Source organism: Nicotiana tabacum, chromosome 5, assembly GCF_000715075.1.
Source record: "Nicotiana tabacum cultivar K326 chromosome 5, ASM71507v2, whole genome shotgun sequence".
NCBI lineage: Eukaryota > Viridiplantae > Streptophyta > Magnoliopsida > Solanales > Solanaceae > Nicotiana > Nicotiana tabacum.
The window spans coordinates 13,895,801-14,026,309 of NC_134084.1; the positions used below are offsets into that span (position 1 = coordinate 13,895,801).

General features: G+C 38.5%; 1 protein-coding gene, 1 long non-coding RNA gene, 1 other non-coding gene and 1 pseudogene across 3 annotated transcripts; 3 read left to right on the top strand and 1 right to left on the bottom strand.

Moving 5' to 3' along the window:
• Positions 1 to 2,113: 2,113 nt before the first annotated feature.
• Positions 2,114 to 16,157, top strand: LOC107824406 (cis-abienol synthase, chloroplastic-like). The gene is made up of 14 exons (XM_016651155.2): positions 2,114 to 2,261; positions 2,365 to 2,429; positions 3,433 to 3,721; positions 5,898 to 6,078; positions 9,510 to 9,730; positions 10,602 to 10,722; positions 10,802 to 10,899; positions 11,204 to 11,415; positions 12,224 to 12,333; positions 12,446 to 12,544; positions 13,019 to 13,234; positions 14,159 to 14,303; positions 14,526 to 14,771; positions 15,647 to 16,157. The coding sequence occupies exons 1-14, from the start codon at positions 2,180 to 2,182 to the stop codon at positions 15,953 to 15,955; spliced, it is 2,394 nt and encodes a 797-aa protein (XP_016506641.2). The 5' UTR covers positions 2,114 to 2,179; the 3' UTR covers positions 15,956 to 16,157.
• A 17,743-nt stretch (positions 16,158 to 33,900) lies between these two features.
• On the bottom strand, positions 33,901 to 111,364 carry LOC142180695 (uncharacterized; annotated as a pseudogene).
• LOC107824405 (uncharacterized) lies at positions 82,045 to 83,684 on the top strand. The gene is made up of 2 exons (XR_001656849.2): positions 82,045 to 82,286; positions 83,240 to 83,684. It is a non-coding gene; the product is annotated as an uncharacterized LOC107824405 (long non-coding RNA).
• LOC142181322 (small nucleolar RNA R71) lies at positions 97,346 to 97,452 on the top strand. Its single transcript, XR_012709989.1, has one exon. It is a non-coding gene; the product is annotated as a small nucleolar RNA R71 (small nucleolar RNA).
• Positions 111,365 to 130,509: the final 19,145 nt, after the last annotated feature.

Genomic DNA, 130,509 nt, shown 5'->3' on the forward strand with positions numbered 1-130,509 from the left:
AAGCTTCCATTCAATAACTGTTCCGGGGTTAAAGTGCTGCAGTGCAACCATGTAGCTAGGCAGATCTGCAAATGACTTATCCCAGTTACCATAGACTATTTCAAACGCTCTTTTGCGCCCAAGATATGCCTTTCTTTTAGTAATTGTGTGGCCATATTCCTGGTAGACTGTTGTAATGCACTCTTTGATTTTATACCTTATGGACGCTTCGATGTGCGGAATAAGTACAAGAGATATCAAGTCAATATCCAAGTTGAAGTGATTCCCGTTGAAAGTGTCCATTTCGCATGTGTGGGTGGGAATGTATTTACCCACTTTCCACATACCTGTTTTCTTCTTCGACGCACGCAACATCCAATTACATGGCCAAAACCACCTGCGGCAAATAGCCTTGTATACCGTCGGACTTGACTCTGATACTTGCATCTCACGACACTCTTTAACATTGTGCATTTTACAAGCCCTGCTTACGCGTGCTTTATCAGGAAAAAGCATCCCCTTTGCAAGCACCGTTGGTCTAGACTCATCCCACATTGATGTCCGGATTTCATCAAAATCCTTTGTGAGATCTTCCACATCCGGCACGGCCGGCAAGTTATCAATATAAGGAATCTCCCTTGAATGAAACGACACTTCAGACTCGTTCACTTTTCGTGTATGGGGGGCTCTTTTCAAATCGGGTCCTTCCTCATCGTCCTCTTCATCACCATCCTCACGAGCAAATGGTGTCTCGTCTCCCGATTCATTGGCATTGTTATCGTAATCGCTGTTCTCTTCCTCACTCTGTTCATCTGCCAGATCCTGATGTAATACGTCATTTTCGGGCAATTGAGTGAGTACGGGTAGTTCAACTTGCTCGTTTTCACTGCACATTTCAACAAAAATATAAGCTACTAAATTAATAAATGCTTTATATATGGCTGTAGCTTTTCACTTACAAGTTGTAATGTGATGACATTCCATGATGGACGTTTTCAGTTAGGTGATGACTACCGGATGAGCCACTTGTAAAATTCATATCCGACCGGTACCCCCTATTAAATATATGAGCGTTAAAATTAATTCAATACGCAAAAATATACATAATTAACACAAATGAAAATTGAAGTTTACCACTCTTCTTGTGAATTATGGAAAGCAGGGTATAAATTATTTTCTCGCTGCTCATTCGCCGACGGTGATAAATTTAAATCAAGAAAAATTCTTTCATCTGGAACATGTCCGGCAAAAACTGATCCAGAATAACCACCCGATGACTGGGGGTTATCTTTACTACGCAAAACCTCATTTTTTGGAACGTCTTCGACCTTCACGTACATCTCCAACATTGTGATTACAAGAAATTCCCGGCATTCGTCCGGAGTCCTCAAGAAATCACTCAAAGTGTCATCATCGTCGATGTTAAACTCTGAGTAAAAAGCAAACCCTTGCGGCGTAACGGAATACGGATATCTTCCGGTTACTTTGAGTATCACTGAACGTTTTCTCACACTCATTTTTTTGCATAACAACAATATTAATGTTTTGTACTCCATTGAAAGTGGCAATTTAACATTACACTTAGCAGGTAAACTGTAGCCCACAGAGTTATTCTCCATCACAACCTCACCCCCAATATAATGATACTCTTATTCTACGTTCTTCAGACATAATGAAAAAATGCTGGAGAATTTAACAACAATAGAAACCAACAAGAGTTAAAAAAAATTTGAATGAAGTTGTGGCGATTCTACGATGTTTATATAGAAAATGGCTAGCCGGGTTATTTTTTTTGTTTGTATATAGCGCCACAAAAAGTGGCTTTATACGCATTTAAATTATTGAACCCAGACATTATTGATGGGGTCAGGTAATTACTGTATAGCGCCATTAATAGTGGCGCTATGTAAGGTTTGTCAGTATAGCGCCACTACTATACAGTAACGGTACAGTTAACGTTACTGTATAGCGCCACTATTAGTGGCGTTATATATAGTTTGGTAACTTTTTTTTTTTTTACACTTATTTGAGTATTTTGAGTAAAAATAAACCACATTTTGGTTCCGCACTCCAACATTACACGTACCTACGTATGTAATCTAGCCAAAATAGTGTTGGCTAAATTGAGCAAAGACACGTGAGAAAAATATCTACAAATAATTGGATTCCTTTGTCTCCCTCCCACCACACTTTTAGAATAATGATACTTGGCTACAGAAGCAATATCATACTACCATTTTCTCATCATAGTTTGGAAAATGGCAAATTAGGTTCATCGACCAGTAAGACATATAATTTTGATCGCTGCAATAATATATTTTATAATTCAATTCTTTTGTAACCATGTCCTAATTTCTGTGCGTGTGTTTTTTTCCTTGTTCGAAGGAAATACAATTTCCCAGAGACCATGTAGAGGAGTAAGATGCAGCTACAGTATTGCTTCATCACTGGTAATATGAGTCCCTTTTCTGTTCCTTTTTTGTTTGCTGGGGGGCGTCGATATGTGGGGTGATCGAACCGACTCATCTACAATTATCTTTAAAAATAAGACACGGGGAAGGGGAATTCAAAGGAAATTATATATATGTATATATATATAATGAATTTGAATTTTGCTCACAAATGGATTCTGTTTGATTGTATTCGCCCAACAGAATCTATAAATAGGATTTGAAAGTACCAACTAGTTATGAAATCAGATTGATAGCCTTCACCCCTGTTCTAGCTCGTCGGAAAGCTAGATTTGCCTCAATTTTTGCCTCCTTCTTCAGCCTTTCACACACACACACTAATTGAAAGGAACTAAACTCTTGCACAAAATGGGTGTTTGGTCATGACTTTACTTGCAAATATGCAAGAATGTTCAATCTGAAAGAATGGTGAAATGTTATAAAAGAAAATTAGTTTGGCGAATATTTCACATTAATAATTGCTTTCACTTACAAATCTTTCTCTTTTTTCGAAGTGAAATTCATGTCCAAAAAACAAATTCAATTTTTTTTTTTAATTTTTTGACTTCATCTAGATATTGTCCAAAATCCCACTTATATATTCTTTTATGTTCCTTAATTCTTCTTTCTTATTAGAGATCTTTACACAAATAACCGGTCAATTCATAGCTTAGTTAGTATACATAGATTTTATGAATGAGAATTTTGGCGTAACTGGTAAAGTTGTTGCCATGTGATCATGAGATCACGGATTTGAACCATTGAAACAGCCTCTTACAAAAATGCAGGGTAAGATTGCGTACAATATGCCTTTATAGTCTGGTCCTTTCCCGGACCCCGCGCTTAGTGCATCGAGCTGTCTGCTACTGATTATACACATTTATACATCTATTACATATTTGCTGACTATTCTTAAGTTAAAGCAGTTGGGTCAGCGGCTTGGTTAATTTTTCTTCTTCTTCTTCTTATTATTATTAAAAACTAGTTCATCTCTGGTTTGTAGGATGGTTTCGAAGAGGCAAAGGAGAGAATAAAGAAAACATTTCAGAAAGTAGAGTTATCTCCTTCTTCTTATGATACAGCATGGGTAGCTATGATACCTTCAAGAAATTCTGTAAACCAGCCATGTTTTCCTCAGTGTTTGGATTGGATTCTTGAAAATCAAAGAGAAGATGGATCTTGGGGATTAAGTCCTAGCCATTCATTGCTTGTCAAGGACTCACTTTCTTCTACTTTAGCATGTTTGCTTGCCCTTAGCAAATGGGGAGTTGGAGATAACCAAGTCCAACGAGGTAACATTCTTCAATTAATTTTTTTTGTGAGAAAGTAATGCTGAAAAAGAAAAGAAGTTTGAGTTCTATATGTGGACGTTTTAAAAATATTTATATAAACAGGTAGGGGTGTACAAAGGAAATCGATAAACCGCACCAAACCAATAATTCAAGTCAAACCGGAAAAAAAAAATCCGACTATAATTTGGTGATTTGGTTTGGTATTAGAAAAAAATCTGACCATAATTGGTTTGGTTTGGTTTTAACTGAAAAAAGTCAAATCGAAACCAAACCAACCCGACATTACATGTATACAAGTTTTAAAAATATTTTATACATAAAATCATAAACTATTTACTAGTTCTCTCCTTTAATGTATACATTACATATTTTAAAAATTATTTTAAAATAATTATTGTAATGTAATTTATAAATATAATTTAAACTCTTTACTAGTTCTCTCTTTTAATGTATTCAAGCTTGGACTTAGAACTTTGAATGGTCAAATATGTTTTATAGCTCATAAAAGTTAGTAACTCAAATAAAGCCCAAAGCAAAATCAAATTAATACTAATGCTAACAAAAAAAATTCAATTCAATACTATAAATGACAATAGTATTGGATTTGTTTTTTTTTTAGTTTTGCATTGATTTTGATAGTGAAAATGCATAACTCAAAATTAATATTATTTAGTCATGTAATTAATACTTAGTACTTATTAGTCGTATTTATTTTAACATGACTTAGTACTTTTAGATTATATTTATTTTTATTATAGCGTATTAATTAAATTATTTATTTTATGCGATTTGTTGAGTATTTTAGTATAATCATGACTCATCTTATATTATTTTGTATTATTTTATTGGGTAACATCTTATATAGTTTTATCCTACTAGGACATAAGAAATATTAGAGCATAAATTATAAATTTATACTATGAAGATTTTGTCAGAAAAACCCGAGAAAACCGAAAAACACAAGAAAAATCGTGATTGAAAACCTCGACTTTTATTGGTTTGGTTTGGTTTATAAATTTAAAAATCTGAGACAATTGGTTTGGTTTGGTAATTGAAAAATCCGAACCAACCCGGCTTATGTGCACCCCTATAACCAGGTCATTTAATTAGACAATCATATTTAGATGAGAAATTCAAAAATAGTCAGATTTACAAGTGGTCATTCAAAAATAGTTATAGTTTTAAAAGTAATCTAAATTTAGTCACTTTTTATGTAAAGATAAATCTGAATGAAAACACTGTTCAAAATCCGAAAAAATATTCATGTATATTATACTGGAGTTATATACTGGAACTCCAGTATAATATACTGGAACTTTCCGTGTGTTGGAGTTCCAGCATAATATATTGGAAGTTCATACACAGGTTCACCGATCTCCAGTATATTATGCTGGAACTTTTCGTGTTGCAGCAAAATAGTGGCTATTTTTCAATGACTTTGTAAATGCTGGCTATTTTTAAATGATCAGTCTGAAAACTGGCTAGCCCATGTTATTTTAATTTCTTGGTAAGGGCTGTATGTTGGGCTAAAACAACCCAAAAATACTCTTAACATCCGCACCCACATGATTCAAGTATTTGTGTTGTGTATGCACCATCTCCATACTCGTTTCGCCAAACCATTAGCTCTGATACCAGTTGTTAGGCTTAAACGGTCCGAAGATACTCTTAACATAGTTTGATATAGTTCGCTTTGGGCCAAGCCCGCACGATTTTTCCCAAAAGGTCTCAAATCATTAAGAGTATTCAACTCCTTATAAGTAGAATTTTTTTCCTTTCTACTTTTCATGTGGAACTTTATTCACATACACCAACAGGCAACCCGGTGCACTAAGCTCCCATTATACGCAGAGTTCGAGAAAAGGCCGGACCACAAGGGTTTATTGTATGCACCCTTAGCTTAGCCTGCATTTCTGTAAGAGGTTGTTTCTATATTTCTTAATAAATGTTAATTAGGTTTATTAATAGTTTTATTTTTTGTTTTTTTTATATATAAAAAAAATCCGAAAATATTTTATTTTATTTATTATTTTTATTTAAAATATATATATATATATATATATATATATATATATATATATATATATAGACACGATTAGATAAATAGAACGTGTGGAGGAGTTTGCATCTTGCAATATTTGTAATTACTTGTGGAGTTGCTTCATTTTCTTTTCAGGCCTTATCTTTATTGAAAAGCATGGTTGGGCAGTTGATAACAAGGATCAGATTTCACCTGTTGGATTTAGGATTTTATTTCCCAGTATGATCAAATATGCAGAAAAAATGAACTTAAATCTGCCTTTGGGTCCTGACATTGTAAATCTAGCGATTAGCAACCGAGATTTAGCAATTGAAAGGTATGCTTCTTAATTTATTAAATTATCAATTATTCTACAAAGAAAATTATATTTGGATGCTAGATATATTTTTGAATTCTCCCCTAACGAATATTGTCTAAACCAAATATGAGTTATCTCATTACTAAACTAAGAATCAGATTTTATTAATTATTTGGCTAGTGCAAGAAAACAACTACTCGAAGCAATTAGGAAGGTTTTTTTTTACATTAAGACAAAGCAAGAGCAAATGCTAAATGCATGAAGTGCAAAACTCTACTTAAGGATGGTCTTTTTACATTAAGACAAAGCAAGAGCAAATGGTAAATACATGAAATGCAAAACTTTACTTACAGTGACATACGTATGATTTTTCATAAGCGGTACAATACTTTAAAAGTATAGTACTAACAACATCGTACAAAAAAAAATTACAATTTGAATAATATTAATAAAACACAAACTAACTCATATATTACTACAACTCTTTTGGATCATGAGTTTCGTGATTTGAGAACTATTTAAAAATAACCTCATTAGAAATAATATTAAGTATTATTTTTCTGACAAATCATTCTTAATCAATTTTATTGGCAAAAAAAAGAAAACGGAAGTAAAAAGAAAAAGAATAGAACAACAACTTATCATGGAAGCAGCAGACATACAACAACAACAAAAAAACTCTGTATATTTTTACAAGTTGGGTCTGGGGAGAGTAATGTGTACGCGGACTTTACTCCTACCTTTAAAAAGACAGAGATGTTGTTTCTAGTAGACTCTCGGCTCAGGAAAGATAAAGAGAAGAGGCAATGACAATGGCAAGCAAACCAATCAGAAAACCAAGCGAAAATACAAAACTAACACCAGGATGTAGTGCAATTAGAAAACCGAAACGAAGGCAACAACAAGTAATAACAAAAGTTTAGAAATATAAAAATACACGAAAGGCACTAAGTGACGTACTAAAGCTACCGTAAGAAACAATGACAAAGCTCGGCTACCTAACTCTCTATCTTAATTTTCAACATATACCCCTTCCTATCAACGGTCATGTCCTTAGTAAGTTGGAGCAACGCTATATCATACCTAATGATCACCTCTCCCTAATACTTCTTCGGCCTGCCTTTACCTCTTCGTTGGCTCTCCAATGCTAGCCTCTCACACCTCCTCACTGGTGCTTATGTGCCTTTCCTCTTCACATACCCGAACCATCTTAGTCTCGACTCCCGTATCTTGCAATTACTAAGAAAATCTGGTTTTAGCGTTGAATTTTGCGACAGATGGTGTTAGCGACAGCGAATAACGACAAAATTTAGCAATTAGCGACGAAAAACCTATTTAGAGACGAAATTATTTAGTTTAGTGACAAAATCGTTCCATAGTTAATTCAAGTTTTTTTGTAGTGATTAATTGTCCTCCACAGAGGTCACGTGCATCGTGTCATGGATAACTTCATTTCTGATTATGTCTAACCTAGTATCCCCGCACATCTATCTCAATATGCTCATTTCAGTTACCTTCATTTTTTGTATATGGGAGTTATTGACTGGCCAATACTCTGCCACAAACAACATAGTCGGTCTGACCACTCTATAGAACTTCTACTTAAGTCTTGGTAGCACATTATTATCACACAAGATACCGGATGCGAACCTCCATTTCATCCTTCCCACCTCAATACGATGTATAACATACTCGTCGATCTCCCTATTCACTTGAATAACTGACTCAAGATACTTTGAAACTCTTTCTCCTAAGGATGACTTATGAATCAAACCCCACGTCATCGTCCGCTACTTGAGTCGCACCACTGAACTTGTACTCCAAGTATTCTGTTTTAGTCCTGCTCAATTTGAAACCTTTAAACTCCAGAGTCTGCCTCCAAATCTCTAACCTCTCGTTAATACCACCGTGCGTCTCGTCAATCAGTAGAATGTCATCTGCAAATAACATGCACCACGATACCTCTCTCTGAATGTGGTGCGTTAGAGCGTCAATCACTAGGGAAAATAGAAATGGGTTGAGGGCTTACCCCTAGTGCAACCTCATCATAACTGGGAAGTATTCTGAGTCTCCCCCCATCGTTCTCACTCAATTTTTAGCTCCATCATACATGTCCTTAATAGCCTTAATATATGCAATAGGAATATCTCTAGCCTCCAAACATCTCCACAGAATCTTCATTGGCATTTTATCGTAAGCCTTCTCTAAGTCGATGAACACCATGTGTAAATCCCTCTTCCTCTCCCTATACTGATCCATCAACCTCCTAACAAGATGAATCGCTTCCGTGGTTGAACGTCACGGCATAAGTTCGAATTGGTTCTTAGAAATAGACAATTTTTCTCACCCTCAGCTTCACTATCCTCTCCCAAACTTTTATGGTATGGTTTAGTAACTTAATAGCCCGATAATGGTTGCAATTTTGGATATCACCATTGTTCTTATGCAACAGATCATAGTGCTCCATCTCCAATCTTTGGGCATCTTCTTCATCCTAAAGGTGACATTAAATAATTCAATGACACACTCCAAGCCTACCTTACCCACGTTCTTCCAAAATTCTACTGGGATTTCGTCTGACCCGGTCGCTTCCCTGCTCATTTTACACATCTGCAACTTTTATATGCCTACAATACCCAAAGTCCCGACGACTCTCAGAATGTTCTAAGCCACCAAGCACAATGTCCCTATCCCCCTTTTCGTTCAAGAGTTTATAAAAGTAAGTCTGTCATCTCCGTCGAATAAGTACCTCATCCAACAAAACTCTGCCTTCATCTTCCTTGGCACTTCACTTGGTTCAGGTCATGGGCCTTCCTTTCTCGGACCTTGGCTAGCTTGTACAACTTCTTATCCCCTCCTTTGCCTCCAAGTTCTTCGTACAAGCGTTACGTTCAAACATGACAATCTTAGCCGCAGTAACCGCTAACTTCGCTTCCTTCTTAGCCACCTTGTACCGCTAGGAGAGAGAGTTTACAAAAAGTGAATCATGATCGAATGGTTAGAAGTTTCGTTAGCTTCAAAGAGGTCAACCGTTTGATCCCAGCTCAACACAATGTAATCTTTTTTATAAATGAGGCACAAAAATTTTGAAATTTTAAATAAAGATTCTGAGGTTTGAACATCTACTAGAAAACTAAGGCGCCAGACTCAAAGAGCTACACAGCTATTTATGTCAAGTTATGTCACTTTGTTTTGTTTATCAATATTTTATTTTCTGCCTTTTCATTATATATACATATTTAGTTAAAAAAATTAAAAAAGAATAATTTAAAAAAAACGACCAAGCAGTGCACGTCACGTGACATCGCTTGGCCTAAGGTAAATCCGCCCATGTCTACTTATAGTGACTCAAAATGTTTGTTAATTATATTCAAAATTCATCTTGAATTGCATAATACAAAAGATATTTACTTTTATAAACTCTTCTGATAATATTTGCAAATTATTAGAGCGTTACAGAGTGATTTCAAGGGGAATGTTTCAAATCTTGAATATATGGCTGAAGGACTTGGTGAATTATGTCAATGGAAGGAACTAATGGTACATCAAAGAGAAAATGGATCACTATTTGATTCACCAGCCACTACTGCAGCTGCCTTGATTTACAATCAACACGACGAAAAATGCTTTGAATACTTGAATTCAATCTTGAAACTACACAAAAATTGGGGTATGCACTACTATCATCTCAAAACATTCAGATTATGTGTTAATACTTTTCAATCAAATTAATAGATGGAGTGTAAATAAGAAGCTTCCTATATATGTTAATGGTATAATACAATCCACTCAGGAAGTGGATTTATAGTCCAGATTATGGTACGTGAATTCATGACCTTTCTGCCAAACTAGGTATTTTATGTACGTATTTTTTAAAATTGATCTAATAATATCTGCGCTCTCTTTTTTTCAAGTCGGTAGCATTAATGTTACCATGATATCAATTTATTCTTGGATTGCTGGTACAACTTACTGTTTGATTGCATCCTTTCTCTTCAGTTTTCTTGATATATTCTTGTTGTTTCCACTTGTTGCCGCTGCTTCTTTTTATCTTGTCATTAGCCGAGAGTTTATCGGAAACAATCTCTCTGTCTTCCCAGGATAGGAGTAAGATTTGCGTACACACTATCTTCCCCAGAATCCACTTGTGAGAACTCACTGGGTTTGTTGTTGTTGTTATTGTTATTATTGTTGTTGGTATAATATTATATGTTGGACCCCATTCTCTGAAAAGGTTGAATAATACACTTGGTTGAATTGAGTTGCTTATCCAAAGGAACATCGATTGATTTCCACTTAAGAAAAATTTCTCCTTTCTTTAATGGTACACCCATATTCAACAAATGCTAGATCTCTCTCTAATCCTCCCATCTATGTTGCTTATATTAACTAAAATGCATTTGGGGTGTATCGTATCCTCATATTTTTGGAAGATCCGTCATGAATGCTACAATATATTTAGAAAGTCCGAGCAATATAGCTTTTTCCATAGTACTATTTGTTTACTTTGCTAATATATCTCCTTTTTTTTTTTTTTATAGTTCCGACTATCTACCCAACGAAGATACATTCGTTGCTTTGCTTGGTTGATACCCTTCAATGTGTAGGAGTAGATCGGCATTTTAAAACAGAAATAAAAGATGTTTTAGATGAAATTTACAGGTACATGTTATTGATCACAATGATATTTACAATTTCTTTAAGCATCTTGTATATTGTAATAGTGGTCAATTATTTATAGGCTTTGGCAAGAAAAGAACGAAGAAATTTTTTCAAACGTTGCCCATTGTGCTTTGGCGTTTCGGCTTTTACGGATGAGTAACTATGAAGTCTCCCCAGGTAATTTGTTATTCCGTCAGTCATTTTATATGTCTTACTTTGACTCTTTAAAAATATAAAGAATATATTTTTTAAACTAATGATTCTTAAGTAAAAGTGTATATAACATTCCAAAAATATTTTTTGAATTTTTTTATTTTAAACGTGTCATGTCATTCATGTAAGGCAAGCCATTATATAAATGTTAGAATTGAAAATTTATTAAATATAGAAAGGTGACATCCTTTTTGAAATAGAATAGAGGTTGCATAGTACGTAGTTGGCCATAATAAATTAATTACTAATTCAATTTTTCTTTTTGCAGAAGAACTAGTTGAATTTGTCGATGAAGTACATTTCTTTTCAACAAGTGAGAGATTTACGAGTTATTTTGAAATTCTTGAGCTCCACAAAGCTTCACAGTTGGCTATTTATGGGAAAGATCACATTTTGGATAAAATTAATAATTGGACAAGATCTTTTATGGAGCAAAAACTCCTAACCAATGACTACATCGACAGGATGTCAAAAAATGAGGTATTACTTGTAAAAGACTTTCGGAAATATAATGATGCATAACTTGTCATAATTTATGTATTTTTCGTGAAAATAGCACGAGCTAGTCAGTTTTCGGGACTGGTAATCAAAAAAATAGTCAGCGTATGCAAAGTTATTGAAAAATAATCATTGTTTTGCTGAAACACGAAAAGTTACAGCATAATATGCGGGATTATGTAGCTCGTGCGTATAAACTTCCAGCATATTATGTTGAAACTCCAGCACACAGAAAATTCCAGCATAGTATACGAGATTATGGAGCTCTGACATATAAACTTCCCGCATTATGCTGGAAGCTCATATGTAAAAAATTCGAACTCCAGCATATTAGGTTGGAATGTTTTTGGATTTTTAAGGGTGTTTTTGTACAAATTTTATCTTTACATGAAAAAGTGGCTAAATTTTGATTACTTTTGAAACTGTGGCTATTTTTTTATTACCAGTTGTAAATCTGGCTATTTTTTTTTCTTTTTTTTTTTCATCCGGGGTCTGATACCTGCTTTGAAGCTCTGGCTAATATGAATTTGCACCGCGTAAGGCCCATTAAAATGGGACGCGCTCCTTACCATAATTTTTCTTTCACATGACTCAGAACCTGAAGCCTCTAACTAAAAGCATAGAAATTTTATGCATCTCGCCACAACCCTTTGTGTGGTATGGCTTGTCATTATTGTTGCTATTGTGGATGTTATTTGAAATGATAAAAACAATTGTATTAGCTTGATTTTATTTTCTCCTTAAAAGCTTTAGTTTTATAAAATTCCATTACTAATCTGAGAAATATTAGGCAGAGTTTGCTTTGAGGAAGTTTTACGCCACATATGGTCGAGTGGAAAATCAACGATATATTGAGGCATATGAGATGATCAATTTTAAAATCTTAAAAGCCGCTTACAGGTAATTATTTAAGCACAATGATTTATAAATTTATATTTAGTCTTATTTGTTGATTGTTGTTCAATCTATAAGAGTTCATCTTCTCAAACTCTTAATTTCTCGCTGTTATTAGGTCTCCCAATATTAACAGCATAGATTTACTAAGGTTCTCAAAGCTGGATTTTAACTTGTGCCAAGCCCAACATCAACAAGAACTTCAACAACTCAAGAGGTATCTTCACTTTTATTAGCTTCATTAGATCTTGTGATTCTTAGACACGAGGGACGCAACTATAATCGGCGAAAGCTGGTCAGGTGAAGGTCCCTTGTCGGAAAATTAAACTATATGTAAGTCAAATATTGCTTTAATAGACTTTGTCATTCTTGGACACTAGCACAATCATAATCAACGAAGAGTCATCACTTGAACACCCTTTGTCAGAAATTTATATTAAGTGTGTGTATATGTATTTATATAGGTCAAATATTGCTTTAGTAGACTTTGTCATTCTTGGACACCACTTAAGATTATGTGATCTTTACACAAATAGCCGTCCATATTCATTGTTTACATTTTCTAGCCACACATAGATTATACACATATAATACATAAATTATGCATATATTATACCTCAGCTGGCTATTTTTAGTTTAAGTGGTTTGGTGGGCGATTATTTTGGTTAATTCTCCTTATATGAATGTATAGGTGGTTCGAGGATTGCAGACTAGACCAAGTGGGATTGCCACAACAGAATTTGTACACTAATTTCTTCCTGACTGCTGCTTTACTTTTCGAACCTGAATTTTCTGACGCTCGTCTTGCATGTGTAAAGAGCACCATGCTTCTTACTTTAGTTGATGATTTTTTCGATGGATTTGTTGGCAAAGATGAATTGCTCAACATCTTTGAATTAGTAGAAAGGTAAATTTTCTGCTTCCATGCTTATAATATTTCCGCAAAACCCCTTCTATATCCATGTGCTTTCGGTTTGTCAAATTTTCTTCCACTTTATTTGATGCGGGTTTTCTTCGATCTCAGGTAGTCCCTTTTTACTTTTTATGGTCGGTACTTGGACTTGGGGCGTTTGAACAATTCGCCTTTTTTAGGTCTCTCTTTAAATTATGTCCCTATTAGACAAGTGGACTATATATGAATGAATAGAAATCATCAAACTAATTTTAAAGGCAAAATTTTATGGGATTTTTATATAAATAGCCTGTTGTATTTAATATTTATTTTTCTTAGACGGTATACATAAAATATATGTGATTATACATATATTATATATATGCCGGCTATATTTAATTTAAGCGAATAAGTGAGCAGCTATTTAGGTTAATTCTTCATATATTATATTTATCTTGCTGCGGTGTTGGGGACGGGTTTCAATGAGTGGCCTCAAAACAAGGCAAGAAAATTAATTAACAGTTCCTCCTTTCATTTAACTTCTATTTCTCCATCACAATGAATATCAAACTAGTTTTCAGACTGGTAATCGATAAATAGTAAATGTTTGCAAAATCATTAAAATATAGCCACTACCCTAGCTAAAACACAGAAAGTTCCAGCATAATATACTTGATAATGAAGCCCTTGCATATGAACTTTCAGCATATTATGTTGGAACTCCAGCGCAATATAAAATTTCAGTACATTATGCTGGAATCGCATATGTAAAAAATTCGAACTCTAGCATATTATGTTGAAATTTGTCCGAATTTTTAGGGTATTTTTATTCAAATTTTATCTTTACATGCAAAAGTGGCAAAAGTTCAATTACTTTTTAACTGACGCTATTTTTCAATTATCAGTTGTAAATCAGGCTATTTCTAATTTTTTTTTCAGTTGGGATGGTAATTACTCAACAGTGCAATTTCATTCAGAGAGGGTAAAAGTTTTCTTTTCAGCACTTTACAAAACTATAGAGGAGCTTGCAGCAATAGCAAATATTAAGCAAGGTCAATGCATCAAAGATCACTTTATAAACTTGGTATGGAAAGAGTATGATTCTTAAGGTGTGTTTGGTATGACGAAAGTCATTATATTGAAAAATGACTTTTTTTGAAGGAAAATATTTTACGGCGTTTGATTGAAAAGTGGAAGTTATTTTCCGAAAAATATTTTTCTTCGTACCAAAACACACCCTTATTCTTTCATTTTCCCATAATGTTCTTTTCCATATTTTTTTAATTGTCTATATTTGTTGGTATAGTGGCTTGATTTGTTAAAGAATATGATGGTAGAATTTGAGTGGTGGAGAAATCAGACAACACCAAGCATAGAAGAGTATTTGTCTGTGGCCTGTGAAACTATTGGTGTTAGATGCATTACTCTCATAACACAATGTCTTCTTGGGCCAAAACTATCAAAGGATGTTTTACAGAGTTCTGAAATGAGTGCCTTGTGCAATTGTACCAGTATGGTGGCAAGACTCCTTAATGATGTAGGATCTTACAAGGTAATATTCCTTCTAAAACTACTTTATCTTTTCTTTGCCACCAAAACATTTGTCATGTGATCAGTAGTAGCGGAGTCAGGATATTCACGAAATGGCATTAAAATAGAAAGAAGTAAACACATGAAAAGATCAAAAAGATTCAACATATTAGTGTATATACATAAAAACTAAAATTTTGCTTAGCTATATAGTGATTTTTTTTAAGCGAAGTGGTATAAATTGACACCCCTTGGACAAACGTGGCTCTGCCAAAGTCTTTTAAAGGAGATCTTCACTCAAAGGGTGTGGCTTAGCATCAATAAAGTGGGTAAAAATCTTGAAAACTAGGGTTCAAATTGCAATAGAAACAGAATGTAATGTGATTTTTTTTCATCTGTTTAGACTTTGGTGGGCGGAGTACTTAACGATACCTTTGTTGATGGGAGGTAGGAGGTACCAATAAAATAGCTGAGGCTGACACATTAATTTGCACACGCCACCATTAGGAAATATATGCAGGGTAAAAATACTACTTCTTTAGATAACTTCTCAATATAATTTGCCTTATTTTGTGTAAAGTATGGGACAAATTCTTAGGTTTGACACTACTTCAATTAAGCATACAAAATAAGAAACTAATTTATGGAACTCACTATGGAATAAAATTTATCCGCATCTAGTGTTTACACCAAATTAATAGACTTCTTTGACTTACATATAGCTAATTAATATATATAATCACCATATTAAATCACTTAATAATGCTAAGTTATACGATTTTGTGTAAAGATCGAGTGCATGATAATTTTTACCATAACAGTATTGGTCTTTTGATACAGTAGTATTTGGTTAATTTGCTATATTAATACTTGATCCTCTCTCACGTTTTCTTCCAGAGAGAAGAAGCAGAGAGTTCACCAACAAATATAGTCTCTATATTAATAAATCAGAGTAAAGGAACAATCTCTGAAGAAGAAGCTATAAAACATGCAAAGGAAATGCTGGAAAATAAGAGAAGAGAGTTGCTGGGGATGGTTCTAACTCAAAGAAAGGGAAGCCAATTGCCACAAGTGTGCAAGGATATTTTTTGGAAGACATGTAAATCGTCTTATTTCGCATATTCAGATGGCGATGAGTTTCGCTTTCCAGAGGAAATATTGAAGAATCGTATCAATGAACTACTTTTTAAACCACTCAAGTCGTAAGCTCCATCGCCACCTTAAGATCGTGGGGTCGAGTTATCAAGGGAGCAATCCTTGAATCGCAAAAAAAAGAAACACTCAATCATCCACTAGAGAGAAATTTACATTTTAGCCCATGTTTTATCGACATACTCTAAGTTTGATTCTTGTAGTATCTGGTTGAGCATATTTAATGTTCAAATAATTAAAATGAGTGCTTTTGATCTTTCCGCTAGTGAATCTTTACTTTGATGTGATTACTGTTTCTTTTAAATAAAAATACTATTACGATTGTTACTTTGTGAGACGTTGGATATTATTAGTAGGTTGGAAGGACAAAAGAAAGTTTTTCAAAATTAAAACAACTAAAATCATACCTAATACTAACAATATCTTCAAATAACAAAATAAATTGGTTACATGTTAGTTGAAAGAAATATTAGAAGAAATTGATTATAAAAAGATCATTAATATTTTTGCATCTCAAAAAGTTATAAGAATAAATTTTTAGTAAATTACGCAAGAATTTCTTCAAATAATTCTAAGGCCTATTATTAAGATTTGGCTTTAGGCAACATATTTCGCTAGGCTGCCCTTGTTTATATATCGTGTATCAAAAACCAAAGAGAAAAATGGCTATAGAATAGAAACAAATTAAGTTGGAGATGACGCATGCTTATGTTTTGTTGGAAAAAATTGGATGATTATGGAGAATAAAAGGTTTAGCTTGAGGCGTGTCAAGGATTCGGTAACGACCCGACTGGTCGTTTTGCCTTTTGGACCGTTCCCTTAAATAAAACTTTCCGCGCTTGCTTTAGCTAATTTACGACTTGCGGGGATGGTTGGTTCGGGATTTGAAAAAGTTTGGAGTGAAATATGCCCATTTGATTCCTTAGGATTTTCTTAAAAAGGACTAAGTTTGACTTGGTCAACATTTTGAACAAACGGACCCGGATTCATGATTTGACGGTTCCGGAGGGTTCGTAGGAAAATATGGGACCTGGGCGTATGCCCCGAAATCGAATTCCGAGGTCCCTAGCCCGAAAAATGAATTTTTATTAGAAATTGTTAAACTGAAATTCTAAGGATTTAAAGAAACAAATTAATGATTGACTTCATGGATATCGGGCTCGTATGTTGGTTCCGAAGCCCGGTACAGGTCCGCAAAATTTGGTGTCAATCCGAGTAGTTATAGGACATTTTTACTCCTTAGAGGAAAATCAAGAACTTGAAGTTCATAAGTTTGATTCATTTGGTGTTAGTGGGTGATTCTTAGATTTAGCGTTGTTTCGGGGTCTGTCTCGTGATTTCAGACTTGTCGGCATGTTCGGGCGGGGCCCGGGAGCCCTGAACGTCAATCGGACGAGGCTCGAGTAAAGTTGAAATTTTTGAGAAGTGATGAAGCTGCTGCTTCTATCATAACCGCACCTGCGGTTGGTGGACCGCATGTGCGAGACCACAGATGCGGTCCATTTATCGTAGATACGGCCCAGGGAAGGCCAGGCCAAACTGCATAAGCGGCTCCGCAGACGCGACCTCAAGACTGCAGAAGCGGTCCCAGCCATTTTAGCCCATTTCGCAAATGCGGTCCCCTTACCGCAGAAGCAGAAATCACAGAAGCAGTGAGCTTCATTTAATACGGGTTCTAAGTCATTTTGACACTTTTCACTCCTCCATTATCGATTTTGGGAGCTTTTGGAATAGGGATTCTACTTGGCATCTTGAGGTAAGCTTACCCCACCTATTCTTAGTTTAACACTTGTGTTTTAGGTAGATTAAACACTAGGATTAAAGTAAAATCATGGGGTTAGAGCTAGACCTAGGGTTTTAATAAAACTTAGATTTTACCACTAATTTGGTTGTGAAATGAATTAGAAATCATATATTATTGATCCTTAGGTTATAGAGAGCAATTTTCTTCGAAAAATTTCGGAATACGGGCATGTGGACCTGGTGTCGAATTTTAGGAAACTCGTGTTAAGTGTTGGGAAATTGCTTAAATAGCTAGAATACGATCTTGTGAGCTTATATTGATTAGTTCCTACCTCATTTAACTAGTTTTGGATTGTTCAGCTCTAAATTGAGGGTTTGGACTCGTTCTTGGCATTGGAAGTATACTTTGGAGCGTGGTAAGTCTTCTTTCTAACCTTGTAAGAGGGATTGTCACCATAGGTGTAATAATTGAGTAATTTGCTACTAAATGCGGGGGCTACGTATGCACGAGGTGACGAGAGTCCATGCGTAACTACTATTATGTTAATTGTCGGGGTAGCCTAGGATCCACATCATGCTATATTTGTGAATGTCTCTATATTTTCTTGCTAATATGATCACTTAGGATATGCTAGAGGCTTGGAAAGGAATATAAGTGAGCATATATACTTGTTGAACCCTTGTATGAATTTATTTGAATATAAATGCGCCTTCGCGTGTTTCCTTGATATTATTTGATATTCATGGATCGGGCCGATCTCCTCGGTATAAATAAATGCATCTATGGTTCGCGCTATTCGACCCTCTGGCAGTGCACAGTTTATTTTCTGTTGGATCGGGCAGTCGACCTCGGCATAGTGTGCGCATGATATCTATGTAAAATCTTATCCATGACTTGACCGGCAAAATATTTGAAATGTAAATGGCTAATCGTAAAATTGGTAAGAAGATGACATATTACCTCTTGCTACAAACTGTTGATTATTTGTGATTTCCATGCTTAGTGTAACACTTTATTGTATTTTTTTGACCTTAGTAAGTATTAAGTCAACCTCTCGTCTCTACTTCTTCGAAATTAAACGAGATACTTACAGGGTACATATTGTTTATGTACTCATACTACACTTCTGTACTTAATTGTACTGGATCTGAGGCGGGTATATCTAGCTATCAGACTGCTGCGAGCCCCTGTTTCATAGACCGAGACTTTCACGGTGAGTTGCTCCCTTTCAGTTCAGTTCAGTAGCTTGATGAGGTCTTTCTTTACTTTTGCTTTCTATTCTATCCCGGACAGTAGGATAGTATTATTTTTTTGTACATTCTACTAGTTGCCCACTACTTGTGACACCAGGTCTTGGCACACACATTAGTAGACAGTTCTTTTGGGTTGTATAATTATTATTACATATTGCTTATCATTACCTGTTTTAATTGCAAACTAAGAAATGTTGAAACCGATTTGGGTAAGTAAAATAGGAATTTACTAATACTTCCACGTTGGCTTGCCTGACAACGGTGTTGGGCGCCATCACGACCCTTAGTGGATTTTGGGTCGTGACAACATGGTATCAGAGCACTAGGTTCACGTAAGTTTCACAAGTCATGGGCAAACTTAATAGAGTCTTGCGGATCGGTACGGAGACGTCTGTATTTATCTTCGAGAGGTTATAGGGTGTTAGGAAAACTACTCTTTATTCATTTCCTATCGTGTAGTGGTTGTTATGCTAAATTTCCCTCTTCTATTCTCTCACAGATGGTGAGGACACGGACGACTGATGTTCCAGATCCGGGCGGAGCTGCTCCCCTGTTTCTAGAGGCCGAGGCAGAGGCCGGGGGAGGGCACCGGCCCGAGGTAGGGGATGAGGGCGTCCCAGCGTTATCCCAATAGTACTACCAGCAAATCCCACGGGAGATCCTATCATTAAGGAGCAGGGCGAGGTGCCCACAGCTGAGCCCACCCTGGCGAACTTTATGATAGCACCGAGATTCTAGAAGGTCATAGGCTGCATACTGCGGTTCATGGATTCTATGACTCAGGCTGGTTTATTTCCAGCAGATCCAGCTACATCACAGGTAGGAGGGGGAGCACATACCCCTACTGCTCAGGCTCCTGGACATGCAGCTGTAGTGTATCAGACTTCGGGTGCACTACCTGCAAATGGGGCTCCGCTAGTTGCTGCAGTGGCACCCCAGCCCAGACCAGTTGCGGATGGTGATCCGCAAAAGTTATTGGATAGGTGAACTAGGCTTTACCCTCCAGTCTTCGGGGGCGAGTGTCATGAGGATGCCCAAGACTTCATAGATAGGTGCAGGGAAAAACTGCACAACATGAGGATATTGGAGTCGCATGGAGTTGACTTCACTATTTTTCTGCTTGAAGGTAGGGCCCGCAGATGGTGGCAGTCCTATGTTCTAGGCAGGCCAGCAGGTTCTCCTCCCATCACTTGGGGTTAGTTCGCACAGTTGTTCTTGGATAGGTACATTCCACCCTCTAAGAGGGAAGAGCTACAATATCAGTTTGAGCATCTTGAACAGGGTCAGATGTCTGTGACCGATTATGAGGTGAAGTTTTCTAAGTTGTCTCGCCATGCACTCATGAGACTTCCCACAGATGCAGAGAGAGTGCAGAGATTTGTTGCGGGGTTACACCCTAGCATTCGATCTGGCATGAACCGAGAGGTGGAGATGGGTACTGAGTATCAGCTAGTGGTGGAGATTGCTCGCAGGATTGAGGGATATCGCCAGAGGGGTAGAGAGCAGATGCAGCAGGATAAGAGGGCTAGATTCTCCGGATAGTTCAGACGTACCCCGACTAGGGGTAGAGGTCAGTTTGGGAGGGGTCAACCTAACATGCTCCCATATTCATCACCATCGTCTGCTCGGGGTGCTCCAACGCGTCTTTATTTCAGCGCCATGTCAGGGCTCGTATCACCGGCCAGCTATTCAGGGTTCCTCCAGGGGGTATTCAGGTCCTCAGGGCTCTTGTGATCCTTATTTCAATGCTATGCCAGAGAGTTCATACGTCCACCGGCTATTCAGGCTTCTTCCAGTGGATCTACAGGCCATTAGGGTCAGCCATCAGGATAGCAGGCCGTCGCACCGCGGGGTTGTTTCGAGTGCTGAGATCTTGGACATATGAGGAGGTATTGCCCTAGCTTTCGGAGCAAGGCAGTATAGCAGGGTCAACAGCCTATGATTTCAGCATCGGCTGCCCCACCACCTAGAGGTGGAGGGCAGACGGGTAGGGGCCATCCTAAAGGTGGAGGCCAGGCAGGGATAGGTCAGCCAGCTACTGCTCAGTCCGGTGGAGGCCAGCCAGCCGGCGATCCAACCAGATTCTATGCCCTTCCGGCTAGGCCAGATGCATTGGTCTCAGATGTCGTCATCACAGGTATTATTTCGGTTGGTGGTAGGGATGCTTCGGTATTATTTGATCCAGGGTCTACTTATTTATATGTATCATCTCTGTTTTCTCATTTCCTGGTTGTTTCTCCTGAGCCTTTGGACATTCCTATTCATGTGTCCACCCTTGTGGGCGATTCCGTGGTTGTGGATCAGATCTACCGGTCCTATGTGGTCACATTATGTGGTTTTGAGACTAGTGCAGATCTCCTGTTGCTTGATATGATCGACTTTGAGATCATCCTGGGCATAAATTGGTTATCCCTATATCACGCCGTCCTAGATTGCCATGCCAAGACTATTACTTTAGCGATGCCAGGGTTGTCGAGGTTAGAGTGGAAGGGTTCCACAGTTGATACATCTAGTCGGGTAATCTCTTTCCTGAAGGCTTGGCAAATGGTCGAGAAGGGGTGTTTGGCTTATTTGGATTATGTTCGAGACACCACCGCAGAGTCTCCGACGATTGATTTAGTTCCAGTAGTCTGAGAGTTTGCCGATGTGTTTACTTCTGATCTTCCTAGCATGCCACCGGATCGTGAAATTGATTTCTGCATTGATTTGGCTCCAGGCACCCAACCTATATCTATCCCACTGTACTGTATGGCTCCGAAGGAATTGAAGGAGCAGCTTGAGGAGTTGTTAGTAAAGGGGTTTGTTAGACCCAGTGTATCGCCTTGGGGTGCACCAGTGTTATTTGTGAAGAAGAAGGATGGAACTATGCGGATGTGCATTGATTACCGCTAGTTAAACAAAGTCACCATAAAAAACAAGTATCCATTGCCTCGTATCGATGATTTGTTCGACCAGATGCAGGGTGATAGGGTGTTCTCCAAGATTAACTTGAGGTCAGGGTATTATCAGCTGAAGATACGGGACTCGGATGTTCCGAAAACTGCATTCCAGACTAGTTATGGCCACTATGAGTTCCTGGTGATGTCCTTTGGCTTGACTAACACCCCGACAACATTCATGGACTTAATGAACAGGGTATTCAGGCCTTACATTGATTCATTTTTCGTCATCTTCATTGACGACATCTTGATATACTCTCGTAGCATGGGGGAGCACGAACAACATTTGAGGGTAGTGCTTCAGACCTTGCGAGAGCAGAAGCTATATGCTAAGTTCTCCAAGTGTGAGTTCTGGATAGAGTCAGTGGCATTCTTGGGGCATATTATGTCAGGAGAGGGTATTAAGGTGGACCCCAAGAAGATTAAGGCAGTTTAGAGTTAGCCACGTCCTACTTCGGTGACCGAGATTAGGAGTTTCCTGGGATTAACAGGTTATTACAGACGATTCGTGCATGGCTTTTCATCTATTGAATCACCTCTGACTAGATTAACCCAAAATGGTGCTCCTTTCCATTGGTCCGATGATTGTGAGGCGAGCTTTCAGAAGCTCAAGACAGCTTTGGCTACAACACCAATTCTTGTGTTGCCTTCCGGTTCAGGGATGTATACGTATATTGCAATGCTTCGCGCGTTGGATTGGGATGTGTATTGATGCAGGAGTGGCAGGTTATTACCTATGCTTCGCGCCAGCTGAAGGTTCATGAGAAGAATTATACTGTGCAGGATCTAGAGTTGGCCGCGATCGTTCATACTCTTAAGATATGGAGGCATTATCTGTATGGGGTTTCATGTGAGGTTTATACGGATCATCGCAGCTTACAACATTTGTTCAAATAGAGGGATCTTAATGGTGGCTTGAGTTATTGAAGGATTATGACATTGCCATTCTTTATCATCCGGGCAAAGCTAATGTGGTTGCGGATGCCTTAAGCAGGAAGGCAGAGAGTATGGGTAGCTTGGCATTCATTCCAGCGGAGGAGAGGCCACTAGCTTTAGACATCCAGTCCTTGGCTAACAGACTTGTGAGGTTGGATATTTCAGAGCCCAGCCGAGTTCTTGCGTGTGTGGTTGCTCAGTCTTCAGTATTGGGGCAGATCAAGGCCCTACAGTTCGATGATCCACATTTGGTTGTTCTCATAGAGACAGTGCTTCAGGGAGGTGCCAAGGAGGTTTCTATTGGCGAGGATGGTGTTTTGCGACTCCAGGGTCGTCTATGTGTTCCTAATGTTGATTGTCTGAGGGAGAGGATTCTAGAGGAGGCACACAGTTTGTGGTATTCCATTCATCCGGGAGCTACGAAGATGTATCGTGACTTGAGGCAGCATTATTGGTGGCGGAGGATGAAGAAAGACATAGTGGAGTATGTAGCTAGGTGTTTGAATTGTCAGCAGGTCAAGTATGAACACCAACGGTCGGATGGCCTACTTCAATAGATGCATATACCAGAGTGGAAGTGGGAGCGCATTACCATGGATTTCATAGTTGGGTTGCCCCGAACATTGCAAAAGTTTGACTCAGTATGGGTCATTGTTGATAGGTTGACCAAGTCGGCCCACTTTATTTCGGTGGTGACTACTTATACAACAGAGAGGTATGCTCAGATCAACATTCGGGAGATAGTCCGATTGCACGGTGTGCCTGTTTCCATCATATCAGATAGAGGCCCTCAGTTCACTTCGCATTTCTGGAGAGCTGTTCAGGGTGAGTTGGGTACCCGCATGGAGCTTAGCACGACATTTTATCCACAGACTGACAGGCAGTCGGAGCGGACAGTTCAAATTTTGTAGGACATGCTCAGAGCATGTGTGATTGACTTTGGAGGGTAGTGGGATCAGTTATTGCCCTTGGCGGAGTTTGCATACAACAACAGCTATTAGTCCAGCATAGAGATGGCTCAATATAAGGCTTTATATGGTTGATGTTATCGTTCTCCTATCGGGTGGTTTGAGCCTGGTGAGGCTAGGTTATACGGTATAGATTTGGTACAGGATGCTTTGGACAAGGTAAAGTTGATTCAAAAAAGGCTTCGCACAGCTCAGTCCAGACAGAAGAGCTACGCGTATCAGAAGGCGCGTGATGTATCATTCATGGTTGGCGAGAAGGTCCTCTTAAAAGTCTCGCCAATGAAGGGCGTTATGAGATTCGGGAAGAAAGGCAAGCTGATCCCAATGTTTATTGGCCCATTTGAGTTGTTGAGGCGAGTTTGGGAGGTTGCTTACGAGCTAGCTTTACCCCCCAGCTTATCGGGAGTTCATCCGATTTTTCATGTATCGATGCTTCGGAAGTATCATGCCGACTTGTCCTATGCGTTAGACTTCAGTACTATTCAGCTGGATGAGAGTTTAGGTTCTGAGGAGGAGCCAGTTGCCATTATTGATAGATAGGATCACCAGTTGAGGTCCAAGAGGATTACTGCGGTGAGGGTCCAGTAGAGGGGCCAACCAGTCGAGGAGGCGACTTGGGAGTGCGAGGAGGATATGCGGAGCAGATATCCACATTTATTCAATAGCTCAGGTACTTTTCTATGTCCGTTCGAGGACGAACGTTTGTTTAAAAGGTGGAGAATGTAACGACCGGACTGGTCGTTTTCCCTTTTGGAACCCCGTTCCCTTAAATAAAACTTCCTGCGCTTGCTTTAGGTAATTTATGACTTGCGGGGATGGTTGGTTCGGAATTTGGAAGGGTTTGGAGTACAATATGCCCATTTGATTCCTTTGGATTTCCTTAAAAATGGCTAAGTTTGACTTGGTCAATATGTTGAGCAAACGGGCCCGAATTTTTGATTTGACAGTCCCCGAGGGTCCGTAGGAAAATATGGGACATGGGCGTATGCCCAGAATCGAATTCCGAGGTCCCTAGCCCGAGAAATGAATTTTTATTAGAAATTGTTAAACTAAAATTCAAAGGATTTAAAGAAACTAATTAATGATTGATTTCATAGGTATCAGGCTCGTATGTTGGTTCCGAAGCCCGGTACAGGTCCGAAATATCATTTAAGACTTACCCGCAAAATTTGGTGTCAATCCGAGTAGTTTTAGGGCATTTTGGCTCGTTAGAGGAAAATTAAGAACTAAGTTTGATTCATTTGGTTTTAGGGGGTGATTCTTAGATTTAGCATTGTTTCGGGCGTTCCGAAGGTTCGAGTAGGTTCGTCTCGTGATTTCAGACTTGTTGGTATGTTCGGGCGGGGCCCCGAAGCCCCGATCATCAATCCAACGAAGCTCGAGTGAAGTTGAAATTTTCGAGAAGTGCTGAAGCTGCTGCTTCTGTCATAACCGCACCTGCGGTTGGTGGACCGCAGGTGCGAGACCGCAGATGCGACCCAGGGAAAGCCAGACTAAACCGCAGAAGCAGATCCGCAGACGCGGCCTCAAGATCGCAGAAGCGGTCCCAGCCCTTTTAGCGCATTTCGTAGATGCGGTCCCCTGACCGCAGAAGTAGAAATCGCAAAAGCAGTGAGCTTCATTTAATACGGGTTCTAAGTCATTTTTGACACTTTTCACTCCGCCATTGATGATTTTGGGAGCTTTTGGAAGAGGGCTTCTACTTGGCATCTTGAGGTAAGCTTACCCCACCTATTCTTAGTTTAACACTTGTGTTTTAGGTAGATTAAACACTAGGATTAAGGTAAAATCATGGGTTAGAACTAGACCAAGGGTTTTAATAAAACTTAGATTTTACCACGAAATTTGTTGCGAAATGAATTACAGATCATATATTATTGATCCTTAGGTTATAGAGAACAACTTCCTTCGAAAAATTTCGGAATTCGGGCATGTGGGTCCGGTGTCGGATTTTAGGAAACTCGTGTTAAGTGTTGGAAAATTGCTTAAATAGCTAGAATACGATCTTGTGAGCTTATATTGATTAGTTCCTACCTCATTTAACTAGTTTTGGATTGTTCAGCTCCAAATTGAGGGTTTGAGCTCGTTCTTGGCATTGGAAGTATACTTTGGAGCGAGGTAAGTCTCCTTTCTAACCTTGTAAGAGGGAATTGTCCCCATAGGTGTAACAATTGAGTAATTTGCTACTAAATGCGGGGACTACGTGCGCACGAGATAACGAGAGTCCGTCCGTAGCTACTATTATGTTAATTGTCGGGGTATCCTAGGACCCACATCATGCTATATTTGTGAGTGTCTCTATATTTTCTTGCTAATGTGATCACTTAGGATATGCTCGAGGCTTGGAAAGGGATATAAGTGAGCATATATACTTGTTGAACCCTTGTATAAATTTATTTGAATTTAATTGCGACTTCGTGTGTTTCCTTGATATTATTTGATATTTGTGGATCGGGCCGATCGTCTCGGTATAAATAGATGCATCTATGGTTCGCGCCATTCGACTCTCTGGCAGTGCACAGTTTATTTTCTGTTGGATCGGGCCGTCGACCTCGGCATATTGTGCGCATGATATCTATGTGAAATCTTATCCATGACTTGACCGACTAAATATTTGAAATGTAAATGGCTAAGTAAAATATTTAAGAACATGACATATTACCTCTTGCTACAAACTATTGATTATTTGTGATTTCCATGCTTAGTGTAACACTTCATTGTATTTTTTGACCTTAGTAAGTATCAAGTCGACCTCTCGTCTCTACTTCTTCGAGATTAGACGGGATACTTACGGGGTACATATTGTTTATGTACTCATACTACACTTTTGTACTTAATTGTACAGGATCTGAGGCAGGTATATTTGGCTATCAGACTGGTGCGCGCCCCTGATTCATAGACCGAGACTTCCACGGTGAGCTGCTCCCTTCCTGTGCCGTTCAACAGCTTGATGAAGTCTTTCTTTACTTTTACCATCTATTCTATCCCGGATAGTAGGATAGTATTATTCTTTTGTGCATTCTACTAGTTGCCCACTACTTGTGACACCAGGTCTTGACACACACATTAGTATACAGTTCTTTAGGTTGTATAATTATTATTAAATATTGCTTATCATCACCTGTTTTAATTGCAAATTAAGAAATGTTGTAACCGATTTGGGTAAGTAAAATAGGAATTTACTAATACTTCCGCGTTGGCTTGCCTGATAATGGTTTTGGGCGCCATCACGACCCTTAGTGGATTTTAGGTCGTGACAGATAGTGTCCTTAAGGATATTTTGCCCATATCGTGATAAATAATATTAGGCGTATCCCCCAAAATTTAACAAGCTCTTCTAATGTAACTAGGAGCAAAAACAACAAAGTTTAACATGAAGAAAACCCAACACAAAAAAAGGGAAGATAAGTTTTTAGCTTTGTTATTTTCACTACTCTCAAAAAATGAAAACAACAAAGTATATATAGTCCAAAACTTCACAATCTGATGAAAAAAATACGTTAACAATCAAAGCAATACATTAAAAACTTTTCTGTTGCAAAAATAATCATAAAGACAATGTGATAGACCACAACGTATAATAGATATCATTAACTGTCGGATTTCAAAATCTGTTACAAAAGTAACCCATGAGATAATGTGATAAAACCGTTAACAAATAACGTATAATAACTACTATCACTTAATTGTCAGATTTCCATTCAAATGAATTCAAACTAAATAAATTAGTGTTACAAATTTATTAAAATTATTACTATAATAATGACCAATTAATATAACGGCAAAGGGCTAAATATACCCCTCTATTTTAAAATATTATTTACATGTACCCTTCATTATATTATTGGGCTATTAATACCCCTACCGTCATACTTTGGAACAAAATACTCCTATTGTCATACTTTGAAACAAAAATACCCCTATTTTGGATGGAGTGCTATGTGGCAACACCAGATTAAAACGACCCATTTTTTTTTACCGATCCGTTTTTAAAAAAACCCACAACCCGACACCTATTTTCATTTATTTCCAATTTTTTTTTAAATTTCAGTTTTTAAAAAACGAAAATATTTTTTTTCTATTTTTACAAAAAAATTCAGTGTATACAAATTTGTTTTTTCAGTTTTTACAGAAAGAAAATCTTTAAAAAAAATGAAAAAAATGAAAAACAAACATTTTTCAAAACAAATTTGTATAAACTGATTTTTTTGGTAAAAATAGAAAGAAAAATATTTTCGTTTTTTAAAAACTGAAAACATTATTTTCAACAAAATATTTTCGTTTTTTGGAAAATATTTTTTTTCATTTTTTTCATTTTTTAAAAGAATTTTGTTTTGTAAATACTGGAAAAACAAATTTGTAAAAACAGATTTTTTTTTGTTTTTAACAAAATATTTTTGTTTTTTAAAAACTGAAATTTAAAAAAAAACTGGAAAAAATGAAAATAGGGGTCGGGTTGTGGTTTTTTTTAAAAACGGATCGAGTTAAAAAAGAAATGGGTCGTTTTAATCTGGTGATACCACGTGGCACTCCATCCAAAATACGAGTATTTTTGTTTTAAAGTATGACAATAGGGGTATTTTTATTCCAAAGTATGACGGTAGGGGTATGGATAGCCCAATAGTATAACGAAGGCTACATGTAAACAATATTTGAAAGTAGAGGGGTATATTTAGCCCTTTGTCGTTAATATAATGGTGTGAAAATGAATCTAGACATAGTTTTGGAATATTTCTTTTTGAGATAATAAAAGTATTTTTCTATCATGTTTTACATGAAATAACTCGTTAGAAGCCGTTTTTTATATCCTAGATGGATTAGTAAAATTTTATAATCATTTTTAGAAAGAAAAAAACGTCCAAAAGGAGCTTTGGCACAAATAATACCTTTTACGCGTTAAAATAATTAAATTATAAATCTAATTCACATTAAAATAACTAGATTTTAAAATCGTCGGGGGCTAGTAGCAATTTTACATTAATTATTTGATGGTGACACAAGAACAAAATGAAGAAAAGGGAAACAACTAGAGGTGTTCACGGTTCGGTTTGGCCGGTTTTTGATTAAAACCAAAACCAAACCAATTTAATCGATTTTTAAAATTTTAAAACCAAAATCGAACCAAATTACATACAAACCATCGGTTTGGTTGTTGTTGGTTTGGTTCGGTTTTTCGGTTCCTAATAAGCTAATGATAAGTCGATAATAGTAAAACAACACTAGACAACAATCTGAAAATAATTTGCTAAATTTATGCTTTTTTATATATTTATTTCGGAACTGAAAGTTTATTTACCTATTTATACGAAAAAAAATGAACAAAAAACAAACTAAAAGTTTACTTTCTCAAGCTTTAGCTACTATAGTCTTGCAATTTGAGTTTGCTTTCTTTACTCTTGTGGTAAATTTTTTTTTCTAACTCTTTATTAGGAAAAAGTATGTGTGTAGGTTAGAGAATTAGATTCTCTTAAGGAAAAGAAAATTGGCCCGATTCCTATTCTTTTGGGTTTAGGCAATCTTTTAAGATATAAGTAGGATAAATCAAAATTCAAAATAATAATTAAAATGCATAAAGTATTTAAAATTATTTACCAAAAGATATTATATCATATATCAATAATTATTCATATTTTTATATAACTAATCGGTTCGGTTCGATTTTTTCGGTTTTTTATAATAAAACCAAAACCAAACCAAATATTATCGGTTTTTAAAATTTAAAACCAAAACCAATCCAAATCCAGAAAAATATCGGATTACTTAATCGGTTTGGTTCGGTTTTCGATTTGGATCGATTTTCTGTCAAACCGTGAACAACCTTAGAAACAACTTTAGCTTTCCGAGTAAAACGGCTAATTTTTTGGGTAATGACGTTAGAATATTGGGGGACAACTAGTCTTTCTAGATTAATAGCATAAAGGAAGTTTAGGGTGTGTTTGGTATGAAGAAAAATATTTTGCGGAAAATATTTTTCAATTTTCTCATGTTTGGTTGACCTAAATATTTGGAAAATATTTTACTCATGAACTCATTTTCCTCCAATTGGAACTCCTTCTCAATCTTCCACACCCTATTCTCCATCCCCACCAACCCCCATCAACCCACCCCACACCCCACACCCCACCTCCACCCACCCATTCTCGCCCCACCCCAACCCTACCCCCGCCTCACTCCCCCACCTAAATAAAATTATTAATAGTATGTTCTTTTCATGTTATGGATAGATTTTCTTTTTCATTTCCACAAATGATTATTATTTTCATGATATAAAAATGTTTTTTTTTTCATTTTAACAACAAAAGTACTTTCTTTTCATGTAAAAAAAGTATTTTTTTTTTCATTTCAACAAAACAAGTAGTTTCTTTTCATGATGTAAAAAAATATTTTTTTTCCATTTCAACAAAATGAGTATTTTCTCTTCATGATGTAGAAAAAATATTTTCTTTTATTTCAATAAAATGAGTATTTTATTTTCGTATTGTAGAAAGAGTACTTTCTTTTTCAACCAAAAAGAGAGTATTTTCTTTTTAGTTATGGAGCATATATTTCAATGTTATTGTTTCGTAAAAAAGTAAACAACAAATTAGTTCCTTTGGGTTTGTGTTAATTTTTAGAGACTTGGGAGGGGAGGGGGTGATGAGAGTAACATAAAAAAATATTTTCCTAAAAAAGTTGATGAGTTCATAGTACCTTAGCTTTATGTTTTGATGATCTAACAAATTTACTGTCAAAGAACCAGATAAGGAATCTGACACACTTAGTACACAACTCAAATCAATGGACTCTAACTAATGTGAGTTGCTATGACTTCAGAAGATAGAGAATCAATATAGGGCCCTGATACTCTTGAGTTTCCCTGATAGTAGTACGAAGTCAACTGTCTACAGCTGGAAAGTGACTGCCTATACTGGACACAGAAACAGTGCAGCACAGTTCAACAGTCACTTTATATTGACCTACCAAGTGATTACATCATTCAAGTGATGTCATCCATGTTGTATTAAAATTAAACATTGCAACAAAACATCACTTGTGTCACACCCTTTTTCTACCCCAAAAAGATATGTGTGTTATTATATGGATTTGTGGGTTAAAGCGTTTTTTCAATTAAAGTGACAATTTTGAAATATGAATTATTTTTCTTATTCAGAGTCGCCACTTGGAATTGACTTTTTGGTGTTACAAGTCACCTTTTATCTGAATCCCTAGTCAAAGGAAGGTTTGACTCTTTGTTATTGGTCTGCAAAAATAAAGTTCGGATAAAAAATTCTGTTGACCGGGACAAGGTGTAAGGCATTCCCCGAGTCTCGTGGTTCTAGCACGTCATGTCACTAAGATTTGAACCTTTTCATCAAAGTTATATAAGATTTGAACCTTATCATCAAAGTTTTTCAACCTTTTGCTTATCCTCAGAGTGTTTTTTCTCGATTCAATTCAAGATTAGACAAGCTTTCTAAAATCTAGCCAAAAACTTCCCATGCATGTCATGTCACTAAGATTGGCGTGAAAAGAACTATATATGCAAAATAACCATACACAATGGATTAAAACGACACAAAATGAAAAGTTGCATTTTATTGATTAAAGGATAGAGAGGTTTGATGACAAGACAAACAAACAACATCTGGATCACAACCTCAAAATAATCCGGATGATGGAAATTATGAAAAAATAAGTTACCAAGACTCCTTACCAGCAAGGCGGGGAGTGGCTTTCCAGCATTTTTTCTCTTTTCCTTTTTTTTTTTTTTTAAAATAAATTGACCTAGCTCCTATTTTATGGTGGCATGGATCTTTGACTCTTTTTATTGGACTTTGGCTCTATAGTTGATTCCAAAAGAGGGGGGCCAAAGAAAAATAAAACAGGCTCAAAAGGGGTGACGAAGGGTATAAAGTATTTAGGTAGTAGAAAAAAGGGCCTCCCAGCCTCAAGAATATCAAACATTATATTCTTCTCAGGCTCGACATTGATGGACATGATTGTCTTCTTGGTTTTGTCAGTTGTATAGTTCCATAGTCAATATCTTGCTCGCAACAAATGACTTTTGATAATTTGGAGCCACATTTTCTTAGCCTTTGTCCTGATGTGTAATGATGCACATCAGTACCAGCTAATCCATTTTAAATTCCCTGGGATGCACCTTCTTTGTGTATTTGGGTCACCTTCCCTGATATGATTAGATTATGCAGGCCATGGAAAAAAGCCTTTCACCGATTAGTCCAATCAGGCTTCAAACTTTCAATTATCCTTAAGCCGACATTCATGATAGGTTTGAGATAAATATCTTTAACCTCTACGGGTATGACTGTTTTGGTTCCACGTGACACATGCTTATCATCAAAGTTTTTCAACCTTTTATTTATCCTCTGAGTGTTTTTTCTCGATTCAATTCAAGATTAGACATGCTTTCTAAAATCTAGCCAAAAGTTTCGCATGCATGTCATGTGACTAAGATTGGCGTGAAAAGAACTATATATGCAAAAGAACCATACACAATGGATTAAAACGACACAAAATGAAAAGTTGCATTTTATTGATTAAAAGATAGAGAGGTTTGATGACAGGACAAACAAACAACATCTGGATCACAACCTCAAAATAATCCGGATGATGGAAATTATGATAAAATAAGTTACCAAGACTCCTTGCCAGCATGGCGGGGAGTGGCTTTCTAGCATTTTTTTCTCTTTTCCTTTTCTTCTTTTTTTTTTAAAACAAATTGACCTAGCTCCTATTTTCTGGTGGCATGGATCTTTGACTCTTTTTTTTTGGACTTTGGCTCTATAGTTGATTCCAAAAGAGGGGGGTCAAAGAAAAATAAAATAGGCTCAAAAGGGGTGACTAAGGGTATAAAGAATTATGTAGTAGAAAAAAGGGCCTCCCAGCCTCAAGAATACCAAACATTATATCTCTTCTTAGGTTCGACATTGATGGACATGATTGTCTTCTTGGTTTTGTCAGTTGTATAGTTCCATAGTCAATATCTTGCTTGCAACAAATGACTTTTGATAATTTGGAGCCACATTTTCTTAGCCTTTGTCCTGATGTGTAATGATGCACATCAGTACCAGCTAATCCATTTTAAATTCCCTGGGATGCACCTTCTTTGTGGATTTGGGTCATCTTCCCTAATATGATTAGATTATGCAGGCCATGGAAAAAAGCCTTTCACCGATTAGTCCTATCAGGCTTCAAACTTTCAATTATCCTTAAGTCGACATTCATGATAGGTTTGAGATAAATATCTTTAACCTCTACGGGTATGACTGTTTTGGTTCCACGTGACACATGCTTATCATCAAAGTTTTTCAACCTTTTATTTATCCTCTGAGTGTTTTTTCTCGATTCAATTCAAGATTAGACATGCTTTCTAAAATCTAGCCAAAAGTTTCGCATGCATGTCATGTCACTAAGATTGGCGTGAAAAGAACTATATATGCAAAAGAACCATACACAATGGATTAAAACAACACAAAATGAAAAGTTGCATTTTATTGATTAAAGGATAAAGAGATTTGATGACAGGACAAACAAACAACATCTGGATCACAACCTCAAAATAATCCGGATGATGGAAATTATGACAAAATAAGTTGCCAAGACTCCTTACCGGCAAGGCAGGGAGTGACTTTTCAATTATCAAGCACAACATTTAGCTACTAATTTGTGCATCAGCATCAAACAAGACCTTCAACAATTTTGATTGCCTTGCATTTAGTGGACATGCTCTTGACATTTTTCACCAAACCGTACCTATATTATTTATCATTGTAAATCATCCGAACAGTGCGTGCTTGGTCATGACGTTTAGGATGCCATTATCTTGGACTGCGATCATTCCTTCTTGAATCATCATTTCTATTTCCCTATTCAAAGCCCGACAATCCTCAATGCTATGCCCCTGGACATTAGAATGGTATATGCATCATACATCAGGGTCAAAGCCTTTTGCATATGGATCGGGAACATACCCTTGAAGTGTCTCAATCATGCTACAATGTTTTAGCCTTTCAAATAAACTTGTGTAGAATTCTACGATTGACGTGAAATTGTCCCTCTGCTTATGTTCCTTTTCGTACTCTTGTTTTGGACGAGGGTTGTAGGGTGATTGGGAGTTCTATTGTCGTAGACGAAGATATGTCAAAGATGGGGTCCACATCTATTGATGATTGGATGGTTTGGCATAAGACTGAGCATTGAATGTTGCATACTGTGGAGCGACTGAGCATCGTGGATCTGGGGGTTGAGATGCTCCCCTTTGGCCTCTTTTTGCCTGCGATGCCATCATGGCCTCCTCATCTTTCTTCTTTTGGTTAACAAGGATGTCCGACATATTCTGGATTTATTGGGTGGCTGCTTTGATAGCCGCTTGACTTATAATTTGGCAAGTATTGAGTTCACTCTCGACCATTTCTCCTATTTTGATTGCATCAGCAAAAGATCTGCCCATTGCGGACATCATATTTTGAAAATAATCAGGATCCTGAGCCTGAAGGAAGACAATGATTAACTCATGGTCATTCATGGGTGATTTAACTCTAGATTCTTGCTCTCTCCACCTAACGGCATACTCCATCAAGCTTTCAGTCGGCTTTTTTCTTCATATTGGACAAAGAATTGCGATCTGGCGCAATATCAATGTTGTACTGAAATTGTTTGATGAAGGCCAGGGCCATGTCATCCCAAACATGCCAGTAAGAGATATCTTGATCAATGAACCATTCAAAGGCTACCCCTACTAGACTCTCCCCAAAATAAGCCATCAGCAACTCTTCATTTCTTCCTGCAGCTTTCAGCTGGTTGCAGTACCTTTTGAAGTGGGCGATAGGGTCACCGTGTCCATCATATTTCTCAAATTTTGGGGTCTTGACCCCTTGTGGCAAATGGATGTGAGGGAACATACATAGATCACTCAATGAAATACTTTTGTGAGCACCTAGTCCTTGTATGTTCTATATGTTTTGCTCAAGACTTTTCACTTTTTTGGCCAACTCATCTGGCTCACCCATCTTGGCAGCTTTTTTAGTTTCTACAGGTGACTCGTACTGAGAAGTCTGATTGTATGGAGCCGAGACCCTGAAAGCCATGTTTGGAGAGTAGTATCTTCTATCACAAGCATGAGATGTCGACTCATTATTTGGCTTCGTCACAGGAGGTGGTGGAGGAATTGTATGCACAGGCACACCAGACACGACGAGAGGTGTATTCCTAATTGTAGAAGGCTGCACATTAGAGATACCAGGGCCGGCATGGAAGCTGTAGTTTGGCACATACCCTGGTGGTAGAATGTGATTGCTCGTTGCAATGATCGGTGGTTGAGTAGCCTGGGGTATGGTGGAAGTTCCCTCACGGGGACCATGAGCCGGAGGCTGACCAGAGACCCAAGCCTGATACACATCAGTCAGTTGATGTTTCAATCTTCTTACTTTCTCCGACTCTTGCTCAACCGATTGACCCTGAGGGTCGTCATTGACCAACTCGATTTCATCATTGTTAGCCATATCTACCTTTCCCTTAGATCTGGTAAAGTAATGATGTGCTGCCAGTTTTACCACAAACCGACTACATTAAGCTTACTATATAAGAGGCAACAAACGTGTTACGGTTAAGCATTTTACAAATACAAATCATACGTAAATATGCTATGCTCCTAACATTATCACCGTCTCTAACATGCTTTTGGAAGGCTTCGTGTTTCATTCCGGCTTATAAGGTCGCTGCTTATTGATGCTCTTATTTATTCCTCTCTTTTTTTGCTTTTTTTCCTTACACCTCGCCTTATTTTAGAGCCGTTGAAAAATATTTTGTTACGACCCGGATTTTCCACCCTCGGAAGTCGTGATGGCACCTACTGGTGAAAGCTAGGCAAGACAAATTATTTTAATTACTTAACCTTTTCTAGTTTTAAACCATTATCAGTGATGAGTAGATATCATGCAAACAGCGGAAATAATTAAGCGGAAGACAAAATCTGATAATTTATCTTAATACAAACTGCGGAAGTCTAAATACAACTCTACCCAGAATTTGGTGTCACAGTTTCATAGACGATCTAAGTATACTACATACAAGGTCTAAAAAAATAAAATAAAAGATACAGTGTCTCTGAAATAAGTAAAGGAAACAGGATAAAGGAAAGATAGGAGGTGACGCCAAGGCCCGCGGACGCCTGCAAGACTACCTCGGGTCGCCTGTTGGACTGAAGGTAGCAACCTTACTGTGGTATGAAGTCTACAAGACTAGGATCTGCACAAAAGAGTGCATAGTGTAGTATCAGCACAACCGACCCCATGTGCTGGTAAGTGCCTAGCCTAACCTCGGCGAAGTAGTGACGAGGCTAGGACCAGACTATCAAATAAACCTGTGCAATTATATCATAAATAGCGAAAATAGAAGCAGATAATTACAATTAAAATTGGGCAGGGAAAACATGCTTCGGGAAATAACAGATAACAACAGAATATCATGAGAATATAAAGAAACCAAAATCTAATTACTAAAAAGGATAAGGAAAACAAATGTAGAATTCACTTTCATTTCACATCTTGTTGCAGGCGTACAACCCGATCCCATTTCATGTCTCTCGTTGTAGGCGTACTACCCGATCCTATTTTATATATCTCGTTGCAGGCGTGCAACCCGCTCCCATTTACAAAGAATCCCGACAAGGAAACAATTATATTTCAACAACATCCCAGCAACGGAACAATAATATCAAGACAACATCCAGGCAATGGAACAATATTGGTAATAAAATCCTGGCAAGGGAACAATAATGATAATAACATGTGAAGCACAACAAACCACAACGGAGTCACAACTATTACAATACAAGACTCATGGGCATGCTTGATACCGACGTATAGATACTTGTCACCATGCCTATACGTCGTACTCCACAATTAGCACTTACCAAATAAGACACAACTTCTAATCCCTCAAGCTAAGGTTAGACCAAACACTTACCTCGATGCCACGAATACAATTCAAGCCTCAACTATCGCTTTACCTCTCGATTTCACCACCAATTCGCTCGTATCTATCCACAAGTTACTTAATTACATCAATAAACGCTAAATGAATCAATGCCAATGCATGAAAATAAGTTTCCCAAAGTTTTACCCAAAAAGTCAAAAATTGCCCTCGGGCCCACATGGTCAAAACCCGAGGTTCGAACCAAAACTCGATTGCTCATTCCCCCACGAACCCAAATATATAATTTGTTTTGAAATCGGACCTCAAATCGAGGTCCAAATCCCCAAAATTTGAAAAACCTAAGTTCTACCTAAACACCCAATTTCCCCCATGAAAATCATTGATTTTGAGTTGAAATCATGTGAAAAGATATTAATGATTGAAGAAAACGAGTTAAAATTGACTTACAAATGATTTGGAGAAGAAGTTTTCTTTGGAAAATCGCCCAAGAGAGTTTATGTTTTGAGAAGATGTGAAAAATGGTTGAAAATGCGTCTAAGTGTGAATTTACAGGTCTCTGATATCGCAATTGCGATTGCGAACCCTTCAGGATTCTGAGGCCTTCCCATTTGCTAACAAAATGTTGCATTTGTGACCACGTAAATTTTTCAGTCTTCTTCACATTTGCGATAGACATCTCCCAAACGCGAAATCGCATTTGCGATACAGGAGTCGCATTTGCGACTAAGGCAGTAGTTGGGGGGGAATCGCATTTGCGATGGATACCTTGCATTTGCGAGATAGTGCTGGCCTGGGCTAGTTTGCATTTGCAACATAGCCTTCGCAAATACGATCTCACATTTGCGAGCTAGGCTTCGCAAATGAGAAGCCTGCAGCCCTGCAATACACCAGTTCAAAATCTACAACATCCTAAGTCAAAATTCCACTCCGTGGCCTATCCAAAACTCACCCGAGCCCTCGACGCTCCAAACCAAACATGTACACCAACCTAAAAACTTATACGGACTTGCTCGTGCATTCAAATCACCAAAATAATATCAACAACTATGAATTTAGCATCAAAATCATGAAATTACTTAAGAACTTCAAATTTGCCAAACTTCTCAAATAAGGTCCGATTCACGTCATTTCAAATTCATTTCTTACCAATTTTTACAGGCTCAACTCAAATCATATATAAGACCTGTACCAGGTTCCAGAACCAAAATGGCCCGATACCAAAGGTTTCAAACACATTTCACTTTCAAAAATTCATAATTAATTCAGCAAAACAATTTCTTGCAAAAATTCATTTATCGGGCTTGGGACCAAGGAATTTGATTCCGGGAATACACCCAATTCCCATATTTTCCTACGGACCCTCCGGGACCGTCAAATCATCGGTCCAGGTCCGTTTACCCAAAATGTTGATCGAAGACAAATTAATTCATTTTAATGTCAAAATTCATCATTTTCCACAGATTTTCACATATTGGCTTTCCGGCTACGCGCCCGAATTGTGCACGCAAATCAAGGTAAGACAGAAAGAGGTTTTTAAATCCTCAGAACACAGAATTTATTTCTAAAACAAGTGATGACCTTTTGGGTCATCACATTCTCCACCTCTAAAATAACTGTTTGTCCTTTAGAGGACATAAGAAGAAAGTACCTGAGTCGGGGAAAAGATGGGGATAATGGCTTCGCATATCGGACTCGGATCCCAGGTTGAAGCCTCAGCAGGCTGACCTCTCCACTAAACACGAACAGAAGGAAAACTTTTTGATCTCAACTGACGAACCAGCTGGTCTAGAATAACTACTGGCTCATCCTCGTAAGACAAGTCCTTGTCCAACTGGACAGTGTTAAAATCTAACACATGGTATGGATCGTGGTGATACTTCTGAAGCATGGACACATGAAACACTGGATGCACGGCTGATAAGCTCGGCAGCAACGCAAGTCTGTAAGCCACCCTCCCACTCGATCAAGAATCTCAAACGGGCCAATGAACCTAGTGCTAAGCTTGCCCTTCTTCCTAAATCTCATCACGCCCTTCATAGGCGACACTCGAAGCAATACCCGTTCACCGACCATGAATGCCAAATCACGAACCTTGCGGTCAGCATAACTCTTTTGCCTAGACTGAGCTGTACGAAGCCTATCCTGAATAATCCTAACCTTGTCCAAGGCATCCTGAACTAGATCTGTACCCAACAACTGAGCCTCCCCTTGCTTAAACCATCCAACCGGTGACCAACACCGCCTACCATACAAAGCCTCATAAGGAGCCATCTGGATACCCGACTGTTAGTTGTTGTTGTAGGCAAACTCTGCTAAAGGCAAAAACTAATCCCATGAGCCTCCAAAGTCAATGACACAAGCTCGGAGCATATCCTCCAAAATCTAAATAGTTCGCTTGGACTGCCTGTCCGTCTGAGGATAAAACGCTGTGCTCAACTCAACCTGTGTGCCCAACTATCATTGAACTGCCTTCCAGAAACGTGAGGTAAACTGTGTGCCTTGGTCCGAAATGATAGGCACAGGCACACCATGAAGACGAACAATCTCCCAGATATAGATCTCAGCTAACCTCTCGGATGAATAGGAGACTGCCACCGGAATGAAATATGCTGACTTGGTCAACCTATCAATAATAACCCACACTATGTCGACCTTGGGAGTCCAACAACAAAATCCATAGTGATCCGCTCCCACTTCCACTCGGGAAGATCAATCCTCTGAAACAAACCACCAGGTCTCTGATGCTCGTACTTAACCTGCTGACAATTTAAACACCGAGCCACATACGCAACGATATCATTCTTCATTCTCCTCCACCAATAATGTTGCCGCAAATCCTGATACATCTTAGCGGCGCCCAGATGAATAGAGTACCGGGAACTATGGGCCTCCTCTAAAATCAACTCTCGGAGTCCATCCATATTTGACACACAAACTCAACCCTGCAATCTCAAAACTCCATCATCACCTAACCTGCTTGGCACCTCCGTGTTGCACCATGTCTCTAAGGACACATAAATAGGGATCATCATAATGTCAATCACGGATACGCTCTAATAAGGAAGAACGAGCGACTGTGCAAGCTAACACACGGCTGGGCTTAGAAACATCCAACCTCACGAACTGATTGGCCAAATCCTGAACATCCAAGGCAAGCGGTCTCTCACCGACTGGAATAGACGCAAGGCTGCCCATACTGGCTGACTTCCTACTCAAAGCATCGACCACCACATTGGCCTTTCCCAGATGATATAAGATGGTGATATCATGGTCCTTTAATAGCTCCAACCACCTTCTCTGCCTCAAATTCAGCTCCTTCTACTTGAACAAATACTAAAGACTCTTGTGATCATGAACACCTCACATGCCATGCCATACAGATAATGCCTCCAAATCTTCAACGCGTGAACAATGGCTGCCAACTCAAAATCATGAACCGAATAATTCTTCTCATGAATCTTCAACTACCGTGAAGCATATGCAATGACCTTGCCATCCTGCATCAATACTGCACCAAGTCCAATACGAGATGCATCACAATAAACTGTATAAGGCCCTGAACCTATGGGCAAAACAAACACTTGGTGCCGTAGTCAAAGTTGTCTTGAGCTTCTTAAAGCCCGCCTCACACTCGTCTGGCCACCTAAACTGGGCACCCTTCTGGTTCAACCGGGTCATTGGGGAAGCAATAGACGAAAACCCCTCCACAAACCGATGATAATAGCCTGCTAATCCCAAGAAACTCCAGATCTCTATAGCTGATGCTGGTCTAAGCTAGGTCTTGACTACCTCAATCTTCTTCGGATCAACCTGAATACCCTCTGCTGAGACAACATGACCCAGGAATGCAACTGAACTCAACCAGAACTTGCACTTTGAAAACTTGGCATACAACTGACTATCCCTCAAAGTCTAAAGAATCACTCTAAGATGCTGCTCATGCTCCTCCCGGCTATGGGAATAGATCAAAATATCATCAATGAAGACTATCACGAACGAATTCAAGTAAGGCCTGAACACTCGGTTCATCAAATCCATAAAAGATGCTGGGGCATTTGTCAACCCGAATGACATTACTAGGAATTCATAATGCCCGTACCGATTGCGGAAAGCTATCTTAGGGACATCGGATTCCCTAATCCTCAACTGATGGTAGCCAGATATCAAGTCAATTTTCAAAAATATCTTAGCACTCTGAAGCTGATCAAACAATCCTCGGCAATGGATATTTATTCTTGATTGTAACCTTGTTCAACTATCGGTAATCAATACAAACTCTCATCGATCCGTCCTTCTTCTTAACAAACAACACCGGCGCACCCCAAGGCAAAACACTAGGTCTAATGAAACCTTTTTCAAGCAAGTCTTGCAACTGCTCCTTCAACTCTTTCAACTCAGGTGGGGACACACGATACGGCGTGATAGAAATGGGTTGAGTGCCCAGAGCCAAATCAATACAAAAGTCAATATTCTTATCGGGTGGCATACCCGGCAGGTCTGAAGGGAATAACTCAGGAAACTCAGGAACAACGGGTACAAAATAAATAGAAGGAACCTCAGTACTAGAGTTACGAACATATGCCAAATAGGCCAAACACCCCTTCTCGACCATACACTGAGCCTTCATATAAGAGATAACACTACGGGTAGAATGACCATGAGTCCCTCTCCACTCTAAACGAGGTAAACTCGACAAGGCTAAGGTCACAGTCTTGGCATGACAGTCCAAGATAGAGTGGTAAGGTGATAACCAGTCCATCCCTAATATGACATCAAAATCAACCATGTCCAGCTGAAGCAAATCTACACGAGTCTCAAGACCCCCAATCACAACTATACATGAACGATGGACTCGATCTACCGTAATAGAATCACATACCGGTGTAGACAGATAAATAGGAGCACTCAAAGAATCACTAGGTATGACCAGATACGGTGAAAAATAAGACCACACATAGGAGTATGTAGATCCTGGATAAAATAAAACTAAAGCATCTCTGCTACAAACCATTACCGGTGATAACTGCATCAGAAGACTCAGCCTCGGCCATGGCTAGAAGAGCATAACATCGGGGATGGGCCCCACCACCCTGAACTACTCTCTGGGACGACCTGCTGTTGGCTGGCCTCCACCTCTAGCAGCCTAAGCTCTACCTCTAATACCCCTACCTCCACCTCTAGTACCTCTACCCCCACCTCTAGCTGGCTGGGAGGGTTGTGGAACACTCAGTTCCTGAACCATGGCACGGGAACCCTGCTACTAAGAACTGCTCGGTGCTCGAGGACAATATCTAGCAATGTGCCTCATGTTGCCATAGGTAAAACAAGCCCTCGGTTGTTGGGGCTGATGACCCTGGAAACTCTGAAGTGACGGTGCACTGATTGGAGCTGGTGGTGCACTATAGGTCTGCTGATCAGAATACTGTATATGAGAACCATGGCCACCTGAAGCACCGTGAGAAACCTGAAGTGTTGACTGAAAAGGCCTAGGAGGATGGCCTCTACCATACGAATCCCTGCCTCCAAATGAGGTACCAGTGAATCTGCTTGAATGATGAGGCCTCTTGTCAGACCCCTGACCACCTCCCTACGATAGAACCATCTCAACTCTCCTGGCCACATTAGTCAACTCCTGAAAAGAAATCTCACTCCCCGTCTCCTTGGCCATCTGAAGTCGAATAGGCTGGATAAGTCCCTCAATGAACATCCTCACCCTCTCTCTCTCTCGGTGGGAAGTATGATAAGAGCATGACGAGCCAAGTCGATGAATCTGGTCTTATACTGAGTAACGGTCATAGAACCCTGCTGGAGATACTTAAACTACCTCCGATAGGCCTCTCTCTGAGTAATAGGGAGAAACTTCTCCAAAAATAGCTGAGTAAACTACTCCCAAGTCAAAGATGGTGATCCGGCTGGTCTAGCCAAGCAATACTCTCCACCAAAGTCATGGTGGATCCAGACAAGCGAAAAGTAGCAAAATTGACCCCATTAGTATCCACTATCCCCATGTTCCTGAGAACCTCATGACAACTGTCTACATAATCCTAGGGATCCTCAGAAGATGCACCGCTAAAGGTAGTAGTAAAGAGCTTGGTGAACCTTTCCAATCTCCACAAAGCATCGCATACATAGCTGCTCCATCACCGATCTAAGCTACCACACCCAGCTGGGCCCACCAGAACTACCGGGGCCGAAACCTCATCATCAGAGTAACCTTGAGGCTCCGCTGCTGGTGTTGTTGCTCTAGGCTAAGCTCTGCCCCTACTTCGGCCTCTAGCACGACCTCGACCTTGCCCTCTTCCCCTCGTGGGAGTTGCTGCTGCGGGCTCGGGCTACTGATCAGTGGATGAGGAAGCGCGTGTTCTCTCCATCTACGAAATAACAGAGTAGAAATTCAATTAGTATTAAGAAACCAAACCGCACGACAGGAACGAATAAATGTGAAGTTTTTCCTAACTCTGTAGCCTCTGGGGATAAATACAGACATCTCCGTACTGATCCCTCAAACTCTACTAAGCTTGTCTGTGAACTGTGAGACCCATGTAACCTAGAGCTCTGATACCAACTTGTCACGACCCAGATTTTCCACCCTCGGGAGTCGTGATGGTGCCTACTGGTGAAAGCTAGGCAAGCCAAATTATTCTAATTACTTAACCTTTTCAAGTTTTAAACCATTATCAGTGATGAGTAGATATCATGCAAATAGCGAAAATAATTAAGCGGAAGACAAAATCTAATAATTTATCTTAATACAAACCGCGGAAGTCTAAATACAACTCTACCCAGAATTTGGTATCACAGTTTCACAGACGGTCTAAGAATACTACATACAAAGTCTAAAAAATAAATAAAAGATACACTGTCTCTGAAATAAGTAAAGGAAATAGGATAAAGGAAAGATAAGAGGTGACACCAAGGCCCGCGGATACCTGCAGGACTACCTCGGGTCGCCTGTTGAACTGAAGGCAGCAACCTCACTGTGGTCCGAAATCTACAAGACTAGGATCTACACAAAAGAGTGCAGAGTGTAGTATCAGCATAACCGACCCCATGTGTTGGTAAGTGCCTAGCCTAACCTTGGCTAAGTAGTGACGAGGCTAGGACCAGACTACCGAATAAACCTGTGCAGTTATATCATAAACAGCGTAAATAGAAACATATAATTACAAATAAAATTGGGTAGGGGGAACATGCTTCGCGGAATAACAGATAACAACAGAATATCATGAGAATGTAAAGAAACCAAAATCTAATTAATAACACGGATAAGGAAAACAAATGCAGAATTCACTTTCATTTCACATCTTGTTGCAGGCGTGCAACCCGATCCTATTTCATATCTCTCATTGCAGGTGTGCAACCCGATCCCATTTAATATATCTCGTTGCAGGCATGCAACCTGATCCTATTTTATATATCTCGTTGCAGGCGTGCAACCCGCTCCCGTTTCATATATCTCGTTGCAGGCGTGCAACCCGCTCCTATTTCATATATCTCATTGCAGGGATGCAACCCGCTCCCATTTTATATATTTACGTGGCAGCGTGCCACCTGATCCCATTTACAAATCAATAACAATCACAAAAGAATCCCAGCAAGGGAGAAATTATATTTTAAGAACATTCCGGCAACAAAACAATAATATCAAGACAACATCCTAACAAGCGAACAATATTGGTAATAACATCCCATCTAAGGAACAATAATGATAATAACATGTGAAGCGCAATAAATCATAACAGAGTCATAACAATTACAATACAAGACTCACGGGCATGGTTGATACCGAAGTATAGATACTCGTCACCATGCCTATACGTCGTACTCCACAATTAACACATAGCAAATAAGACACAACTCCTAATCCCTCAAGCTAAGGTTAGACCAAACACTTACCTCGATGCCACAAACACAATTCAAGCCTCAACTATCGCTTTACCTCTCGATTCCACCACCAATTCACTCGTATCTAGCCATAAGTTACTTAATTACATCAATAAACGCTAAATGAATCAATGCCAATGCATGAAAATAAGTCTCCCAAAGTTTTATCCAAAAATTGCCCCCGGGCCCACATGGTCAAAACCCGAGGTTCGAACCAAAACCCGATTATCCATTCCCCCACGAACACAAATATATAATTTATTTTGAAATAGGACCTCAAATCAAGGTTCAAATCCTAAAAATTGAAAACCCTAAGTTCTACCCAAAACACCCAATTTCCCCCATGAAAATCATTGATTTTGAGTTGAAATCATGTGAAAAGATGTTAATGATTGAAGAAAACGAGTAATTGACTTACAATTGATTTGGAGAAGAAGTTTTCTTTGGAAAATCTCCCAAGAGAGTTTATGTTTTGAGAAGATGTGAAAAATGGTTGAAAATGCGTCTAAGTGTGAATTTACATGTCTCTGATATCGCAATTGCGATTGCGAACCCTTCAGGATTCTGAGGCCTTCGCATCTGCGAACAAAATGTCGCATTTGCAACCACGTAAATTTTTCGGTCTTCTTCGCATTTGCGATACAGGAGTCACATTTGCGACTGAGGCAGTAGCTGGGGGGAATCACATTAGCAATGGGAACCTCGCATTTGCGAGATAGTGCTGGCCTGGGCTAGTTCGCATTTGCGACAAAGCCTTCGCAAATGCGATATCGCATTTCCGAGCCAGGCCTCGCAAATGAGAAGCCTGCAGGCCTGCAATACACCAGTTCAAAATCTGCAACATCCTAAGTCAAAATTCCACTCCATGGCCTATCCAAAACTCACCTGAGCCCTCGGGGCTCCAAACCAAACATGTAGACCAACCTAAAAACTTCATACGGACTTGCTCGTGCATTCAAATCACCAAAATAACATCAACAACTATGAGTTTAGCATCAAAATCATGAAATTACTTAAGAACTTCAAATTTGCCAAACTTCTCATATAAGGTCCGATTCACGTCATTTCAAATCCGTTTCTTACCAATTTTCATAGGCTTGACTCAAATCATATATAAGACCTGTACCGGGCTCCAGAACCAAAATACGGGCCCGATACCAATGGTTTCAAACACATTTCACTTTCAAAAACTCATAATTAATTTAGCAAAATAATTTCTTTAAAAAATTCATTTCTCGGGCTTGGGACTTCGAAATTTAATTCCGGGCATACGCCTAAGTTCCATAGTTTTCTACAGACCTTCCGGGACCGTCAAATCATGGGTCCGGGTCCGTTTATCCAAAATATTGATCGAAGTCAAATTAATTCATTTTAAAGTCAAAATTCATCATTTTTTTTACAGATTTTCACATATTGGCTTTCCGGTTACACGCCCGAACTACGCACGCAAATCGAGGTAATACAGAAAGAGGTTTAGAGCCTCGAAATACAGAATTCATTTCTAAAATAAGTGATGACCTTTTGGGTCATCACATATTTTGATCGAACCTTTTGGGGGTTGCCTACGTATCATATCGTCGCATGAATCAGATCATTACGTAGTTCAAGAAAATCAAGAATAAATAAATAAACAAACTCTTGTTTTTACTCTCTTTTTTTACTCATATACAAATTAGACCACGAAAGCTCCTATCAAGTAAAATATTTTTGGATTCTTTTTTTTTTGTCTGTGGGAAATATTGAAAGAAAGACTTCTAAAAAAAGAATTTTTCTTTTTTTGGTTTTTTCGAAAGAAAGACTTAAGAAAGAAAATATTTTTAAATTTTTAATTTTTCCTTTGAATTTTCGAAAATATATTTGGATTCTGTGTTTTCTTTTTAATTTCCGAAAGAAAAAATTCTGAAGAAGAACAAAAATATTTTGGAATTCAAAGTCTTTTTTTTAAGTTTCTAGATTTAATGCATCAAAGATTAAAGGAAAATATTTTTGAATTTTTGAAAATTGGGGGCTGGACCCGATAAAGGTTGCATGCGTATCTCACATCCTATGAGAATCAAACCCGTGTAGTTCGATGAAACTAAGTACTCTTCTCTTTTGATTTTTATGAAAATTAATCTTTGTACCTCACGCCAGACTACAAATCATAGTAAAAAAAAGTATTATTTGTACTAAACTAGGAAAATTATTCTTTTTTTTTTAAATAAAATAATTCTGCTCAACTAATTTTCTAAAGTCGGTCAACAATGCAAGCAAGCCTTCCAAATTATGTAACAAGTAGCACATAAGTGAATATGATGGTCTCAAAGAGGATACCTGTCTTATACGGACCCGGCCCCTGTGCCGAGTTTTGCTAAGTCAAATGCATATGATGCAAATAAAGCGAACCTACTAGAGATATCCGGCATGAGGTTAGTTCTTCTAGTTTTAAATCCTATTTTGAGAAGGTATCTAGACTGGCTTACTCGAGCGGACAACTCGAGCCGAAGAGGGTTAGCGTACCGGTAGCGTTGCTTTCCGGCTTAGCTGGTGGTGCTCTCCGTCTAAAACATGTGTAACTAAAATCCTTTACTAGGTGACAAGCACCTCGGATGTCTCAAAGAAAGCAGGTTATGTCAAGCAAATGCCCAATTTTTAATTTCAAGAAGACTCAGAGAGGGTACGTGAGAAGACAGTTTATGCGTACAGTTCAACAATATCAAAGTGGTAAAAAAAACAGGTAGCACATTAGGCACAAATAAATCACAATATATACAAAATTAATAAAGCCAAATAAAAGTCAACATGTGCAAGCTCGAATTCTGGTTGTCCCCAGCGGAGTCGTCAGAGCTGTCACACCGCTTTTTTTACCCCAACAAGATATGTGTGTTATTATATGGATTTGTGGGTTAAAACGTTTTTTCAATTAAAGTGACAATTTTGAAATAGGAATTATTTTTGTTATTCAGAGTCGCCACTTAGAATTGATTTTTGGTGTTCCAAGTCACCTTTTATTTGAATCTCTAGTCAAAGGAAGGTTTGACTCTTTATTATTGGTCTGCAAAAATAAAGTCCGGATAAGGAATTCTGTTGATTGGGAAGAAGGTGTAAGACATTCCCCGAGTCTCGTGGTTCTAGCACGATCGCTTTATTTACTTAAACTTGGCTTGAATTAATTTTGGACAAACTGTGATTTGCATGATTTTCACATTTTACCTATCCGCTTTTATTTATTAAAATTGTTGAATAATGATTTGAATAATATTAAATTGACCTAACCGAACCACGCAAGCGAATGTGTGACCGAGACGAATTTTATTAATTTTGTCATAACAGCGCTACGCAAGCGAATCCACAGTCATGACAAAAGATTATTAGCTACGACTTTTGAAAAAATTACTACATTTAAGAAAATTAATTAAATATCAACTATCACGCTACGCAAGCGAATCCGCAATTTTTGCAAAGTATTAATTAAATTGGAAAAATAATTAAAGCTATTGGATATAGTATAAGGTTGTTGAATTAATTTATTGAATGTTAAACCTCACGCTACGCAAACGATTTCGTAAATGAAAAAAGTTAAAGCGCCTCTAGTAGTTGCCTAACATTTTAAATTAATTATTAAGATGACTAAGGTGTTTATTTATTTAAATAAAAAAAGTGGTTTTACTAAAATTATTTCGACTAAAGCTAAGGTGCAAAAAATGGGCCAACTTATTTGCAAATATGGTGGGAGAGTGGGTCAAAATATTTTGATAAAATAATGCCGATCTATTATTGACAATAGACCAACTAGCTTTATTAATATTGTGCTTGCAAAATTTTAACTTATGTGACCCACATCCTTTCTTTCTATTAGTGCGCAGACCCCATGACCTAATTCAGGTTCAAAATAATTTGTCTTTTGCACCCTTCCTTTTATTAACAAGTCCAGCCTTTGATTAAAAGGAAACCAACTTAACTATTTTGAATATTTAAAGCATAACTCTAAACTAAATAGTTGTAAATAATATAATAATAACAACTAGAAAAAAACTTAAGCATGAATGTAAAAAATCAGATTCTTAGCCATGGTACTTCAAAACACTTCAACAAATGAGTCTAAAACTCAAACAGTGTGTAACGATCTGACCGGTTGTTTTACCTTTTAGAACCCCGTTCCCTTAAATAAAACTTTTCGCTCTTGCTTTAACTAATTTACGACTTGCGGGGATGGTTGGGTCGGGATTTGGAAGAGTTTGAGTGAAATATGCTCATTTGATTCCTAAGGATTTTCTTAAAAGGCTAAGTTTGACTTTGGTCAACATTTTGAGCAAACAGATCCGGATTCGTGATTAGACGGTCTCGTAGGGTCCATAGGAAAATATGGGACCTGGGCGTATGCTCGGAATCGAATTCCGAGGTCCCTATCCCAAGTAATGAATTTTTATTAGAAATTGTTAAACTGAAATTCTAAGGATTTAAAGAAACTAACTAATGATTGATCACAAGGGTATCGGGCCCGTATGTTAGTTCCGGATACCGGTACAGGTCCTAAATAATATTTAAGACTTGCCCGCAAAATTTGGTGCCAATCCGAGTAGTTTAAGGGCGTTTTGGCTCGTTAGAGAAAAGTTAAGAACTTGAAGTTCATAAGTTTGATTCAATTGGTTTTAGGGGTAATTCTTAGATTTAGCATTGTTTCGGGCATTCCAAAGGTTCGAGTAGGTCCGTTTCATGATTTCAGACTTGTCGGTATGTTCGTGCGGGGCCCGGGAGCCTCGAGCATCAACCGGACGAGGCTCGAGTGAAGTTGGAATTGTTGAGAAGTGCTGAAGCATCTGCTTCTGTCATAACCGCACCTGCGGTTGGTCGACCGTAGGTGCGAGACTGCAGAAGCGGTCCATCTATTGCAGATGCGGCCTAGGGTAGGCCAGGCCAAAACCATAGAAGCGGCTCCCTAGTCGTAGAAGCGATCGCTGCCCGCTTGGCCGGTTCCGCAGGTGCGTCCGATTTCTCACAAAAGCGGGACCGCAGATGCGGTCCCCTGGCCACAGATGCGAAAATCGCTGAAGAAATGAGCTTCATTTAATACGGGTTCTAAGTCCCTTTTTGCCATTTTTCACTCTTCCATTGGCGATTTTGGGATCTTTTGAGAGAAGACTTCCACTTAGCATATTGAGGTAAGTTTATCCCACATATTCTTAGTTTAATACTTGTGTATTAGGTAAATTAAACACTAGAATTTAGGTAAAATCAAGGGGTTAGAGAAAAACCTAGGGTTTTGACAAAAGATAGATGTAACCACGAAATGTATTATGAAATGAATTAGAAATCAGATATTATTGATCCTTAGGTTATAGAGAACAACTTCCTTCGAAAATTTTTGGAATCCGGGCACGTGGGCCTGGGGTCGGATTTTAGGAAACTTATGTTGAGGGTTGGAAAATTGCGTAAATAGCTAGAATACGATCGTTTGAGCTTATATTGACTAGTTCCTACCTCATTTAACTAGTTTCGGATCGTTCGGCTCCAAATTGAGAGTTTGGGCTCGTTCTTGGCATTTGGAAGTATACTTAGAGCAAGGTAAGTCTCCTTTCTAACCTTGTAAGAGGGAACTGTACCCATAGGTGTAATAATTGAATAAATTGCTACTATATATGGGGGCTACGTACGCACTAGGTGACGAGAGTCCGTGCATAGCTACTATTATGCTAAGTTCGGGTAATCTAGGGCCCATAAGCATGCTTTATGCGGTATTCTTGTAACTTGAAGTTAAATTCAGATTCGTATAAATCATGTTGATTAAGGTAAATGAGACTAGTTAGAGGAATCTTATTTTCCTTGACCTTTTAAAGAGAAGTTGAATATTTCTGTGAATAATTGCTCCTCAGATATACACTATTTTCTGCTTGTTGTTGAGTTTATTTATATTTGACTGTGTCGCACATGTGATTTGCGAGCGGGGTAATAGATGCATCTATGGTTCATGTCATTCGACCCTCAGCAGTGCACGATTTACTTTTATGTTGGATCGGGTCGTATGACCCTCGGTGTTACTTGCACATTCTTTACTTAGTATTTTCTTATGGATTGAACTTCGTATATGCCTTGAAATGTAAAGGGATACCCATGATATCATCTGGAAAAAGAACTGTTATTCCTTGCCATAAAATGCTAATTAATTATGCTATCCATGCTTAGAATAAATTCTTTCTCATATTATTTGAGCCTAGTAAGTATCAAGTCGACCTCTCGTCTCTACTTCTTCGAGATTAGACGGGATACTTACTGAGTAGGTATTGTTTATGTACTCATACTACACTTTTGCACTTAATTGTACAGGATCTGAGGCAGGTGTCTCTGGCTATCAGTTTGGTGCGCATCCTTGAGCAGATTTCGAGACTTCTACGGTGAGCTGCTTCCCTTCCCATGCCGTTCAGCAGCTTGAAGGAGCCTCTCTTATTTATTTTTGCTATCTATTCTATTTCGGACAGTAGGATAGATTGATTCTTTTGTATATTCTACTAGTTGCCCACAACTTGTGACACCAGGTCTTGGTACACACATTGGTAGACTAGTATTTTGGGGTTGTATGATTATTTTTGGCACCTTACTGTTCATTTCTGGTTTTTACTTTAACTTAAGGAATTATTGCAACTATTTTGGTAAAAGTAAGTGGGAACTTATTTAGTATTTTCTGCGTTGGGTTGCCCGACAATGATGTGGGGCGCCATCATGACCTATTATGAAAATGGGTCGTGACAGGTGGTAAATAAGTTTTCCACTTAATTGTCACAACCCAAAAACCGACCCGGTCGTGATGACGCTTATCGTGAAACTAGGCCAGCTGACACAACTCCCGAATCAACCATTTTCCAATAAAAGTTGTTTTTATACCATTTATAAACCAATAATCTCATAATGAAATTTAAAAGAAAAGTGCGAAATAATTACACAAGCCCGACATCGGGGTGCCACTAGTCATGAGTATCTACCAAGGTCTGAATACAACAAGAGTCTAAAAATATACCAAATATAGTAATGAAAATAAGAGGAAGGAAAGCACTGTTGCGAATGTCGTGCATCCACCTTGCTAACTCCGACGACTCCGCCTCAGAGCAATCAACACCCATAACAGGGTTCCGAAATACTTGAATCTGCACACGAGGTGCAGGGAGTAATGTGAGTACTCCAACCCAGTAAGTAATAAGAGTAAATAAAGACTGAGCAGTAGGAAACGATGAATCCACATTTATGATAAACTCAATAAGCACAACAGGCTTTAAAATCAGAATACGAGTCAATCGTCTCATTTACAATCCAGGTTTTTGTAAAAATCATTTAAAAATGCTTTCCAACAGTTTCAGTAGGAGTTCAATACCACATATAATAAAAGAGATGAAAATCATAATCGGCCCCTCGGGCAAAACAGGATTTATAAACACCTCATATCATAAAAATCTCAGTGGAAATAACAAAGCCAAATCAGTGATTAAATACCGAATATCTCATAAAAACTCCAGCTTAAATGAAAATTGTTTAAAAGCCTTTGTTCAACATTTTCAATAGAGGTTCAGTATAAAGAGGAGTGGAAACAACAATTTCATAAAAACAAGCCCCTCGGGCAAAACATCACTCATATATGTATACAGCTCCTCGGGCACGCTTCTCAGTCACTCGAGACTCAACTCTCATCAATCAGCGCTTACACTCAGCAGTCACACTCAATAAGTACCATATAGTAACCGTTGTGGCGCACAAGCGCTATATCGCTGCGACGTGCAGCCCGATCCATATATATATATAATCCTCACAACCATTCCCTCGGCCTCTCTTAGTCATTAACCTCACTATCAGACCCTCGGTCTATCTCAGTCATCAACCTCACAATCAGACTCTCGGTCTATCTCAGTCATCAATCGCACAATCAGTCGGACCATCAGTAAAACAGGGAACTCAGCCCAAACAGTTTTCACATTTTAAGAAGTAAAGTGATAAAACCAGATTTAAACAATAAACAGGTAAACCATGACTGAGGATATGCTTTCAAAACAAATAGAGTGAGGAAAAATAGTGAAAATGCCCCTAATGGTCTCAACAGGTCGGCACAAGGCCTCAAACATGGTATACAACCCAAAATATAATATAAACCTCTAAAATATGGAATATCATAAGATTTCAAATCAAATATGTGACTTAACAGTCGTACGGGACGGACCAATTCACAATCCCCAACGGTGCACGACTCCATGCTCATTATCTAGTGTGTGTGTCACCTCAAAGTAGCACACCGATGTGAAATCCGAGGTTTCAAACCCTCAGGACAGCATTTACAATCATTACTTACCTCGATCCGGTCTAAACTCCAGCCCGCGATGCCTTTTCCCTCATGAATCGACCTCCGGATGCTCCAAATCTAGTCACAATCAGCACATAACTATTAAAATATGCTAAGGGAACAAAGCCCACTCGAAAATATCTAATGTACATCAAAAATCCCGAAATTTCTCAAACCCGGGCCCCAGGCCCATGTCTCGGAATTCGATAAAAGTCACATCAATAGAATCCTTATCCTCTCACGAGTCTATATATATCAAGAACATCAAAATCGGACCTCAATTGCCCCTTCAAATTCCCAATTTACACTCTCCAAATCCAAGCCCTAATTCCCCAATTTTAGGCTTTAATTCCACATATTTCATGATTAAACAAGTAAGAATCAACATAAGATCGAGTGTAGAGTTCAAAGATCTTATCTACAAGCGTTACCCTTCGATTCCCTCTTCAATCTTTCTCAAAAGCTCCAAAAATCGTTCAACAATGGAGAAAATAGATCAAAACTCGCGAAAGTCACTTTTAAACATTCTGCCCCAGGTAAAATTACCTTCTTCGCGAACACGGCCGGTCTCTCGTGTTCGCGTAGACCAAATTCACTACCTCTCCATTTTTCCCTTCGCGAACGTGGTCCAGCTCTCACGAACGGATATCACATGGGCCTGGGGTGCCCAACAGCCTTACTCTTCTTCGCGAACGCGACCACAGTTTCGCGTCCGCGATGCACATGAAGCCTCCACCTTCGCGTTCGCATCCCCTTCCTCGCGAACGCGTTGAACAAAATTATCAACATATAAAACACCCTTCGCAAACGCGAGTCCCTAACCGCGAACACGAAAAACAATTTGTCTGCAGCACAAAATCAGCAAAAACTGCCAATTTAACCATTCGAAACTTACCCGAGGCCCTTGGAACCTCAACAAAACATACCAACACATCTCATAACCTCATTCAAACTTGTTTCAACCTTCGGAACACTCAAAAACAACATTAAAACGCCAAAATCACATCGGATTCAAGCCTAAGAATTTCAAGAACTTCCAAAATTTGCTTTTGATAAAAAAGCCAACCAAACCATGTCTGAATGACCCGAACTTTTGCACACACGTCAAAAATGATACAACGGAGCTACTTCAATTTTCAGAATTCCATTCCGACCCCTATATTAAAATCTCACCTATCAATCGGAAAATGCCAAAATCTCAATTTCGCCAATTCAAGCCTAAACCTTCCACGGACTTCGAAATGCATTCCGATAATGCTCCTAAGTCCCAAATCACCTAACAGAGCTAACCAAATCATAAAAATTCTGATCCGAGACCATATACCAACAAGTCAAATCTTGGTCAAACTTTTCAAATTTCAAGCTTCAAACTGAGAACTGTTCTTCCAAATTCATTCCGATTACTCCTGAAAACCAAAACCAACGATTCACATAAGTCATAATCCATCACGGAGCAAGTCATGCTCGAGAACTGGCGAGCAAGGTGCAAAAGCTCAAAACGACCGGTCGGGTTGTTACATCATCCCCCACTTAAACATATGTTTATCCTCGAACGTGCCCAAAGTCGTTCCAAAGGCCAACCAATCGCTGAATAACCTTACCATGCACATATCCGGGGGTGATCCCATGTCACAATTTCTCATATAGGTCCGCTAACACAATATAACTGAAATTTCACAATCCTTCCTAGCCCACAAACCTTAGAACCACATTTCCACCACCGAAATCATCCACAAGATCAAAATCTTACATCTATACTCTGACTAAGCTCGAACAAGCTGTAATAACCCATACCCCCAACCTCGGTACGATTACATGATATACCTCATAACTTAATGCTTGCAGCGGTAACTTTTAATCACAACAGCTGCACACAACCAACTAAAGTCTCATTCCAACACTTTCATATACTGCCAATGATAAATGAAACATGCAGTAAGCCATAACCATATCCCAAATCAACCATTCATGAAGCCATCTCTCCTTTGGCAAGGACCATAGCAAATTTCTGAGTCATACCTCGACATTATCCTTCCAACATGCTAAAATCGAATCCGTTTGTATTCATTAAAGATCCCAATGATCTCATATAATCCAGCACAACTACTTTGCTGACATGACACATCAATACAGACTAAAGCCACGACTTGTGCAATACACACACCGATAAGCAACAATCCGAACATACCTAAATCATGAAAATGACTCAAATGAAAGAGCTGCATTGCAAGCTCACTAGTACCACCACACACAATGCTGAGAACCCATATCACATCATAGAAACAAAACATACGAATCTAACCCGCAGGATTATACCTCCACATAGCTTCGCTCCAATGCGCGACTTCATCCAAACACTGGTCCACATGAGACACCTTAAGTTACTATGCTCAAAATCGACAATCGTGCGCAATATGATGTCTAAAACCAAAGCAATTTTCATAACCACCAGGAGGCAATTACATAACACCACACAACTCGAAAGGACATAACCGATACGCCATCCACCGAGCAATACCCAGTGCTCTTCCCGCTCGAATTCCATTGAGAGGCCCTAATAACACCGCACCACATGTGCCTATAATCAACAAATCCTAACGGCTCACAACACGAAAAAGGTAACTCATAGATCCCCCTAATTACTAATAGATCAATAACAACCAAATCAACACATCCCTCACCAATGGCAACTCGAAGTCAATAAAGCCGTCTCGATGCAAAACACACATCCATATAGGTCTACCAATAGACCACACATCAACTCAAGTCACACACAGTATGTGCCGACCTGGCCGTTGTCTTAAGAATTAACGCCACAATCCACTATTAACTACTTTCCCCAAGTTTATTTCTACTATTTTGATTTGCGGGGATGTTCGGTTTTGAGTTTCGGAGAGTTTTGGGACAATTAGTCCCTAAATGAGAGCTTAAGTGTTGGAAAGTTGACCGTAGTCAGAACAGTATGAAGACGGCCTCAGAATGGAAATTCGATGGTTCTGTTAGGTCCGTTGGGTGATTTCAGGTTCATGAGCGTGTTCAAATTATGTTTTGGAGGTCCGCAGCTAATTTAGGTTTGAAATGCCGAAAGTTTAAATTTTTTGATGTTTCCGGTTTGATAGTGAGATTTTGATCCGAGGATCGGATTGGAATTCCGGAAGTTGAAGTAACTCCATAGTGTTTAATGTGACGTGTGTGCAAAATTTCAAGTCATTCGGACGAGGTTTGATAGACTTTTTGATCGAAAGTGTAATTTTGGAGTTTTTGGAATTCTTAGGCTTGAATCCGATGAAATATAGGTGTTTTGAAGTTGTTTTGAGCGTTCCGAAGGTTGGAACAAGTTTGAATGATGTTATAGCATATGTTGGTAGGTTTGGTTGAGGTCCCGAGGGCCTCGAGTGTGTTTCAGATGCTCAACGGACCATTTTTGGACTTGGAGAAACATTAGATTTTTGCTGGTATGTGTTGCAGACTTTTCTTCATCGCGATCGCGTGCGGATCGCGATCACGAAGGCTTAGATAAGGAAGAGGCAATTTTGCCCTTCGCGTTCGCGTGAAGATGAATGTGAATGCATAGCTATGGGAAAGATGAACCGCAAACGCGTGGGCTAGGCTCTGTTCGCGTAGAAGGAATAAGGCGGCAATGGGTTGTTAAGCGTTTCTTTACGCGGTCCGTGGAGTCAACCGCAATCGCGTAGGTCTGAGGGAGCTAAGCAAGACGGGGTTCTGCATTCGCATAGAGTAAATTTGAGGCACGTGGTTTTTGTTCATCGCGATCGCAACTGGTCTTCTGCGATCGCGATTAAGGAATTAACTAGGCAGAACATAAAGTTCAAAATCGAGGGTTTTGAGTTCATATCACAAAATTGAATTGGGAGCTCGGTAGGAGATGAATTTTGGAGAGAATTTCAGAGGGAGTTTGCTGGTAATGATTCTTAACTCCTTTTTGCATGTAACCCATTAATCTAAACATGAATTCATCATTCAATTTCGGAATTTATATGAAAATTGGGGGAAAGTTCTTAGACCAAAAATTTGAGTTTTGACATTGGATATGGATAATTTTAGTATGGTTAGACTCGTGAGAGTGTGAGGATTCTTAAAATGTAAATTTTACCCGATTCCAAGATGTGGGCCTGAAGGGCATTTTGGTCATTTTACCTAATTTCGCATATTAGCTTAGAATTTAATTGTAGAATCAGTTACTTGAAGTGTTATTTATATTATGAAATTGAATTGAATATATTTGGGCCATTTGGAGTCGAGTACTGGTGGCAAGAACGTGGTTTCGAGTTGATTTTGAGCCGGTTCGAGGTAAGTGGCTTGTCTAACCTTGTGTGGGGGACCTTACCCTTAGTATTCGGTATATTTGATATTTGAAATGCCTTGTACATGAGGTGATGAGTGCTTACTTGAGCTAATTATTGAAAATCGGTTTTCTTTAAGTAATTTCAATTGTGTTTCTTTTCCTGTTTCATTTTACTTGCAATTTAAACCTGCTGTTAGCTTAGAAAAAGCATGTCTAATTGACTTAACTGTTTATTTGCTTAAACTGCCTTAATTGAATTTTGCGAAGCATGTTAGATTTGAATTACCTGTTTACTTGATATGAAATTGAGCTTGATTGAGTGTTCTTGTGTTGTTGTTGTGTGTTTTAATTTGGGACTACGGGACAACATCTCGGGAGATCCCCTGTACGTATTTATGATTTGAACTGAGGTGTGGGATACCGAGAGATCCCTGGCACGTATATTGAGGATACCAAGAGATCATCGGGATACCAAGAGATCCCTAGCATATACTGAGGATACCGAGAGATCCTCGGGATACCAAGAGATCCCTAGCATATATTGAGGATGCTGGGATATACTTCGGATACCAAGAGATCCCTGGCATATATTGAGGGTACTAAGAGATCCCGGTTATTTTCTTGTGATTGTTTTTGCCTATGTTTCAGTTATTGAATTCCTTGTTTTCCTGCATTGAATTCTTATCGTTAGTTTTCAACTGTATTGCTTATATTATACTGTCATGTATTCTTTATTTTATATCAGTAGGGCCCTGACCTTCCTCGTCACTACCCGATCAAGGTTAGGCTTGGCACTTACTGATTAACGCTGTGGTGTACTTATGCCCCTTCTGCGCATATTTTTCATGTGCAGATCCAGGTACTGTGACTTAGTCCTATCACCTTTGAGGCGAGGCGACTGCTCCAGCGACTTTGAGGTATATCTGCCGCGTCCGCAGACCGAGGAGTCTCTTTCTATTCTAGCTTTTAAACATTTGCCCTTTTGTATTTCTTTTCCTTGTTAGATATTCTGGAGTTAGAGTACCGTGTAGTGATCCTTAACTTATGATTCATGGGTTTCCGGGTCTTGGAGATATGTATTGGCTTCTGAGAGTTAAATATTGTGTATGCCGAGCGGCACTTTTAAACACTGTTTTATCACTCTTCATTTTGTTTTAATTTGTTTTTATTCTGCACTTTGGTTATCTTCCGCAATATAGGCTTACCTAGTCGTAGAGGACTAGGTGCCATCATGATGGTTCATGGAGGGCGAACCGGATTCGTTACACAGTAGATACATAATCCTTTGAAGGTTCACAATGACTAAATCATAGTACACACTATCATCTGACTAACTTACCCACATCTTTGTCGTCCACAACCACGAGCTAACCTGTATATGAGAACTTCTAGTCTCCAAGTCCATAAGGCACACGAATTACCACATCTGATCCCAATTCCGCTGCTCGCATATATAACACACCTCTAGTATTCAATCCTCTTATGAGAGGTACACCTATAATTCTTCTGAGCCACCAAGCAAACTCGAATATCATTCGTCGATCAAACAAGATAGTGCCGTAATACCAATAAAGCATTTGTAATTCAAATATATCGCCCTTTCTGAAATGTTATACCCTCATCAAGCCACACCAATCAGTGATCTCATTTATCTAGTCACTTGAAGCTGCCTATGCTATCTAAGAATTTGTGACCTTCCTTTCAAATCTTAACCGTGTCCTTACACATGCAAATCTCAATCCTACACAACATTCCGCATAAACCGTACCATCCTAGGATAACCACGAGAACTTCATATCCCTTCCGGGCCACAACAACTATGTATTCCACTAACCAAGAACTTCCCATTGATCTCATCTAGAAGTAAATCACTATACATACCATGCTTCTCATACCAATAAGAAAAATATGCTTCTCTAACTGTGGTGGAAACCATCTAGAGCTATCTGAATTCCATTTGCACACCACTAAATTGTTAGGACTGAATCCTTCTAACTCAACCGAGCTACGTAAGTCACTAAAACCCAAGAGAATTGCCACGAAACACCTGTAGAAACTCATTATCTTGTAAGCATCCAAGAACTAATCATATCCTTACCATATCGACTCGGCCTACTACCAAGCTATCCCATCTATCCGAGTTCCCTTCTGATCTACCGTCATCTTGACACTTCTTCTTGCTACAACACCACAATTCCTCAACCCAGACTCACCACACGAGACCCAAGCACAAAACCACATCGTATAAGACTCATAAGCTGCTGAACACTCTCTTAAATATTCCCAAAAGCACCACCTTCAAAATACTTTACTCTAAAGAGACTTCCTGCGAATCTAAATCTGTTACCTTTAACTTCCTGATACTGATACATAAAATCCCATAATTAATATAGAAAATACTACAAGTCTTGACATCTTCAAATGAAAACTCAGTTTCAAGCCACATATACAACTTGAAAATACCCAATTGTTACATGTAAAATCTTGAACACATTAGAACCATTCTCGAGAGTCATTAACTCTATTCAAGCTGCAATTAACCTGATCAAACGAACAAAAGCACCCGTGCCTCAATAGCACTCTAACACCGCTGAGAGTAACATCATCCTAGAACAACCAAGCAACTTCATGCTCTATGTACCGAGCATCCAATACCAACAACAACTCAATACATTCCGTGATTCTCATACACCTATGAAGCATGACATAACCTTTGTCAAAATTTTCCTTTACTCGAGCCATCCTCGGTCTCAATCTCCGTAAGCCATAACTGATTCACCCGCATGCCTCAAACTGAAACCAACATAGCACATAATCGTGAGATCAACTAATCAATAGCGGACTCCCCACTTGGCTCGAAGCCATAGACCAAAACACACACAATACCTCGTAATGCATATACTCTATTACTTCCATAATAACATAGTGAGATTTAAACTCAATCCTTCATAAGCTCATTAAACACAGACCATCTGGTACTTTAAATCTTATGCAAATCTCGCATTCATCCTCGCAACAATCAAGCACACTCTCTTAAGCGGCCCAAATTTAAATTGCAACACATATATTACACTTGTAAATGAGATCTCCTAACAGGCAACATAAGGATCACACAACCTCAAAACACTCCACAGGAGATAACCCACCTGATTTTCCTCCAACTAACATTGCTGTATACCTTCCACCGTCATAAACATTATACAGTCACTTAGTCTTCCTGAGTCTGAACTCATACTGCAACATGAAATTTACTTCACTCTCAACTAGGAAACATGAAAAGATTCTTCACACGCCCATAACTCAGGGCTATACCTCAAATCGATATGAAAATCAAATACCTAATATTTCTTGCTGCCCTAAAGCAGACCCTTCTCGCCTCATTCGATTCATATGAACACATCTCGCAGTCACTTCACCCTCATCACGCAGCTATCCAGTCATTACTTCCCTTAATAGGGATACCACAGAACATATAAATCCAGATTCACGCGCTCATGCAATCAACATCAAGGCTCAAACTATAGGAAAAAATCCGGCCCCAAGTCTTCCAGACTGGCCCAACATCAACACACAAAGATCACATCTCGCCCCTTGATTGGGGAATCACAAGCCATCTATGCATATCTGATACTGGCGCTTATGTGCGCATACGAATGCGTGGAACGAATTCAAAGAGTTACTTTTCGAGCTGAATCAAGGACGCACGATAAGAATTCAAGAATGTGAAGTTTTTCCTAAAGGTTCTGCAGCCTCCCGAGGATAAATACAGACGTCTTCGTACCGATCTACGAGACTCTACTAAACCTGCTCATGACTCGTGAGACCTATGTAACCTAAGCTCTAATACCAACTTGTCACGACCCAAAAACTGACCCAGTCGTGATGGCGCCTATCGTGAAACTAGGCCAGCTGACACAACTCCCGAATCAATGATTTTCCAATAAAACTAATTTGTATACCATTTATAAACCAATAATCTCATAATAAAAATTTAAAAGAAAAGTGCGGAATAATTATACAAGCCCGACATCGGGCTGTCACTAGTCATGAGCATCTACCAAGGTCTGAATACAACAAGAGTCTAAAAATGTACTAAATACAGTAATGAAAATGATAGGAAGGAAAGCAGTGTTGCGAACGTCGTGTAGACACCTTGCTAACTCCTCCTCCTCCTCCTCTAAGCAATCAACACCCACTACCGGGTTTTTAAATACCTGAATCTGCACACGAGGTGTAGGGAGTAATGTGAGTACTCCAACCCAGTAAGTAATAAGAGTAAATAAAGACTGAGCAGTAGGAAACGATGAATCCACATTTATGATAAACTCAATAAGCACAACAGGCTTTCAAATCAGAATACGAGTCAATCGTCTCATTTACAATCTAGGTTTTGGTAAAAATCATTTAAAAATGCTTTCCAACAGTTTCAGTAGGGGTCCAATACCATAAATAATAAAAGAGATGAAAATCATAATCGGCCCCTCGGGCAAAACATAGTTCGTATACAGCCCCTCGTGGCAAAACAGGAATCATAAACACCTCATATTATAAAAATCTCAGTGGAAATAACAAAGCCAAATCAGTAATTAAATATCGAATATCTCATAAAAACTCCAGCTTAAATGAAAGTTGTTTAAAAGCATTTGTTCAACATTTTCAACAGATGCTCAGTATAAAGAGGAGTGGAAATAACAATTTCATAAAAACAAGCCCCTCGGGCAAAGTATCACATATATATGTATACATCCCCTCGGGCAAGCCTCTCAGTCACTCGAGACTCAACTCTCATCAATTAGGCGATTTCATAAAAATAATCCCCTCGGGCAAAACATCACTCATATATGTATACAGCACCTCGGGCAAGCCTCTCAATCACTCGAGACTCAACTCTCATCAATCAACGCTCACACTCAGCAGTCACACTCAATAAGTACCATATAGTAATCGTTGCGGCACGCAGCCCAATCCATATATTTCGTCGATGGCGCTCACTGGGGGTGTGCAGACTCCGGAGGGGCTCCTACAGCCCAAGCGCTATATATATATATATATTGATGCGGCGTGCAGCTCGATCCATAAATATATAATCCTCACAACCAGACCCTCGGCCTCTCTTAGTCATTAACCTCAGTATCAGACCCTCGATCTATCTCAGTCAATACCCGCACAATCAGACCCTCGGTCTATCTCAGTCATCAACCTCATAATCACTCGGACCATCAATAAAACAGGGAACTCATCCCAAATAGTTTTCACATTTTAAGAAGTAAAGTGATAACACTAGATTTAAACAATAAATAGGTAAAACATGACTGAGGATATGCTTTCAAAACAAATAAAGTGAGGAAAATAGTGAAAATGCCCCTAAGGGTCTCAACAAGTCGGCACAAGGCCCCAAACATGGCATATAACCCAAAATATAATATAAATCTCTAAAATATGGAATATCATAAGATTTCAAATCAAAATACGCGACTTAACAGTCGTACGGGACGGACCAAATCACAATTCCCAACGGTGCATGACTCCACGCTCGCCATCTAGCATGTGTATCACCTCAAAGTAGCACAACGATGTGAAGTCTGGGGTTTCAAACCCTCAGGACATCATTTACAATCATTACTTACCTTGATCCGGTCAAAACTCTAGACCGCAATGCATTTGCCCTCATGAATCAACCTCCGGATGCTTCAAGTCTAGCCACAATCAGTACAAAACTATTAAAATATGCTAAGGGAACAAAGCCTACTCGAAAATATCCAATTTACATCAAAAATCCCAAAATTACTCAAACCCGGGCCCCGGTCCCAAGTCTCGGAATTCGATAAAAGTCACATTAATAGAATCCTCATCGTCTCACGAGTCTATACATACCAAGAACATCAAAATCGGACCTCAATTGCCCTTCAAATTTTCAATTTACACTCTCCAAATCCAAGCCCTAATTCCCCAATTTTAGGCTTTAATTTCCGCATATTTCATGATTAAACAAGTAAGAATCAACATAGGATCGAGTATAGAGTTCAAAAATCTTACCTCCGAGTGTTACCCTTCGATTCCCTCTTTAATCTTTCTCAAAAGCTCCAAAAATTATTCAACAATGGAGAAAATAAACCAAAGCTCGTGAAACTCACTTTTAAACATTCTGCCCCAGGTAAATTTACCTTCTTCGCGAACGCGACCGGTCTCTCACGTTCGCGTAGACCAAATTCATTGCCTCTCCATTTTCCCTTCGCGAACGCGGTCTAACTCTAGAGAACGCATAGCACATGTACCTGGGTGCCCAACGACCTTACTCCTCTTCACGAACGCGACCCCAGTCTCGCGTCTGTGATGCACATGAAGCCTCCACCTTCGTGTTTATGTCCCCTTTCTCGCGAACGCGAAGAACAATTTGTTTGCAACACAAAACCAGCAAAAACTGCCAAGTCCGATGTCCAAAATTGATCCGTTTAACCATCCAAAACTCACCCGAGGCCCCAGGGCCTCAACAAAATATGCTAACACATCCCATAACCTCACTGAAACTTGTTTCAACCTTCGAAATGCTCAAAACAACATTAAAACACAAAAATCACATCGGATTCAAGCCTAAGAATTTCAAGAACTTCCAAATTTCGCTTTTGATAAAAAATCCAACCAAACCACGTCCGAATGACCCGAAATTTTGCACATATGTCACAAATGACACAATGGAGCTACTGCAAGTGCCGGAATTCTATTCCGACCCCTATATCAAAATCTCACCTATCAACCGGAAAACGCCAATATCTCAATTTCGCCAATTCAAGCCTAAACGTTCGACGAACTTTCAAAATGCATTTCGATCACGCTCCTAAGTCCCAAATCACCTAACGGAGCTAACCAAATCATAAAAATTCCGATCCGAGACCATATACAATCAAGTCAAATCTTGGTCAAACTTTTCAAATTTCAAGCTTCAAGCTGAGAACTGTTCTTCCAAATTCATTCTGATTACCCTGAAAACCAAAACCAACGATTTATATAAGTCATAATCCATCACACGGGGCAAGTCATGCCCGAGAACTGACCAACAAGGTGCAAAAGCTCAAAACGACCGGTCGGGTAATTACATTAATGCATAACTTCATTCTAGCACTCAGATAAACATGATGTTTCTTTTCCAATTATATGTCCAAAACTCACTTAATTACTTTCAAACCATATTCAAAAGATAAGTAAAATGAACCATTGTGCTGACAAAATGAAACTCCTCAGACTAATGTAGCGAGACCTGATCTTTCATATAAAATCCATGTATTAATAAAGTATATATTTTAACATAGCTATTAATGAACAAGAAAGAAGAAGCTCTTTTTTAATTCCTTTCCTTTTATATGTTTATCAATGCATTAACTTGTCATTTATAACTAAGATACATAGATAACTAAATATAAACAAACAAACAAACAGATTCAATCTGAGGATGCGAAGTTGAACATTTGTTCATTTTTTTTTATAATAATGTAAGGATAAAAATCACAACTTCATTGTCTATTGTAAAACAAAATTACTCTAGAAATTTGAGACAATTACCAAGTTGCAGAATTTCAGCAGCTAAATGACCCCTGAGTACTTAGAAACAACGAACACAGCATAAACAAGATCCCAACAACAACAACACCAAACGGATAGTAGAAAACAGTAGTAATAGAACTCAAGAATACCCCGAAAAACCCAGCAAGAAAGCACTTGAACTAGCAACTAGTAACCCCAGAAATTACTTAAGAGATCTCTTTGTCTTTTCAAAGATTTTGCACACAAACAATACTCACAAAGGCTCTAAAATTTTAGCTTGCCATATGTGCACAACTGCTGATTTCTTTTAAGATATGTGCCCTTTTCTTTGAGTGTAAAAGATGATGGCTCCGTGTGTTAGAGTGTGTGTCCTTAAGTTGAAAGAATGACCTCTTTAAGTAGGAAAAATAAGTCCTTTTGGACAGATTTTGGTTCACCAAAAATCTGTCCAAAAGGACTAACTTTTGTGTGCCAAAACAGTCCACTATTCATTAAAAATCTGACATAAAGCAAGATAGTTGTGTTTCCAGCATGTTTGAACAGTAAAATACCTAACACCTATGTACTTTAAACTCAAGTATTTATCTTTTATCTACACATGACTGAAATTCAGCTTATACACTCAAACTCCAATCAAATATGAACTAGCAAAGTAGAAACAAGACTCAAAATGTAATAGAACTAAGCATTTAAAGAAACTAGATTGAAATGAATTCGATTTGTGCAGACTAACATGAACAACAACTGAATTTCACAAGCTAATGGTCGAAACAGAAATTAAACGAACAACGCTAAACTATCACGATTAATAACAACTAAATATATGACTAACTATATAAACAATTCAACTATTTTTTTGGTTTTTCATGAAATTAACATAAAGACTTAACTATCGACCGACTAGGTCGAAGTACTGAAAATTCAAACTTAACAACTCTATTCAAAATAGTCGACCGACTAGGTCGAAGAACCAAAAATCAGAACCAACATACATCAATGAACTACTCGACCGGTTAGGTCAAAGAACTGAAAGTTCAAACTTAACAAGTTCACACAAAATAGTCGACCGGGTAGGTCGAAGAACAAAAAATCCAAACTAACAGACAATAACAAACTACTCGACCGGCTAGGTCAAAGAACTGAAAGTTCAAACTTAACAAATTCACACAAAATAGTCGACCGACTAGGTCGAAGAACCAAAAATCAGAACTAACAGACAATAACGAACTACTGAATCGGCTAGGTTGAAGAACTGAAATTCACATTTATAAAGTAACATGTAATTAAAAACTAATACTCAATTGAACATAAATAACAGCAACATTAATGGAAATTAAACCCTTAAAACTAATACTAATTGCAAAAGCAAAAAATTCAAAAAAGACAAAAAAAAAAAAGAAGAAGTAAGGTTTATACCAATTGAGGGTGTTAGACACTGTTCAAGGCAAGAGAAGATTTCGGAGATACGAAATCGTGGCTTTCAGACCTTGGAATGTTTGTTTCCTTTTGGAATACACTGAGCTTAATGAACTCGACATCATATCAAAAGGAAACAAACATTCTTGGGTCGAAACTAGGCTAAAAAGGGGTGAGTGGGCCGGTGGTGGTTGCCGGAATCTGGCCGGATTTTGGTCAGAGTTTTAGGGTAAAACCAACATAGGATGATAGATCATGTGGATCTCTACACGCCTATTTAAGTATTTTATGAAGGAGAAGTCTAAAACTCGACGAATTTACAAAATAAAGAAGCTAGGGTTTTGGATTTTGATTTATTCGTGGAGTTTGGGAGGGATTCAAGGGATTTGGTGTTCGGATATGAGTAAAGGATGAAGAGACCAAGAAAGGGTGAAAGTTTGGTGGTGTTTGGAGCACCACCACCGGCGACGCACGGTGGTTGCAGTGGTGGAGCGATGGTGGCATAGAGAGAGAAGGGAGAGAGAGAGAGATAGAGGGGGATAGAGTTTTAGGTTATGTGTAAATGAAGTAAAAAATCTGATTTTAGGAACTTAAATACTCCATGAGTGATCAAATGAGTACCATTGGATCAAAGGGAATGAATGGATGAGATTTAATCTTGAATCACTTAAACAAAACAATGTAGTTTTGGCCTAAAACTACGCCGTTTTAGTTCTTCCCCCGGCAGCCTTCTCAATTGGCCTTGATGTTGCACTTTTGGCCACTCTTTCAAATTTGGCCCAATTTCATTCTTAATCCTACTTATTAAGTTAAATTTACACAAACAAATAAATTAATTAAATAACTTATTCAAATTATCAATTACCTAGATTAATTCACCAATTGAACCGTTAGTTAATTCCTAAAATGCACAAATGAAAAAAAGAACTATTTTTTGATATTTTATGATAGGAAATATGTAATTAAAGACACAAAAATTGAGAAAAATAATTCAAATAACAAAACACCAATAACTTTAGGAGGTGTTAAAATAGTGCAAAAATTAGGTGTTCACAACTTGAACACTTGAGAATTCATTCAAGCATTCAAGCATTTGACAATCAAGCATTCAATTCTCAAGTGCATCAAGAACAAAGTTTAACACTACTACGAACCAGTTCCTACAGCTAGTATCTTGTATGTCCTTAGTTGAGTTATAACTTTGTAATTGTTCTTCATTGTAATTCCTACTTTGCTTATCTAGAAGCGTCTTCAGGAACTCTTGAAAAACCATAAACCTTTAGTGTTTATTTCGTGACTAGAATTAGTCATGAGTTGAAGTCTTTGTAATAGGTGTATTGCAAAGTGGCTTATAATAGGTGTATTACAAGTTAGGGAGGGATTAAGAGTTTAATTCCTAGGTTACAATAGGTTGTAATCTAAAGTTTGCTCAGTAATGAAGTTGAAATCCTACTAGTGTAGGTCGTGGTTTTTTATCCCCTTCAACATAGATTTTTCCACGTAAATGTTCCTTGTTTCATTTACTTACTGTTGCATTGGTGTTATCTGTGGAAACCTATATAGAACCTAGTCTCTATATAGTTTGGTGGACTCATATATTTTATCAATTGGTATCAGAGCGGGTTCTTTCTATAAGATTAACACCTAGGAAGGATCCTCATCGCTGCTCCACCAAATTTTAAAGAAGGTCAGTCTATGTATAGACCACCCAGGTTCAATGGGCAATACTATGGGTGGTGGAAGACATGAATGCGTGACTTTATGATGGTAGAAGATTCTAAGTTATGGGATGTTATATGTGATGGTCCTTTTGTCCCAACAAAGAAGGTTGGAGACCCTCCAGTAACGACGCCAAAAACCAGGAAAGAATACAACAATGCAGATAGGAAAGCTGTGGAGAAAAACTTTCATGCCAAGAAAATTTTGGTGTGTGGCATAGGACCAGATGAATGCAATAGGATATCAGCTTGTCAATCCGCCAAGGAAATATGGGAAGCTTTGCAAACAGCACATGAGGAAACAACTCAAGTAAACCAATCTAAGATTAATATGCTCACCACTGAGTATGAACTCTTCAGGATGAAAGATGATGAATCTATTCAAGACATGTACACAAGATTCACTTCCATCATAAATGAGCTACACATGCTTGGTGAAATCATTCCTAAGAACAAGCTCGTGAGGAAAATTCTCAGTGCCTTGTCCATTTCATGAGAGAGCAAAGTGAATGCCATTACTGAAGCAAAGGATCTGCAGGCCCTAACTATAGACGAGCTAGTTGGAAATCTTAAAACATACGAAATGAAAAAGAAGAAGGACAATGAAAGAAGAGAACCAAAAAAGAAAAGAACATGGTACTCAAAGCTAAAAGCAATGACTCAAGTGAGGAGGACTGTGACATGGCTTATCTAACCAAAAGGTTTCAAAAAATAGTCAAAAGGAATGGAGGGATATCAAAGAAAGACAGTTCCAGTAGACCAAAGAATTATGACCTTTGTCATAAATGTGGAAAGCCAGGGCATTTTATCAAAGATTTCCCTTTCCTGACGCAAGAACACTTCAAGTACAGCCCTGATAAAGCAGCCAAGAGGAACCCGATTCCTGACAAATACTTCAAAAGAAAGAATATTGCTGACAACATTGTGAAGCAGAATCTTTTAGCATGAGGAGATTCCTCCAGTGAGTTTGAAAAAGAAACTGATGCAGGTGATAGTTCTATGATGGCAGTTGAAAGTGAAGCAAATGAATATAATCCAATATTTGCTTTGATGGCTCAATCAGACAATGATGAAGATGATGACAATGATGAGGTAAAACTTCAGGGATGTTCATAGAAATCTGAAATCCCACTCTCCTAAGAAAATCATGTCATTAGCAAATGTTTTAATTGATGCCTATCACAGTCTTGTAGATGATAATGATGCCTTCACCATAGAAATAGGAGATGCTGAGAAAACTAAAGATGACTTGGTAGTTTGTGTAGCTGATTTGAAAGAAACTGTAGATACTCTGGAAAATGAAAAGAAGGCTCTAACTGGGAAGATCACTAGTGTAGAAGACGAAAGAGATGATATGATGGTAGTAGTAGTTGACTTAAAAGAAACCATTGAGAATTTCAGTAAGGAAAAAAATGCTTTAGTGGAGAAAGTGACTGTTATTGAACAGGATAGAGATGACCTCTTAGTAGTGATTGTAGACTTAAAGGAAACAATAGAGGGACTCGGAGCTGAGTGTAGGCCTGGAAATTTTAAAAAAGGAAAAGAAGTAGCTAGTGAGGCACACATTAAGCTTGAAAATAAGTTAAATGTTGTGAGAACTAGTTTGTGTGCTGAACTTGAGAAAAATAGGCAGCTCCAAGCAGAACTGGAAAGAGTAAAAAATGGTCTTGAGAAGTCCCTTAAGTGGACCTGGTCTTCAGATGCTATTACTGCCATATATGTTAATAATGGTGGAAACATGCAGGGAATAGGGTTTCAAAAGGAGAGAACTACCTATAACCCTCATAGCAAGTACGTATTTGTACATGATAACTAGTTGTGTACCTCCTGTGGAAACAATGGGCATTTCAAAGAAAATTGTCAAGTAAGGGTTCAGTCTCTTCAGAAGAACAAAGTTTTTGCTGAAAGAGTAACTACTAAAAGAGGACCAGGTGCCACCCATAAAAAGCTCTTGTTACCTGCATGGACTAGAAGAGCACTTATTCATCCTCTTGTTTATTACAAGGGACCCAAACTTGCTTGGGTTCCTAAATCTAACTCGTGATCTCCTTGTGCAGGGAACAATGAAAGGAAGCAGTCAACAATGGTTCGTGGATAGTGGATGCTCAAAGCACATGACTGGAAATACCATGGACTTTCTTTCACTAAAAGCCATGAAAGGAGGGAGTGTATCCTTTGGAAATGGGAAAAAGGGTACATTCTTGGTGTTGGAAAAATTGGAAAGTCACTCACTCACTCAATTGAGAATGTGCACTATGTCAATGGCCTTAAGTACTGTCTCTTGAGTGTCTCGTAGATATGTGATAAAGGAAACAAGGTGGAATTCTTGTCCAAGATATGCACAGTTACAAATCTAGTAACTGGTGAAGTGGTACTTGTGGCAAAAAGATACAAGAATATCTATGTTGCTGATTTTGAGTCCTTACAAAATGGTGATCTGAGTTATCTGAAAGTAGTTGATGATGATGATGAATTGTGGCACAGAAGAATAGGGCATGCAAGCTTCTCTCTACTGAATAAACTGGAACAGAAGGACTTGATTTGTGGTCTGCCCATGTCAAAGTTCAAAGAACACAAAATCTGTGATGCCTGCGCTAGAGGGAAGCATGTGAAATCCTCATTCAAGCCAAAGAAGGATGTCAGCACCTCAAAACCACTTGATCTCCTTCATATGGATCTATGTGGCCCGATGATAGTGCAAAGCAGGGGAGGAAATAGATATATCATTGTGATAGTGGATTACTATTCCAGATTCACTTGGACTCTATTTCTTAGAACAAAAGATGAAACCTTTGAAGTTTTCGTAGCCTTTGTAAAGAAAATCCAAGTAAAGATGGAATCAAGAGTAGCATGCATTAGATCAGGTCATGGAATGGAATTTGACAATGCTAAGTTTGATGAATTCTATAATGAGAATGACATTACTCACAACTTCTCAGCCCCAAGAACCCCCCCCCCCCCAGCAAAATGGAGTTGTGGAAAGGAAGAATAGAACCCTTCAGGAAATGGAAAGAACAATGCTGATTGACAGTGGAATTGCTAAGAACTTTTGGCTAAAGCTATCAATACTGCCTGCTACTTGGTGAACATGTACATGATCAGATCTCTCTTGAACAAAACTCCTATGAGTTGCTGCATGGAAGGAAGCCCAAGCTGACTCACTTAAGAACATTTGGGTGTAACTGTTATATTCTCAACAATGAAAAGGATCAGCTAGGAAAATTTGATGCCAAGAGTGATGAAGGAATCTTTTTAGGGTACTCTCCTACAAGTAAAGTCTACAAGTTATACAACAAACTGACTCAGTACGTTGAGGAAATTGTACACATAATCATTGATGAGTCCTATATCTCCTATGAGAAAAGCAACAAGGATTATCAAGATGGAGAGCCTCTACCGGTTCCAGGTAAAGTTATTGATATGAAAAACAGAACAGACATGTTGAGTCAAGTGAAGACAATGCAGTCTCTTCCTCAACATCTAGAGAGGAACCAGGTACCACAATTACAACCACTGAAGCTGAAGAAAGAGTGGTTGATGCAGTTCAAAGTACTCCACAGGTAGTTGAGAGAAGAATGAAAGGGAACCAGTCAAACTTACCCAGTTCCTCTACAAACGAGGCTCAATTGCCCAATCGGAAACACAAAAGCTCCCATCCTCTTGACAACATAATTACCCCTCTGGATTTAGGAGTACAAACCAGATCAAAAGCCAAAAATTCACTTGTTTTCTCAATCTTTCTTTCCTAAATAGAATCCAAAAACATCAAGCAAGCCTTAAAAGATGCATACTAGATTACAGCCATGCAAGAGGAGTTGCATCAGTTCGAAAGGAACAATGTATGGTACCTGGAACCTAGACCCTCAAATTGAACCATCATAGGAACCATGTGGGTTTTAAGGAATAAGCTTGATGAACATGGAAACACTACAAGGAACAGGGCTAGGCTAGTGGTTCAAGGTTACAATCAGGAGGAAGGAATTGATTAAGATGAGATTTTTGCTTCAGTTGCTCGTATGGAAGCTATTAGAATCCTCATTGCCTTTGTATCACATATGGAATTTGCTCTATTCCAAATGGATATCAAAAGTGCATTTCTGAATGGATTCCTTAAGGAAGAAGTCTATGTAAAGCAACCTCCAGACTTTGAATGTCATGAACACCCTGAATATGTGTTCAAATTGGACAAGGTACTCCATGAGTTGAAACAGGCTCCTTGAGCTTGGTATGAAAGACTGTCAAAATTTCTCTTAGAAAATGGTTTCACAAGAGGAAAAATTGACAACACTTTATTTATGAAGAAACGAGGGAGGAACCTGTTCATCGTTCAAGTATATGTTGATGATATCATTTTTGGTGAAACAGCTGATTCACTATGTGAAGAATTTTCAAAACTCATGGGAAGTGAGTTTGAAATGAGCATGATGGGTGAGTTGAATTTCTTCTTGGGTCTTTAAGTGAAGCAGTCCACAAAGGGTACATTCATCAGCCAGCAGAAATACATCAAGGAGCTCCTGAAGAGGTTTGATATGGAAGCATCAAAAGTGATTGACAACTCTCATTGCCACTGCTACTCGACTGGACATGGATGAATCTGGCTCTCCTGTAAATTAAACCATGTATAGAGGCATTATTTGGTCTCTTCTCTACCTACTGCCAGTAGACCTGATATTGTCTTCAGTGTAGGGCTATGTGCAAGGTTTCAGTCAAATCCCAAGGAATCTTATCTGAAAGCTGCCAAAAGAATTTTGAGATATATTAAGGGAACACATGACCTAGTCCTGTACTATCCTTCAGGTGATAATTTTAATCTTATTGGGTATGTTGATGCTGACTATACAGGTTATCTTGTGGACAGGAAAAGTACTTCTAGAATGGCTCACTTTCTAGGATCATGTCTCATCTTATGGGCACAAGGAAGCAGAACTCAGTTGCTCTTTCAACAGTTGAAGCAGAATATGTTGTTGCAGCTTCCTGCTGTGCTTAGCTTATATAGATCAAACAGCAATTGGAAGATTTTGGTATGTACACTGACTGTGTGCCTTTTCTATGTAACAACACAAGTACACTTAACATGGCCAAGAATCCGGTTCAATATAAAAGAACCAAGCACATTGGTGTGAGACATCATTTTCTTAGAGACAATATGGAGAAAGGGCTTATCTATATGAAGTTCTGTAGTACAGAAGATCAAATTGCAGATATTTTCACCAAAGCACTAAGTAGAGAACATTTTGAGAGAAATAGGCTATCTGGAGCTAGGGCTAATGAAGCCTAATTGAGAACTTAATTCCTCCTATATGGCTAGAAAGTCACATTCAGGTAAAGTAGCTAAAGTGTTTTCCGGCCAAGTCTAACTCACTTCAATACGGTTGTAGGTAGACACGCATGATGATTATAGAAGCTACAGAAGCACTGCAGGAGAGGTAAAAGAGGATTGAGAATTTTTGAAAGACATGTCAAGAACCTGGTTCTTGTACCACATGTTAGTAGTCTTATGTTTTTTCATACATGTCTTAAAAGGAAACAAAAATTGAGTGCCATGTCATCAACCTTTTCAGACCCCGTATGTCATGTCTTTTTATTCAAATCCCTTCACCTCCCTCTAAAACATTGTGTCTCCCCATAAAATTACTGCCGTTTCAGAACCGGTTTCTCTCCCTCCTTTATAATTGTCTCTTCTCCCATTAAAACCCTCTCATCATTTTGAGCGATCATATCTTCTCTTTAGTCCTTCTCCAGAACTTTCAAACTTCTTCTCTACCATGGCTGAAGATCAACCGATAATCCCCTATTTAGTTTAGAAAACCCTTGATTCTTCTGTTTCTAGTGAAACACCTCTTACCATCCCCTTTTTAACCACACTGCAGAGGATACTCCTAAACCTGACTCTCCTTCACCCTCTATTTCTCCTGTCACTCCCTCAGACCTCTCTCTTCCTCCAAGTATTGAGAACTCAAAAACCCCCAAACTTGATTGCCTTTCGTCTTTATCCCCTAAGATTCTCACAGCACAAAGCAAAGATAGTGAATAGAGTGAGATTCCACAGGTCAAAAAGGTCTTAGAGGTCAGTATTGATCAATCTAAAGTTGTTCCTGTCTCAGAGGATGTTGTACCCATGGAATCTCAAGAGAAAGAGGCTGTAGAAAACATATTAGCCATATCTGCTGAAGGAATAGTGTATGGGGTCATCTCTACTATGAATGTGTCTCAGAGGGAAGAGACTCAGTTGTTAGTGGGAGAAGGAACTGTGGTGCTCCTTGAAAATCCTGTACCAGAAGAAACTATTGGGGCCTTTCTTGAAGGACCTGACCCCTCTCTTGAGGAAACAGGTCAAGGATCCTCTTCCCAGGTAAGTTTTGACCCTGTTCCTTCTCCTCACTTTAATGTTGAGCCCTTGCAAATTTTGGCTCCTATGAGGTCTAGTGATGAAGAAGATCAAGATAATGTTGCTCTAGATGCGTTTATTGCCAAGAGGAGGGCAGTAACCACTTCTTACCCTTCTTCTGAGCGACCTACTACTAGGTTGCAGGTAAAAGAGGCTTTTGAGTCTGCCCTGTAGAAGAGTGAAAGGAACAACAAGAAGAAGAAAAAGAGGTGGGTGAAAAATGGAGAGGTTGTGTGTGACAAAAACATTCCTGTAGTGGAGGTGGATGAGGAAGCAGCAGAGGAACCAAGCTCCTTGGTTAAAAGGTCTTAGAAAAAGAAGCGAGAGGAAGGTGTTGCTACACTAAGTTCAAAATTAGTGAAAAGTGGTGGCAAGATAAAACAAGAAGTGAGTGAACAGTAATTGCATGATGAGGATATCTTAGTGAAGTCAAGGGAACCTGATATCTGCAAAACGAGTGAAACGAGAAAGTATGTCTGCTAAGGAAAGGCTGAGGTACCAAAAGCTTCTGTGGGGTCGTACTTTTGACCTAGAAATCTCTGAAATGGCCGGTATGAGACAAATAATAGACATGGTCGAGTTTCAATAATGGGGATATCTGTTCAAGGTGGATGTGCCCAAAGTCTATAAGGATAAGGTCCAAAGTTTCTATGCAAACCTTTTTACTGTTGAAACTAATCATATTTGTGCTTTGGTCAATAGAGTTGATATTGTTTTGGATGCTGCTTTGCTTGGGGACATACTTAAGGTCCCTTCTGATGTTATGTCAACTATCAAGAATATGTGTGGGTCAAATTTTAGGAATGCTATTGTAAATGAGGGAGCAGTCCAGTGGGGGGAACGTGTACACAAGAAAACTCTGCTTCCTATTTATCAACTATTGTTTGAGTTGCTAAACAAGGTTCTTTTACCCCCGTGCTGAGAGAAAGTCCATTACTTCCAAGTCTGATCTGTATTTTGATGGAAGCACTCGATGGGTTCCGCGTTGTAAACTTGCCAACCATCATGATTGAGCACATGCAAATGGTAGCAACTTTCAAAGATGGCAACCATGGTCTTCCTCGTGGATTCCTTCTCACGCATGCCTTGAAGTTCTTTGATTTGCCTCTGGGACAGCCTAAGATATGGACCAAAAAACAGACCTTCTCTCAAACTTCTTTGGAAGAATGTGAATGTATTGAAAAAGGTGGAGGAGTAGGAAGCACTTCAACAATCTCTCAGCTTATCAATGCCTAGAATAGTGCTACTGAGGAGATTAGGAAGTTGAAGGCAAGGAATGCCATTCTAGAGAGTCAGCAGGCCCAAGGGGCACCAGGGTCAAATGAGGAGATCGCTCGTCTGATTAAAGAAAATGCTGATCTCAGGCAACAAGTTGAGAACCTGAAGGAGAAACTACTCGCAGAGCAAATGTCAGCCAACGCCCGAATTGATCTAGTTCTCAACACTCTTGCTATAGCTTCTAAGCCCTCTCCTTCTAGTGCCCCCTAGGCTAACCCTTTCATTGACCAATATTTGGATTATCTCTTTTGATTTTGATGACTATGCAGTTGTTTTTGTTTTTCTTTTGTGAGTGTGGATGGAATTTCCTTGTACTGCTCCTGATGATAACCGTCTAAATTTTGCCTTTGCTGTAATGGCAAAGGCTTATGTTTTAGAAAAACTATCCTCTTTTGTTGTTTATTGCTTATATTTCTCTGCTTCTTTTTTCTATCATGTTGTGTGTAAATATGTGGCATGAGTTAGCTAGGCTAGACTTCTTTATGCTGATTGCTTGCTTGTGTATTTTCAATGATGTCAAAAGGGGGGAAGTATAATTGAAACAGGGATCTGATTAAAGGGGAAGCGTAAAATCAAGGGGAACTTGTGTAGTTCTTGTTACTTCATCTGGTTAATTCTGCTCTAAACATGTGTTATCAATTTCTAAGTTTGTCATCATCAAAAAAGGGGAAATTATTGGGTTCACAGTATCTTAGTTTTATGTTTTGATGATCTAACAAACTTATTGTCAAAGAACCAGATAAGGAACCTGACACACTTGGTACGCAACTCAAATTAATGGACTCCAGCTAATGTGAGTTGCTATGACTTTAGAAGATAGAGAATCAACACAGGGACCTGATACCCTTGAGTTTCCCTGACAGTAGTACGAAGTCAACTGTCTACAGCTAGAAAGTGACTGCCTACACTGCACATAGAAATAGTGCAGCACAATTCAGTAGTCAGTTCATATTGACCTACCAAGTGATTACATCATTCAAGTGATGTCATCCATGTTATATTAACATTAAACATTACAACAAAATTTCACTTGAACACTTGAGAATTCATTCAAGCATTCAAGCATCTGACAATCAAGCCTTCAATTCTCAAGTGCATCAAGAACAAAGTTTAACACTACTACGGACCAATTCTTACAACTAGTATCTTTTATGTCCCTAGTTGAGTTGTAACTTTGTAATTGTTCTTTATTGTAATTCCTACTTTTCTTATCTAGAAGCGTCTATTAGGAGCTCTTGAAAAACCATAAACCTTTAGTGTTTATGTCGTGACTAGAATTAGTCATGAGTTGAAGTCTTTGTAATAGGTGTATTGCAAAATGACTTTTAATAGGTGTAATAGAAGTTAGGGAGGGATTAAGAGTTTAATTCCTAGGTTACAATAGGTTGTAATCTAAAGTTTTCTCAGTAGTGAAGTTGAAATCCTACTAGCGTAGGTTGTGATTTTTTATCCCCTTGAGGAGGAATTTTTCCATGTAAAAGTTCCCCGTTCCATTTATTTACTGTTGCATTAGTGTTATCTGTGAAAACCTATATAGAACTATATAGTTTGGTGGACTCGTATATTCTATCAAAAATATTTTGTACTCTCTAACTAAACACTAGAAGTATTTTTCATTTACCAATCAAAGAAGGAAAAATAAGTGATAAAACCACTTATTTTCCATGAAAATATTTTTTAGGAAAATATTTTCCATGGAAAACATTTTCCTTCATGCCAAACACACCCTTAATCAAGGAAATTTCACCTCGTATAATAAATTATTACACCCTATTTATTATAAACTAAAATAATTTAAAAATATTATTACTTATACTTACCTTTTCTATTTTATAGCAAAATGTCAATTATGTTCTTTCTCTTTCTCTCTTCATTCTCTCTATAACAGCAATTTCTCTTTTTTTCCCTTCTCTCTCTATAAGCAAGATTCTCAATCCTTTCTCTTCTCCATCAAATCAGCAGAATCGTCAGTGTCATCATCGTGATCGTCGGCGGCGTCATCACCTACTATTGGCTCATCCACTTGGGCGAACAAATCTGATCATTCATGGCTACACCAGAGAAAATTTGAGGTCTAGATTTTTGTTCGTCTCCATTTTTAGTTTTAATACTTACTATATATATATTTGATTGGCCGAAAAATGCCATCTCCGGCGAACTTTTCTTCTTTGCTATTTTAGCCACATACAATGATACAAATACATTATATTCTGTACAAATACATTCAAATATATTGTATTTTTGTATAAATTTATTATTTTTTGCTTGTATTTATGTATTCTGAAGGTCTGTATGTTTTTAATATAGTCGAATATCATTGTATTTTATAATTTTTAGTGTTTGAATACAGTCGAATTGAATACAGTGAATTGACTACAATGTATAATAGCGAATAATGAATATATGTGAATTGAATACAATGTATACAGTCGAATTGAATATAACAGTATACAACATATTTTTTATTACCTTGCCGTATTTATAAATATAGTTGCGTGAATACATGGAATACAACATTGTAAAAGTTAATTTTTTGTAGAATTAATTTTATTGAGTTAAATTAGGAGCACGCTGATCCAATTTCCGTTATTAAACAACTGGACTTCCCTATTTTTAGGCGAATTCTGCTACTGTATTCATGAATACAGTAGCGTCAACCAATACAGTCGCACAACTGGACTCCCATATTTTTTAGGCGAATTCCGCTATTGTATTCATGAATACAGTAGCGCGAATACATCGAATACAATCGTGTAACAGCGAAATTTATGTAGAATTGATTTTGTTGAGTTAAATTAGGAGAGATACACACTCATTGATCCTCTTTCCGTTATTAAACAACTGGATTTCCTTATCTTTTAGCAAATTCTGCTACTATATTCATGAATATAGTAGTGCGAATACAATCAAACAACTGGATTCTCCTGTTTTTGGGCGAATTTTGCTACTGTATTCATGAGTACAGTAGCGCGAATACAACGAATATAGTCACGTAACAACTAAATATTAACTATCGGAAGTAATTATGTATATGGTAGCTATAGGAAGTTAATAACCACTAAACAATAGTGGTTTCTAAAAATTCCTCATTAGTCGATCAATATATTTGTTCGGTTGTGCCTTTTATTCTTCTAGAACTTTTATTTTGGGAGACACTTTTTTGGCATCACAAGTCAAGAAGATACAGCGCAAGCACCAACACGAGTTGTAGTGAAGTGATAAGTAATTACTCATAATTAATCAGACGTCCTAGGTTTGAGCCCGGATATAAAGTCGCTTTAGTTGGAAGCAATGTAAAATTTTTCATCGCGAATCTAAATTTAGTCGGGCCCCAATATAAAAATACCAAACACCAAATGAGAAGCCCAAAAAAAAGTTACAACACAAGCAATGACCCATAGATTTTCGATTTTGTGTTAATTACATTTTATACACCGAGTTCAAGTTTAATTTGGCAACTTAATCTGCATTACATGTAAATATTTCTTGGATGATTCAATATATAATGTTATAATTTTATTTTCTTGAATTATCAATTAATTCAGATGACACACTTTCCTATGAATTCATTCCAAAAGGAATAATATATTTCCACAGTTGAAAATAGTTAAATTTTAAATTCTTTATTTTACGCATTTTACCCTTAATGAGAAGCTTTTATAACCACATAAATGTTATGATCCCACAAAGCTTTTATTCCTTAAGCTTTTGAGACCACAAGTTTCAAATTATTTTTTTCTTAAACTCTCTGTCGAGTAACTACGTCATCTAAATTAAAACCGAGAAAATAGTAGTTAAACCCTTTAATAATCATAAGAGTTCCTTGAAGCATCTTTATGAATTAAAACTTTTTCTGTTCTTTTTCTTCTTTTTGTCCGTTGTTTGTGGGTTGTTTGTATCCTTTGTTTTTCCACATCCTATATGCACCTATCAAATTAATACACATAGGAAATAAACTCTAGAAGATTGTTAGGTATTGCTATATACCCACCCATATCTTAGCTTTTATCAAAGAAATTATTACATCTTCTGATAAGACAACCAACACGAGAATTATTGTAGGGTGTTAAATTTCAATCCCCAGCCCCCACATAGAGGAAAATTGGGTAAAGTGAAAGAAACTCCATTAATTTTTCTTAGTTTTATATATTCGAATTCGATCCAAAATAAATTAAGGTTTATATTAAGTTTAAAGAATTTAAATTTTGTTAATTGATGATGGCTCCATTGAATTTTAAGTAAAATTGTGGAAAATATGAAAATAGAAGAAAGTGTTTTCTAGGTAGTTGATGAAAGATGAAGTAAGATAATGCATGGCGAATATATTTTGATTAGTCGAGACATGGATATGCTTCTTTTTGGGTATATGAATATCTGCCGGAATAAAAGTATAGGGTGCGTTAATTCACTTTACAAATTCATGTTAACGTGGAATTTACTTTTTCGATTATAAGAATGAATTCGTTGTCCGGACATGGCAGGATACACCAATGTGAGTAAGTGTAAGTTTTGTTACCCTAGCACAATTGGTTCTAACCATATTAGGGCTACCCCGCCGGGGGGGTTTCAATCGTCTAGGGTCTCAGAAGTAGATGATAAATGCAACCATGTCGCAAGACCAATTTGATCCTCTTTCCTAAAGATCTCAGATAGCATAATTTTGGGGAAGCCGCGAATTCTAACAATGATCGTGATTCCAGCTATCGTTCATGTACTATTCATACTAAATTGGCCAACAGTTTCTCCTATCGTTTCTACGTTCTTGATAAATTTTCATCTTAAATAAAAAAAAAAAGAGGAGAGAGAAAAAGCAACTTATTAGATTCTATTAAGAATGTTTCTACGTACCATGAAAAAGAAGGAATTGTTATGACTTTTTTATTATTAATAATTCTAAATGAAGGGCTAGCAATGTCCAATCTATTCATTGAAGTTCAACACCATATATACATTTATCTGTTCCCCTAATTTGAAGCTAGATTTATCATTTTCTCCAAAGAAGAAAGAACATTAATCTCATACTATATGATTTAAAACAGCCATTGTTTAAATAATTGCAGTTTCTTAAAGTAACAACTTTCCATTTATGGGGATACATGATATTGTGTTGTAGTCTGGACGACATTATTAAAATTACCCATCCATTTTTGGGGATACATGATTTTGTGTCTGGACGACATTATTAAAATTACCCATCCATGAATATGTGATTTGACTAAACGAAAGAGTTTCACTGTCAATTGCTTTCTATATCTTTGTTTTACTTTCTTAATTGGGACAGAGAATCTAATTTGAAGAAGCTTTTGTTTAGACGCTAAAAGAAGTAGAAAATCCTTACTTTTTTAATAGATATCTAGATAGCATCAAGCCGACAAAGCCTTCTAGCATAGGTGATGTCTTCCCAAGGTTTGGTCTCTTCGATCAGGTAGAGACTTTGAGGAGACGACCCTTATCTTTGACTGTGTGAAATAAGAGCGAATGCCTTTCATTTATCAAGACTAGATAAACCAAAGCAGTTTACGATTACCAGATTTTTTAGGAATGAAATTTATAAGAAGATTAGTGGCTTCGTAAAAGTTAGTATCGAGGCAGTTTAAGCTATATGCACAGGTAATTTAAAAAAAATTACACGATTAAATATTTTTAATTTGTGATAATATGTTACTTACCATTTTATCAGGCTATCAAGTGACCCTTATAATAGATATGTATTCATAATTATCATATACATGTGATTTGGTTGAGTAAATATTTTTAAGCGATCAATATATGAAACTTAAAGTCATTCTTTATTATTTTCATTTTCAACATGTTTTGAAAGTGCAACTAACTCTTCTCAAGTTAAGCTGGAAAATCTAAACAGATCTCTTTAAGGATTTTTCAATTTATAATATTCAAAGATGCATTTATTTTCGTTTATACCATAAAGAAAAAATATAGTCTCGCTACTATAATTATAGTTATTTACTATACCAAACCAACAAAAAGAAATATTCCTTGTGTCTCAATTTATGCGTAACTATTTGACTGAAAATAAAATTTAAAAGAAAAATCAAATTTTGTTATCCAAGCAAATCACTTACATTTGTGTAGCTATATATTATTTTTTTAAGAATCAAATATTAAATATAAATGTAAGTTATTTATATGCATTGAAAGAAATGGTATGATGCGTTTGGGAGTTGCGGTAGTTTTATTGCCACCGTGTTGTCTTGGGTTCAAATTTTTTTTTTGACTTATAAAGTTAATTTTTTCCTGAATTTTGAATATCCATACACGTTGCAGTCGCAGATCACGCGTCACATGTGACAACTATCCCCCGTTAGTCACACCAAATGTAAAGTCAATATATTCACATTACAGTCACGCTTTTAAAACCCTCTCGATTTTTCCAAAATTTTGCAGAAGCATCTATCTGCTCCACGTGTCATTATCCTATTCGTTAGTTTCAGCTATAAATATCATCTTTCTCCCTACTCTGCATATACACAGTTCTCTCTAGTCTCGTATTTCCATTTATTGCGGCTGTCTCTAATTCGCTTGGTGCAGGTCGGGACTAATTCGCCGGTGGCGGCGGCGGCAATCACAACGGCGGTGATTGTTATTAAATGGAGATTAGATGTACGAAGTTATCAACATTTTTTGTTTTGCGGCGAAATTTGTCCCGCCTTGCATCAACTGAATTGGAGACTGCTGTGAATTGCATATATTTTGGATTGATTTAAGCTAAGTCAGCTTTGTTCAGGATCGATCTAATATTTCGGCAGTTGTTTCACCTCAGGTTTAATTAAACTGTTCAGTTTGATTCCAATTGTTACTTTTTTTTTTTTTTTGTGTGTGTGTGTGTGTTTTCTTCTTCTTAGTACTTCAGATTTGATTTGCCTGGATCTGACTTTGTAGATTGGTGACTGTGTAATTCGACCGCTAGATCTTGCTTTTATGTATATTTTATCGATTTAAGTTATATACACGAGTATAAAAATTTATTTAGACTGAGGACAAGATAGTTACTACTTTTATTAGATTATCTATTAATGCTTATTGATTGATTAACATGTAATTACCTAATAAGTGATCTGATTGTAAAAATAAGTTTTACTCTGTCACTATACAGAACTTGAATATTTTATATAGTTCTCTAGGATGTAGGAGGTAGTGGTACACTGGTACTTGAGTAGTGATTGCTGAAAGTGAGATTTGACAATTTTGATGCCATTGATGAACAACAGATTTCCGATTTTGGAATGCACTTAAAGATATAGTTTATCCAATCTGTTTCATTTTATTTGAGTGGTTCTGATAAAGATTGACATTTTTAATAGATTTGAGAACACTTTAGTCGTAAAATGTTTGAAAAGTCATAACATGTTTGCAAAGTCTTTTCTTTATTAGTATTCCTGGTTGATCACAGTTATATGAAAGGAAACCAGGGAGAATAATATTTGGTGATTTGAGATAAAGTGTGATGGTTCTTTCTCATTGGATTATCAATGGCAACCTTCCAAGTATTTACCATGTTTTCTGTGATTTAATGATGCCGCGCATATCAGATAGATGAAGTGTAAAAACTATAAAGATTTAATTATGATTTCTGGTGATATTGTTTCATTTTGTATGATTCCTTCAAAAAGATTGACACTTACATTTATTTGGAACTCTTTAGTCGTAACATGTTCTAAACGTCTAATCTTTATTAAAATTCCTGTTCGGTCATGGTTACATGAAATGAAACAGGGGAGAATGATATTTGGTGATTTGAGATGAAGGAGCGTGTGAGGTAATTCTTTCTAATTGGATTATGATACAATCCCACCTTTGAAGACTTATTTTGGAAGAAAACATGAAAGAGGAAATAAGATTTGTGCAGCTTCGGCCAAGTCCAACTTCTCTCCAGCATGAAGAAACTGCATTAGGAGGAAAGTGCCTCATTAATTCTCTCCAGCAGTTACCAAATATTCCAACTTACTATCCGATTAGGCTTTACAGTTTTCTAGTTATTTTAAACAATATGTATTCTATAAATATCTAGTCAGGATTAGCTTTAAGGGCATTGAATGTTTGTCTAAATATTAGTATCCGGGAGTTTTGTCCACTCCATACGGACAGATTTGTCGGTTGTAAATTGTGTTTAAAGATTCTTGCACAATCTATTGCCAATAGTAATTTCCTTCTCTTCTCAGTTTCTTTCATAAATTTTCAGCATCTAACAGATTATCAGGGGCCACCTTCCAAGTTTTTACCATTTTTTCTGTGATTTAATGATGCGTCCTTACTTATTCAAATGGATGGAGTGTAAAAACTATAAAGATTTTCTTTGATTTCTGGTGATACTGTTTCATTTTGTAGGACGCCTTTCTAAAAGATTGCCACTTTTATAAAGTTGGAAACTCTTTAATAGTAACGTGCTCCAAAATCTTTCTTTCTTAAACTCCTGGTAAATCAAATTTTTATTCAGTGAACAGGGAAGAATCATGTTTGGTGATTTGAGATGAAGCGTGTGAGATGATTCTTTCTTATTGAATTGTCAATTTCCACCCTCCAAGTTTTTATGGAGCTTTTGTGATTTAATGAACCGCTGTTATATAAATCTGACGGGTTGAGTGGCAAAATTATAAAGATTTGATGTTTGATTTCTGATGGTATATTGTATCTCTCATGGAATGTGAATTAAGAGAAAATTGGTTAAAGAGGTCCTGCTTTCCTAGCACTCTCTTTTCTTGGGATTGCAGCAATTTTATATATTTGGGCAACTGTTACACTTGAGTCATATGACTCATATCTGAGGATGTATAGACATTTCAAAATTTTATCTGAAATTGGTCATACAGGTTGTGGAGTGGAAAAAAAATGGAAAAACTTAAAACATTTAATGTTGTCATTCTGCAGATTTAACTGCAAAATCATCATCAAAATAAAACGGGAGTTCTTGTATGGCTGCTCTGTCCTGGGATTTGAGCTACACTAGGCCTTATCCTAGGGACATTCACTAGTTTTATTTTCTACAGTTGTTTGAAAGTATGAATGAACATGGTCTCCTGATTCCTAGCTTTGCTCTTGCCGAAGGAGTTTGGTTGTTTGGTTATCTCATGTAAATTGCTTGAAAACAAAGAATTGCATGTGGGAGTAACATTAGAGCATGAATTCAGATAGCTATTCAAAAATGAATAGGTATGCTGCTTGACAGTTTATGTCCGTCCTCATTCCTCACGTATTTTCCATTACATTCTTCAGGATACCAATTAACTGTGGTATAAAGCAGAAACATGCACATTATGTAGAAGTGCTTCCACACAAAAAAAAAGTGTATTTTTTTGTACACAGTATCCTATGGTTTATAAATTATTTTTCTCATTCACAAAGGCCTGCATATACAGTTTTTTCCTTTCAGTTTTCCTTTTTGCCCTAACTATTAAAATGTTACTCATTTTAGTCTCTAAGATATTTATGTTGTCTGTTGTTTTTGTAGAATGTGAAGCTAGGAATCTTGTATTGGTGTTGTATTTGCTCTGTAAACATAGGTACAACTGTCTTCTTGGACTGATGTAGGAACTGTAGCAAGAAGGGAATATGTTGCTGCTGGCAAGATTCCAGGAATATATGACCACTGGCTGGTGTGGACCATAGGTAAAATTTTAAATTTATACTGCAAAATGAAAGAAAAATCTAAATGTACCACAGATTCTATGGTTATATATCAGACACTAATTTCTTAGAATCTTCATTTCAATATTCTCTACAATATTGTTATCTATTTTGTTTAGGAAAAGAGATTACACTTTCTAAGGAATTGTGAGAAAGGGCGTTATTTCAAAACTTATTCAAAGAACTATCTAAAGAAAAGTTTACATGGAGAACATACGTATAAGAGCCTGAGTTTTGAAAGCTTAAAATTAAAACTTCTTGACAACTACAAGCAGCATATGTAACTTCTTGTACTGCAAAACCTTGGGATGCTACTGTATAAGACATATAGGTTGGTGGAACTCTGGAAAATTATTATTTAGTCAATGGTATAACATAGGCAGGTTGCATTCTGGCAAACAAGTATAGTTAAAATAAATATTGTACGCTAATCAAAAGTCAAATTGACTTTAGAGTTGCATTCTGGCGAACCTACGTATAGCTAATTACACCAGGAACGCTACGTTTATGTTGTATAGCTTCCTATTCCTAAATTATCGTTTCAAGAATTCAAGAACGTTAGTGGTTTACGGAAAAGTTGATCTACAGGTCTAATTAGTCAAGGCAAAATACCTTACTAGTCCCCTAAACTTACACGAATTATTAGTTGCAGCCTTAAACTATTCACGGTCTTAATTATCCTCCTCAACTTGGCATTTTGAGATCCATTACTTCCTTGGACGCTGATGTGGCAAAGAGTGTGGGTGCGCTCGCCTGCCACGTGGATTTTTTTGTATATGTGGCATTTTTTTTTGAAAATAAAATATATTTTTACCTTTCAAAGTATGCTACTTTTTTAGATAGTTTTTTTCGAATACAATTTATAATAATACTTGGATAGAACTACATTATTTAGGCTAAATTTTTTTATTTGGCTAAAAATAATAAAGTTTTAGTTAATCTTTTTTTAAATTTGATTTGATAATAAAGATTTATACAATTGAAATAAATAGTCAAAGCATCTAAAAAAATTATAAAAATATATAATTTGAAACTAATTATTTTGGCTATTATTTTCTATATAGATCTAAATTATGGTGCTCTAAAAATATATTTTCTATAGATTTTACCTGAAAAAAGTAAAAATATACAGTTGAAACAAATAGTTATTGCATCAAAAGAAGAAATAAAAAGAGTGTACAATTGCAAGAAATAACTTACTCTATGGATACACTCTTTTCAAGTAAAATATTATAGCCAAAATAAATAATTTCAGACTATGTATTATAATTATAACTTTCTAAATGCCTTGACTATTTATTTTAATTGTATAAATCTTTAGTTTCAGGTCAAATTCAAAAAAAAAGATTAACTAAAACTTTATTATTTTTAGCTAAAAAAAAATTAGCATAAATAATGTAGTTCTATCCAAATTTTGTTATAAATTGTATTCGATAAAAATTATCTAAAAAAGTAACATACTTATAAAGGTAAAAATATATTTTATTTTTCAAAAAAATACCACATATATAAAAAAAATTCACGTGGCAGGCGAGTGCACCCACACTATTTACCACATAAGCGTCCAAGAGGTAATGGATCTCAAAAGGCCAAGTTGAGAGGGGTAATTAAGACCATAAATAGTTTAAGGTTGTAACTAATAATCTCTGTCAAATTTAGGGGGTTGATAAGGTATTTTGCCATTAATCAATTGCACTTCTGATGGGATCATTGGTTGTCCCTTGCTGTTATTTCAGGTAAGCCATCGATGTCCCTTGCTCTTTTCATACATTATTTGTACGGTAATATCTGATTATTTTTCTCATTTGTAGTTTAATGAAAATTTAAATAATGTAATATTTTTTTACTAAATTATAAATTTGAATTCATCAACCGCATAAAGAGATCATCATTTTATTATTTTTATAAAAAACCTACCAATAATATAATAATTATTAATTTGTGTTTTATATATAATATGCATATCTTATGTACAATATCCTAATAATATTTTATATTTTTTTTATTTTTTATCATGAAATTATGAGTTCTATTTATTAATTATTATTTCCCATATGAAAAATTTAATTAGTATATATATCTTTACGCTATCGGTTGAAATTCTTTTTTTGTTAATATTCATTCTTTATAACTATTTTCTTACTATGATTCTAGTTACGTGTATGTATTCGACTTTTCTCATCATAATTCTAATTATTAGTCTTGTATTTTTATATTTTTCATAAATTTATATTTTATTTCTTTTTTATTCCTTGCTTATCTAATTGTATTATCCATTACTTAATATTATTAAATTGTCATATGAATTTTAATAAAGTATCAGTTTAATATAATACAATGAATATAATTTTGCATTACTCTTGAAATTTAACTTGGATTTATCTTATGACTTTTTCATAAGTATTTTTAAACTTAAATTTATCAATAATATTTTCGAGTATTATTTATTTACTTGAATTTATCAAATAAATTTAAAGTGTGAATAAGTAATTTTTTTTTATTATAAATAATTTTAAAACTCCAACTTTTTTGGAGCTTCGTCCTAAAAATTACATTTGTCATCTTATGGTTATGTCACTTACCTTAATATGGTGGCTTTGCTTCTCTTTTTATTATATATAGATTTAACTTTCAAGTATCCAATGACTTTCTCAGAAGTATTTTTATATTTAAATCTATCAATAATATTTTCGAGTATTGTTTATTTACTTAATTTTATCAAATAAATTTAAACTGTGAATGGGTAGTTTTTTTTTAATTTTATATTTTCGTTTTCTGTTATAAAGAATTTTAAAACTCCAACTTTTTTGGAGCTTTGTCATAAAAATTTACATTTGTCATCTTATGGTTATATGATCACGCCCAACTATGCCTTATAAAAAGGACACGCGGACGTTGCAAATATAATCTGAGTATTTAGCCTAGAGTCGAACCCACAAGGAATTAACCTATCAATTACTTCTCGTTAGGCTTACTAAATTTCACGGAATCAACTTCCCAAACATTGTAAATAACAATTGAGGGTATTTCTACTAACTACAAATGAATGTAACTAAGCAACTGAAAACTAAATATGATTGATTTGTAAACAATTAAGAGAAGGTTCTAAGGTTATGATTTCCCCTATTGATGGAATCCCTTTCGGTTATGCTTCACATAGAATCACCAAATCATCTCTATCAATCATGAGCACTCCTATTACCGTAAATCTCTCCCGAGTAATCACGATAATTTACTAGACGCACTCTCCCGAGATACGCTAGCTGGCTTTGTTTATTACAACTCACTTTAGATTGCATCCAAGGCTTCATTATCCCTAATCCCGCCTTTAAACCCGCAGTTATTGATCCCTCATATACTTTAGGAGTGATATTGTTCAACAATTACCTAAATATGCACTCTCTCCCGAGTTATGCACACTAAATAGGCACAGCTAATTGAGGATTCTGTCAATTAACTACAACAAGCACATAGTTAAACAAATAGAGATTAAATCAGGCAAACTATATTAACATAACAAGAAGTTCATCCTTCAATAGGTTCCATCAAAACCTTAGACTAAATATTTAGCTACTCATACTAGGGTTCATCATAACAACATTCAATTTCATCACAAATCGTAAAAACAAAAGGAAGAAAGGAAGAACTCGATGCTGAATTATCCTCCTTGCCTCTTGCCTCTTCTTGCCTTGAACTAAGCTATGAAAACCTTGATAGATCCTCCTTTGAGCGAGCTAGACCTTCTATAGGTTAAGTGGATTTGCCCCCGAATTTCCAATCTTACCCCTGAAATTTACTTTTTCGGAATTGGGCTAGCGCAGTCGCGCTAATGGCCACGCATATGCCCTATCATTTTGCCTCGACCATCTGGGCTTAGCGCGGTCGCGCTAGTGGCCGCGCTAGTCCAGGTCTTCATTTCATCACTTCTTTCTTTCGTCTTCCCACGTACTCAGCTCCTAGGGGCTTTTCTTGCTTCAATTTAGTTCCAATCGTAGTGTTAAGTCCTCATACATGCTACGCACTCCTGCAACGTGTGAAATTCACAATTAGATCCAATTTAACATCATTTAACTATATTCTAGCAGTGAAACATAATCAAGTTGGGGCATAAACAATCGCCAAATTACATAAATCTAGCATATTATCAACACCCCACACTTAAATCATTGCTAGTCCTCGAGCAATCCACACTCTATAGAGGCCCTTCACTAAGCATTATTCCCTAATGCATCACACCAAGAACAAATCACATAAGTTACGCCTAGTAGTGAACAATCTTCGCCCCAAAAGTCGACTCTCACGTGCCGTGCAATATTCATACTTTCTCAAACTACTCTACACAGAAATCAAGACTTGCCTTTCCTTCATGAACCACATGCCCTCAAATCACACAAGAGAGTAGTTCCACATATAAAGATAATTATAACAATTAGGAACTTAGATAGACAAAATTTGCTCACTTTCAAAAAGAACATTCACATGCCACAAAGATGCACCATAGGCTTGCCCGTAGTATACTACTCTACTAATCAAGCCCACTCAGTCTAAGATCAATAGGACTTCACTTGGTTGTAATGTAGGCTAAGGGACGGGTAGGATATATTTGGATATAGTGACTAACCTCCCTAAGTACTTTTAATACAATTACATTAACCTTCAAAAATATACTTATGTCAACCAAACACTCCACCACTTTTTTATTTACAACAACCCCATCCATTAGGTGCAATTATAACAAACCACCACTTATCGATTACTACATTTACTCATTTTTTTGTGCTGCTTATTCTTTTACTTTTCCAGACACTGTACCTTTTCTCTATTTCAACGGTTCTACTCAAAAACCAAACCACCACCCCACGCTTTTGCTTTTGCATAATGTCAATACCATTCAAGTGCTTATGGGAGGTAACGGGTTCAAACAGAAGGCTATCCAAATAATTGGGTAAGGTTCGCAATGTGGTTGCCAAAGAAACAGGCTTATAAGCTCAACGGGGTTAACTAAGATGTAATTCAGTTAGGTGGGTTTACTTTATATGTTTGACTCAACAAAGAAATGCCTATATCACTTCTAAGACTGAATGAAACTACTATTCCTCTTTACAAACATACAGGGCAAGTTCTAGGCATCAAATGTGAATCATGGAATACAGTAAAACTCCCATACACCTAGCATATGACTCATTCCAGATTGGCTTATTAAGACACTCTCTTCTGAGTATTCAAGTCAGTGGCAAACATACAATTTTAAGGCACTTTAGCAAGAATCAACCACTGAGATTAAGCGTTACACTCTAGTGTCTATTGTTTTCATGTGTATAAATGCTCAGGGTTTCTCTTTCAATTTCAGCTCGTAGCCCATTAATCCTAGCTAAAAAAAACTAAAAAAAACACAATAACCAAAAACTACCTACACCCGATTCAAGCTAAACCCTTGGAAAAGAACCGTGGCCTAAAGAAAAACCAAGAGGGAGTTACTACACTACCTAAAAATCAAAGAAAACTTTTTTTGGTCTTTTTTCTAGACTTACTTCCCTCAAGAAAATTGTCTAAAGGATCCGTCATCAGGAAGGGTCTCCATATTCCCCTTTTTTTTCCGACTTAGTCCCTCAAGAACCCCGCCGAAAGAGATCCGTCGTCGGGACAAGTCACTTACCTACTTTAAAATTACCTAATAAAACTATTACTCAAAACACCAAAAACAGTCAAAGAGAAACAAAGAAACATCAACAGTCAACTAGCTACATATACATATATGCATCGAAGTATCCCCCACCCCACATTTAAAATATAGACATGTCCTCATGGCATAAAAAGTTAAAGAACATCGAGGTAAAGGAACTTCCCTGAAATATCACTCCTGATCGGAGATGGTGTCTGGGTTCACATGGCAAGCACGACCCAGAGCTCTCAGCCAGCCTAAGAATTTCTTTTCCGACTTCACATGCCGGTCAGCCACGGCGTCAATGCGGGCACCCAAATCAGTGACTGAGGTATGCAACCCAGCCATATCCTGATCCAAAGCGGTCATGCAGGTACTACGGCGTTGCTGTGAAGGTGTTGCAGTGCCAAATGGTACTGCAACTGCTGCGCTTTGCTCATGGGCCAGTGGTTCGGCCTCCACGTCCTCCTGCCCAGCCTCCTCGTCCTCCGAGTCATCAGAGCCACTACTATCCTGCCCACCTACTGCCACCGGCTCCTTACCCGTGGTTACCTTGTCAGCCCGGAACTTGTGGTCTTTTGGTACTAGCCCATCCGCAGCTAGATTTTCGGGCACCCGAGTTTCCCTACAAAGCTTAGTAACCAAAGAAGGGAAAAAGAACCCATACCTTTTGACTGGACAGCGGATGAACATTTCCTCATGCATCAATCTGGCCACATCGAAGTTGTGACCATTGATGAAGCACCAAATCAAAGCTGCTCGAGGCCCATTTACCTCCGTAGTGTTGGAGGACGGAATCAGACGGTTGTTGATAAGATACAACTAGCACTTCCCTTCAAAGGTTAGTGCCGAGGAGTGAAACTTCTCACCATATTTCATCCAAACCACCTCCTTCCCCAGTACACAGATCGTTTCAAAGAACCTCCCCCACTGTGTGTGTCCTCGGCCATACCCCTCATAATAGTCATCATAATGATCCACAAGAGGGGGCAGCTGGTACGCCGTCCGTATCACCTCAATAGAGGCATTCACCGCCTTTCGGCGCACCGTGACTATGCCATTGTCATGCTCCTTCACATTGGCATAAAACTCTCTAACAACTATTACATTGCCCTCGCCCGGGTCGTTAATGAAAGTTTGCAACCCCCGCCTCACCATCTCAGTGTACATGTGAGGATTGTTTGGCTGGACCGATCCTATGTCAATACCCCTCTCCGAAATCAACTTTTTAGAGGCCTTATCCGCAAAGCGGTCCTGAGCCTTGGCAGAGACAAATCTGTTGCTATCAAAGGGGCGGGCAGGGGCTGCCCCGCACGTCCTGGACGAGCCAGCTTGGCTGCTAGAAGAGGCACCTGTGGAGCGGCGTTTTCGAGATGGAGCCATAGTACCTGAAAAATGGGAGCACATTAGTGCGCATCCTAACACAAAATTGTGATGCAATGCGGTTACTCATACTTCACATGCATAAGTGGTCACAACTACATAATTACATTCACTGAGGCATTTACACAAACACCTTGCGGGCAATCTACACTCATACTCCATTTCACACATGTTACAACCTCAACCCACCACAATATCTTCCAAAATCACAAACCAAGTGAAGTAACACCCCCACCAATCTCACCACCCACAAACACTACAACATATGTTACTAATTCTACTACTCAACAATAAAGAAAAACAACTAGATAAATGCAACTCTAAAAACACGCTAAATTCTAAAAAAATATAAAAAGAAAAAGGAAAATAGAACAAGGGGCTCATACCTGTAGTGATAGAGTGTGGGGAGAAGAGAAAAAAAGTAGAAGTGAAGGGGGCTTGAGACTTGAGAGAATGAGGATGGGGAATATGTTAGAGAAGAGGAAGAAGGGGGGTTAGGATTAGGGAGGGGTCTTGAAGATGGTTGTACCGATTGGGGGGGGGATTTTGTGATTTAAGAGGGGTTTATTAGATGAGGGGTTATTAGAATAAAGGAAAAATAATAACATAAAAAATTAAAAACAATCAGAAAATATAACACAAAAATCGTCAGATTTTGGGCGGAACTAGCGCGGTCGTAGCGCGGCCGCGCTAGCCCAGGCAGAACACAAGCCCATTTGCGCGGCCTCTAGTGCGGCCACTAGCAAGATCGTGCTAGTAGCACACCCAGTAGCGTGTTCAATAGCGCGGGCGCGCAAATATTTTTGAGCCCAGGCAAAATGTTTGCCCATATGCGCGGCCCATAGCGCGCCTGTAGCGCGGGTGCGCTCCTGGGAGACAACGCCTGATTTAACGTCATGGCACGACGCATACAAGTGCATTTAAGGCTCGCTCGACCTCTAAGGTTCGGTCAGGTGGATCTCTGACACTTCCTTTGGTTCTTTCATGCCTATGTATAGCTTCAACCTCTGCCCATTGACTCTAAACGTGTGAGAGTCTTTCTCTGAGGCAATCTCTACAGCCCCTGAAGGGAATACTTCAACCACTCGATATGGACCAGACCATCGTGACTTAAGCTTACCAGGGAACAACCATAATGTTGAGTTACAGAGCAATACCATGTCCTCGGGTTTGAAATCTTGCTCAACAATGTTCTGGTCATGCAACTTCTTCATTCTTTCCTTGTACAACCTTGTGCTCTCAAAAGCAAGATTTTGGAACTCGCCAAGCTCATGGAATTCAGTGATTCTCGTTGTGCCCGCAGCCTCAATGTCTAGGTTAAGCTATTTCAGTGCCTACCAAGCCTTATGTTCAAGTTCCACTAGCAAGTGACAGGCCTTCCCAAACACCAACTTATATGGGGATATACCAATTGGTGTTTTAAAAGCAGTTCTATAAGCCCAGAATATATCATCTAGTTTTTTTGCCCAATCAGTTCTTGTGGCATTTACAGTTTGGTCAATACACTCTTTATCTCTCTATCAGACACTTCCACCTGTCCACTAGTCTGCGGGTGATAAGGGGTAGCCACCTTGTGGCGTACATAATACTTTGCTAGCAACTTCTCGAAGGCTCTATTACAGAAGTGGGTGCCTCCGTCACTGATAATCGCTCTCGGGGTCCCAAAACGGGTGAATATGTTCTTCTTCTTCAAAAACCCCACCACCACTCTTGCATCATTAGTGGGCAATGCTGCAGCTTCTACCCATTTGGACACGTAATCCACAGCAATAAGTATGTACTTATTGCCAAAGGAGCTGACAAAGGGTCCCATGAAGTCAATCCCCCAGACATCGAACACTTCCACCTCTTGAATTGGGTTCATGGGCATCTCATGGCAACGAGAAATGTTCCTGGTTCACTGACATTCATTGAAGCCCTTCACCCATTGGTGCGCATCTTTAAACACTGTTGGCCAAAAGAATTCAGCCTCTAGCACTTTCGCAGCTGTCCTGACCCCTCCAAAATGTCCTCCATACGCCGATGCATGATAAGCCTGCAAAACCGAAGATTGTTCTATCTCGGGGACACATCTCCGGATCATATTGTCAACATATAGTCTAAACAGATAAGGCTTATCCCAATAATACATGCGGCAATCACGATAAAACTTTTTCTTTTGTACAGATGAAAGGTCATGGGGAACTATACCACTAGCCAGGTAATTTGCATAGTATGCATACCATGGCACTTACTCGAGGCTAATAGCAAGCAGCTGCTCATCCGGAAAGGTTTCCAAAATATCTTCAACCTCGACTGAGTTTTCAGCTCCCTCAAGTCGTGATAGATGGTCAGTGACTTGGTTTTCTGTGCCCTTACGGTCACGAATTTCGAGGTCAAATTCTTGTAGTAGTAGTACCCAATGAATCAGGCGTGGCTTAGACTCCTTCTTCTCAATCAAGTACCTGAGAGCTGTATGATCAGTGTATACAATTATCTTAGAGCCAATCAGGTATGATCTGAACTTGTTGAAACCAAACACCACAACCAACATCTCCTTCTCCGTCACCTTGTAGTTCAGCTTGGCTCTACTCAGCATTCTACTAGCATAGTATATTGGATGCATTAGCTTGTCTTTCCGCTGTCCCAGCACTGCCCCCATTGCGTAGACACTAGCATCACATATGAGGTCGAATGGTTGCTCCCAGTCGGGGGCAATAATGATGGGTGTTGTGACTAGCCTTTTTTTCAGCTCCTCGAATGCTACCCTGCAATCATCAGAAAACAAGAAGGGGTGATCTTTTTCTAACAACTTGCAGAGAGGATTGGCAATTTTTGAGAAGTCTCTTATGAATCTCCGGTAGAAACCGGCATGCCTGAGGAAGCTCCTAATTTCCTTGACTGAAGTTGGAGGGGGGAGCTTTGCTATCACATCCACTTTAGCATGATCCACCTCAATGCCCCTCTTCTAGCAGAATTTTATGCAGACAGTAGGCGGGGATGATCCCCTTTATGTCTGCCATGGTCCACCCAATGGTAGTCTTACACTCCTTCAGTACCTGCAAGAGTTGTTGTGCCTGCACATCTAACAAACTAGATGAGATAATAACAGGTAATGTGGAGTCAGGTCCAAGGAACTCATACTTGAGATGGGCGGGCAGTGACTTCAACTCCAGTTTTGGGGGTTCTTCGATGGATGGCTTGGCTGGAGGAGTTTCTCTATTTTCTAAGTGCAAAGTCTCAAATTCAAGAGTTCTATCCAAGAACCCTCTGCCCTCTAATGCCAACACCCATTCCGCCAGTTCTTCTCCATTTACCTCATCTACATTTATCAGACATGCAGCAAGAGGGTCCTCAATAGTCAGCATCTCATCATCAGTCTCTACGATTACATCCACGACATCAATAAGAGAGCAATTAGTGAATTTACTTGGTCGCCTCATAGATTTCTGTACATTGAATGTTATTTCTTTATCATTCAATCTCATCTTTAGCTCTCCAGTCTCACAATCTATGATAGCTCTCCCAGTGGCCAAGAACGGCCTTCCCAACATTATGGGAATCTCTTCATCCACTTTGCAGTCTAAGATCACAAAATCTGCAGGGAACACAAACTTCCCTACCTGAATCAACACATCGTCTAGGATACCAGAGGGTTTTTTTACAGTCCTGTCAGCCAGCTGCAACAACATAGAGGTGGGTCTAGATCTTCCAATTCCTAGCCTCTTATAAATTGCCAGGGGCATAAGATTTATGCTGGCTCCTAGGTCACACAGTGCCTTAGCAAAAGCAAAATTACCAATAGTGAATGGAATTGTAAAGCTCCCTGGGTCAGATAGCTTTTCCGCAATTGGTCTAGTCACCACTGCACTACAGGTCTGAGTAAGAGTAACTGTGGCCAAGTCTTGGAAATCAAATTTTTGGAACATCAAGTCCTTCATCATTTTTGCATACCCAGGCATCTCTTTCAAAGCATCAATCAATGGAATATTTACCTGGATTTGTTTCAGTATCTCAAAGAATTTCTTGTATTGCTCCTCTTTTTGGAACTTAGCCAGCCTCTGAGGGAATGGTGCAGGAGGTCTCTTCTTCCCAATGATTTGGGATTGATCTTTGTCAGCTACCACCTCAACGACTGGTTTCTGGGTTGTCTCATCTTCTTTCTCAGTCTCAATCTGAATGTTATTTTCTTCCTGGGCAGGCTGGACTGTCACCTCTATCAGTTTCGTTGACTCATCCAGCTCAATGGACACTGGTATGAGTGTCTTAGCTTGTCTGGTTTCTCGAGTCCTCTCTTGCTCTAAATCCAAATCTCTGCCATTACGTAGACTCACTGCCATCAGTTGCTTCGGGCCTTGATCTTTTGGATTTATCTAGGTATCAGCAGGTAATGTCCCATGAGGACGATTGTTCAGAGACATTGAAATTTGGCCCATCTACACTTCAATATTCTTGATAGCTGAATCGTGTGCATCTACTCTCTCAATAATTTTTGCATTAGACCCAATAACCTGCTGCATCATTGCCTCAAGTCTAGCAAACCCATCTTCCTGTCGTCCACCATGTTGCTGCTAAGGAGGGTGATACCCCTGCTATTGATTCTGATTGTTATATCCCTGTGGCCTTAGGTAAGGTGCCATATTGTTAGGAGGTCTCATACCTCCCATGTTCCCATTGTTGAACTGTGGCTGGATTGTCCTATACGACTGATTTTGCTGGCCCCGATTCTGACCACCCTGTCTCTGGCCTCCATAATTAGACACATAGTTCATGTATTCAGGGTAGTGATGATGATCATGTTCTGCATTCCATTGGTTACCAATTAGCTGACTAATGCAAGATGTGCACAAGACCCCATTAGTAGTATCTACGATGTGTACCTGCTGCTTCTGCCTTGACTCTTCCACCTTTTTAGTGAGTATACTCATCTGTGTCAATAAGGTGGCCATATTTTCAGCCATAGAGTTGGATGGATCTAAGGGCACTGAGTGAACCACTGGAGTGATAGGTGCATTCCTGGTTGTCCATCCTGAATTCTGCGCCATCTTATCGAGCAGACTCTGGCCTTCTCTCCATGTTTTGCTAAAAAATGCTCCACCAGCTGAAGTATCAACAATGTTCTTCACGCTATCTGACAATCCCATGTAAAACCGCTGCCCCACATCAGATCTGGAATACCATGATGTGGACATATAACCAATATCCCTTTGAAACGTTCCCATGTTTCATGTAGTGTCTCCATTGGTCTCTGTTTAAAACTTAAAATTTCATCAATTTGTTGAGCAATCTTGTTGGGTGGGTGGAACTTGTTATGGAATTGCTTGACTAACTCCTCCCAAGTTGTTATGTAATTTATGGGGAGTGAGTTTAGCCAGGTCTTGGCAGCTCCTGTCACTGAGAATGGAAACAATAACAACTTGATTGCTTCCGGAGTTACGTTAGGCTGCCTCTGGGTTTTGCAGATTGACAGAAAATTTTTCAAGTGCTATTGAGGATCTTCGATTTGGGACCCCGAAAATAGTCCTTTGTTTTGCAACAAGTGCAGTATTTTATTCGTGATTTGAAACGATTCAGCCTGTATCTGCGGGACTACAATCGTTGTGGCCAGATATTCAGCTGTGGGTTGTGCCCAGTCATAGAGAGCAGCCTTTGGCGCGATTGGTATAGCTGGGTCTACTTCGTGATCCCCCATGTCTGGTTCGAATAGTTCAGTTGTTTGTTGTTGTTTATTTTTTTCGGTTGGCCCGATTCAAGGCCTTGAAAACTCTCTTGGGATCTGATAATGATTCAAATACTTCACCAGTTCTCGATGAGTTTCTAGGCATGCACCTGTACACCCAAGTCAACAAACGTTAAACTTTCAATGTATAGATTGGGTGTAGAGAAAACTGACTACACTAAGAATTTTTGTATTTCTTTCAATTGTAATTGATAACACCGTTAATTCCCCAGTAACAGCACCAAAATTTGATCACGCCCAACTATGCCTTATAAAAAGGACACGCGGACATTGCAAATATAATCTGAGTATTTATCCCAGAGTCGAACCCACAAGGAATTAACCTATCAATTACTTCTCGTTAGGCTTACTAAATTCCACATAATCAACTTCCCAAACGTTGTAAATAATAATTGAGGGTATTTCTACTAACTACAAATGAATGTAACTAAGTAACTAAAAACTAACTATGATTGAGTTGTAAACAATTAAGAGAAGGTTCTAAGGTTATGATTTCCCCTATTGATGGAATCCCTTCCGATTATACTTCACATAGAATCACCAAATCATATCTATCAACCATGAGCACTCCTATTACCGTAAATCTCTCCCGAGTAATCACGAAAATTTACTAGACGCACTCTCTTGAGATACGCTAGCTGGCTTTGTTTATTACACATCACTTTAGATGCACCCAGGGCTTCGTTATCCTTAATCTCGCCTTTAAACCCGTAGTTATTGATCCTCATATACTTTGGGAGTGGTGTTGTTCAATAATTATCTAAATATGCACTCTCTCCCGAGTTATGCACACTAAATAGGCATAGCTAATTGAGGATCCTGTCAATTAACTACAACAAGCACATAGTTGAACAAATAGAGATTAAATCAGGCAAACTATATTAACATAACAAGAAGTTCATCCTTCAATAGGTTCCATCAAAACCTTAGACTAAATATTTAGCTACTCATACTAGGGTTCATCATAACAACATTCAATTTCATCACAAATCGTAAAAACAAAAGGAAGAAAGGAAGAACTCGATGTTGAATTATCCTCCTTGCCTCTTGTCTCTCCTTTCCTTGAACTAAGCTATGAAAACCTTGATAAATCTTCCTTTGGGCGAGCTAGACCTTCTATAGGTTAAGTGGATTTGCCCCCGAACTTCCAATATTACCACTCAAATTTACTTTTCCGGAACTGGGCTAGCGCGGTCGCGCTAATGAACGTGCTAGTGACCGGGAATATGCCCTATCATTCTGCCTCGACTTCCCATGTACTCAGCTCCTCATATAGGTCTTCATTTCATCACTTATTTCTTTCGTCTTCCCACGTACTCAGCTCCTAGGGGCTTTTCTTACTTCAATTTAGTTTCAATCATAGTCTGAAGTCCTCATACATGCTACGCACTCCTGCAACGTGTGAAATTCACAATTAGAGACAATTTAACATCATTTAACTATATTCTAGCAATGAAACATAATCAAGTTGAGGCATAAACAATCGTCAAATTACATAAATCTAGCATATTATCATTATGCCACTTGGCTTAATATGGTGGTTTTGCTTCTTCTTTTATTATATATAGATTTGGCAGCAATGACGATAAAAAAAAATTATCATACAGGTTTATCATCTTTTGAACCGAAAGCAAAATCGGAGAGACCATTGTTGTTATGATGTTGCTATTTGTGAAAGAATTAGAATAATAAATCAAAATAAGGAACATAATGTGAGAAAAAAAAGAGTGATAAAAATATACACATGGCAGGCGAGTGTGTCTCACCTCCCAAGAAAAATCTGGTTATAACATTTTAAGAAGATATTTATTCCACTTTGGAATAGTTTCGGGGGAAAGTGAAAGTGAAAGAGCAAACAATAAAATATGAGCGCTCCTGCACTATACAGACGGCTTTTTGGCATTAGGGTTGGGGTGTCTTGCTTGAGGCAGATTAAAAAAAAGCGGTTAATTACTCGGATTACTTCTCGCATCCCGATGCCCAAAAGAATGGGCGAGTTCGGTTTGAGTGTTCATCGATTGGGTGGATCTATATACTTCGGGATGGTGAGATGAGGTGTAGACCTCCTTTTTCACTACACCCGCAAGGGTACAAGGGAGTTTTTCCCATTAAAGGACAATTGAAATGGGATTATTATTAAACAATCAGAGTCGCCACTTGGGAGATTTGTGGTGTCCCAAGTCACCGGTTGAATCCCGAATCGAGGAAAAGAATGACTCTGTTTAACAGTCTGCGCACCAGAAATCCGGATAAGGAATTCTGTTAACCCGGGAGAAGGTGTTAGGCATTCCCGAGTTCCGTGGTTCTAGCACGGGTCGCTCAACCGTCATATTAGACTTATTTATCTGATTTTAATACATTTTTTAACCTTTGTGCAAATTTAAACTATTAGCCGCTTTTATTATTATTATTTTAAAAGAGAATTACAACGTCGTTAAAGCACGTCTCGAACCATATCACATAAATGCACCCGTAGTTTTTAACATATTTTAACGTCGTTGAGATTTGATTTGGGTCACATAAATACGCACCCGAATTTAGGAAAGTAATTTTATTAAATATGCGTCTAAAAAGACTTTCGTGTTATTAATTCGGTGAAGGCCGTGGATATTCGCTAAACGGCCTCTCCCTAAAGCTAGATAGTTATTAAAAATAGAGGCCCTCGCCGCTTGTACGTTTTATTTTGGCGAGGCACACCTCTTTTATTTAAAAGGAAATTCCCAAAGTGTCTACATTTTCTATTTCAGTTTGTCTCTAAAATAAAAGAAAATAATCCTAGTTAATTACATGCTTGAAAAAGGCCATCACTTATTTATCGGATTAAAGCAAGCGCAACCGGAAAACTGCAATCAAACTTGCGTAAAAGGAGATTATTTCATGCCTTATTCTATAAGCCAATACTACTGAAATTGAAAATACGGAATTGACAAACAATATATATTCAAAAGAAAACTAATTATCCTATAACTAATTTAAACCCACATTGTTAGATGAAATGAACCGTTGGAACTAATTGTTTTCAACTACTTGAAACTAAGCCAACCTTAATTACTAATGATTACGAAAGTTTGCTTAAGCTGTTATGATTAAATGCACAAGAAAGTTATGGCCTTGGTTTTAACTCTTACGACCAGATTTACATACTATTAGGCGCGTTATTGCGTTTTTTTTTCTAGAAAGTATCGGCTAAGATGAAGCGCTATTAACTAAGTGAAGCTAACACATTCGAGATTTGCTGATTTTTAAAGAAACATGAATATTGGCTAACTGATTATTCCCAACACTAACACTCACCCAAGTGTTCATTCAAATTCCTATCTTTCTATGTTTAAGGCATCACTATGTTCACTTTAAAGTTATCTGTTAACAGAAGTCTATTATTTGCTATCATCACTGTGAATATAAACAACGGGAAAGCTGGAAATGAACTACTACACCAAAGAACAGTCCATAGTTTGTTACTAGTCTAAATGGTTCAAAATGATAGAGGCGATCCTAATTGACCAGTTCTTGACTCAATATAATTCAAACAAACGGAAAATGACAACATTGGACTGACTATCACTACAAATATTCACGTGAACATAGGCCGGAAATACTACTTCATTTCATTCCAATTCGAGGTTATACCAATGAATTCGAGCGTGTACCTGGTATGGAAATACAAGAATAGGAAGAAGGAGTGAGTAGCAGCAGTGGTGACAACAAAGCAGCAGCAACCCAGAAACAAATTAAAACCAGCAGAAATCCAGCAAATGACCAATGGAATAGTTTTGTTTAACCAACAGCAAAATCAGGACCACAAGTTGCAATTTTAGAAGTACCAAAAAGCAACACAGATATACCAGAAACCCAGGAACAAAACCAGAAATACCACCAGCAATCACATGCAGAAACAGAATGTATTCAGAAATGCGATAGAACAGTAGATTTTCTGATTTCTGTTCTTCAGACTCTCCAATATAGAAACTCAGAACTTCAATTAAACAGTAACAAATACTAATGCTGATTTTCAATGGTAAAAGAAAGACCTCACTTTCACTCAATACTAGATTCTTAGTCTTAAAAATCCAGCCTGTTTTTACCCTCAAACTACTGAACTCTTAGCATTCAAAATCCAGCCCAGACTCTCTCAAAAATCCCTCTCTTTTAACTTTCTCCAATTACTGAACTTTTAGGTGTTAAAAATTCAGCCTCTTCCACACTCCAATTCTCACCTCCTCTCCTCTGAAAAAAATGTTCCCCCTCTTATACAGACTTGCCTTACCTTTTAAACCTACTGCCCGACCCCCTTTTTCCCACTAAATCTGAAATTTTCCACTTAAAATCCACTAAGGAAAAACTTTTCCTTATTTTCAGCCCCCCATTCTCTTTTGTTCCCCATTACATATTAATTTAAAGACACTAATATCCCACTAACAAAACACTAACATTAAAATATTATCCTAACTGTTTCATTCCCAAATCACCCTTGAAACCCCTTAATATTACTGCCCATCAGCTGTATCAGCTCACCTAAGGAGGAAAGCTAAGCATTGACTAAACTAATTCCCAGATGATCACCTAAATTACTACAGCTATAAACCAATTCCAGCTAGTAATTTTAAGACATAAAAATACATCAAATACAAGAGCTTCAGTGATTCAGAACAATGCTTATAATCAAACAGAATCTTAATTAATCAGACAATTAACAATTGAAAAACTATAAACAACAGAATGCCAAATGATTCAAACTATACGAACGACCTATTCAACGAAGCTTAATTAATCGATTACATATTACAATTGACACTAAACAATTAGAAATAGAGAATCGGGCAATTCACGGGTAATTTCAGTGGTATTGACAGAAACAGGGACTAACAGGAAACTAATTAATCGACGCAACTTATTTATAACCTATGTTATTAATCGACAGAATATAAACTGATGGAGAAGAGGGAAAATAACGGACAAAAGACGAATTACAATGAACCTAATTTAGGTAAACGAAGAATTGATTGAACTACTTAAACAAACATTGAAATATTTAATCCAACCAAAATCCGAAAAAGAAACAGAATATATATATTGGATTAACTTAAACTAAAAACCCTAAAAAAATGACTAATCAAAATGACTAATCACACAGACAAACAAACACATAGAAAAAGAACAAGGAAAAAGAAGAAATTGAAAAGAACTCACTATTTTTCTTGGATTTCAACCATACGCCCTTTCGAACTTGAGTTCCAGTTAGTATTATACGTCTATTTCATCAGAAATAGACTTATAATACTAACCAGAAACCTTTCGACCCTGACAGCTTTGAAACAATCTCGAACTGTTGATTCCTATATCCGCCATTCGATGAGTTTTACTCGGATTCGAGCCAATCTGGTTAGGGATTAGCGACGAGGAGGTCAAGGTGATTATTGGGTTTGAGTTTGGGACTGATTGGGGTGGGTTTCAAGTTTGCTCGAATCTTCGATTGAAGATTCGACAAGCTTCAGCCTGATTCGAGCAAAACGGTTACGGGATTCGTGGAGAGGGCGGTTAGGTGCTCTAGTGGTGTGAATTTCACGGCCATCGGAGCCGGCGCCGCCGGGTTTACGGTGAGGGGACGGGGTGACGGCTATTAGGGTTCCTCGTCTCTGAAAGAGACGAGGTTTGTGAGAGAATGAGGAAGCGGGAGGGGGGGGCTTGGTTTGGGGGGCGGGGTTCATTTGGACCCCTTATATACATACGTGGGGATTGGATCCAAGCCGTTCGATCTGATGAGATCAACGTCCTGGATTGATCAAGTAAGTAGAACGATGTCGCTTCGTTTACCCTTGAGACCGGATTGGTCTTGGATGGGAACGGGTCGGGTATGGAGGAGTTGATCTGGACCGTTGATCAAGTGAGATCAATGACCCAGATTGAGAGTAATGAAACAACGTCGTTTGGATTAGTTGCAGGTGGACTGGATTTGGGGCGGGTATGGGCTGGTTTTTTGGACGTGTTTGGGGTGTATTTTGTTTAGGCTTTGAAGCTTTTCGGCCCAAATCCGGGTCTTCTAATTTTTCCTTTCTTTTAATTTTCTTCTTTTAATTAATAATTAACAAAAATTCTAAAAAAAATTGTAAAACCAAAATTAAACACAAAATATTAATTAACTCTTAACAACAATTAGCACACAAGTTAAAATATTTAATTAAAATAAAATCATACGATGGCACACTTTAAATGACATAAAATAGACTAAATGCATATTTTTGTGATTTTCTTCTTTTAAAACCAAATTATGGTTCGATTAGTTCCTAAATGCACAATCAAATCCTAAATATGCATGCAACATATTTTTGTTTTTGTATTTTAATTAATTAAAACAGGATAAACATTCACAGATAAAAACACAAATAATTATCCAAAAATGCTACGCAAATTCTAAAAATTGTACACCAAGGAAATTTGTTTTAATTTTCGATTTCTTTTGGAGTAGTTTTTCGTGAAACAAAAATCACGTGCTCACAGCTGCCTCTCTTTGTCCGAAAACACAAAGAGTTTTCGTGCAAAGATAAAGTGAGCGGATTCGAGCGATTTTTTCCCGTTGGAATACTCCGTGTGAAGCATTATTTTGAAAAGGTTTAACCCAACCTTTGCTTCAAAGGTTTCCTACATATCCCTGGCTAAAAGGAAATCAGGTTAATGTAGTTCGGGAAGTTTTGGTAGCTGGGACTACCATGGGATTGCAATTTTGGTGTTACTGTTGCTGCATATTGTTACTACTGCTTACCGATCTCCTTGTTACATTGTGCTCAAAAGAAAACAAGAGGCTAGACTAAATTAGGAATTACAAAATCTTATCTATCTTCCACTCGCTCTGGTTGCCTTGCTTTGTTGTCGGCTTGTGTTTCCTCTGGTGCTTTTTCTTCCGAACACTGCTGGGGATGACATCGGCCTTTTGCTTTCCTGAACACAAGTTTTATCATTTCGTTCTGTCTGCTGGGGACACTGCTTCCTACATTAAAGCTTGTTATGCTGGGGATTTTTGTTGTAACCCTCCGCATTACTGACTTCTGATTTGATCTTGAAATGTATTCCTCTGTTCTGCAGGCGGGCCCTTGACTCCAACTTGACTTTTGAAAGATGACACAACCTCCATTCTCTAGGCGGGCTCCTGACTTCAACAATAATTAAAAAATATAACAACCTCCATTCTACAGGCGGGGTCTTGACTTCTTCAACAACTTAAAAATATAACAACCTCTGTTCTACAGGGGGGCTCCTGACTTCTCAAACATCAACTTTAAAATAAACACCCCCATTCTCCAGGCGATCTCCTGACTTCTTCGACTTAAAATTATAACAACCTCCGTTCTACAGGCGGGCTCCTGACGTTTTCAACTTAAAATTTTAACAACCTCCATTCTCGAGGCGGACTCCTGACTTCTTCAACAATTTAAAATTTACAACCTCCATTCTACAAGGGGGCTCCTGACTTCTTCAACAATATAACAACCTCCGTTCTACAGGCGGACTCCTGACTCCAATTTAAAATTAACAACCTCCATTCTCCAGGCGGGCTCCTGACTTCAACTATTTCTTAAAATGTAACACCTCCATTATCCAGGCAGGCTCCTGACTTCAACAACAATTTAAAATTTACAACCTCCATTCTACAGGCGGGCTCCTGACTTCTTCAACAACTTAAAATATAACAACCTCCATTCTACAGGCGGGCTCCTGACTCCAACTTAAAATTTAACAACCTCCGTTCTACAGGCGGGCTCCTGACTCCAACTTAAAATTTAACAACCTCCATTCTCCAGGCGGGCTCCTGACTTCTTCAACAATTTAAAATTTACAACCTCTATTCTACAGGCGGGCTCCTGACTTCTTCAACAATATAACAACCTCCGTTCTACAGGAGGGCTCCTGACTCCAACTTAAAATTAACAACCTCCATTCTCCAGGCGGGCTCCTGACTTCAACTATTTCTTAAAATGTAACACCTCCATTATCCAGGCAGGCTCCTGACTTCAACAACAATTTAAAATTTACAACCTCCATTCTACAGGCGGGCTCCTGACTTCTTCAACAACTTAAAATATAACAACCTCCGTTCTACAGGCGGGCTCTTTACTCCAACTTAAAATTTAACAACCTCCGTTCTACAGGCGGGCTCCTGACTCCAACTTAAAATTTAACAACCTCCATTCTCCAGGTGGGCTCCTGACTTCAATTATTTCTTAAAATGTAACACCTCCATTATCCAGGCGGGCTCCTGACTTCTTCGACTTAAAATTTACAACCTCCATTCTACAGGCAGGCTCCTGACTTCTTCAACAATATAACAACCTCTGTTCTACAGGCGGTATCCTGACAACAACTTAAAATTAACAACCTCCATTCTCCAGGCGGGCTCCTGACTTCAACAACAATTTAAAATTTACAACCTCCATTCTACATGCGGGCTCCTGACTTCTTCAACAACTTAAAATATAACAACCTCCGTTCTACAAGCGGGCTCCTGACTCCAACTTAAATCATCTTCTTTCAAATGCTTCCCTCAAAACTGGTGTTTTATTCCTCTGAAAACTGCTGGGGATAACACCGATATTCTATTCACAAATATGTTATTTTCCTTCTTCAAGGATTACTTCCTTTAAAGCTGGTGCTTTCACTTCCCTGAAAACTGCAGGGAATAACACTGTTGGGGAATTATCCTCCTCCTTTAAAAATGGTGGGGATGACGCTGATTCAAAGGCCACTACTTTTAAAACTTTGGGTTATATTGCTTCTTCCAAGATTGCTTTTCTTTAAAACTTGTATCTCCCTTCTCGTATACTGCTGGGGATTTTACTTCCTTCGAAACTTGTGTTATCTTCCTCTTCCTCAAGCGGCTATCTTATTTCAAGAAAATTTTTGTAATGAGAGAAAATTTTCTGCCCCAGTTTGACAATCTTCTTTGTGGCCATGTCTTCCTGCTGTCAATAATATTTCCTTGCCCTGCTTTAAATCAAAGAAAAATTTGTTAGTTTAAAACGTGGCGAGTGGTCGTGCCACTTCTGCTTGGGATGGTTATTCCCTTTTCTTTTCCCTGCTTTGCTATAAAACTTGTTGGGGATGATATTCCTGCTAGGGATGGTTTTTCTTTTCTCTTCCTTCCCCGCTCTGTGTTGTCCGACCATTGTAGAACTTGGTCGAGAATCTGTCGGAGTTGTTCCTGTATCTCGCAAATCTGCTGGGGATCCTCTTAGAATTTGATCCATAACTTTTCAACTATTGTTCTTTTTCTCCGACTTCCCCTGGAAATTTGGTCCTCTTGGGATCTAGACCCATTCACCATTTGGTCTTGCGACAAACTTCTTTTCGCTTTGTCGCCTTATCTTTGGCTTGTCCTATTCACATTTTGCTTTGCCCCATTTTGGCCACTGGTAGTAAGCTCTGAAAAGCTTTTCCAAAAACAAATTTGTGGGGAGGTAAAGTCTTTTAAACCATGAATCTTGCTAAAGTGATAATTTCAAAAGATAGAAAAAGAAGAAGTCTTTCTGAACAAATGCTGGGAAAAAGGAAAGAAAAGAACTTATCTGAATGATATAACCAATCCCAACGATCATGTCGTGCATTCCGGATTGATCAATCCAGTCTATTCGTATCAATCAATCTTTCGGATGGGCTCATCTTGGTGGGGATAAATAAAAACTCAACTCTTTGCCAAATGTGGACCCTTTCCGCCAATCTTGCCTTGTCGCCTCATAGTGCCCTTCGAGGGGTTTTCACTAATAAGACTCTCTCATTTCTCTCAACTCCCGTCGCCTCATGGTGCCTATGAAGGTTTTCACCGATAAGACTCTCTCATTTTATTTTATTTTTCAGCTGGGGATTGGAGTGCTGTCGATATGACTATCTTTGTTGGGGATTCTTTCGGCTATCAATTCATTTCCAGCTTATGATCTTCTTCTTTACTGGGGATCAGAGTGTTATTCCCCACTTCCATTTGCATTGACTTGGCACTTCTCAGATACTGATCGGGAGGTCTTTTTTTGGACATCAATATGGGTTTTTGTGTATAGTTAAAAAGGAAAAGGGGTATCAAAAGTTCAAAATAATTTTGATGGGTAAAACAGTACAACTTTTGGAATCAAACTTTCTTACCAAAATTACAAACGCAAACTTTTGTCCCAGTTTTTCTTGCTTGGGGATTTTTATTTTGTTACACTATGTTACATTATGCACACTATGTTACACTATGACCGAGCCGTGAGGTGCCTACGTATCCTTCTTTGAGGAATCAGGTCAAACGTAGTTCCCAATTCCTTTATTTTCTTGTGATTTTCTTTTGCCTTTATTATCATTGTTTTTCTCTTTTTTTTTCTTTCATTTTAATTACTGATTCCAAAAGAGGGATATGAAAGAATAAATAAGGCTCAAAAGGGGAAGCAAAGGTTAAAGTGTTTGGATAGAAGAAAGAATTGCCTCCGTCATTTCATTCTCCGATAAATGCCAACTACAAACAAACAACAATTACAATCAAAAGAAATCATACATAATATCTCTTAACTGCATCAGAATTGATAGCCATGTCGACGTATTTCCCTTCGATATCTGTTAAACATAAAGTGCCATTGGACAACACTCTGGTTATAATGAATGATCCTTGCCAATTCGGGGCGAACTTGCCTTTTGCTTCGGCCTGATGTGGCAGGATCTGTTTCAACACCTGCTGCCCCACCTCAAATTTTCTAGGGTGCACCTTCTTGTTGTAGGCTCTCGTCATTCTCTTTTGATATAACTGGCCATGACACACAGCTGCCAATCTCTTTTCATCAATCAAGTTCAACTGCTCCAAACGGGTTTTGACCCACTCGTCATCATCAATCTCAGCCTCAGCGACAATCCGAAGGGATGGAATTTCAACTTCCGCCGGTATTACTGCTTCAGTTCTATATACCAACAAATAAGGAGTTGCCCTTACCGAAGTACGGACAGTGGTGCGATAACCCAACAATGCAAACGGTAATTTTTCATGCCATTGCCTAGAACCTTCTACCATTTTCCGAAGTATCTTCTTTATATTTTTGTTGGCCACTTCAACTGCTCCATTCGCCTTGGGACGATATGGGGTGGAATTGCGGTGTGCAATCTTAAACTGTTGACATACCTCTTTCATCAAATTGCTGTTAAGATTAGCACCATTATCCGTGATGATCACTTTTGGGACCCCAAATCTACAAATGATATGGGAGTGAACAAAATCCACCACTGCCTTCTTGGTTACTGACTTGAAAGTTTTAGCTTCAACCCACTTAGTGAAATAGTCGATGGTCACCAAAATGAACCTATGACCGTTGGTAGCTGTCGGCTCAATAGGTCCAATGACATTCATGCCCTAGGGAACAAATGACCATGGCGCTGACATTGTATGCAATTCTGTCGGCGGAGAATGAATCAAATCTCTGTGTATCTGACATTGATGACATTTCTACACGAAATTGATACAATCACGCTCCATAGTGAGCCAATAGTACCCTGCTCGAAGAATTTTCTTCGCCAATACATATCTGCTCATATGTGGCCCACAAACTCCAGCATGTACCTCTATCATAACCGTCGTGGCTTGACTGGCATCTATACATTTCAGCAATCCCAAATCTGGGGTTCTTTTGTACAACACTCCTCCACTGAGGAAGAATCCACTTGCCAATCTCCGAATGGATCTTTTTTTATCTCCGGTGGCCTGCTCCGGGTATATCCCCATCCTAAGGTACTCCTTGACATCATAAAACCATGGCTCGCCATCCATTTCTTCCTCTATCATGTTGCAATAAGAATGCTGATCATGAACTTGGATACACAACGGGTCAACATGAATTTTGTCTGGGTGGTGTAACATCGATGCTAAAGTGGCCAAAGCATCAGCAACCTCATTATGAACTCTTGGGATGTGTCTGAACTCCACTGATCGGAATCGATTTCTCAGATCGTGCAAACATTGTCGATATGGTATGAGCTTCAAATCCCATGTTTCCCATTCACCCTGAATCTGATGCACCAGGAGGTCCGAGTCTCCCAAGACCAAGATGTCCTGGACATCCATGTTTGCAGCTAGTCGCAGACCCAAAATGCATGCCTCATACTCAGCCATGTTGTTGGTATAATAGAAACGCAGCTGGGCCGTAACAGGATAATGACGTCCTATTTCAGAAATAAGTACCGCTCCTATTCCAACTCCCTTCGCATTTGCGGCTCCATAAAAGAAGAGCTTTCAACCTGGTTCCTCAGGTAATTCCAACTCATCTATATGCATCACTTCTTCGTCAGGAAAATACGTCCTCAACGACTCGTATTATTCATCAACAGGATTCTCTGCCAAGTGATCGGCCAGTGCTTGGGCTTTCATGGCCGTCCTCATTACATAGACGATGTCAAACTCCATGAGTAATATTTGCCATTTCGCTAACCTCCCTGTGGGCATAGGCTTCTGGAAAATATACTTTAGTGGATCCAAGCGTGAAATGAGATTAGTAGTATATGATGACAGATAATGCTTCAATTTTTGGGCCACCCAAGTTAGGGCGCAACATGTCTTCTCGAGTTGAGTGTACTTAACCTCATATACTGTAACCTTCTTGCTGAGATAATAGATGGCTTGCTCCTTCCTTCCTGTAATGTCGTGTTGCCCCAACACGCAGCCAAACGAATTCTCCAGGACCGTTAGATAAAGAATTAACGGTCTCCCCGGCTCAAGTGGAACCAACACAGGTGGATTTGATAAATATCCTTTGATCTGGTCAAATGCCTCCTGACATTCTGCTGTCCATTCTATCGCAGCATCTTTCTTCAGTAGCCGAAAAATGGGTTCACAAGTTGCTGTGAGTTGAGCAATAAATATGCTGATGTAATTCAACCTTCCCAACAGACTTATTACTTCTGTCTTGTTCTTCGGCGGTGGCAAATCTTGGATAGATTTGATCTTCGACGGGTCCAGTTCAATACCTCGCCGACTGACGATGAATCCCAACAACTTTCCAGATGGAACTCCAAATGAACATTTGGCCGGGTTGAGCTTAATATCGTACCTTCGAAGTCTTTGGAAAAACTTCCTTAGGTCTGCTACGTGGTTTTCCTGATGCGCTGATTTTATGATCACATCGTTCACGTACACCACAATTTCTTTATGTATCATGTCATGAAACACAATAGTCATTGCTCTCATGTACGTTGCCCCAGCATTCTTCAAACCAAATGGCCTTACCCGGTAGCAATAAGTCCCCCACGGCGTAATGAATGCCGTCTTTTCTGCATCTTCTTCATCCATTAGAATCTGATGATATCCAGCATAGCAATCTACAAAAGATCCGATCTCACGTCCGGCACAATTGTCGATCAAGATATGGATGTTGGGTAAAGGAAAATTGTCCTTTGGGATTGCCCTGTTCAGATTGCGGTAATCGACACATACCCTGATCTTCCCATCTTTCATCGGCACCGGCACCACATTAGCCAACCAATCAGGATATCGAGTGACATGAATAACCTTTGCTTGCAGCTGCGTGGTTACTTCCTCTTTAATCTTCACACTCATATCCATCTTGAACTTCCTCAATTTCTGCTTGATGGGAGGGCATGCCGGGTCAGTGGGCAATTTATGAACCACTAAATCGTGCTTAACCCCAGCATGTCATCATATGACTATGCAAAAACATCTTTGAACTCAATAAGTGTTTTGATTAGTTCTTCCCTGATATTTGGTGCAATGTGGATGCTTATTTTAGTTTCCCTGATATCGTCTGCATCCCCAAAATTGATGGTTTCTGTGTCATTTAAGTTGGGCTTGGATTTATCTTCAAACTGGCTTAACTCTCTGTTTATCTCTTCGAAGGCTTCGTCCTCATCGTATTCCGATTCATTATCATAATCGACCTCTTGTATAGTTAGTTCGAAATCAGATTGATCTTTTAGACTAGGTTGAAGATCCGTTGTGCATGCCATGTCATTAAGACCAGTATAAAGAGAACTGTTCAGAAAAAGAAAAGAAGAAAACAAAATTAAAAATAAAAAATAAAATAAGGAATGAAGAAGAAACTTTTTTATTTTATTGAATTATGGGATAACAAGGTTTCACACTTTGATGAACGCAATAAAAATAAAAAAGAATCTGGATTACAACCCTGGAATAATCCAGAAAACAAGAAGGAAAATCAGAGCCAACTACTAGGACTCCCTCCGAGTAGGAAGAGGAGTGGCTGTCCAATTGTTGACATTAGCCCTAGGCCCCACAAACTGTATGTCTGCCTTACTGGAACCTTCTCCAGCTTCTATCATGTTGACATCGACGAACAGCCTTTCAAAGCCTTCATTCAAATCTCCATCTGGCCCGATCCGTGGTCCGAGAACCTTCGGTACCGACAACTCTCTGATACCTGCTCCGACAAATGATCTGATTAGGCGCGAGATTGGCATAGGAAGGACCCAGACTCTTTTTTTCAACTTGCGGGCCCGCTTTACATCCGCTGCGGTAGGCTTGAATCCTAACCCAAAAGTATCCAGGTTCTTGGACAAGGAAACTAGCTGGACAATACCCTGCAGATCAACCCCCAAACCTTTCCCTGGTACAAATCCACTGTTTAACATTTCCGAGGCTATCATGAAGGTCGCAACCGCGATTCTGGGAAGTGGAAGGCCCCCACCCTCAGGAATTATGTCTACTGAGACTGTGTCAAAAACCTGATAAACCCATGGGCCCTTGTCATCGTCGGTTTCTATGAAGGGCACAATGGCATCACTAACAGCATGTGTACCATCATCCCCGTGTACCACGATCTCTTGTCTATCCCATTCAAATTTGACCATCTGATGCAGTGTAGAAGGCACTGCTTTGGATGCGTGGATCCAGGGTCATCCCAATAGAAGATTATACGACACCGCCACATCTATCACTTGAAATTCCATGGTGAACTCGACCAGACCAATGGTCAATTCCAGTATGATATCACCCACTGTGTCAGTACCTCCCCCATCAAAACCTCGGATGCAGACGATGTTCTTGTGAATCCTATCATCATCCACCTTCAGTTTGTTCAAAGTGGCCAAAGGACAGATATTGGCACTTGACCCATTGTCAATCAGTACTCGAGTGACCACCGAGTCTTCGCATTTCACCATCAGGTAGAGTGCCCTGTTGTGTTCTGTACCTTCTACCGGTAACTCATCGTCAGAGAATGTCACTCGGTTTACCTCGAAGATTTTGTGCTATTTTCTCCAAATGGTTCACGGAGAGCTTGTCTGGAACATGGGCTTCGTTCTGAATCTTCATTAATGCCCGGCAATGATCACTTGAATGGATCAACAAAGATAGCAACGAAATCTGGGCCGGGGTCTACCTCAACTGCTCTAAAATGGAGTAGTCCTGTGCCTTCATCTTCTTCAAAAACTCCTCTGCTTCTTCCTCCGTCACTGGCTTCTTTATTGTTACAGGATTGGCCCTTCTCAATTCTGCGGGAACAAAACACCTTCCCGAACGAGTCAACCCCTAGGCCTTGCATACTTCTTCCACAACCTCCTTCCCCTTATGCATCACTGTCACTTGACTGTAGCTCCATGGCACAACTTTCTCACTTGTTATCGGCAACTGTATTACTGGCCTGATAACAACTGGTTCTACGCGGGCCGCCTTCACTACCAATACTGGTGTGCTTGATACTCCCTACAGCACTACCCTGACTGACTCTGGCTTCTTTACAGCAACAGACGAATCTTTCCCCACTACCACAAATGGCTTGTCATCTACCTTTCCCAACTGTACCACTGCCCTTCCACTAGTCGACTTTTCGTTTGTACTGGCACGAATCATCATTACCGTTTGTGAGGGTTTCTTGGGCTCTCCCCCTTCGTACATTAGTTCGATCATGTGAGCCTCGTGGTGCACCGGCAACGGGTTCTCATTGATGTTGGGTGCCTCTGGTTCCTGAACCTCGATCCTATTTGTGTCAATATGATCTTGTACGACAGTCTTCAACTTCCAACACTTCTCAGTATCATGGCCGGGGGACCCCGAACAATATTCACAGCTTACTGAGTGGTTCAGATTTTTGGGAAGGGGATTTGGCAATTTGGGTTCAACAGGACTTAATAGGCCTAACTGCCTCAACTTGTGGAACAGAGTAGTATAGGTTTCTCCCAACGGAGTGAATGTTCTCGACCTCTGCACCCTTTCGTTTCTGAAAGTCTGATTCCCACGGAAGCTTGGCCCTGAAGGATTCCTATAGGCCCTTGGTGGTGGATATGTGTTTGTGGAGGTGGATATGTGTTTTGTGGAGGTGGATATGTATGTTGGGGAGGTGGATATGTATGTTGGGGAGCCGGCGCACACCATTGCGGGCGAGCCGGAGGCTGGGTGTATGTTTGGGCGTGATGGACGGAGAAATATGGCTTTTGTGGTGGATAATAAAGTTGTGGAGGGTTGTATGGAGTGTGTGAATAGTTTGGGTAATGGGGTCTGGGTTGGTAGCGAGGGGAAGGACCTCTTGATCTGGACCAAGTACCTGTTTCGACTGTTGCGACCTCCTCTCTCTTCTTTTTCCCGAGCGCACCTCCCGTGCCGCTTTGGATAGCCTGAGTTGTAGACTTGATTGCTGAATAACTCATTATCTTGTTGGACCTGAGTCCTTCTTCAACCATACCGCCCATTTTTACTACTTCATTGAAAGATTTACCAACTGATGTCACCAGGTGACCAAAGTAAGTTTGCTCCAACATTTGTAAGAAGTAGTCCACCATTTCACCTTCCCTCATTGGTGGATCGACTCTTGCTGCTTGTTCTCTCCAACATAATCTGAATTCCCTGAAGCTCTCTCCAGGCTTTTTCTCAAGTTTTAATAGTGTGAGACGGTCGGGGACGATCTCAAGGTTATACTGGAAATGACCTGCAAATGCTTGTGCTAGATCATCCCAGGTATACCACCTTCTAGGATCCTGCCTCGTGTACCATTCTAATGCGAACCCGCTTAAACTTTGACCGAAATAAGCTATCAGCAGCTCATCCTTTCCACCTGCCCCTCTCATCTTACTACAGAAACCTCGTAGATGCGCCATGGGATCCTCATGTCCCTTATATAGATTAAACTTTGGCATCTTAAAACCTGTCGGCAATTGAACATTGGGGAAAGGACACAAATCTTTATAGGACACTGACTTGGCTGCCCAATCCATGCATATTCCTGAAGGATTGCTCCAGGCTTTTCACTTTACGGAGCACTTCATCCTGCTCCGGATTCTTAGTTGGCCTCTCAGTTTCTGTCGGGAGCTGAAGGTGGGGGGTGTAAGTGTATGGCTCGGGTGCTTTGAAGGTGAGTTCAGGAGGATAGTATTGGTTGTCGTGAACCTGAAACACTGGTTCATCGGATGATTTTTGCAATGTGGCGGGTGGAGGTGCCACGAAAACAGGAACAACTGGTGGATGAGGGTTTTGTTTGGGTGGTGAAGCTTGGGGATTATAGGAAGTTTCCCCTTGATAGTATTGGGCAATGAGGAAGCTCGTTGATGGACCAGTGGAAGGGTATTCCGGAGTCCGAGCTGGTGAAAGGGTAGGAGTAGGGGAAAGTATTGGTGATGTTTGTCCCTTAGCCCAGGCTAGGTGCATCCCAGCTATCTCTTGTCTCAACCTGTCTACTTCCTCCTTCATCATTTGTATCTCTGTCTTTTCCTCCTCAACACTTTTGTCCGAACCAGACATACTTTCCGGAATGGGCCCTTTAGATCTTGTGTGGTAATGGTAATCTGCCAGAACGTTCTAACGAGCTAACTGTTTTGAAATCTCTTTCTATAATATAAACAACAAAATTGTTAGAGTTTAACACATATTGCAATTTCACATTGGGGAATGCAATGTTCCTAGGCAGTTTAACCATTTCTAACATGTCTTTGCTTTGACTGCATGCGTCATTCCGGCTAATGCCCTTTCTTTTATTCACTTTGCCTTTTTTTTATGATGGTCGAATCTTATGTGGATTGCCTACGTATCATGTCCCCGCATGAATCAGACCGGGCGTAGTTCTGCCACAAGTAAAAATAAGGACACAATTTTTATTTTTTTATTTTTGGATTTTTTTTTTCATTTTATTACCAAAATATGCTATTACAAGCTACCCATTTGAAAAAAAAGACAAACAAAATACAGACTCCACATTATTAACATTGTTTGATATGAAAAGAGAACAGAAGGGTAGACAATAGACTCTTAAAAACAACAAGTGCAGACTTGAACTAGGGATACATTAAGGCCTTGAATTTTGGTGCCCGCAAGGCATCGTTCGTCCTTTCCGCGGGCTTTGGTGCAAGGACTCTTTGCAAGCTTTTTAATTCCTCCATGATCCGGTGGACATAACCCATGACTGAGGCAAAAAGGGTATCACCGGGCATTTCCTCACAGGTTAGGCACCTCGTGGTGATGTAGTGCCCAATCCCATCGATCCTACCCCTGATTCTATCCCTTTCCATACACAACTGTTCTATTCGTTGATTCTTTAATCCCAATACTTGAGCGTTGTCAACGAGCCGATCTTGGAACCTCTCCATTTGTTCTTCCATTCGGGATATTAAATCATAACAGTGCTCCCTGTCCGTTCTAACATCTCGGGCTTATTTAAAGACCCGATCTCTGAGAGTGGAATTTGTTTCTCTTAATATTTTAATTCTCCCTTCATAATCCCTTCTCACTTGCCATAGGTGCTTTTACCGCGTTGCTGCACCTTTTGCCCATCTGGCCCGCATTCTTGCTATGCTAGCCTCGGATCTTTCCAAGTCCTTTCGGCTTTCAATGACCTGATTCCTTAACCCTACTATCAGCCTTTTATCGGACCGGCTTCTCCTTTGGTAGTCGGCATCCATTATGACTTGTCGGTTTTGAGCTCTAAGGGAGTCGTTTTCTTGGGCTGATTTCTTTCTGTCCCCTTCATCGGTTGCGGTCTGAATTTCTCTTTCAAACTGAAGATCTGTGACCTGCTACTTCAACTTGCCTATTGTGGCCCTGTATTCTTCTTCTTTCGCCAACCAGTCCCAATGCTCTTGTGAGGACTTGGCAAACTCTTAAAGGTGAGGTCTTTTAGCCGGCCTTCCAAACGACACTTCCCCTTTGTTCCAAGCCTGATATCCAGGTGAAACTTCCCCTCTTTCTCGATTCAGTACACAAGTATTTGTCTTCAAGTATTGACATTGGCTCCAAATCTTGCTGACCCTTGCTTCAGGAAACTGGCCATCGGAACTGATCTCAGTCACTTGGGTGCTCATGTCCTCATCTTTCGGCACTATCTGACACCTCCCAAGTTGCCTCAAAATTCGATACGGCGCATAAGGTTGAATGCTCTTAAGCCCTATCAAGAGAAAATGGGGCCTAGCTGCTGGCATATATATGACTTCGTCGATCGGTAACCATCCCAGTGTCCACTGTATTTGACTGGCGTTGAGGGTCCGAAAGTATGAGGTCCATGCTAAGACTCCTTCAGGTAAGCGGACCTCATTAATTCTGGTGTAGAACTCCTCTATGCAGGTTTTCTCAGAAGATCCATGGCTAAGGAACTGGGCTCGGTGACATAGGTGTTCGGTCATTCACATTTGCAATAACAAGTTACACCCTTCGAAAAAGTTCCCTTCGGCTTTTCAGGCCATGAGAGCTCGGAAGATATCAAATACAATCATGGGCGCAAGCGTGCTGTCATCTTGAGTGAGCAAAGTACTGACGACCCCAGCTACCTTTATGTCAATATTACCGTCTTTTCTTGGGAACACTAAAAGCCTTAAGAAGGTTATCATGAAAGCAACTCGTCTATGTTCATCCCACTTTCGACGGTTACTTTTGCTGCACAACTTGTTTTCTGGCTTGTTGAATCCTCTTACGTGGCCGTATCTTTGGTATATGAAGCTCATAGTGCAAAAACCTTTCGCAAAGTCTGGGTTATGGATCGTTCTGACTATCTTTAATGAGTCCAAAAACCGGTGCACCGCTACGGCTCTTGGAACAACCATGTATTTATGTCTTAACGGAACCTCAGCACTACCGATGTACCCGGCTATTTCCTCTAAATTCGGGGTGAGTTCAAAGTCCGAGAAGTGGAAGACATTGTGCGCCGGGTCCCAGTAAGTGACCAGTGCCCTTATAATATCCCCTCGAGGCCTGATACCCAACAAACCCGTGAGACCTTTCAGATGTTTCTTGACTTTGTCTCGCCCTTCTTTGCCTAAATCATTCCACCATAGCCGCAACTGGAGGGGGATTTTATTCATGATTGAAAAAGGTTCATTTTGAGTCGTGCTCATCCTGCACATTTATTAATGTGATTAAACAAAAGAAAATTTGTTTGACTCAAAACGATTTGATTATTTTTCATAAAAGAAAGACCCGATTTTCCGAACACGACCTTTCAGCACTTCAGGGACGAAGATTTTAAGGTTGTGTGAGTCAACCGATCAAAAATCCAAAAAAATGACAGAAGTGGCCGTTTATGCAAAGTCAGCCTTCCGGTGTCCCTTTTGGGGACATTTGGCTATTTCTGACAAAAACGGCATCGCCCAAAAAATTAAAATTTGACATTTTTTGTCTATTTTTACAAAATGGGAGGTTGGACCCGACGAGGGTTGCCTACGTATCTCACGCCCTGTGAGAATCAAACCGGCGTAGTTCGCCCAACATAAACTAAACTTGTAAACAAGACTCCTTTCTTTTGTTTTTCAAATAAATCAAACTAAAAAAAATATTTTTTTTCATTTTTCAAAATTTCGGCAGGGTTTTGACACTACTTGGACATTGGTTTTATCTTTCTAAAAATAAGTAGTTATCTCCCTACACTGCTATTTTTCTTTTTCTCTTTTCACAATTTTTTTTCAAAAATTCCCAATTTCAGAAGCCGGTCAGCATGCAGATCTGAAGCAAATAAATGTGCAAAACAAACAGGATGCAGCAGGATGGTCTTTTTTCATTTCAGGTTGCTTGTCCTAGACGGACCCAACCCCTGTGTTGAGTCCCCTAAGTCAAATGCAACATGATGCAAATAAACGTTCCTACTAGGGATCCGGCATGAAGTCAAGTTATTCTAGGTTCAACCTGGGTATATGTTCTAGACAGTGTACCCGAGCGGACAACTCGAGTTGAGGAAGGAGCTCCTTTCCGGGAACCAAAAGGCCAGCCGGCTTAGAAACTTTCCGAGCCTCTTTTATTTCAGGGTATGACACTAACAGAATAGGGAGTCTCAACCAGTAAGCACATCCCCGGAGGTGAGAAGAGAAGGTTTCGGCACAGTTTATATGTACAGTTCAAATAATATCAAAGCGGTAAAAAAACATCATTTTGCACATTTAAGCTCAATCATACGATAAAGCCAAATACAATAATTATTCTAAGCTCAAATTTCTAACCCTGAACCAGTGGTTCTGGGTCTGATTCCCCAGCAGAGTCGCCAGAGCTGTCACACCTCCGTTTTCACTACACCCGCAAGGGTACAAGGGGGTTTTTCCCATTAAAGGACAATTAAAACGGGATTATTATTAAAGAATTAGAGTCGCCACTTGGGAGATTTGTGGTGTCCCAAGTCACCGGTTGAATCCCGAATCGAGGAAAAGAATGACTCTATTTAACAGTCTGCGCACTAGAAATCCGGATAAGGAATTCTGTTAACCCGGGAGAAGGTGTTAGGCATTCCCGAGTTCCGTGGTTCTAGCATGGTCGCTCAACCGTCATATTCGACTTATTTATCTGATTTTAATACATTTTTTAACCTTTGTGCAAATTTTAACTATTAGCCGCTTTTATTATTATTATTTTAAAAGAGAATTACAACGTCGTTAAAGCACGTCTCGAACCACGTCACATAAATGCACCCTTAGTTTTTAATATATTTTAACGTCGTTGAGATTTGATTTGGGTCACATAAATGCGCACCCCAATTTAGGAAAGTAATTTTATTAAATATGCGTCTAAAGAGACTTTCGTGTTATTAATTCGGTGAAGGCCGTGGATATTCGCTAAACAGCCTCTCCCTAAAGCTAGATAGTTATTAAAAATAGAGGCCCTCGCCGCTTGTACGTTTTATTTTGGCGAGGCACGCCTCTTTTATTTTAAAAGGACATTCCTAAAGTGTCTACATTTTCTATTTAAGTTTGTCTCTAAAATAAAAGAAAATAATCCTAGTTAATTACAAGCTTGAAAAGGCCATCACTTATTTATCGGATTAAAGCAAGCGCAACCGGAAAACTGCAATCAAACTTGCGTAAAAGGAGATTATTTCATGCCTTATTCTATAAGCCAATACTACTGAAATTGAAAATACGGAATTGACAAACAATATATATTCAAAAGAAAACTAATTATCCTATAACTAATTTAAACCCACATTGTTAGATGAAATGAACCGTTGGAACTAATTGTTTTCAACTACTTGAAACTAAGCCAACCTTAATTACTAATGATTACGAAAGTTTGCTTAAGCTGTTCTGATTAAATGCACAAGAAAGTTATGGCCTTGGTTTTAACTCTTACGACCAGATTTACATACTATTAGGCGCGTTATTGCGTTTTTTTTCTAGAAAGTATCGGCTAAGATGAAGCGCTATTAACTAAGTGAAGCTAACACATTCGAGATTTGCTGATTTTTAAAGAAACATGAATATTGGCTAACTGATTATTCCCAACACTAACACTCACCCAAGTATTCATTCAAATACCTATCTTTCTAAGTTTAAGGCATCACTATGTTCACTCAAAAGTTATCTGTTAACAGAAGTCTATTATTTGCTATCATCACTGTGAATATAAACAATGGGAAAGCTGGAAATGAACTACTACACCAACGTACAGTCCATAGTTTATTACTAGTCTAAATGGTTCAAAATGATAGAGGCAATCCTAATTGACCAGTTCTTGACTCAATATAATTCAAACAAACGGAAAATGACAACATTGGACTGACTATCACTACAAATATTCACGTGAACATAGGCCGGAAATACTACTTCATTTCATTCCAATTAGAGGTTACACTAATGAATTCGAGCGTGTACCTGGTATGGAAAATACAAGAATAGGAAGAAGGAATGAGTAGCAACAGTGGTGACAACAAAGCAGCAGCAACCCAGAAACAGATTAAAACCAGCAGAAATCCAGCAAACAACCAATGGAACAGTTTTGTTTAACCAACAGCAAAATCAGGACCACAAGTTGCAATTTCAGAAGTACCAAACAGCAACACAGATATACCAGAAACCCAGGAATAAAACCAGAAATACCACCAGCAATCATATGTAGAAACAAAATGTATTCAGAAATGCGATAGAACAGTAGGATTTCTGATTTCTGTTCTTCAGACTCTCCAATAAAGAAACTCAGAACTTCAATTAAACAGTAACAAATATTAATACTGATTTTCAGTGGTAAAAGAAAGACCTCACTTTCACTCAATACTAGATTCTTAGTCATAAAAATCCAGCCTGTTTTTACCCTCAAACTACTCAACTCTTAGCATTCAAAATGCAACCCAGACTCTCTAAAAAATCCCTCTCTTTTAACTTTCTCCAATTACTGAACTTTTAGGTGTTAAAAATTCAGCCTCTTCCACACTCCAATTCTCACTTCCTCTCCTTTGAAAAAAATGTTCCTCTCTTATACAGACTTGCCTTACCTTTTAAACCTACTGCCCGACCCCCCTTTTCCCACTAAATCTGAAATTTTCCATTTAAAATCCATTAAGGAAAAACGTTTCCTTATTTTCAGCCCCCCCATTCCCTTTTGTTCCCCATTACATATTAATTTAAAGACACTAATATCCCACTAACAAAACACTAACATTAAAATATTATCCTAACTGTTTCATTCCCAAATCACCCCTGAAACCCCTTAAAATTACTGCCCATCAGCTGTACCAACTCACCTAAGGAGGAAAGCTAAGCATTGACTAAACTAATTCCCAGATGATCACCTAAATTACTACAGCTATAAACCAATTCCAGCTAGTAATTTTAAGACAGAAAAATACATCAAATACAAGAGCTTCAGTGATTCAGAACAATGCTTATAATCAAACAGAATCTTAATTAATCAGACAATTAACAATTGAAAAACTATAAACAACAGAATGCCAAATGATTCAAACTATACGAACGACCTAATCAACGAAGCTTAATTAATCGATTACATATTACAATTGACACTAAACAATCAGAAACAGAGAATCAGGCAATTCACGGGTAATTTCAGTGGTATTGACAGAAATAAGGACTAACAGGAAACTAATTAATCGACGCAACTTATTTATAACCTATGTTATTAATTGACAGAACATAAACTGATGGAGAAGGGGGGAAATAACGGACAAAAGACGAATTACAATGAACCTAATTTAGGTAAACGAAGAATTGATTGAACTACTTAAACAAACATTGAAATATTTAATCCAACCAAAATCCGAAAAAGAAACAGAATATATATATTGGATTAACTTAACTTAAACTAAAAACCCTAAAAAATGACTAATCACACAGACAAACAAACACATAGAAAAAGAAAAAGGAAAAAGAAGAAATTGAAAAGAACTCACTATTTTTCTTGGATTTCAACCATACACCCTTTCGAACTTGAGTTCTAGTTAGTATTATACGTCTATTTCATCAGAAATAGACTTATAATACTAACCAGAAACCGTTCGACCCTGACAGCTTTGAAACAATCTCGAACTGTTGATTCCTAGATCCGCCATTCGATGAGTTTTACTCGGATTCGAGCCAATCTGGTTAGGGATTAGCGACGAGGAGGTCAAGGTGATTATTGGGTTTGAGTTTGGGACTGATTGGGGTGAGTTTCAAGTTTGCTCGAATCTTCGATAGAAGATTCGAGAAGCTTCAGCCTGATTCGAGCAAAACGGTTACGGGATTCGTGGAGAGGGCGGTTAGGTGCTCTAGTGGTGTGAATTTCACGGCCATCGGAGCCGGCGCCGCCGAGTTTACGGTGAGGGGACGGGGTGGCGGCTATTAGGGTTCCTCGTCTCTAAAAGAGACGAGGTTTGATGAGAAATAAGGAAGGGGGGTTTGGGGGGCGGGGTTCGTTTGGACCCCTTATATACGTACGTGGGGATTGGATCCAAGCCGTTCGATCTGATGAGATCAACGGCCTGGATTGATCAAGTAAGTGGAATGGCGTCGCTTCGTTTACCCTTGAGACCGGATCGGTCTTGGATGGGAACGGGTCGGGTATGGAGGAGTTGATCTGGACCGTTGATCAAGTGAGATCAACGACCCAGATTGAGAGTAATGAAACGACGTCGTTTGGATTAGTTGCAGGTGGATTGGATTTGTGGCGGGTATGGGCTGGTTTTTTGGACGGGTTTGAGGTGTATTTTGTTTGGGCTTTGAAGCTTTTCGGCCCAAATCCGGGTCTTCTAATTTTTCCTTTCTTTTATTTTCTTCTTTTAATTAATAATTAACAAAATTCTAAAAATAAATTGTAAAACCAAAATTAAACTACAAAATATTAATTAACTCTTAACAACAATTAGCACACAAGTTAAAACAGTTAATTAAAATAAAATCACACGATGGCACACTTTAAATGACATAAAATAGATTAAATGCATTTTTTTTGTGATTTTCTTCTTTTAAAATCAAATTATGGTTCGATTAGTTCCTAAATGCACAATCAAATCCTAAATATGCATGCAACATATTTTTGTTTTTGTATTTTAATTAATTAAAACAGGATAAACATTCACAGATAAAAACACAAATAATTATCCAAAAATGCTACGCAAATTCTAAAAATTGTACACCAAGGAAATTTGTTTTAATTTTCGATTTCTTTTGGAGTAATTTTTCGTGAAGTAAAAATCACGTGCTCACAACGAGGTGTAGCATGGTCTAGTCGGTGTAGCTATTTTGGGCACAGAGGACCACAGGTTCGAAGCTTGTCCCTTGATGTGGTAGGCTTCTTTGTGGCCGGACAATAAGGCAAACAATGCAAAGCATTAATTAAGGAGATGACGCACGCCACTAAGTAAAGTGTTTTTATCCCTTACCTCTAGTTCCATAGCAGGTTGTTTTGTAGGATCAGATAGAAGAACCACTTCAGAATTGATTTATTTCTTGAATTGTAGTACATAGACTCATAAGCATTTACTATAAACTATTGTTCAATTTTATACACAGGTGACCCGTTTTAGCTATGGTAGATTTACAATTGGATAAGAGTTAATCATGCAATGTTGGATGCCTATGGCTTTAAATTGTTTCTAAATGCACTCGTTGAATTTATCCATTTAAATGCTAGGTTATTGCCATGCATTACATGCACACACAATGCATTACATGTTATCTTTTTTGTGCTATTCAACAAGTAACAGTGGAGAGAAAGGTATTGTAGTAGCTATAAACTTGCCTCCACAAGCCATGGAAAATTTTCAAGATGTTATCCAGAATATGACCAGTAAAAGTGTAGAAACCATCCAACTAAAATCAAAGATTTAGCTAGCCCGTCTGGTTTTATTAAGATAATGGCGTATGTATTTGAATATACATCTCATTATTAAGATATTGTTTCTATATTTTGAATAGAAAATAATTAAGATGGTTTGCTTTCTTAACATCTAAATTTGTATAATTTATATGGTATTACAGAACTTTTGTTCAATTAAACACATACTAAAAGCTAGTGGCGGTGGCAACTGGCAATGGTGATAGTCGAGGGTGATAGTTATACGGTGAAGGTGGCTGGTGAAGCTGGTAAAAGCGGATTCTAACGACCCGATTGGTCGTTTTGAGTATCGGCACTTCGCTCGGTGATTTAGAACCAAACTCTTTGTTTCGAAGCCTTTAGAGCCTCATTCTAGCCTTACTTGATTTGCGTGGGAAGTCCGGGTATTGACTTGAAAGGCTTATATGCTAAAAAAATGATAAAAACTAGAGTTTTTGCCTAAAAAGTTAATTTTAGTTGATTTCGGTCAACGTTTTGAGTAAATGGATCCGGACCCGTATTTTGACCATCTCGGTGGGTCCGTATTAAAATATGAGATCTGGGCGTATGCCCGGAATCGAATTCCAAGGTCCCTAGCATGAGTTATGAATTTTTATTGAAAATTAAAAGTCTAAAAAATCTAATATTTTTAAGAATTGATTGAATGTTAATCCCTCTATTTAGAGGCTTCTCTTTTCTCTCGACGCACATTAGACGAGATAACCTGTGCCACCGCTGGAAATGGGACGAAGAGGGAGGCCAAGGAAAAATCAAAACAAAACGCTAGTAATCGGTCGTGGAATCAAGGAAAATAGCTCAAAGGACCAAGGAAAACAACATGCAAAGGGGAAAATGCAGGAAGAGGAACTGGATCTCGACAGTAATAGTGAACTGAATTGGCCAAATCTGAGCTGCAATCGTGTTAAATCAGCTATCCCAGTGAGTCCTTGATCACGCTCAACTATGCCTTATAGAAAGGACTAAGCGGTCGTTGCAAATATAATCCGGTTTACAAGTCCGGAGTCGAATCCCACAGAGAACTAAGGCCTAGCTACAGCTGTTCACTATCACCAAGAAGACAAGCTTGAACAGTTCCTAACTTATAAATATTAAGATTCTTGTGTTTAACTAATTAACTAACAAATTAAAATAGTAAATTAACACTAAAGATACTACAGGTTGGAGAAAAGATTAAGGAGATCTAAAGTTATGATTTCCCCAATTGTTAGAATCCTCCCCGCTATGTCTTCTATAATTTCGCCTAAGTATTCTCTACTGATCATTAACGCTCTGAGTGTTGTAATTCTTTCCCGAGTAATTACGACAATTTACTAGACATATTCTCCCGAGTTACGCTAGCTGGCTTTAATTACAGCTCACTTAGATAGCACCCAAAGTTTCGTTATCCCTAATCACACCTTTAAACCCTTGGTTATTGATTCCTCATATACGTCGGGAGTGATGTTGTTCAACAACTACCTAAATATATACTCTCTCCCGGGTAGTACATACTAAATAGGCACAGCTAATTGAGGGCCCTTCAATCAACCACAAGAATAATATAGTTGAACAAATAGAGAAAATACTACAGCTCAATTATATAAAAACATAACAAGAATTTATCCTACAAAAGGTTCCATCAAAACCCTAGATAACAAATTAGCTATTCATAATAGTATGTAAAAATAAAATACTAAAAGTCATAACCAACAATGAAAAATAGGAAGAGGAAGGAAAAACTCATAGAAGAATTCCCCGCCTTGCTCCTATTGTGTCTCTGCCTCCTCAGGTCAAATCAGTGTAAAAAATTGGTCTGCTCCCATCAAAATACTATTTTTCCATGTATATATACCAAGTAGAGTCAGACCCAAACAATTATACCTTCTCCTACGCAAAAAGGGACAAGTTTCCAGGCCTGGACATCCGCGGCCGCGGCCCGGGCGTGGTACTTTCCTAGTGTACTGCCTCAGTCCGCATCAGATCTGCGGTCACGATTTTGATCGCATTTATCACCCTGTTTCGTTTGGAATTTGGAAAAACGTAAAACATGAAAGTTGTAGCCCTTTGAGTTAGCTTTCCCCATATATTGTGGAGCCCAAATGGAATTTTGAGCGAAAAGTTATGTGCATTTTACTAGACAGTGCGCAATATGCCTACTCGATTCTTCGTTTTGTTGCTCTATCATCCCTTAATCCCTGAATACAATCCCGGATTAATTCCTTGGACTTTTACTCAGACTTCAAAGCTCCAAATCACTTGAATTCATTCCATAATATCTACATAGCTCGAAATCACCCCTACAAGGCATAAGACACACAATTAGTGCAAGACACTAGCGATTAAAGCTCAAATTCAATTAAAGTGCAGTAAATTTGAGTGTAATAAGCGACTAAAATACATAATATAGCCTATCATCAACACCCCACACTTAAACCATTGATCGTCCTCGAGAAATCAAACTACAATTTGTTTTATAGACACGGTCTTTTTAAATAATTCTCCTAACTCATCACACCAAGAGTATTTAAAATAGACTAAGCACAAAAGCTTAACATCTTCACCTCAAGAGTTGACTCACAAGTACCACGCATTATTCACAACTCACCCACTTACTCTAACATAGAGGCCACTGACATTAACTTTCCTTCATGAATCAAGTGCCCTCACACAATAAAAGAGAGTAGTTCCACACAATAAAATTTAAGAACACTTAGGAACCCAAGATAGAAAGAATTCACTCACTCTCAAAAATAACTTTCATATGCCGCAAAAGATGCACTATAGGCTTTCCCGTAGTGTACTACTCTACAACTCGAGATTATTCAGTCTAGGATCAAGTAAGACTTTATTTGGTTGTAATATAGGCTGCGGGACGGGTAGGATACATTTAGATATAAGAGTGACTACACCTCCCTAAGCACTTTAATACATATACTTTAACATTCAAACCCCATACTTATGTTAAACCAAAACTCCACCTTCACATCAATGTATATTACCCCATTCTTCTTTAAGCACACTTACATCAAAAGACACCACTTATCAAGGAATATATTTTTTTCTTCACAACAATCCAACTATTTTTTTTCTCAATTCAAGTGGCTCTTACTTTTTCAAAACAGTGCACATTTCTCCTTATTTAATTAGTTTCACTCAAAAGCCAAAGCAACCACCCCACACTTTAACTTTTACAAAGTTCATAAACAATTCAAGTGCTCATGAGAGGTTACAATGGTTCAAATAGATAGTTAATTCAAACAAATGGGTAAGACTTGTAATGTGGTTGCCAAAGAAACAAGATTACAGGCTCAAAGAGGTTAACTACGATACATAATAATTAGGCTGGTAAAATATATATATGGCTCAACAAAGAAACGCCTATATCACTTCCAAGACTGAACAAAACTACTATTTCGCTTTGCAAACACACAGGGCAAGTTCTAGGCATCAAATGCAATGCACATAATATAACAAATCCTTACACACACATGGCACATAACTCACTCAGGATTAGTTTCATCAAGACACTCTAGTCAAAGCAGTTAAGCAAAGTTAAGATCATAAAATTTAAGGTACTTCCACAAGAGTCAAAAACTGAACCTAAGCGTCATAGCCAAAGTATTCACTATTCTCAAGGCATAACCAAGTCAAGAGATATTGCTTCAATTCAAAACACAACACAATGGCTCCTACACCCAAACGTAAAAAACTAACTACACCCGGTTCAAATAAAACCCTTGAAAAAGAACTGCGGTACAAAGAAAAACCAAGGGAAAATTATTACACTACTTACAAAGAAAATCTTTTTTTTTCTTTAGACTTAAATCCTTCAAGATAATTGTCTAGGATATCCATCGTTGGGAAAAGTCCAATCTTTTTTTTCCGTTTTTCTAAAAAAATAAAAAAAGTATATTCAATTAAACTAACACAACTAAAATAGCATAGAAAGTTACCTAGACAATCTCTTCAGCCCACACTTAAAATTGTGTATTGTCCCCAATGCACATCATACTAATAAGAGGGTAAAAGAAACTCTCTGGTAGGCCACAGACCGAAGCACTAGCAGCTCATGGAGTACTCAGACTTCTCCCGGGCTTGGTCCTCCATACGGGTACCTCACACTTAGTTCCAACCATCTGCTTCGCTGTTGCATCCTTCCAATAGCTTTGCTTTTCATGCTCCTAGAAAATAAAAAATCGGCACTACAAAAATAATACAATAAAAAAAATTATAAAAAATAAATAAATAAAACAAAGCAGTAAAATTGGGTTGCCTCCCAACAAGCGCTTAACTTAACGTCACGACACGGCGCGAATCACTTTTTGCCTCCACTTCGAACTTATAAATTGGACCCCAAGTTTTGATTCTGCTCTATGATCATGCTCCTGGGGTGGTGGAACGAATCTGATTGGCCCAATAAAACAATGTAGTATTCTGCACTTCTTGGCCTTTGGATGAGATGTGTTTTTCTGACTTTCTAGCAATAAGCATTCCAGAATGTAGGCACCTTGTTCCTTATTCCTTGATTCCTCAAATGGCTCGGCCGACTCTCTTTCCATATCATCATCTAAACACAATGTGGAAAAATGCTTGGAGTGAGGACCAATGCACTCAATTACATGAACATTGGGACTGTCTACATTCTCAACACTAATGACAATAGAGTCAACTAAATATGTATCCTCAATATCCTTGGTTGACTCTAGTATCTCTTCTACAACATCGACATCCTCAAAATCTAGTGCGATTGATTGTTGGTGTTCTACTTTGGCCTTCTCCTCTCGCTCATCCTCGTATTTTTTTAAATCCTCTAGTATAATGGAAATTTCTGCAGCCAATTCATGCTCATATTGGCTACTATCCACAATATCAACTTGTTGCGCTTTACAAGGTTCAATTAATTTATTCGCTTGCGTCTCCAAGTTGTGAATAGTTGCCTCGTGCCTTTGTATCTTCCATGTTCTCTTATCATATAGTTCCATGCAATACTTTAACATATCTTTGATCTCTTTCCAGTCATCATCCCTGGGTTCTTTGTTCCTATTAACTTCACAAGAAAAAGAAGAACCATCAAAGTAAGGGGTTGGGGGAAGATAAGAACTATAAGCACAACCATGAAAGTGACCATCTTGACCACTACACATATCACACACATTCCACATATAAGATTGAGTTGATGCACAAAACTCGCTCTCGGGAATATTTTGATAATTTTGCCTTAGGTGGTTTCCTTTACAATATGCATAAGGAGGATTAAAAGCAGAATTACCAATATCAAAATTGTCATAATTCCAAGATGCCATGTCTCTCATATCAAAAACAAAAACAAAAAAAAAAGAAATTAAAAATAAATAAATAATCAAATACACGAAACAAAAATAACAGTTCAAACTTGCAACCTAGAAATATGTACACCTACAGCTACACCGTTAGTTCCTCGGCAACGGTGCCAAAATTTGATCACGCTCAACTATGCCTTATAAAAAAGACTAAGGGGTCGTTGCAAATATAATCTGGGTTACAAGTCCGGAGTCGAATCGCACAGAGAAGTAAGGCCTAGCTACAGTTGTTCACTATCACCAAGAAGACAAGCTTGAATAGTTCCTAACTTATAGATATTAAGATTCTTTTGTTTAACTAATTAACTAATAAATTAAAATAGTAAATTAACACTAAAGATACTACAAGTTGGAGAAACGATTAAGGAGGTCTAAAGTTATGATTTCCCTAATTGTCGGAATCCTCCCCGCTATGTCTTCTATAATTTCGCCTATGTATTCTCTGCCGATCATGAACGCTCTGCATGTTGTAATTCTCTCCCGAGTAATTACGACAATTTACTAGGCATACTCTCCCGAGTTACGCTAGCTGGCTTTAAATACAGCTCACTTAGATCGCACCCAATGTTTCGTTATCCCCAATCCCACCTTTAAACCCTTGGTTATTGATTCCTCATATACGTCGGGAGTGATGTTGTTCAACAACTACCTAAATATGTACTCTCTCCCGAGTAATACATACTAAATAGGCACAGCTAATTGAGGGCCCTTCAATCAACCACAAGAATAATATAGTTGAACAAATAGAGAAAATACTACAGTTGAATTATATAAAAACATAACAAGAATTTATCCTACAAAAGG

Bases quoted from the DNA above. Each gene is read 5' to 3' on its own strand.
- LOC107824406 (XM_016651155.2), top strand. From the start codon at position 2,180: ATGATACTTGGCTACAGAAGCAATATCATACTACCATTTTCTCATCAT. The intron at 2,430-3,432 runs GTAATATGAGTC...TCTGGTTTGTAG, and splicing joins ACAGTATTGCTTCATCACTG to GATGGTTTCGAAGAGGCAAA. The intron at 12,334-12,445 runs GTAATTATTTAA...CGCTGTTATTAG, and splicing joins ATCTTAAAAGCCGCTTACAG to GTCTCCCAATATTAACAGCA.